Here is a 144,179-nt window from a genome sequence, read left to right on the forward strand (position 1 = left end):
TGAAAAAGAAATACAGCACTGAAGGCAGAATTAGGATTAACACTAATTGGAAAAGCTGCTTTCAAATTATCCTAAAGCCACAATAATCTGGTAACTCCTTTTTGCTTTGAATGACTTGGATTTACCTTTCCTTTCAAGGTGGGTTCCTTATGAACTCTTCACTTCATTCATTGTGATACATAATGAACATGCTGCCTGGTGTTGCTTGAAAGACTGTTACACACGTGTATTTCAGTCTCTGAATAGAGCCAAGGGAAGGGAGGCCTACATTATACCTTTTTATTCCCATCATGCAGCAACTAAAGATTGTTAATAACGTCATTCAAGTATGAAAGGTCCTTTTTATTAAAAAACAGTATAGTTGGACAGTGTGATACTTAGGCTATGGGCTTGCCACATTATTTCAGCCTTTTACTGAACAGAGTCAGGTTTCTAAGAATGTAGGTGATGCCCTATTCCAAAGGAAAATAAACTGTGAAATAATGGAATTATGCTGTTTTACAGAGAAAGCTGGTAACAGGTTTTCCTGATGAAGAATGATTAGATTCATGGATCATTTAAGTCCATGTTCTTGCCCAGAACTAAAGTATTTGAATATGCTGATCGGCCAAGCTCCCTCTGCAATGTTGGGCTGTGCAAATGTAAATCCAAGTAAAATGTCTGCCTAGTAGAAATGTAAAATCCAAAGCAAAGATAACAGGGAAAGAGGAGACATTTATTTAAAAGGAAAGAGGATAGGAATTTTAATGCACTCGGTTTAACTTTTGTGTGTTTAGAAAGTACTATGAACTGATTGTGGGTAGTATTATTTTTCCTCCAGTGTATGGCAATGTTAGGTGCACTCGTATATCAGCCTCTGGAAACTACATCACTGTTTTTGATCTGTCTTGCCGAGAAAATCTAACAACTCGAGCTACCTTCAGTTCTGTGAGCTCTTCACCTCCACCCCTCAGATGCCTGCTTCCTTCTTCAGAGTCCTTCTCCACGTCGGACGGGTAGCCCCTGGCTGATGGCTTCTCTTAACCTCCTCAGCTTTCCTTTCCCCCTTTTCCTTCTATGGAGCTCACCTGGCAGAGCTCCAGCCCTGGCTTCCACTCTCCACTGGTCCTCTGTGACCCCGGGGCTGCTGAGCGTGGCTGGAAAAAAAGCCCCCAACCACCTTTCACTCAAAGGTCCTCAGCATCAGGGGCGCCTGGGGGGCTCAGTCGGTTAAGCGTCTGCCCTCGGCTCAGGTCATGATCCCAGGGTCCTGGGATCGAGCCCCACATCGGGCTCCCTGCTCCGCGGGAATCCTGCTTCTCCCTCTCCCGCTCCCCCTGCTTGTATTCCCTCTCTCACTGTGTCTCTCTCTGTCAAATAAATAAAATCTTTAAAAAAAAAAAAAAAAAGGTCCTCAGCATCAGCCTCACCTTGGTTCTTGTGGGAACTGCAGAATGTCAGCCCTGCCCCAGGCCCACTGAGTCCAAATCTGTAGTTTAACAAGGTCCCCAGGTGATTCCTATGCATATCAAGATTGGGAAGCATCAATACAAAACACTGATCTTGTTACAAGAATCATGGTCTCCAGGGCACCTGGGGGGCTCAGTTGGTTAAGTGACTGTCTTCGGCTCACGTCATGATCCCAGGGTCCTGGGATCGAGCCCCACATCAGGCATCCCCTGCTCTGCGGGGAGCCTGCTTCTCCCTCTCCCTCTGCCTGCCATTCCCCCTGCTTGTGTTCTCCCTCTTTCTCTCTCTGATGAATAAATAAAATCTTAAAAAAAAAAAAATCGTGGTCTCTAGTCCCAGATGGCCTTGGCCACCTCCAGACACCCTCGGAAGATTTCCCTAGGCACCATGCCATCCCATGCCCTGGAGCTGGGATTTCAAACTCGATAGTCTCTTTAGAAATCCACCCATCACTTTTTCCCTTTGGTCAGCAGGTCACATTACCTCTTCTTTTACTGAGAGAGACAGAGACAGCATGCTTCTCAGGCGGGAAGTCCTCCATTGTTGCCCCACTGCCTAAATCCTACCTCAGTGTCGCTTACCTCCGTGCCTACTCCTTCCTCCTCTCCTCAACAATAGAAGAGGTGCTTTCCCACCTACTGTGGTCAGATCTCCATCTTCAGCCTCAAATCCATCTTCTCCCTCCACTTCCTGGGTTTCACTCCATCAACAGACAAATTCAATCCACCATCTTCATTCAAATAGGCTTCTGTTACTCCTCAACTAATTCTGTTCTTTCACTCCTGCTTCTACTGTCCCCATCTCATCTCCAATTCAATCCTCAGCTCGTTGCCATCTGGCTTCTCCCCTCACCATTCTGAGGACCGTGCTCCAAGGACCCAGTCTCACTCGGCAGCCTCTGACACTGCCATTCCCTCATTGGAATACCCTCTGGAGCTCACTTCCAGGATACCTCTCCTCCCCAGCTTTGATTTTCAATATCTCACTACTCTTTCTAAGTTATTCCCTTCTTAGATCCATTCTCCTTTACCTGGAGCTCAAGATTGGTGTTCTCAGGGACGCATCCTTGGCTTTTCCCTTCTCTCCTTCCTCACTGCCTGATCTCATCCATTTCACGCCATATGCTGCTGATTCCCAATCTACAGCCCAGACTTCCCTAATGAACCCATATGATCCATCTGCTTGTGGGGACCCCCGCCGACATGTAACTGATCTAATTCAGCATGTCTCACACTGATTTCATCTGTTCATGCGAGAACTGCTGATGGAGCGTCTACCATGAGCCAATTCTAGGTGCTGGAGATAGAGTACCAATGAGGAATATCCTCTCCTCTCCATCTGAAGTTTCCATGAGGGGAACATATAGACATAAAGAGACACTGGGTGGTGGTGTTGGCAAGACCACTGAGAGGACGTGGTAGCTGATTGACCCATGAGCTGGACCCAGGCACTCAGAGGCTCTTACCCCCACCCCTGTCCTTGGAATGTGGGTTCTGCTGGCATTTCCCACTCCCAGAGGCTGCTCCAAGGACACAGCCTCGAGACAGCAAAGTGGTGTTCAGAACTCCTGCATGGTATATGTGACTGAACCCAGTTGAGGCCTCTCTATGAACCGTTCAAGTTTGGCTGGTGGGTGTGGAGATCCATTCGCATTGCTGCCGTCCAAGACCGGCTTCATAGGGAAGTTCCTTTGCTGTTAGACCCACCCGCTGCCTACCTGGAGTGGCCGGCCTCTTTCTTCCGCCTCTCCCTGCCTTCCATGTACAGCGCCAGTTGCAGATGTCACTTGAGAAGCTCCCGGGACGGTTGTGAACCAAGAGGTGGTAAGGGTATGAGGAAACCCAAGGCAGCTAAAGGAGAGAAAGGATGCTGAGAGGGAGGTGTGTTCCTTCCTTCCCGGTGCTCGGGAAAGGCCCCTTAGATATGCGGGCATTTGAGTAGAACTTGAAGAGAGGGAGGCAATGAGTCACGAGGTGGGGGAGAGAATTCCAGGATTAGGGAGGGGCAGGTGCTGAAGCCCAGGGGTGGAAGTGTGTTCCAGAAACAGCCAGGCTGACGCAACAGGATGAAAGAGAAGGAGGCAGGAGGTGAGCTGGAGAAGCTGGGCCACATGGTACAGAGTTCAGAAAGCTGTGGGAAGGACTTCTCTTCTACACTTACTTGAGCAACAGAGAGGCATGTTCTGACACGATTCCTAGCCACCCAGACTCCAGCGCTCTCCCTCCCCCACCCTGCGCTTCTCCATGTTCTCCATCCCAGGGAGAGGCCCTTCCATCATCTTCACTCCTCCAGTTCTCATTCTCTTTCTTAAGGTCCATAGGCCCCCCAGTAAAATACTCCCATTTCAAATATACCATTATTCGGTATAAGGGGTCTTGTTTGCTTAGAGCTCACAATTTATAACGCCATACCATAGTTTTAAAATGAATTTTCCAAATCCAGCAAGTAATACGAGTACTTCGAATCTAAGGACTGTCTGAAAAGAAGAAACCACAGGAATCACTTTAGCATTAGAATAACAGGAGTCTGAAGTCAGGTAGTTGGCCTTTCTGTCTTATAAAAACATATTTATCACAGAGCAGTGAATTTCCTAAGTGTTCTGTTAGAGATCCCAGAAGATGTTGACATGAAGTACAGAAAAGATCATGTAACAGAAGAGGAGACCCAAGTGGGGGAAACAGGGTGACCGGTCCACACTGCACAGTTCATGGGAACACAAACTGTCTCCTGGTTCATTGCTCTTTCCACTTTAACACGGCCCTGCAGAAAAGCCCAAGCTGCAACAGGTGCACCTTTATTCTTTGACAAGGTTTGTTAAGAAGCAAAAACCAAATCATCATGTTGTTCTTTTTGAGAGAGAATGGCACCGCATGTTAACTGCAGAGATGAGGGCAAATGTTCTTAAAAGTCCTTGGGAATGCCCGGAGAAGGGTATAAGTCTAAGCAATCGGGACAGTCAAGTCACAGCATGGAACCTGCCCCACGACTCCAAACCTTCTCAAACCTCTCAGCCCTTAGGCAAGGTTTCATCATACCTATGCCTACAGTTCTTTTCTGGCTAAAGCATGCGATTTTCCCCTACTCAATACAGCATTTATGTTATATCAATCACAAAGGAAATCGATGGTTTTCCTTATGGCCCCCTTTTCAAAAAGTATTCCTTCAGGATAATGCTTTACATATTTTTTTAAAGATTTTATTTATTTATTTGACAGAGAGAGACACACAGAGAGAGCACAAGCAGGGGGAGTGGGAGAGGGAGAAGCAGGCTTCCCGCGGAGCAGGGAGCCCGATGTGGGGCTCGATCCCAGGACCCTGGGATCATGACCTGAGCAGAAGGCAGACCCTTAACGACTGAGCCACCCAGGTGCCCCAGGATAATGCTTTAAATACAAATCACTCACACAGTAGGAGGGGAGGTAGCCGTGTACAGACTTAGAAGGAGTGTGTATAGCCCAGAGAGACTAGTTATTCAAGAAATGTTTAAGATACCCCAGTGCCTATAAAGAAAACAGCACGCACAGGCATTATTTATCTAAATAACTCCTTACCCCCGGCCCGTATCTGGCATCATTAATGACGCCTAATAAATGATTGAACATGTCCCATCCTGAAACCCTGAACTTGTGCACACAGTGCCTTAGATCATGGTACTGATGAAGGCATGAAGCATTGCCAGCCTCACTTTTGATGCACTAGGCTCTAATTAGCTTTGGATGAGAGCAAGAGGCAAAGGACTTTAGTTTCATGGCTTTTGATTTGTTGTCTTTTTTCCTTCCCCTCCAAGGATCTTAGGTCCTGACAATACGAGGAGAGGCAGACTTGAGAGAGATGAATTCTGTCTGAGACATGTAAGTGAATATCCCCAGTACCTGCGAGGAGATGAGTGTGGAACTGCCCTGAGTATAAACGTTTCAGATACAGTGTTGCAACATGCCTGCACAGGTCTACTGGGTGAAACTGTGAAGGTCGATGCACCCGTCCAGAAAGAGCATATGCAAAGTGGGAAGAGGCTGGAAGGCGGGATGATCTGCCTGATGCCATGAGTTTCACCAGCGGCCCCGACAAACTGCAGGTAATGCAGGGAAGGGTGGGACCGATTGAGGGATGAGGGATAGTGGAGAGAGTGAGAGAGAAGCTGAAAGGAAAGGAATCAAAGGAAGCAAAGCCATGAGCAAGGGGGAAGGCTTGGAGAAAAGGAAGAGGACTGGTTGTAGCTACCAGCTGTGTAACCTTGAACTTGGCACTTACCATCCCTCTCCTCATTCACACATCCCATGTGCAACTGGCCAAGGTTCTAGCCTCTGCTCTTTGAGATGACAAATAAGCTCTCTGATCAACAACAGTTAAGAGGACTCCTCAAAACACAGTGCCTGAACCCAAACCAGTAACTCTCTCTATGGGTAGAAGTCAGGCCATTTGAAAAGAATGGTAGGAGGGAAAAGGAGAGAAGATATTCCAGAATATGGATAATGTTTCGATCTCCACCCTGTCCCCCCCAATCCCTGACAAAGAAAGTTACACACAAGTAAGTCCGGCCTCAGCGGGCTCACTTCCACCCATCAAGGCGCATGGTTCCTTTTAGAACATGTCTTGTACAAAGCCTAGGAGTTGCAAGATACACATTTCTGGCAGCCCCAACAAGCGGAGAGGCCCCTTGCTCCCATAAACTCCACATTCTTCCTCCAGCTGCATGCCAGACCAACAATAACCAAACTATACTACTCCCTCAGGACAAGCAGGAATGTGAAAATAGAACAGAACTGAAATCTATTAAGATTCGTATCCATAGATGTTTTTATGAGGCTAACAAAGGACATTAGAAAAAAACTAAGACCAACTGTAACACAACCCCCATCTTTAAATTGCTCAGAGGGTGAATCAAAGTGCTTGAGTTAATTAGAATTTCCTTTGTGGGGAAGAGAACACAGTTCAACAAAGCTATTAGCTGTTTGGATATTGGAAGAGAAACCCAGTAATATATTATGCTTTGGAGAAAAGTAATAAAACCCACTCATGATCTGAATCCTGAAAACCTCAAAACCCCCAATTTATCTAATCATAGATTCTGTTCTTAAAATGCCATGAACACTGCAGAAGGGGGGAAAAGGAAGCCATACTTTCTGCTCTTAAAAACGAAGACATCTACCCTAGACATTTGTCTGCATGTTGTTTCAACCTTGTGCTAGAGCTCTCCAAAACTGGAGTGCAAATTTTGTGTGTTTGTTTGTTTGTTTTTTACTTTTAAAGCCCTTAAAAAACCTTTGTAAAGAGAACAATAATCATAGAATGTTGCCGAATTGTAGAAAAGAAGACGCCTTGACTTTTGGTGTTTCAAGAAGTTGACCAGACCAACCGCTTGTTCGTGGTCAACTATTATGTAGTTAAGCATAAAAATAGGATTTTCTGGAACTCTCGGCACCACTCTGTGTAACAAGAAACCTCTCTGGTTCTGCGGCCTTCTGGGATCTGTGTGGGCTGGCAGGGAGAGGGCTATGATCTGAATGTGTGTGTCCCTCCAAAATTCCTATATTGAAATCCTAATACCTAATGTGATGGTATTGGGAGATGGGGACTTTGGGAGGTTCTGAAGTCATGCGAATGAGGGCGAGGATTAGTGCTTTTATAAAAGAGGCTACAGAGAGCTCTCTAGCCCCTTCCACCATATGAGGACACAACGGAAATATCTGCAATCCAGTGAGGGCCCTAACCTGGCCCTGCTATCATTGATCGTGAGCAATATATTTCTGTTGCTTGTAAAATACCCAGTTTGTGATCTTTTCTATAGCAGCGAACAGACTAAGGCAAGGAGGGGGCCCGATCTGGTCCATGCAGAGAGGAAAATCCTGGAGGGGAAGGTCTGTGTTGTGTGTGGTGTTGGGAGAGGGGGTAAGGGTGGGGGATATAGTATCCCCAGTATTGGTATATACTTGGCAAACGTTTCCATAAACGAAGTGAACTAATTCTTTTTTTTTTTTAAGATTTTTATTTATTTATTTAACAGAGAGAGACACAGCAAGAGAGGGAACACAAGCAGGGGGAATGGGAGAGGGAGAAGCAGGCTTCCTGCTGAGCAGGGAGCCCGATGTGGGGCTCGATCTCAGGACCCTGGGGTCATGACCTGAGCCGAAGGCAGACGCTTAACGACTGGGCCACCCAGGTGTCCCGAAGTGAACTAATTCTAATTGCCGTTTTGCTGTTAACTTACTGTGTGACTTCAGGCAAGTGAATTTGCTTGAGCTTCAGTTTTTCCGTCTGTAAAGTGGGGATGACCCCTAAGATAATGCCCGTGAACGAATCTATGAACTCTAAAGTTCTATGTGCAAGAAAGGATGAAGAATTAGAGTTGCCTCTGTTTTTCTTCTTCTCAGATACTGGCAGATGTTAAACTTTCAGTGTCAAAAACACTGCCAGTATTCTCAATGACTTTCTTCTGATCAAAAAGTTTCTTTGGCTTGTAAAATGACATATTTCCCCCCCTAGGTTAAAGCTAATTTCATTATGAAATTTAAAAAAATATGGTCTGCAATGTCTTTGTTTTTTCAGGATTGAATCTTAGAAAACATGTTCACTTGGTTTTAAGTAAGATGGGGTTTCTAGGCTATTCTACAAAAACTCATTTTAGTGCACGGTGTAGTAAGCTGTGATCCTGCTGTCAATCCTAAATTCTGACAACAGACTGGAGCTCTGTCTATTACTGCTAGTCTATTATGTTAATAATTGAATACTACGTCCCAGGCTCTATGCTTTGCATTTTATATGTATTCTCTTTAAGCTTTCTACCAACTCAGTGGGGAAGATATTCCTCTTCTATATGTGTAAAAAGAGCTCCTGAAAGGTTAAGGGCCAATACAAAATAGAATCAAGATTTGACCAGGCCTGACTTACTTAAAAGTCCTTGGTCTTTCCACTATGTGGACTTTATTTATATATTATTTATTTATTTATTTATTTATTTATTTGAGAGAGAGAGAGAAAATGGACATGAGCAGGGGGAGGGGGAGGAGGAGAAGGAGGGGGAGGAGGAGAAGGGGGGAGAAGGAGAAAGGGGAGGAGAAGGAGAAAGGGGGGGAGTAGGAGGAGCAGGGGGGAAGTGGAAGTGCAGAGGGATAAGGAGACTCCATGTGGAGCAGGGAGCCTGATGTGGGGGGCTTGATTCCAGGACCCTGAGATCATGACCTGAGCTGAAATCAGACGCTTAACTGACAGAGCCACCCAAGTGCCCCTTGACTGATTGACTTTAAAACATACTTATGGGATAAAACCCATTGGTAAACTAGAGCCTGTACTTATGAACATCAGAACAATTGATTCGTTTAAAAAAAGAGGAAAACAACCCCTTGTAATATGGAACTTTTCCAAAATATTTGTGGTGCCTCCAATCACCATACTCAATGCTCTTCATTATTTGGTGCAAACTGAATCAAATCAACAATATACACTTTGTGAGCATTTTCTAACTCAAAGAACAAAACAGCCTTGAAAATACTAAAATAAACTAGAAAGGTGCTGTGAAGAAGACAATGCTCCCCAGGTGCATTTTGAAAGATTTAAAAAATGGAACTCTCTGCATCTTTCCTGTATTACATGATCTATTCCTGCTGATTTCCACTTCAGCAGGGAATAACTTGCTTAGTGGACACTGGTGGGTCTTTTCAGAATCGGCTACAGACATTGTCTTGTACTTAAAAATGCGTAACTTCTTCTAGTGTTATCACACTGGCTGGAGGCAAAATTGTCAAGAAACATGTAGTAGAACTTGGCTCACAGCCCTCTGAACATATAATTACTTTCTACAGTTCCAATCTACACAATAGCAATTTGCAGTAGCAACATCATCCGGGCACATTGAGAGAAATGTTAAACTTAGCTTATTGGCAAGAAGAGTCTAAGTCAGCTTCAAAGAGTGATACATGTTTTAAATAACTTTGAAACATAAGCTAAATTCCCACATTTCTCCCCAGTCTGCTTGGAACATGGGCAACTTGACACTCAGCCTACAATTAGAAAGTTTGGAGTGTGCAATCAAAAGAGCTAAAAGAGCTTATAACTGTGAACCAAAGAAATATGCATATTCCAGTCAATTATTCGGGAGCGAATTATCCAGAATCACTCCATATTAGCTAGAAATGATCTGGCTAATCGATGTCCTCTCCCTCATTTTCAGTCATGGGTCAGCAAGTTGTACATCTTTCAGAAGTAGTGATCAAGACTAAGCCGAGAAAAAAGGAAACTCTCCCGTCAGCTGATATTTAGGGCTCTAAAACCTAGTTCTGATAAAGAGGAGCCATGGTTATCTACTGGGGTGGTTGAGAGCAAACAATATGCCATAATCACCCTATGAATTATTTCAACCAACTCATTGGTTTTGTTCAGTTTGTGAACTTTGATTGTAGGTATCATTTATAGCTGGGCTATGTGATTAATCTAAAGTTCGTACCAAACCTTGCTTAAAGTTAAATTATCACAACCTTTGGAAATCTGAAATGGGGGAATGGGGAGGAGGAGAAAGCACTTCCACTCCAAAGGCAAACATTTAACATTTCATGTAAAACTTCTCTTCAATGTAAAATAATTAAACTCCACATGCTCAATGTATTCAACTGATTTACAAACATTTATGCGGCAGCCCAAAACCCTAACGTTACAATCCTGTTTAGTGATGGTCTTGCTCAAGAGCAGCTCATAGACAGATGATTGGCAGGTTGGCTGGGTCTAAAAATAAAAGAATGGGAAAAAAGGGTTGAGCATACCCAGAGACATAGAAAATAATGAGGCTGATTTGCAAGTGAGGATTATGGAAATCAGTATCTTCACCTTAAAGACACACATTGTGAATGATTCAAGTTTTAATGAAGCACAAGTTAGATTGCGACTCCAAATTATTTCACAAGATTGAAGTGTACTTAAAGCTTTAATCTCCTTAGTTTATTTCACTGTCAACAATCATTTTACAATGCCACAGTGCATTTATTAGTTGTAAATGAAAATAACCTGAAAGAAGCGTAGTACCATAGTTATGAATTCAAGCTCAGTGAATCACATGTTTAAGCTAAACAAAACTGTAACCCAACATTTTGGAAACCAACCAATGAGTTAGTTCATGAGGCATTCAACATTTCTTAAAAAACTACTATGTGCCAGGAATTCAACTTGTGGGAAATCAAGGGCGAGTTTGAACTGGGGATTGATCTGATGAAATGAATGATTTAGAAAGATCACATACCATGGTAGCCGTGGTATGTGGAATATCTTGGAAGGGAGATACCGGAGGCATGGAGAACAGTTAGGTGGGGATGAGGGCCTGAATTGTGTTGTGGGATCAGAAAGGAATAGGTGGAAGATAGAAATATTTTAAAGGAATAATCAACAAAAAGGACTCGATAGTTTTATGTGGCATTATTGATAGAGGAAAGATGGGAAATGGAGTCACTTGGAGATGAGGAGTTGCATTTGGGATTGGTACAGAATACCTTCAATTTAAAATGATGGTGGCTCATCCAAATGGTTGCTGGATCAATTTCATTAACTATAAGAATCCACACTATGTGTAATTTATTCCCCGTGGTGCCTACCATAATTTATACAGTGATTCATTTTGAAAAAAAGCAATCTATTAGTTATATTTTTACACATTTATCTTCTATTGACTAATACTAGTCACATATAACCTCTATTGCAGAAAGCTGAGATTTAACTGTATTTTTGAAACCATACTCTCTTCTACAATGAACACGGTCTACATCTTACCAATATACAGTCAACAGTTTCAAACTTTGCCCATGTTGGCTGCTTGTCAGGAGATTGGGGGGCTACACCTGTCTTGGATAATACAGGGTTAATCATAGCTTGCCATTAACTTTAAAACAGCTCACAGAGGCCAGTGTATTTAATGTGATCTCCGAATTCTAAAAAATTGGAGACTTCACATCTATGGTTTCTTGTAAACAGGCTACAGCTCCAGGACCCCAGGCCTATACTTAGCCATCAGGCTCTATTTTAATCTCACTTCCTCTTCAAAATTACTGTCATTCTGCAATGCCAAACATATCTGCCACTGATTATGGAGTCCTTATCAACTCTTGTGATATTCAGCTAATTTCTATGTTACATGAGAATAAGCAGTATGACTGTGTTTTGTTTTTTGAGCACGTGATAAGAGATAAGACTAGGAAATGGTATATTTGATAGTCTATATATTTAGACTAGTTAATAAATTTGAGATTCAAATTTAAAGAACATCTCTGTCCCACTTATGTATGGACCACAAAATCTGGCTGATTTAACTTATATTAGAATAAACCAAATGTGTCTTCTTAAGACACTTGCTCAACAGAAACAGACCCATAAATACGGAGAACAAACTGTTAGTTGCCAGAGGGAAGGGTGTGCGGGGATGGGCAAAATGGGTGAAGGGGAGTGGGAAGTATAGGCTTCCAATTATGGAATAAGTAAGTCATGGGGATGAGCGGTACAGCATAGGGAATATAGTCAATGGTATTGTAATAACACTGTGTGGTGACAGATGGGAGCTACACTTGTGGTGAGCACAGGGTAACATATAGAGCTATCAAATCACTCTGTTGTACACCTGAAACTGGTACAATATTGTGTCAACAGTACTTCAATTAAAATAATAAATAAATAAATAAAATTAATTTAAAAATATATAATATGTATATATTAAAAACAAAAGAAAAGCTTGCCTAAGTATTTCCTCCCCCAAAAGTGTTAGTCCTATGCCGAGGAGTCAAGAAGCTCCTTGAAGGCTGGGCTGCTATCCTCAGTTCCCACTATAGTACTTGACATATATGTCATCTATGAGGTATATAGGAGGTCTCCAGTGGTGACAGAAGGAGGAAGGAAGGAGTTAAGTGCCTTGGTCATGGTCACAGTGAATTGGTCAAGTCTCTAAGATGTTACTAAACAAAGTGTGGGAAACTAGACTGAGTCTGTATCATCTCAAGACATGTTCCGGGTATTTGATATTTTTTTTTTTGAAATATTTGCTGAGAGCTGCCTTTTCTTTTCATTTCTCTCTTCCCTTAAAAAAAACTGGCAAAAAAAACACAGCAAAACAATAAACTAATTAAATCACTAAAAATCCAACAAGAGCCTGGTATTCTTTAAATTACATTGCATTGTATAAATGACTACTGTGCAATCATAAAAAGTGATGCAAAGCACATTATGAATCACACACATATTTATATTATAGAACATTATATATGGATCACTTCTTTTTTGAAAAAATAGATATATACACTTTAAAATATGTATACTTATTTATATAAAGACAAATACCAGAATCTAACAGTGGTTATCTTGGAGCAATGGGATTATAGGTAATTTTTAATTTTTTTATCTGTATTTTAATTTTTTCTGTAATGAATGTATTTACAATAAGAAAAAGTTAGCTCAAGTGTCCATCAGTTGATGAATGGATAAAGAATACGTGGTATTTATATATAATGCAATATTATTCAGCCATAAGAAAGAATGAAATCTTGCCATTTGCAAGGACATGGGTAGACCTATAGTATGGTATAATGCTAAGAGAAATAAGTCAAATACCATATGATTTCACTCATATGTGGAATTAAAAACAAAACAAATGAGCAAAGGAGAGAGAGAGAGAGACAAATCAAGAAACAGACTCTTAATTATAGAGAACAACCTGATGGTTGCTGGGGAGGGGGGAACTGGTGAAATAAGTGATGGGGATTCAGGAGGGCACTTACTGTGATGAGCTCCAGGTGTTATATGGAATTGTTGAATCAATATATTGTACACCTGAAACTAATATAACACTGTATGTTAACTAACTGGAATTAAAATAAAAACTACAAAAATAAGAAAAAAATCCAAAAATTTAATTGCTTTCAAGTTAATAAAATATTACTGCATGCTATTAAATGTCTTCAAATCTCTAATATTCTTGCTACATTTTTGAAAATAAGAACTACAAATTTACAAAAAGATGTGAAAAGTGAAGCAAAATTATGAATGAGGAGAAAAATATGTGAACAGTAATGGCCAAAGCCAAAATTCTGGAAGAAGGTACAGTTTGGTCAGGTCTGGCCCTCTAGGGAGAGGGAAGATCAATCATAATGACCACTAATATGCATTGAGTCCTATTATATTCAAGCATTATGCTTATGCTTTGCATTCTTGAAAGGTTGGAATCATTATCCCTATGTATTGCATAATAACACAGAAGGAAGTTACTTAAAGCTACACACTATTTAATAAGGTTACTGCACTAGAGTTGACAAGATATTGTGAGACCAAAGCAAGAGTGCAAATTTGATCCAGGTAGAGATGGAGAGATGTTGATAAGCACCAGGTTTCACTGCCATGTTCCTCCTTATCAGTATTTGTCCAACACCACTAGGCGAATCGCTGGTCCTTTTACAGGTAAGGCCACAATTAACATCACTAACACAACAGGTAGGAGAGCAAAGCATTTTGTATGGCAGAAAAGGTGCATTACCACAAAGGTAATGTGTGGGCTACCGAGCATCAAAGAAAGGGGGATGTCAGCTCAAGGAACTGTGCAAAATCCACAGCCTGTATAAGTTATTCAGTGCTTGCAGTGAGAGATACATAAGAATCACGGTAGGATGCTAGTGGGTTCTTTGTAGTCATAATCTGTCAAGTAGAGGTGAGTGTAAGCAATAAAGCCACACAGTCATTCTACTCAGAGGCTGGACAGTCGGCTAGGTTCCTGTGCAAAGCAGGTCACTCCTGCTTCATCAGCCTAATTTTGTTTTGGCAAAATAATAATCACATATCTTTTTCTCTTTGGAATTTATCACTATATAAATACCTATCTACATATTTATTGCTAGCTAAATACATGTGTGAAGGGTGCCTGGGTGGTTCAGTTGGAAGAGCATGTGACTCGATCTTGGGGTCGTGAGTTCAAGCCCTACATTGGGTGTAGAGATTACTTAAATAAATAAAACTTAAAAATATATATATGTGTGAATCTTGGTTAAAATCCATCTCCTTTTCCACAGTATATATTCCATGAGGGCAGGGAGTTTCCTGTTATTTGTTGTTGTGTTCTCTGTAGCTAAAACAATCTGTAACACAGAATAGGATGCCAATAATACTTACTGAATGACTGAGTCAGCTGTGTCATGAACATCAGGATGGCACATATGCAGCTGTTAACCAGAAGGTTGCCACTGTGGAGGCGGGGCCGTGATTGAGAATGGCGATGGAATATCTATGGAAATGGACGCCGCGTGGCTGGAGACATGGAACTTAGACATCTCTGAGAGGTTCAGCATGAGGCTCAACTGTGGGAGTCGTCTGTGTTTACATTGATCAGAGACACCGTGAGATATGTTCACTTCTATACGAGAAATCATGCATTAGAAAGAAGACTCAAACGGAGCTTTGGTTAAGGACTTCTTCGGCAAAGAAATGAAAGGAGGACAAGACTGACCATGACAAACCCAGTTGTAAGAAAGATGTGGTATGTGCCACTAGCTCTCATGGCGTCCCGGGGATTTTATTTTAACCATAGATTTTAATTTAAATATATCAATTTTAATAGATGACTTGTTGAACTGATTAGGGTAACAGGAAGTCAATTTATATCATGCTGATAGATACAATCAAGAAAAAGAACCAGGATGTGGGTTGAGAGCGAGCAGGTCCCAGTGACTAAAGAAAAATGAAAAGATACCTATGTATCTCAGACTACTACCTAACAAGAAAGGTAAAGAAGAATTGAGCAGCAGATCTTCAATGACACTTCACAAGTTTCTACAAGAATCACAGTGGGTGCAAAATTTTAAAAATATGTCCTGGGGCAAAACTGCTAAACATACCCCCAAAGAGTAGCAGTCCTCTGGGGAGGCAGGGAAGCTGTCTTGGGTTCCTTCTTTGCTGTAGTTTATCTGCTTATCCTTTGCTGCCTCTTACTGTAGTTAACCTTTGAAACACACAAGTTTGAACTGCATGGGTCCATTTCTATGTGCATTTTTTTTGGATAATTGCTGTACAGTACTATAAATGTATTTTCTCTTTCTTATGATTTTTTTTTTTAAGGTTTTATTTATTTGACAGAGAGAGACACAGCGAGAGAGGGAACACAAGCAGGGGGAGTGGGAGAGGGAGAAGCAGGCTTCCCGTGGAGCAGGGAGCCCGATGTGGGGCTCGATCCCAGGACTCTGGGATCATGACCTGAGCCGAAGGCAGACGCTTAACGACTGAGCCACCCAGGCGCCCCTCTTATGATTTTCTTAATAACATTTTCTTTCTCTAGCTGACTCTATTGCAAGAATGAATACAGGATACAATACATATAAGATACAAAATATGTGTTAATTGACTGTTTATGTTATCAGTAAGGCTCTTGGTCAACAGTAGGCGATTAATAGTGAAGTTGTATAGGAATTTTTGACCACATGAGAGGTCGGTGCCCCTGAGCCCTCATGTTGTTGAAGGGTCAACTGTAGATCCCTTTTGGATGCTGTCCTAAGTATAGTAGGGGCAACAAAAAATAGAACAGGGCACGGTTGCTGGCATTAAGGGGCTTGCCATCTTGTGTTTTCAGTGGAATACAGAACAACAAACAGCAGTGTGTTCAAAGTGAAATAAGACGTGAAGAAATGGGCTCAATTAATCTAGAACACGATTGTTCTTTCTCTTCCTTTCCTTTCTCATCCTCTGCCTATGGAAGTTACCTTGGTCTGCTCTAAGACTTGAAAGAAAAGAACCGGAAAAAATTTCTAATCCTTTTCCATTAAAAAAGAAAAAAGCAGCTAGCACATAACGATGCAAGGAAACAACAAAACAACAAACAACACAATGACTCTAACTTGTGTGGCCTTGGGCCTGTGTCTTTTTTTGGGGGGAGGGGCGGTGTCTTAACCTCTCTGACCTTCAATTTCCTTATCATGAAAATAAGAGCATTAGGTTAGAACAGTAGTTTTCAAATATTTGTTCATTTAAGAATCGGAATTGTTAATAAACCCAATTCACTAGCCTCACCCTAAGCGTTTTGATTCGGAATTTCCTGCAAGAGGCCCAGGAATCTGCATTTTAAGCAAACCCCGCAGATGGTGTGATACGGTCCATGCTCTGGGGAACACTGCCTGAAATAGCCTGAAAAATCCTGAGTGATCCTACCCGAATGATACTCTGTGTGAGGCATCACCATTACAAAAGGGAACTAGTAGAAATACTAGATACACATCTTGTAATTTCTTTTCTTCCCGTTTCTATTTATGTAGTCCCATCATAATACATTCACAAATCCTTCAGGAGTTATTTCATAAGTAGTATAATTTAATCTGCATGCAATTCGTTCTGCAGTGAGTGAAATCAAAATTATGCTTTTATCAGAAAATGTGGCTTAAACGTAACAGTGCATTCAAACTAAGAACAATAATTAACTTGCACTCACAGAGCAAAATGGAAAGGTTCCCCCAAATAGCATGATTTAGGATTTATGATACGGAGAGTAGCATCTGAGAAGTCAGATGTAGAATATTTCCATTCTTCCACTGCAAACAGGCTTTAGGAGTAGTTGAGCGTTTAATACGCATGCTTATGTGTTAGCAGGCATTCCCACAGCTCCTCTGTGATCCAGGGACTGGCGTGGGAATATTCCATGGACAAGTGGAAGGAGAGCAGGAGGCGAAGCACCCACTCTTGGCTGGCGGCTCAGGCAGAACAGGAACTTGGTGACACCTCCGTGGAGACACACATTCCCATACATCTGGATAAGGGGGAAATGGCAGCCAGGTTCTGTATCTTTTGTGCAGCTGCTCTCCCACCCGGCATTTTCAGGTTGACAGTATTTTTCCTTAACGGCAAAGATGGCTGACTTCATGGCATAGCCGTTCAGTGCTGACTCTCCTTATCCCGTGAGGTGATTTGAATCCAGCTGAAATTACAGCACTCGTTTCTTCAACCGTGGATCTTTGAAATTCAACTACTTCATGATTCACTTTACAAAGTTCTCCCACCATCTTTCTCCCTCAGCATTTAATCTGTTTCACATTTAAGTTTACTAGAAGTACAAGAGCTTTGATGAGTCCATATTTATTAAATGAAGATCAAAGGCCCTCTTTGCTTTTTTTAGTCTTTTACATCTGTGAGGGATGACATAACATTTCAGATGACAGTCTTTCTTTCCACCAAAGAATGCCTTCATTTTCAAGCATTTGCCTCTTTCTAAGCCTAAATATTCTCCAAACTATAAGCATGCTGCCATCACACACGGAATTCCATTCAGTGTTACATTTCGAGAACACCAGGAATATAACACACCATCATTCTATACTGCCACCAGGATCCTGCTTTGTCCCTTTACTTTGCACAAAGCCCTGTGCCTAATAAGACTGGCTTCAGGGCTTATAAGAAGATTTAAGTCAAAGATTGTTATCTTCCTAAGTAGATCTTGTTGAGAAGATGGCTTTTTGCTGTATTATGTTGTTTCTGTCTAATAAAAGATCATAAACAAATTTAAAAGATGGATCACATATAGAGGGAAACACATAATAGACAAATGATTACTGTCCCAAATACATAAAGACCTAAAAGTCAGTAAGAAAAGGACAAAGAACCCAATAAAAAGGGGAGCAAAATATATGAATAGGCATTGACAGAATAGGGAACCCAAACGATCAATAAATGTGAAAGAAAACTCAAACTCACCAGTAATCGGGAAAATACAAAGTGAAGCAACAAAATACTATTTCACACAGATCATAATGGTAAAAATTATAAAACTTAATAATACTATGTGCAGGCCAGGATGTAGAAAAGCAGAAATCTGGGTAAATCGCCAATAGCACTGTTGGCAGTAAACATCTTGGAAAACAATTGGCAATAAATTTGAAAATGTGCATAGCCTATGACTCAGGAATTTTATTTCTAAGAATATATCCTAGAGAAACTGCACTTACCCACAAGGAGATCTAGATAGCTTTGATTGTAATAGTAATAATAACTGCTTGTCATAAACACTGAGCATCAACTAAATACCCATCAAGCTGGTAAGGGAGAAATGAATTGCGGTACTGTTAAGTGATGGAATCTATGCACAGTTAAGATAGTTAAGGTCTAAACGTATCAACGTGGATATAGAAAGTAATGGAAAAAGCAAATTGTAGAACATTATGTGTTATTTATAATGACTTAAAACTGTACAAATCAATATAATTAATAAATAATATAGTAAAAGGAAAAAATAATAAGATAAACTCTAATCTGTTTTTTAAGTTCTGATAATAGTTGTCTCTGGGGAAGGAGAAAGGGGGATTGGGACTGAGAGAGGGGTCCATAGGGGACTTCAACTTTGTAAGTGCTGTTTTGATTTTCATTAGAAGATAAAGCAAATAAATTAAAATGTTAATGTATTTCACTTTTGAGTGGAGAGTACACTGATTTTGTCATATTGTTCTTCGCACTTCTGTGTATTTTAAAAAAATTTTTACACCAAAACATTAACAAGTAATGGGGAGGGGGGAGGCTTAACTGGAGAAAAAACACTGCAGGTACCCATGATAATCCTTTGAAACCGTGAGAGTGCTGTGGTGGGGCTGGCCACTCAGCAGAACCACTTTCCTAAAATGCAAATGGTGGAATTTATGAAGCATTCTGAGTATTAATTACAAAGATCCAAAGACAATTACAAGAAGTGAGTGTATTTGCCTCACAGAAAATTAAAAGACGTGGGGAAAGGTACAAATTATAGAAATAAAGATATAAAAATTGGTACATTTCCTACATTTGGTTTTTGATCGCAGGAATGATTTCTACAATCTTAAGTAACTTACTGATGAATCTGAAGTTCCTGAAAATTCAAAGTCAACAACCTTCCCCAAAGCTATTCAATATGCCAATTATCTTGCTTTAAGCAACTTGTAATATGAAGTAATTACTTTAAATTTGACTGAAATATGAACAAATAAAATAGTGCATCTCTTTAGGGCAATCACATACCATAACATGTTATATAGGCAGATAACTTTTATACGTGACTGTAGGTAAAAATGAATTAGTGAAGAAATAAAACCATGCAACCCGCTTAGTCTTTGATTTTACAGTCTTGGCAGACATGACAACAGAGCAGTATTTTCTGAGAACAGTAGTGCAAGTGTTACAGTAAATGGTGACTACTGCTGGGTTTTAGCATTGGAGCTGGAGGCAGGGGATATGGGTCCCTAAAACCCCCATAATGGGGAATGCAGGTCCTGTCTTTTTTTTTTTTTTTTTTAAAGATTTTATTTTATTTATTTGACAGAGAGAGAGAGGGACAGCTACAGAGGGAACACAAGCAGGGGGAGTGGGAGAGGGAGAAGCAGGCTCCTGGCCGAGCAGGGAGCCCGATGCAGGGCTTGATCCCAGGACCCTGGGATCATGACCTGAGCCGAAGGCAGACGCTTAACGACTGAGCCACCCAGGCGCCCCTGCAGGTCCTGTCTTAAAGGAAGCACAGCTATTAGTCAGCCTCAGCTAAGTGCTGCCATTATGGACACATTGTTGTTGTGTCATCCAATTTTACAATATAAGCTGGAATTCAGATTTTTTTTTTTATTAAGTCTACTCACATAATTTTAAATTGTTGGTTGTAAAAGGCTGGAGAAAGCCCAAAATGTGAACTATCATACACTCAAAGGAATATTATGCACCGGTAAAAAGGATGAGGAAGCCCTTAAGGTATCGATATAGAGTGATCTCCATGATACATCAAGTAAAAAAAGACAAGGTGCAAAACAGTGTCTGGAGAATAGTTGAGTGTCTATTGTGGTGGAAAGGGGGAGGTTTTTTGTTTTTTTTTTTTGCTTATATTTTCAAAAAGAAAAAAAATAGACTTAGGACACCTGGGTGGCTCAGTCAGTTAGTTAAGTGTCTGCTTTTGGCTCAGGTCATGATCTCAGGGTCCTGGGATCGAGTCCCGCATTGGGCTCCTTGCTCAGCGGGGAGCCTACTTCTCCCTCTGCCTGCAGCTCTCCCTGCTTATGCCCTCTCTGTCAAATACATAAAATCTAAAAAAAAAAAAAAAGAAGAAAAAGAATAAACCCAAATAAGTAAATATGGCTACCTGTGAGGGTGGGTTGGGTGGGAGAAGAGAACAGGGATATAAGCAAGACTTCCGTGACTCCAACTTGTTGTATAGTTTTGACTTTGGAATTATGTAAATGTTCAATCTAAGAAAAACATATCAGATCCTAAAGAAAAAAAAGAAAATCCCTGAAACAAATGAGCCTATGGATATTGAGCAGGGAGGGACTAAGTGTGAGAGTCCAGCAAGTCTGCTTGCTTGACGCCTAGACACCCAGTAGGGAAGCTCACTGTTGGCCTGCCACACCCAACACTTAGACGCTCTGCAATCAGCCCTCCCAACCAGGGGAGGGACCTGGTGAAGAAATACCCTCCACATTGAGAAAAACCAAACCAGCTACCTCTTATCAGCTTAGTCCTTAATCATAAATACAGCAGAACAAACATTTAAAGAAAACAAATAGCATGAAAGAGAAACCAAAATGAACAATATATGATCCAGAAGAAAATAGAGATAATTATTTAACAAAAGAGACCTCTAGAAAATTTCTAATTAGTAATCTTATAGAAATAGAATATTACAATCATTAAGCAAGCACAAGATGATATGAAGGAAAGCAATCATAAAGAGTTGGATATAACAATGATTATCAAAGAATCTACTCAGGAATACCTCAGAGATATTGCGGGTTTGGTTGAGATATAAAGTGAGTATCGCAATAAAGCTAGTCAAATGAATTTTTGGTTTCCCAGTGCATATAAAAGTTGTCTTTACACTATATCATAGTCTATTAAGTGTGTAATAGCATTATGTCTAAAAATACAAGGTACATACCTTAATTTAAAAATACTTTATTGCTAAAAATTGTTAGCCATCATTTAAGCTTTCAGCGAGTCATAAACTCTTTCTGGTGGAGGGTTTCTCTTGAAGATTGATGGCTGCTGACTGATCAGGGTAGTGATTGCTGAAGGCTGGGGCGGCTATGGCAATTTCTGAAAATAAGACAACAATGAAGTTTTCCACATCAATTGATTCTTCCTTTCATGAACAATTGATTTCTCTGTAGCATGCGATGATGTTTGATAGCATTTTACCCATAATAGAACTTCTTTTCCCAAAATTGGAGTCAATTCCCTCAAACCCTGCTGCTGCTTTATCAACTCAATTTATGAAATATTCTAAATCCTTGCTGTCATTTCAACAATCTTCCCAGCATCTTCACCAGGAGTGGATTCCATCTCAAGAAACCATTTCCTTTGCTCATTCATGAGAAGCAACTCCTCATCCGTTCAAATTTTATGAGATTGCAGCAATTCAATCCCATCTTCAGGCTCCACTTTTAATTCTAGTTCTCTTGCTATTTCCACCACATCTGCAGTGACTTCCTCCACCAAAGTCTTAAACTCTTGAAGTCATCCACGACAGTTGGAATCAACCTCTTCCAACCGCTTGTTAAATGTTGATATTTTGACCTTTTCCCATGAATCACAAATGTTAATGGCATCTAGAATTGTGAATCCTTTCCAGGAGGTTTCAATTTCCTTTGCCCAGATCCATCAGAGAAATCGTCATCTATGGCAGCTATAGCCTAAAATATGTGTTTCTTAAATAATAAGACTTGAAAGTCCAAATGACTCCTTGATCCCTGGACTGCAGAATGAATGTTAGCAGGTGCGAGAACCTTAATCTTGTGCATCTCCATCAGAGCTCTTGGGGAACCGGGTGCATTGTCAATGAGCAGTAATATTTTGAAAGGAATCTTTTTTTTTTTTCCTGAGCAGGTCTCAACAGTGGGCTTATAATATTTAGCAAACCATGATGTAAACAGATGTGCTGTCATCCAGGCTTTGTTCCATTTATAGAGTATAGGCAGAGTAGATCTAGCATAGTTCTTAAGGGCCCTAGGATTTTCAGAATGGTCAAGGAACATTGGTTTCAACCTGAAGTCACCAGCTGCATTTGTCCCTAAGAGTCAGCATGTCCTTTAAAGCTTAAAAGCCAGGCTTTCTCCTCTCTAGCTATGAGCGTCCTAGATGGTATCTTCTTCCAATAGAAGGCTGTGTGGTCTACACTGAAAATCTGTTGTTCAGTGTAGCCACCCTCGTTAATGGTCTTAGCTAGGTCTTCTGGATAACTTGTGGCAGCTTCAACCACTTGCTGCTTCCCCTTGCACTTTTATGTTATGGAGCCGGCTTCTTTCCTTACCCCTCATGAACCAATCTCTGCTGGCTTCAAACTTTTCTTCTGCAGCTTCCTCACCTCTCTCAGCCTTCACAGAATTGAAGAGAGCTAGGACTTGCTCTGGATTAGACTTTGGCTTAAAGGAATGTGTGGCTGCTTTGATTTTCTATCCAGACCACTCAGACTTTCTGCATATCAGCAATAAGGTTGTTTTGCTTTCTTATTATTTGTGTGTTCATTAGAATTTTTAATTTCCTTCAAGAAATTTTCTTTGCATTCACAACTTGGCTGTTTGGTATAAGAGGCCAAGCTTTTGGCCCATCCTTGCTTTTGACACACCTTCCTCACTAAGCTGAATCATTTTTAGCTTTTGATTTAAGGTGAGAGACATGCGCCTTTTCCTTTCACACGAACACCTCAGAGGCCATTGCAGGGTTATTCATTGGCCTAATTTCAATATTGTGTTTCAGGGAATAGGAAGGCCCAAGAAGAGGGAGAGGCAAGGGAACAGCTGGTTGGTAGAGCAGTCAGAACACACACATTTGTTAGGTTGCTGTCTTCTATACGGGTGCCGTTCATAGCACCCCAAAATAATTACAACAGTAACATCAAAGATCACTGATCACAGATCACCGTAACAAATATAATAATAATGAAAAAGCTTGAAACATTGCCAGGATTACTTAAAGGTGACACAGAGACACAGAGTGAGCAAACGCTGTTGAAAAAATGGTGCTGATGGACTTGCTGGAAGCAAGGTTGCCACAAACCTTCAATTGGTAAAAAATGCAATGTCTGCAAAGCATAATAAAGCGGAGTGCAATGAAACAAGGTATGCCTGTGTACAGAAAACTTAAGAAACAAAAATGGCTAAGAAACACGTGAAAAATTGTTTAACCTCACAACTCATCAAGGAAATGTAACTTAAAACTAGATATTTTTCATCCATGAGATGGGCAAATACAACATTGCTGTTTTATTCATTGTCTTAGTTTGGGCTGCAGTAACAAATGACCATAGACCAAGAGGGTTAACCAACAAAACTTTCTCTCTCACAGGTGTGGAAGCTGGGAGTCTGAAATCAGGTCTCTGGGTGAGGGGTTCTGGGTGAGGGCCCTCCCCTCTTCTGGGTTTGTAGATAGACCTCTTGTGTCCTCACAGGGTGGGAAGCAGAGAAGCAGCAAGCGCTTTCAGGGGCACTCATCCCATTCATGAGGGCTCCACTTTCATAACCTATTTCCCGAAGGCCTCCCCAGCTAATACTACCACATTGGGGGTTAGGATTTCAACATAGGCCTTGGTAGGGGGAGTGGAGAGTGGGGACACAAATACTTAGTCCATAACAGTAATCCAATGCTGTATAAACAAAGCACTACCAAAGTGTCTTTTTAAAAATCAATTAGCTATAATGGTTTTCTGGGCATTAGGAATTCAGTAGTGGTTGGGTTGGCATTTCCATCTCGAGGCATCTCATTCTCATGAAGCTAGTCACTGAAGGCTGGAGAATCCACTTCTGTGGCTGGAAGGTTGGTGCTAGAGGTTGGAGGGAGCCTCTGGTCCTCCCCACAGAGTGGCCTTAGGGCATGCCAACGGATTTCCTCCAGAGTAAGCAATATTAGCAAGCAAGGTTGTTTATGATAAAGCCTCAGAAATCCCACATGGTCACTTTTACCATATTCTATTGGGCACACAGGCCAGCTCTAATTTAGCGTGCAAGGGACAACACAAACACATGGAGGCAAGGCTCATTGAGGGTTGGCTACCACAACTACAATATGTGGTTTTGGCAAGAATGCGAGGAAATGGGTGCTCTCGAGCACTATCACTGAAGTGTGTAAACTGATGTACCTCCTTTCGAAAATGATGGGATGGTAGACAGGTTAAGATTAAAAATGCACATATCTTTGCATATATTCTGTGTGAAAGAAATATGATGTTCACTGCAGTAGTGTTTGAAATAACAAAAAAGGGAAAAACTTAAATATCTGTAAAGAAGGGAATAAAGGAGTTAAAAAGAATGTGGCAGATCTATGGCCAACCATGTAAAGATTTCTTTAGACACGTTGTTAAGAACACAAGCAAAGAAAATTCACTTCTACTTACATAAAAAGACAAAAACCCAATACATGAAAACTGATTTTGTGTGTATGTGTACATGTATGGATACAGAAATCTCCAGGAAAGCTCTGGAAAAACACATGGAAACATTTCTGGCAGTGACTCCTGCAAATGGTGTAGTGTGGGGAGCACTTTTGCTTTATTGTCTTGTTTGAATTTTTTAACAAAAATGGCTTTAACAATTTAAACATTTAAAATCAGTAAATAACAGACTTCGAGAGACAACCCAAAATGCTCTCTCCCAATAAAGAATATGGGCTTCCGTGGTTAGACTTTATGATACTTATTTTAGCCCCTCAGAAGCCCTTTCTGGCTTACTTATGGATTTCTAGTTGCTGCTGCAACTGTTGGAGCAAGTCTTTAGAAAATTAAGAGAGCAAGGTCTCACCTTCTGAGTCTGTATTCATTGTGGTGTTTTAATGATAGGGAATGACATTAAAACACTGCTGGCTCCTCTTAGCCTCTCAGTTTCAAAATACATACAATGTCACTAGGCCTAGCACACGATGCCACTATGATCAAATGAGACACTGAAGTCATGGGCACTCATTAGACACTACAAAGGTGACCATTATTAGTTTAGGTCCATTCCAAATCTCTTATCAGAAATAAAGCACTGTTTTGGTCCATATAAAGATGTGACGGTAATACACGCTAAGTGGAATAAAACCAATCATGACTTGTGTTGGTTTATTCTTATTCTTTCCCCCCCCCCAAGAGTGTTTAAGGAAGGAATGCCACCTGAGTCAGAGTTACTAGCTTAGAAGAGTGTATTCACTTGGACTATAAAATCAACATACAATTTATTGTTACAGAGGAAAAAAATTATTAAAAAAATTTTCACACAAACGCCAAAGCATCCATATCTAGAACAATCTGTCATCAAATTACAATAAATTTGTTCTCCAGGAAAGCTTACCTATAGGTAGAAAAATCGCTGATTCTAGTATCAGTTTTAACATCTCAACTCGAACATTCCTATTGAAGTATCTATATTCGTGAAACACCCACTAGAACAGCAACTCATTGTTTAGACAGGTCATTTAACTTCTCTGGGTTTGAGTTTCCTCAGGGAAAAGTGAGGAGTCCGGGTGAGATGATCACCAACAACCTTTCTTATTCCAAAAGTCCACGATAAACTGTTCTCTAACCCTCCTTTAACGTGAGGCACTTCTCCTTGTAAACTGATAAAACTCACGATTTTCGGGGCGCCTGGGTGGCTCAGTTGGTTAAGCGACTGCCTTCGGCTCAGGTCATGATCCTGGAGTCCCAGGATCGAGTCCCGCATCGGGCTCCCTGCTGAGTGGGGAGTCTGCTTCTCCCTCTGACCGTCCCCCCTCTCATGCTCTATCTCATTCTCTCTCTCAAATAAATAAATAAAAAAATCTTTAAAAAAAAAAAAAAAACTCACGATTTTCTCAGTTGTAGCTTCTTGTTCATCTTGAGAATGTGAATTCCAGCACAAATACTTTTTTAAACGGCCCTCCACCCAAACTCACTGTAACCAAAAGCAGACTGTAAAACTATCATGATGGGACTTGACCTGAAGCCAGAGTAGAAAGCTGTTCAACCAGACAGAGCCCGTTTCCAGAAGGTGGTGCAGTTACGCCCCCAGTGCTCTGGCATTCACTCTAGGCATAAGGCACCATGTACTCCTAAGTGAGAAGATCCTAAAGGACTGCTACATAGACTGAGCTCTGATATTAGTGCCACTGTGAGGGGGGTCTGCCCGATCAGCCCTTCTTTGCCTGTTCCTTCGGCCTTACCAGTTTATCGTCACTTAGCATTATACATTACCGAGAATCATTTTGCTCCGTAATTTCTGCACTATTGCCAATATTTTCTGTATAATAAAGTATCTATTATCATGTACTGGGTACCCTTGGGGTTGAGACTCTCATGGAATAGGTTTAAGAAAAGTGTGCAGCTACTTTTCCTCTTCAACATTTCATCTCTATAAAAATAAGACATTTGAACTTGAATCATTTTTCTTACAGCCACAGTAAAAATTAGAATGTACTCTTTTCACAGCTGAGGGACATTCCGTCGAGACTGACATTTTTCTTACATCTTTATGCTTGCCAATCTCTAGGTTTTCTCATGAGGGTTAGGGAGGCTGGGCCACCTGCTCATCACAGTACTCATGTGCCAGTACGACACCTCAAGACAGGTAAAAAGTCAAGGCTCTCCAATCTTATGTATTTGGCCACATATGAAGCTATGATCAACTCAGGAGAATTCCAGAAAACTTTTTAATATTCAAGACTCCTACCTTTAGAGGCATGAACATTTTTTTGAAATGTAACTTTTTAGCAAGAAACTGATCCTCAACAGTTTGACTACAATGAAAAAGCAAATGTAAGACCTTTGTTCAGGATCTTAGTGCATTTTTAATAATGCACACGAATGTCCTACTGAGTTGCACAGGGTGAGAATCTGAGAATGTACTTTTCTTGTATGAAGAGTTGAGAACTCACTTTGCAGAACATCACAAAGAGTGAGAATACAGGAGCTGTGTCCTCCTCTCCTCTGCCTCCTTTGGTGCTATCACAATGCTTGCACAAACGCTTAATAAACGGTCACTAAATTCAACTGGCGAGGTTATATGGACGTACCAAAAACTCTTGATTAACATATACTGTACAATCTAGTTACATAGTTTCAAAGACAGGAACAGATCTTTATTCAATGAGGTAGATAGAAATACTCAAAAGTAAACTCGAAACGTCCACACATGGATTTATAATGTATTTCTGAATATACGCAATAAATGTTTTCATAACTCTCGTCTATTCCAACAGTTTTCAATGTTTAGCATACTTATTAAAGATTATTTAGCCAAAGTAAACACTAAAATGATATAAGGCAAAATAATTCATTTTATTTCTTAAATGCCTATGTATTTACAATCATAAAAATGTTCATGCATTATAACTTATGAGATACTATACTTTCACATTTATTAAAAATTAAAAATCTTAGGAAATCTAATTACTTATGAAGAAATTAATGGCTGATCAAAAAATGTCATATAACTATTATTAGCTTAAGATTATATCATAATCATGAATAGCATTTCATCATGAATACCTTCATTTTACTTTTACAACTATACTTAAGAGTTTTTAGATTAAAATCTCATATTGAGGCAATAAGACTTTACTTCAAATTACAGTCACATATGGAAGGGAGCTTTTAATTCAAGGTTTCATTATGGTCCATAGTATAAAGATATATTTTCATGAGGGGTACATGATGGATAGCCAGCAAAAGAAATATGCTAGCAGAGGGTAGTAAATTGCCAACTAAGCATGCACTGAACCAACAGACTACTTTAGAACATGGTAAGTCCTTGATTATTGCCAGCTTTTCTATAATGTTCAGGTTCTCAAAGGTCACGGAATTTTATAATTATCTCCAAACAATTTTCTTCATGGTCATTTAAGCTTTGTCTAAACAGCTGGGTATGTTGCCAAGCAACACCACCATCTCCTCTGCTTAATTTTGCTTCCAAAATAACTTCAGTGGCACCAGAAAAATCATGATAGGAGTGAAGAGTTTTATCTGTTGGAGGAAAAAAAAATAATTAACACTTTGCTTTTAGTAACTTAAAGAATATAAAGAAATAGTTTTGGAATACATAGTTTATACCTAACCTGTAGGTACAATCAACCCTTAAAAAAATAAATATAAATTATTCCTTATAGAGGAAGTATGTCCTTTGAAACAAAGAAATGGCTTTTCTTCATCCATTTGTGTTTCACAATAAAAAACACAAACAGTTCTATTAGAATGAGGTTATACAAGTTTTAATTTTATTTATTTATTTTGCTGCAGTAGTATGAATGACTCTTGGGTATGAAAAGCTCAAATAAGTGCAATTATTTTTCAGAGTGTTAAATATACTCATCATGATTAATTCTTCAGTCAAATGCTTACCGCCTGACAGTTCTACTTGGGCTGTTTCAGATCGCAATTTCCACTGTATTGTTCCAGTCTGAAAGGTTTGACTACTTGTTCTAATGGAAATGCTATCTACTTTTAGGCCAACTGACCCACACTCAAACTTCCAGGAAATATAAGCATAAGATGATCCTTCCCTTCGGGCTAAATATACCTACAAAGGAGGAAGGGAACAAAGAATTTTCACAAATAATAAAACAGTGCAGAAAACACATATAGTCAAAGTCTTACTGTCATAGGGTACTATATACAAACGGTTATTAAAAACCTAATTTCTTCCCCACTGAGAAGATTTTCACTGTTAACATTTTGCATTTTATCAGCAATTTTTCCTATAGTGTATTTTGCTCTGGAAGAAAGATACTTGGATACAGGTGCCCCGATAAATATAACGCTAAGGGGTAGATGCTAACCAAATTCTAGTAAATCATATTTTCTTTTAAATTAGTTAAGTCCAGCTATTTAACATGAACTTTATGATGAGTCCTGCTGAAAATGAAGAATCCTTTTAAATGCAATTATTCTTTATCTTCTTTTCTAAGTCTGGATTTTCAGATAAGCTTTCCTAGAGCGAGATGGGCCATCTACCTAAGTTAAGAAAATAACTCAGTCATTGTTAAGTAATGGTTTAAAATATAGTATTCATGCTGTCTCTCTACATAGTATGCTCCCATTCTTTCACTATCAGTGACCCTTACCACTTTAAATATATACTATTTAAGGCATCCAAGTTTACTGGCTGCTTCCAGCTCATCTCCTCTCATAGTTTCAAGTACATTCTTGAAGATGTGGATGTGAACACTGACATCCACAGCCTTGGTCTTTCACAGGTAACTCCATTCACCCAGGCCCAAACCCCTAAAAATATGACTCTTTAATCACTTATCCCTGATGCTCAAACTCACACAATAACTCATGCATTTCTTTGAAATAAATCTCAAAAAAACCCTTTCCTTATTTATACCACACTTACCACTATAGTCATGACTTTATGCTCATCTCTCTCCAACTGCCTAATTAATCTTTTTAAAAGCCCACTTCCTTCCTATCATTTGCATGGTCTAGAATGTATAGCAAGTAACTGGCTTGAGCTTAAAATCCGAACTCTCAGCTTTCACAGTCCTCCAGAATTTCACACCATTGTGAACTGCCAATAATTCTTTGCCCAAATGTAACTTGTATCAGGTGTATACTTAGTATGATCTTAACCAAATCATAAGTTTTCTGGGGGCACAGGCTCTGGATTCATATGGGTTTAATAAATAGTATTTAAGTATTAAAAGTTTGCATACACACATATTCTTTTAGAAACCTCTTACTTCTTGGGACAAATAGAAGTACCATATGATACATCTGCCATGGAAATGTCCTACTACCTGTTTTTAGTCATCAAGTAAAAAATCAATCGCTGCTAGCATTCTATTGATAGTCTATTCTATTTCACAACCTATAGTTTTTCTTCCAGGTTAAATATGTCAGCTAATTTAATTGGAAAGTTTTTAGAATCAGTGAGCTGGAAGTTATCAACAACTAAAAACAATCACTCCTCAAGGAAAATGACTTAAACTCTTTAGACTAGATTGCACTGGATGGCACACCTAGATGTATGGAAGTGTTGACTGCTCCACTCAAGTTTAGGGCAATCTCACTATAAACTCCTCTAATGCCCACATATTCCCACTGCAGTGTTTCTCCTACACCTGGGGCTGAGGACTGACCAGTGCTCCCTGGGAGTCACTGGTTCCATCTATCCTAAACTACTGGCCGTCTACGGATTACCTGTAATTTAATTACTACTTCAAAGCCATGCCTAGTAAAGGGGATTAACTGGAAAAGATGAGCCAAATAGTAGGGTTATTGGAAGAAAGGTGGCTGGAAGAAACTAAAAGAACTGGGGAAAAGTAATCTTAAGACAAATACATTCAGATTTATGTCTCAGTATATACTTTTTTACGTCTTATATCTTTTTTAGAGTTCAGTAGTTTCAAATGATCCCCTCCCCCTAAAAGTGTGGGTATAAAATATGACAGATTGAAGTCAGGTTAATTTCAAATTCCTAGCTTACCCCCAGAATTATCTTAGTTATACCACATGGGTCTGGGCCACAGCTGTGGTTTTAACTGTCATAAGAAGGTTTATAATAGCTGTTGAACATGTCTGAGACAATTGCTTGTTCTAAAATTTACATTTTTCAGTTGTAAAGGCATCAGTTTTTAAGACTCTAAAAAGTTAAAGGATAGGATAGAATTCATCATGGAATTCTTAAATGCTTAAATAAACATTCAAACACATTGTGAGCAAATAAAAGGTCTCTTAGGCTAAAGAAACAGTATATGGAAATAAAAGACTCTATTGATATTGAAAATTCATGTCATCTTTTTCTCACAATATATTCTGTCTGTACCATTTTAACCAACTAATTTTAACTCAGCATTTTTGGAGGTAGAAGCTATCAAGAATATGTATACTCAGTTTGATAACTGAAATGTGCCCAAACATAAGATTTATATAAATACCCAGCTGTAGTCCTTTCTATGTGTAATAGCAACAGAACCAGTAATTATAATTTATTTAGGAGAAAAAAAGTACTTTATAAACTTTCAAATATTCAATTGTTTGGTCTAGAGAAAGAAATTTTTTTTTTTTTAAACTATTGGATGTTCCTTACTTCTTGGGTTATCTTAGACAAATTTTTGGCTGTCGGCTTTTTAATTCATCGGTGCCATTTACTGTGTGCAGTTCTACAGGCTTGGTCTTGCAGTTTCGGGGACTACCAAGAGCTACCTTACTTTAGTAGCAGGAAGAGTAAAATCAGAAGTCATGAAGTTTACCCCTACAGACTTGAAATCTATACAGCACCCCACCCCCTCCCTCTAGTGACCCATCCCTTCCCTTTTTTCGGCAACTGTAAGGCATACAGTGCAGGCAGATCACAACCTATGGGTGACAATGAGACCAGTCTGTGTATGGCTTAAGGTCTCAGCTATGCCATTAACAATGCACACAACGCAAACTTATCCTTTGGATTATGGCTGTGACCACTATTTTCAAGACTGAGAACAATATGCATGTGAGCTTCTTTATGCTTTATGTTTTTCACATTCTACAGAAGATCCTTACTTAAAGATTTTCTGATTACTGTATGCCAGGCTGTTCTGTCCACTGCTATGGTTTTCTGGAGGTTTGGTTTGTACTGCACTGTTGAAGCTGTTCTTTGCTCTGCTCTTAAAATGATTTTTCTGCTTAGCCTGTTAAGATTAACTCTAGTTAAAAAAAAAAAAAAGATTAAGTTTACTGTACAACAGACACTCTGCACATATTCCTACACATATCTAGCAGAACAACTCCATTTCAATAGATTTTAGTTTAATGCTAGTAAATTGGTATTGCTCATGATTATTTTTGGTTATTCCATTTTATCACTGAAATCAAACATAAATCACTGTCAGTCCCCACTGTATTTACATCTTTCTGTATTACGCTTATTTTTTCTATTTGTAGCCTCCGTAATTACCTCTGGATCATGAGTGTGATCATGTCCTTCCCTTGCCTGAAATCTTTCATGGTTTCCTATTACGTAACTGCAAGGTAATCAAAGTCCCTGGGACCTGACCACTGTTTGCCCCTCTAGTCTCATTTCCCACTCTTCTCCCCCGTATTTCCTACTACATACTCTTCCCTAAATATACCAGACGTTTCTCACCCCAGTGCTTTTGCACATGCTGTATCTCCTGCTCCCTTCTTCTACATCCTATCTCCACACTGAGAAACTCTCCCTCTGCCTCCTTCTCCAAAAGCCTATTCAGGTATTACTTCTTCTGCAAGGTCATCATCTCTGACTCAAGAAGGGATAGTGGCTCTTCATTCTGTCTTCTTTCCCTTAGAGTCATATACAGACCCATATTCTTCTAGCACTTATCTCACTAATCTGAACAACTGGTCCACATGTCTTTCTCCTCCAGTAGTCAATGCTCACCTTGAGGCTCGACTCCTAATTTATCATGACATCCTAAGGGCCAAGCACAATGTCTGACAATGCATGTTTACTGAATGACTAAATGAATCAATTCTTGACATAATGCCACGCCCCAAAAAGTGCTAAAGTGACTCTAGTGACAAAGATGACACTTTGCAAGAAGTACCTAAGGACATGCCAAGGGATAGTCTGAATGAAGACAGAGTATCTTTGACACTCTACACAGTCTGAGGGTGGTGTAGAATTTATGCCATATGCATTCAAACATTCTTTCTTACATTCAGCAATCTTTTTTTTTTTTTTTTTAAAGATTTTATTTATTTATTTGACAGAGAGAGACACAGCGAGAGAGGGAACACAAGCAGGGGGAGTGGGAGAGGGAGAAGCGGACCTCCCACCGAGCAGGGAGCCTGACGCGGGGCTCGATCCCAGGACCCTGGGATCATGACCCGAGCCAAAGGCAGACGCCCAACGACTGAGCCACCCAGGCGCCCCACATTCAGCAATCTTTACTAAACATTTATCAGGCACTATGCTAGACATATGCATACTGAGAGTACAAGTGAGTAAAAAAAGACAAAGCCTTTTCTTTGAGAATGCTTACAATTCTAGTAGGACAGAGACAAATAATCTATTCCTACACAAATTTGTTAAATAAATGTCATGAAGGAGAGGTACATGTACAGTGAATAAATAAAGGGGGAAATGGATCCAGTTAGCTGGGACTAGAGGGAGTGAGGCTTATGCCAAGTTCCAAGCAAAGGAATAAGCGAATCTAACACAAAGGAAAGTAAAAGGGGTTCTGTACAGAAGGAAGAAGGGCAGTGCCGCTGCTATGTAGAGCAAGGGGGTAGCATGGTGCAAGGCAAGGCCAGAGAAGAAGGCAGAGGCCAAACTCAGAAGAGACTTGATCTATTTCTTACCCTACGAGCACTCAGTAATGACTGGGGTTTGGAAAATGCTTTTCTGGCTTAACAGCATGGAAAACAACTGTGAGATGCAGGAAGACTAATTAGGAAGCTATTAACACTTTTATCAAGGTGTTATCATTTGCCTCCTAAAAGATATATTGGTCTTCTTGATTCAGCTTTTTATATTCCTTCCAAATAAGACATCACTGAACAGTGTATTTGCCAAATAGTAACATTTAGTAAGTCTCCCTGTTCCTGGGAGGCTAACTCTTTGAGAGGGTAAGAATCTGTTCTAAGTATCTGAGGGCAGGCTGCATGTGATCTGTCAGGATTCCAGGCTGGAGGTTACTGAGGAAAGGTGTGGTGGGAAATAGGCTTCTTCTATTTAGTGGAGCTAGAGAATCCCTAATTGGGAACATGCTAATACAAAACTAAAAATATTGACTTAGGTGGAAAATTCAATGTTTCAATGGCAATATATTACTTCTGAGTTATTAGACTCTGTAAGTGTAATTAAGATTCTAATATTTTCTTCATATTATAACACTAAACAGAGTCATTCAACTTCTAAGTGATGTCCTTTGTACACGTATATCAAGGCATAAACTTAAAATTGAGTGGGAGCCTGTTTTTTACTTAATGGCCTCTGCATCTCATTTACATTATTTAAATCTTACTCATAAATATACCGTCTGGCCACAATGGTCTATTTAGAGAACTCCAAAACATGCCATGTACTGCATGCTTTTCCCCTACTGTTCCCTTGCTTTATGAACACCTACTCATCCTTCAGCGTCCAGCTCAAATGTCGCCTGCTCTGCGGAGCTTTCCCCAACTCCCACAGCCAGAGCTAATTACTCCCTCCTTGGTGTTTCCATAGCAATGTGTTGATATCCTTATTATAGCACTCTGCATCGTGGGTAAGATGGCTGTTTATGCTTCAGCTTCCCCTGTTAGATTTTGAGGGCAGAAACCGTATCTTTATCTTTTTATCCATGTAGCTGAGAACAACGCCTGACATAACAGGCATTCAGTAAATGTTTGCTGATGAACAAATGAGTAAGACAGAGAAGAAATATCCCATAGAATCGATCTGTTTCTCATCACACCACATCTTCTGCAGAAAGTCATTATTTTCTCCATTAACTTTCTCCATTAACACTGCTGGTGAGGAAGAAAGGCATACTCTTTCTTTAGTTCCACAAGGATAGCTTAGTCCTTGGATAAATAACGTCTATCCTATCCTGCTTTCTGTTCCGAAGAATCTTTAGGCTAAGAATAGTCTTCCAGAGAAGTTCATCCTCTCTCATTAACTACATAATCAATTACAGATATACACATCTTAAAATTTTCAATTTGATCTTGCTCTATTTTTTATGTTCTTCAACTCAAGAAGAAAATTCCTAAACCTACAATTTTAATAATGTTGTAAGTTATTCTTAGTTTAATACAAAAAGATCACCAATATAAGCACCAAGGTAAATTTTAGAACCAAAACATACGACTGGAAAAGAAAAGGCAAGGATCTCATCTCTGTATGTCTTCTGTATTCTGATTAATGCCTAGAACAGTGATAAGCATAAACACTAGCAGCTGTTAACCCGTGACTTACTTTTAAAATCTAGCCAATGTGTCTTACAAATGAGAAACTTCCCTTCCTACTCAAACTTTAAAAGCTCCCTATAAGCTGATTAACTCCTATGAAAATCTATCAATAACATGGTTCGATCTACTGAGGTCATGTGAATAGTTCTGTGTTCATTTCTGGTGCGTATCTAAGGGGAGGTCAGTTTAAAGGCAAAGCTTCTTACTTGTAACAGATAACCTGTGCCGACAGTGCAGGTTGGTATAAGTAAACTACTATAGTCCTAGCATCCATTCCTTTATTCTTTAGGGCACGGAGAAGAAATAACCAATATTGCTGCTTAATCATCCACATTCTTATGAAATTAAAGTGTGTTAAATGGTTAGCTCTTGGGACTTTAGATTAAATGTTAGAGTCCCCAATAGCCTGCATTTAGTAGGTAATCAATAAGTACCTGTGAAGGAATTAAATAACACTATATTTTATATATTCAGGCAAAAACTAGTCATGAGTTGGTCACACACTTATTTTCCCCATGAGTGAATTAAGTTCAGCCTCTTTGATGAAAATGGATGCTTTCCTTGATACAAATGCACAAATTTCTTAGGGACTTTTGATTAAATAAATCTTGGAAGCAGGATTTTCTTTTACAGGTTTGAAGATCACTAAAATTTTGATATATTAGTTTTCACATTATACACAACTGAAATAATCTACATTTGTTCAAACAATGACAAAGTTTTTAAACAGTTTCATGCATGAAATTACCATGTTCCAGTCTGTTTCAACTTTTCTGAATATGGATTCCATTTTCCACACACCATTCTCCCATCCAGAAATGGTCTGATTATTATTTGAAACTCGGACGTAACTATCTTTCACAACATTATAACAAAGGTGGAGCTGTTTCAAAATCTTCTCATTTTCAGAGGGGATGAACAGGGTTTCTTTTCTCTTAAAAAGAAAGCAGAATTAGTTTTCGAAATAATGGAAGACTATATATGAGGAACTGCTATGTACAGTGGTAAGAGCTTCCTTCAACTTGAAAATGAAGAGTTGGTGCCATTAAAAAATTTGGAAAATATTTTATAGGTTAAGTAGGATTAGTATGATGTGGATATAGCACCAACAATTACTAAACAGAAAATGTGAAGTACTAAACAGAAAACGAGAAGTATAAACTATATATAGCTCTGATTTATATTTTTGTGATTTGTGTTCAACCTAAATTCACTTCTTTTTCTTCATTTCTACCACCAACATCTCCAAATTGGACTCCAATTGTCTCCTAAAGTTGACTCCCAGCTATCAACTCTTACCTCTCCTATCCATGCTCCACATGGTAATGAAAGTGATTTTCTAGATATTGGGATAAATTGGGATATGTCACTTTTTTTTGCTTAACTCACTCTAATGACTTCCACTATACCTAAACTCCAAACCTTTACCATGGCTACTAGGACTCTAAATGATCTATTCCCTACTTACTTTTCCAACCAATCTCATGTTACTCTTCCATTAGCTCCTCAAAAAGGTCCAGCTAGTTCCTGCCTCAGGACCTTGACACATGCTGTTCCCACTGTCTGGAATGCTATTCTTTCTACTCTCCATATACTTGATTCTTTCTCATCCTTCTGGCCTCAACTTAAAGCCATTTCATTAGTATCATTTCCTGATACCCTAAGCTAGGAGAGTGCCTGGGACACATAGCTTGAAAGAATTCTCCACATGTGTAAATTACTACAAAAGGTCATGCTTTACCTTAAAATTCCAGGAAAAATTTACATTCTAGCCCAAAATAAATTCATGTTTGTTGTAATGTAAATCCCCAGAAATCCTAAAATCACTGAGTGAATCTAAAGTCTAGGAAAGATAATATATTTATCCTGTGTCTTTATGTGCCACTAACACAATGGCCCTTGTTCTTTAGACATGGGCATAGTAGCATTTTGTTATAGGGGCTGCCCTGTGCATTGCAGGTTGTCTTACCAGACATTGCCAAATATCCCCTGGAAGGCAAAAATCACCCACCATTGAGAACCACTGTTCTAGTCTGTGTCAATGTCTTGCCACAGTATTTGCTAATCAATCAAAAGAGTAGGCAATGCTTTTTTGTTAAACATTGGGTACTAGGTATTTAACAATATGAAAACTTCAAATGTACAAGAATCAATAAGCAGAATATAAAACATCTTAGAAACAGTGTTTGTGTATATACATCACTGTCAGCATTATTAAAATAGTAACGCTAAATATATGAAAAAGATAATTCCCTAGTAGAACCTGTGAGTATTACTGTCAAAAAGGTAAAGAAAAAAAGCAGCTTATTTTTATAAAATGATTTATAATTATGAATGATAACTTCAAAACAAGCATGTAACAAAGCTTCCCAGTTCTTTTCTTCTTTATCAAAGATATTATAGGGTGCTGACAGAAGCCAAATGGAAATAAAATTTAAAAGTAGCATTATCTACTAATTTACAAAGGATAACTAATTACCAAAGGGAAAAGATACTTATGCTACTGAACATAATCATATGTGCAACTGAATAATGGAGCAAGAATAACATTCATATTTCACAGAATCTTTTATTTTTTTAAGATTTTATTTATTTATTTAATAGAGAGGGCAAGCGAGTGGGGGGAGGAGCAAAGGGAGGGACAAGCAGACTCTGTGCTGAGTGTGGAGCCTGATGTGGGGCTCAGTCTCATGACCCTGAGGTCATGACCTGAGCCGAAACCAAGAGTTGGATGCTCAACTGACTGAGCCAGCCAGGTGCCCCTCGTAAAATCTTTTAAATCTAAGATTAAGATAAAACTTTTCTTTCTGAAAATAATATCACCAATGTTTCCTTCTTTTCCAAACGATTTCAAGGTGCAGTTCCATAACTTTTTAGGACTGACATTTTTCATTATTCAATTTACTTTTAAAACAAACATCTACTTCTAAAAAGGAAAATGTTTTGGGGCGCCTGGGTGGCTCAGTCGTTAAGCGTCTGCCTTTGGCTCAGGTCATGATCCCAGTGTCCTGGGATCGAGCCCCGCATCGGGCTCCCTGCTCCGCGGGCAGCCTGCTTCTCCCTCTCCCACTCCCCCTGTTTGTGTTCCCTCTTTCGCTGTGTCTCTATGTCAAATAAATAAATAAAATCTTAAAAAAAAAAATAAAAAAAAAAAATAAAAAGGAAAATGTTTTTTTTTTTAAAGATTTTATTTATTTATTTGAAAGAGAGAGCACGAGAGGGAAGAGGGTCAGAGGGAGAAGCAGACTCCCTGCTGAGCAGGGAGCCCGATGTGGGACTTGATCCTGGGACTCCAGGATCATGACCTGAGCCGAAGGCAGTCGCTTAACCAACTGAGCCACCCAGGTGCCCAGGAAAATGATGTTTTAAATCCATGTCTGTAATGGTCTCCAGTAACTGAGAAATTAAAAAAAAATTTCAAAAGAGAAGACAATCTGGGCATATGACCCAATTCATATTTTTAAAGTTTAATCAACTTACATGCCATACAAGAGGAAGCACATCCATCCATAAAAAGAAAAAAGAATGAAGACCTAATATCGATGTTTTATTTAAATTGAACACAGCTGTGAATTAAATTAGCTCTTTTAAACTGGCTTCATTTAGATTTAAACTTGTAACTTGCACTGCATCAGCAGTGATTTGAATTATCTGTTGAATTTAGATCTTGTAATTCTGTGGCTGAACCAACACTTTCAACTGCCTCCTAAAGTAAATTAAAAAGCAAACATAAAGTTTACTGGGGATAATTCGCCCATTTGGGACATATTCCTTTATTGGAGAAACGAGTTGCAACAATGGCAAATTTAGAAAAAGTAGATATAAAACCCTAATTTCTTTGGAATTTTGATATGATACCGTGGTGGGTTATTTTCCTTCTAAGCATTTTTCATTACATATCCTCTTAGACATTTACATAAAACACTTTCTAGTGAGTCAACTTTAAGTTCCCTAAGTGCAAGGGACAGGTCTACTGTATTTTTTAATGTCCATTACAGAGCACATTGCTTTTCACCTAGCCCCTAATATAGGCATATTTCCATTGTTCATTATTTAATTTTGGGACATTAATCAAGACAAAACGTCTTAATATAAATTTGACAATATAATAGTAATCACACCAGCAATGATAATTTCTAGCCAATACCAGATGTATATAGCAAATACATATGAAATAAACACTTTCATCCACTGGATTATCCAGATTCTATTATTTTTCCCACTGTACTTTATAAATTTATATATATATAAGTATACATACTTATATATATTTTCGTATATATATTTAAACATATATATGAGAATATATATATTTTCATATATATTCATATATATATATAAGAAAAGGTAAACACGGCTCTCTAAAACGTATTAAATCTTATTTTGAAAAACTTGAACAAGCATTTCCCAAAAGAGGATATCCAAAAATTTAAAGAACAGGCATTCAACTTCATTAGTCATCACCAAAATACAAAGTAAAATCACAATGTAATACTACTACATACCACCAGAGCCGCTAAAATGAAAAAGACAAAACCAACTACAGGTGAAGATGTGGAAAATTCGCATTCACTGCTGGGGAGAGTGTAAACTGGCCCAACCGCTTTGGAAAGCTGCTTGGCAGTATCCACCAAGGCTGAACATACTCCTAACTCCTACTCTATCACCTAGCAATTCCACTCCTAGGTATATACCCAACTCAAATGCATAAAGACATTCACCTAAAGCATGTATATAAATGTCCACAGCAGTACGATTTTTAACAGTCAAAACCTAGCAACAGCCCAAATACCTATCAGTGGTGGCATGGATAAATTGCATTTATAAAATGGAATATTATACAGTAATGAGAATAAATGTGCCATAAACATGCAGCAACAAGTCTGAATTTCACAAAATAATATTGAGAAAAAAAGTATTCACAAGAGTACGTATGTTACAATTCCATTTACATAAAGCACAGTAACAGGCAAAACTAATCTATGATGTTAGAAACCAGGATAATGGTTATTCTTAGTGGTGGCAGAAGTGACTGGAAGGGAACTCATGGTTGTTCCTCAGATTCTGGTGGTCTATTTCTCACTCTGGTTGGTGGTTACATGGGTGCTCAATTTGCGAAAATTTGTTAAGATGTACACTTATAATTTGTATATTTTTCTGTATGTACTTCAGTAATAGTTACACTACACTGAAAATTTACATAGGAAAACCTATTTTAAAATGCCTTGCTAACTCCTGCATGTGAATACACTATGTCAATCAATTATTGGTTCTTTCAAATGTTTATGTTTTTTAATAATTACTCTAAAAAGTTCATTGAAAGGTCATGGCCTGGGGCGCCTGGGTGGCTCAGTCAGTTAAGCATCTGCCTTTGGCTCAGGTCATGATCTCAGGGTCCTGGGACTGAGCCCCACATCGGGCTCCTTGCTCAGCAGGGAGTCTGCCTCTCCCTCTCCCTCTACCTGCAGCTCCCCTTGCTTATGCTCTCTGTCAAATGAATAAATAAGATCTTAAAAAAAAAAAGAAAAGAAAAAGAAAGGTCATGGCCATTGCATTTTTCTGTAAGCAAAGAGCACAGTATTGGAAACAGTCAAGTGAGAAGATTATCATGCTATAATGAATTAAATACCTCTAGACCCATTTCACCTCGGGCTACTCTCCAAGCCACTGACCCAGATATTCTTCCACCAAGTTCTCCAGGTTTAGGGGTTTTGGGAGATATAAATTCAACAAGCTCCACAATTATCCTCTGGAGAAGTTCTTTTCTTCTGTTTTCTGACAAAGATATTTGCCTCTGAAATTCATGTTTTAAAAAAAGTCATTAAGATGAGGGAAATGTAGAGGTCCACCTCTAAGGAGGAATATACATAAAACATTTGTATTTTAATGGGATCTTGAAAGATATAACCAACTTTTTGTTCACACATAGTTATTTGGAAAATAAGACACTGTGGAAAACTTAAAATAATTTTACAAATTTTATGTAATTTTATGTAAAGAAATAATTTGACATCCATATCCAACTCTTCTTTACTGTCCTAGATTTTAAAATGGAGGTAGCAACTTCTGCTTCCAGCTATGACAGACTAGCTTGTGCCAGACCAACTGTCCTACCAAGAAAAGGTACAAAAGCTGGGCAAAACATCACATGCAGACACACACGTACAAACGCCTATTTAAATACAACAGAGAGCTACCAAGGTAACCAGAGCTAAAGAAGCTAAGATCCCAAGGAAAGAAATGAATTGTGGTGAACTGAAAATACACCTCTTTCCCTTCCAGGCATCTGCCAATTATTAACTGGTATGAGCAAAAGAGAGTGAGAAAGCAACCACGAAATGATGGCTCACGTGCAGAAGAACACAGCAGAATTTTTACAGAATCACAGTACTGTGGAGTAAATAAGCTGGAGTTCAAAGCCTTTCAAGGTGAGAGGCTCTAGTAAATACTCCAGATTTTCAGGTTAGGCTCTCTGAAGGGCTGCACATTAGAAGGTGAAATTCCAAACAGATGGAAAGAAACTTCACCTTGAAACTCAATCACTGGGTTAAGTGGATCTGCCCTATTCTAACTGCTTGCCAGAAGCAAAATTAGTGGTTTGGCTTTTAAATTATAAAAAAAAACCCACACATGTATAATAGTAAAAAATTTCAATACTACCAAAGGGATATAAAATAAAAACTGAATCTTCCTTTTTCAACCTCTAGTTCCTCTCTTCAGAAGTAGTCACTGTTAACAATTTCCTGTGCCTTGTTTTCAAAAATTTCCATCCTTGGAGAAATGTGTGTAATTATATTCAAGACACAATTTCTTTGAAAAATAAAAACATACTTTTTATGTCTAGTATTACATACACTGAAATTCTGTTTCACTAAACTTTGGAAAGAGATGTTATGACAATTGAATATGCAAAAAAGCCACATATTTAAAATAAGTCCTCAAAATTTTCAATGAACAAAAAAACATTTAACATATTAGAATATTTTTGCTTGCAAAATAATGCTACTACTTTCAGAATTTCAATGGGTTAAAAACTGGCCTTTCCTGATTATATAAAAAACTTCAAATGTCCTTTCAAAAATGCCAAATGCTCATACCTGTTTATTATGTCCATTAATAGTTTCTCGAAGTAATTCTTCTTTAACCTCAGTTCTTCTGGAGATTACCTCATCATGTTTACAAGAATATCGCCAAGTGACATCAACCACCTCAAATTACAGAATACAGTATTTAACAAGAATACAACCATCAACCTTTTGCTAACCACCTAGAACGTATGTAATTCTTAAATAGATTTTTAAAATGCTATCTTTTGTTTAATTTGTTAAATTTTAAAACCTATGAAAAAAAGTAAAAAAGAATATACTTTTTATTCATTTTCTAACAGGTACACTTTCAGGAAAGCCTGTGACAAAATGAGATTTCCAGAACATTTGGCTTTTAAAAACTTATTTACAAAGTTGATTACATAAAATTAAACAAATAAAACCTTGCTCCATTTTTATTGTATTAAATTTATATTAAAGAACTAATTTTTGACAAAGGTACAAAGACAATTCAATGGAAAAAAGACAACCTTTTCAACAAATGATGCTAGAACAATTTGTTATCCAAATGGAAAATAATGAATTTCAACCCACACAGTGGACTATATACAAAAATTAACTCAAAATGGATGATAGAACCCAATGTAAAACTGAAAGTATAAAACTTTTAAAACACAGGATAAAATCATTGTGGCTTGGGCGAGGCAAAAATTTCTTAGATACATCAAAAAGTACAACCCATCATTTCACATCTATACAAATACTGAATCATTCATTATGTTGTACATGTGCAACTCTGTCTGCTATACCTCATTTAAAAGAGAAAAAAAGCACAATCCCTAAAGAACAAATTGATTAACTGGACATTATCAATTTTGTCTCTAAAAGTCACTGACAGAATGAAAAGACACACCACCGAGAAGGAGAAAATCTTTGCAAAGCATTTATCTGAAAAATGACTTGTATGCAGAATATATGAAGAATTCTCAAAACTCAACAATAAGAAAATGAACAACCCAATTTAAAAAAAATGGGCAAAGAGGACTATGCATGGCAAATAAGCAATAAGAAGATACTCAGTATCATTTGTCATCAGGGAAATGCAAATGAAAACCACAATGAGATACCACCTCACATCTATTAAAAGGGCTAAAATTAAAACAAAAACAAAAACAAAAACAGATAACCATACTAAGTGTTAGCAAGGATACAGAGAAACTGGAAACTCTCACATACTGCTGGTGAGAATGTAAAATGGCACATGACTTTGGAAAAGAGTTTAGCAGTTTCTTAAAAAGTTAAACATACACCTACCATATGATCCAGTCATTCCACTTCTAGGCATTTACCAAAGAGAAAAGACAGCATATGGCGATATAAAGACTTGTGTGTAAGTGTTTACAGCAGCTTTATTTGAAATAGTAAAAAACTGGAAATTACCCAAATGCCCATCAACAGGTGAATGGATAAACAAACTATGGTACATGCATACAATGGAATACTCAGCAATAAAAACAATAAATTATTTTTTTAAGGATTTTTAAAAATTTATTTGAGAGTGAGTGGAGTGAGCAAGAGAGAACACGAGTGGGGGAGGGGAAGGGAAGATGGAGAGGGAGAGGGAGAAGCAGGCTCCCCGCTAAGCAGGAAGGCTGACATGGGGCTCGATCCCAGGACCCTGAGATCATGACCTGACCTGAAAGCAGATGCTTAACCAACTGAGCCACCCAGGTGCCCAAAAATAATAGATTATTGATATGTAAGAACAACATGGATGAATCTCAATAATTATGCTGAGTAAAAAAAAACCAGACCACGCTCACCAAAAAGAACATACACTGTATGATTCCATTTTATATAAAACTCTGGAAGTGCAGATTAATCTATAGTGAGAGAAAGCAGATGCATGGTTGCCTAGAGAGGGGCAAGAAGAAGGGGTAAGAAAGGACATAAGGAAACTTCCAGGGACAGTGAGTATGTTCACTCTCTTGACTACAAAGATAATTTCATGGGTGCATACAAATGACAAAATTTATTAAATTATATATTTTAAATATAAGCTGTTTATTGTATGTCAACTATATCTTCAAAAGCTGTCCAAAAGGAATTATATTTCATTCATAGAAAAAATTTTTTTTGCTTATGCCGTACCTCATCCTTAGAAAATGCAATGACATAGGAGAGCTTCTTGCCCCACCCTATTTCATAAAGGAGCGGCTTATCACACACGTCTTCACATGCGTCACAGTGCAGCCACCGCTGCTGAGAAGGAGAATACACTTCTGTCCAGACATGGTCTACTCAAGAGACAAGAGAGCAACACAAAGAAAGGAAATAAAAGTGAAGTTTCTAAAACCAGAATGATTTCCAACAACTATACGCAAACTCTTAAGGATCATGTCAGAATTTGTAAAGGTCTTAAATTTTAGTTAATAGGTCTGAGCATTTTGGGGCACACAAGACTCTAGAACACTTGTTTTAATTTTTCTGTCTCTTTGAAATCCTTGAAAATGTTTTTGGAATATGTCCTTTAATGCAGTCAGTTTTAAGCTTAATTAAAAATAATGTGAGCTGTAACTCTAAAAAGGCGAACATACTGAACAACAGCATCAAAAACATCAGTCTCAGTCTTTGCTGATATGAAGGAGCTAATGCCACTTTTGAAACTGCAATCTCTTTTGCCCTTTAATACCCAGAATCAGTAGGAGGTCTAACAAAGGATCTCTGGTTATTGATGTTCTATATTTGATTGTAAGAGAACAGGAATTGTTAAGTGAAGATTTCATTTTATCCTAAAAAACAACAGAAACACAAGTAAAATTCTGAGAACAAGGGAAACAACTTTTTAAAATGAAGATGAGAAAAGTCATTTCTAAATAAGGACAATATAAATTTCACATGGTTTTTATTACATTTTTTTTTTTGTATACTGAGGTTTAAGATTACTACATCTTTTATATTAATCCCTACAAAAATGAAGATTTCTAGAGCATATTACACGTTATTATTCATATGGAAAAAGCATTATTACAAGTGTCATGGTAAATTGTTTATAAAAGAGTGTTTGTAGTGTCATGTTTAAAGTACCTGGCAAAATGGTAAGTGTACTACAAAAATCTTGAGATCCCCACAAAAATCTTATGAGGCTGATATTATTGTTATTTTAAAAGAAGGTAAATGGAAGCTCAGAATGACAAGGCCAGAAAGTAACAGAAAATGATGAGCCCAGACAATAAACCCAATCCTGAAGTCTGCACAGCCCTACTACTCTGCTTACACTATGTTTTGTACCTGTGTAATCCCAAACATAGCGAGCTTCAAACCCTAAGGCTCGGCAGCACAGTGTAAAACAATTGGCCCACTCGCCACACCGTCCACATCTTGTTTCCAAAAGTTTCTCAGGGTTATTATATCTGTTTTAAAATAACCATAAAAAAGCTTTGATTCATTAACAAAATCAAGAATTTTAAACAATTTATATTACCTCTGTGCTAAACAGTAAATATTTCATTTCACATTTTTGAAAATTATTTTTAATAAAAATATAGTTGACATATAATATTATATTAGCTTCATTTCACATTCTTAGATAGTGATTAAAGAACCTAGACTACATGAGGCATTACGTTAATAGAAGCTTTAGTGAAAAATGATTGAACAGTGGTACAGCCTTCAAGGAGTTTACAGGCCTTAGAGGAAGAAGAAATTAACACAAATAACTATTACATGGCAGAATGTGACAAAACCACACAATAGGTCAGATTGAGTGTTATGGGAGAGTGGTTGGGAGGAGAGCTTGTATTTAAACTGGCTTTGAAGGGCAGATTAGATCTGGACAGGCAGAGATTCTCTAGGAAATCTGCTTAAAGCATTAGTATTATTCTAACAAGTGGTATAATTAGCTCATGCATTTAAAAGGTAAACAACTTTAACAAACTACTCAATAAAGATTTTAAAACTTAGTGAACTCAATTCTACTTAAAATACTACTTTTCTGTCTAATGATTTTTTAAGATTTTATTTGTCAGAAAGAGTGAAAACGAGACAGCGAGAGAGCGAGCGAGCAAGCGCACAAGCAGGAGGAGTGGCAGGCAGAGGGAGAAGCAGGCTCCCTGCTAAGAAAGGAGCCCAACTCAGAACTCGATCCCAGGACCCTGGGATCATGACCTGAGCCAATACTTAAGCGACTGAGCCACCCAGGCATCCCTCTAATGATCTTTTTGATTGAACTGTTTTCCTTCTTAGTGACTTAAAGGTGCTTGCTAATTTGGAAGTTGTTTTTTGAAAGATGTTTGCAACAATGTTTTAAAAAGGTACTCCAATTATAAAATTATCATAAAATTGGAGAATACCAAATTTTGCATACTGTGTTGAGAAGGATCTCGGCTGATAAAGCTAAGCAAGAAATGTGCCCTAGCTGAGCAGAGATGTTGGCCATGAGCTTGTTAAAGGAAACCATTACACGAATAAACTGGCTCGACAATGACAAGTTTGTCTTAAGCAGATGCTGTTGCTTAAACTAGCTAAATTAAATGAATTTAAAATTAAGTAGTTAAGTAACTGAAAAAAGATGTAAATTTACATGAAGAAGTAATAATGGCAGAATTAGAGCATCCTATGCCTCTTCTATATACTACTTGTGCCAAGTTGAATGATCAGGTTAGCCTAGAATTGACAGTGTTCATCATCCCAACTCTATATAGACCAGCTAACAGTTAAACAAGCAAACAAGTAGAAAGGAAAACAGTAAATATCTTTGTTAGCCTGTGCCCCTCCACACTGCATTATCAGTTTGTATCTAACTGCCTAGGAAAGTTTATGAGGAAAGAGATTTAATTATATATATTTTTTACCTTCCAATATTTGCAAAGTACCTGTGCAAATGTATGCTCACTGAAGAAATAACTTGAACTAATTTTATATAATTCCTAGATATTGAATTCTGTATATTCTATCTTGTGTATATCAGAGGGCTGGTTCCTAGTTAGGACAAAACTGAGTCCCTAAGCTCCAAAAATTAGGTATTTCAAATACTTGGTATCTTTTCTTGACCAATGATACAGCCAACGTTTATAAGTATTATCAATTAAAAAAAATTGATAAGAGGCTTGTGAATTGACAGTAACTGAAAAAAGTTAACTGAGAAGTACAAACTTCTTTAGTTTAAAATTTAGATAATGAGAATATGTTAGGTTGGGCAGGGGAGGCACCTGATTAAAGCAAAATTCTGTTGTTAAAAAGAAAATAATATGATGGTACTATACTTCTACCTTCCATATTACCATCTGATGATTATTTTAAGTACAGCATTGTCTTTACTGTCACAATTTATCAGTATTATTATTAATGTTGCTAGTGCTGTTTTTATGTGCTATCAATCATTATTAAAGTTATCAGAAAGTTAAAAGTTATATAATTAAATGAACAATACCAGATTTACATCATTAAATGTGCTGAGACTATACTCAATTTATATTCCAGAGCAAGAATAAACAAACTTTTCCTATAAAAAGGCAGTAATTATTTTAGACTTTGCAGGCCATATAGCCTTTGCTGCTAGTATTCAACCCTTCCACTGGAATGTAAAAAGAGTTACAGATCATAAGCACACAAATCAGCATAAATGTGTTCCAGTAAAACTTGATTTATAAAAATAGGATGTGGGCTGGATTTAGCCTGCCAGCCACAGCTTGCCGACCTCTGTCCTAGAGGAATATATTTCTAATAATTGAAGAGTTCATTTAATAAAAATTCTTTTCTAACCATTCCATTAAGAGATCACTCTAACTTTACTGTGCAGTGGACACCCACCTTGGGAATCGATTGCTGAACTGGCATGCATCACAGTAATGATCTTCTACTCTGTTTGCACCCCACTTCATCTCATCATCATTGGGGAACAGTGATTCACCTCTAGACTTAGTCTGGCCACCACATTTGCTGCACAAAATGTCATTCACCCATTGAAAAAATTCTTCCTTAAACCAGTGTAAAAGCTCCAGCAGAAGAAAATCCTCATCACTTACATTAGTACCTGAGAAGTTAAAACAGAGTCAAGTAAGATCTAAAGCTGACAAAAACTAAAAATACGCACATGTATTTTATTCTCGAATATGGAGCCGAAATATGTGAAAATATAAGAAGATCTAAAAGGTTTTCACAAATATGATGCAAGGAAAGAACTGTCGGCATATTGTGAACCAGGCTGAAATACGATGACATAATACATTGTACATTTATAGCAGTAGGACATTTACCACTCTGTAACCTCTAACCAACATTATGTACTAACAAGTGAGCTGAACACAACAACCTCTCAGGGAACTATGGTCAATGTGTATTTGCTCTTGAAACACAGGGAGGTTAAGAAATCAGCTTAATTTTTAAAAACATTTAAAAAGGACTACATTCAACTTGTTATCAGGTATATATACAAGTAAACAAGAAACAATCACAAAATCACAAGCAGAAATCACAGAATTCCAGACACCTTAAAAAATCAACCTACCAGCTTTTCTATCAGTGTTTCAACTATACAGTATAATCCATCTGTGAATACTCACCATAAATCACCTAAAAACACAACAATGTCTACACAATATATAACAACCCTGGAAAGTAAGTATGGCCTATAATATTATATAAAATTGTATCTATTTATCAAATAAAAAGATGTCTCTTGACAATATTCAAGACTGTGGTACCTCTGGGAAGAAGAGAAGGAGAGGAGAAAAGAATCTGGGAGACACATACAGGGAGTTCTCATCTCTTTCTTGTTTTATTATTAAGAAGTGATCATAATATGAAGGAAATATATGGCATAATGTGAAGATCTAGTAAAGTTTAACGCTGGTCATAGGTGTTTGATACATTATACTCTATTTCTATACTCATACTCTATTTCTGTTTGATATAGTGCAAAATGAAAAAAAAACTATATTAGGAAAAAACTAGAGAATATAAAGGCCAGAAATATATTATGTTCCTGGCTGGGAGAACAATATTCCAAAGTTGTTAATTCTCTACAAATTAATCTGTAATTTAATGTAAACCCAATTACAATTATAAAATAATTTTAAAAGTATTTAATTTAAAAAATTTATTTAATTAAAAATTTATAAAATATTTTTTCATAAGATTTGACTAAGAACAATATGATAAATTCATTTAGTACATGTCAAAACACATCACAAAATTCTAATAATCAAAATATTGTGATACTGGTGAAGAACATACAAAGCAGATCACTGAAACAAAAGAATGACTCCTGAAAAACAGATTTCTAAGTGATACATAGTATCTAGTAAAGTTAGCCTTTCAAAGTAGTTCTAAGAGGATGGACTGTTCAATAAATGATTTGGGGACAATATAAAAATTCTATATTGAGAGAAGGAATACTATAAAGGTAATAGAAGTTACAAAACAATACGTTTATGACTTTGTGATAGGAAAGGGCCTTCTTAAACAAGATGCAGACTGTGAAATCAATAATGGGAAAAAATAAACTTTCTTATATTTAAAGTTACAGCTTATGAATTTCAAAAGATACACTAAATTAAACAAAGAACACTGGGAGAAAAAAAAATGTAACATGTCTAATAAAGAAAAGTATCCAGAATATATAAAGAACTTCTATAAATCGGTAAGAATATTAGCAAACCCATTAGAAAAATTCAAAGTCTATAAAAGAAGTCCAATAATTTCATTAAGTGGAAATAAATACTCTCGGACACTTCTGATGTGAACTGAAAGGCAATTTGCTTGACAGGATCCTTTACAGTGTTAAAGTCACACACCCTTGACATTTTTATATTTATCTCAGAGAAACACTTGTGCATATACACCATAAGGCATGCTTTACAAGAATTCTCACTGCAGGAGCATTTAGAATAGAGAAAAATGGTAAATAATCTCAATGTCTATCAATAGGAAACTGTATAAATATTAGTATATGCATACTATAGAACACTATGGAGGATTAAAAAGATTTCTAAGACAAGTTAGTAAATGAAAAACACCAAGAAACTGAAGATACATGGGATGACAAATTTTATGTAAACCCATACAACTTAAACTATTTTTTCAGGTAACTATTTATGGGTATAAATACACAGGAGAAGATATGAAAAGGAACGTCTCACATGATAACAGCTGTTACCTATGGAAGAGGTGTAGGACCGACTGACAGGGAGAATTTAGCTTTTCTCATATAATATCAAAGTTTGTATTTGATTAAAAATGAACTTTAGTAATACAGCACTGCCACCGTTCTTCTCTATCAAGTGCCTAAAGCAGAGTAATCTTTTTAAAAATGCAAGGTAGATTATATCACTCAAAACCCTCCAATGAGGTTTCCATCTCACTCAGGATACAATTCGAAGTCTCTACTCTTATTCTTTGTTATCACAGCTGGTCTCCTCTGGTAGACTGAACAACGGTCCACCAAAAGATATCTACATTCTAACCGCTGGAGTCTAGAACTGTTACCAAATACAGCAAAAAAAGAAAAAAAGGTCTTTGAAGATATGATGAAGTTAAGGACCTGGAGATGGGTGGATTATACTGGATTATCTGAGTGGACCCTAAATGCATACTATCCTTCTAATAGGGAAGCAGAGAGAAATTTTACACACACACAGAGAAGGTGATGTGATAGCGGAACAGAGAGAGAGATCGTGGCCCCAGTGACACTGATTATGGCCTTCTGGGTTTCCAGAACTGGGAGTGAATAAATTTCTGTTATTTTAGGTCACCAAGTTTGTGATAATTTGTTACAGCAGACAGAGGAAACTAAGGTACCCCCTTTACTTTTCTGACCTCTGTCTTGTTCCTTCTGCTACAGGCATCAGGTCCTCCCTGTCATTCTTTCAATGCGCCAAGCTCACTCTCACCTCAGGGAGGAATGGAAGTCACTGCTTTCCAGAGAAGACTTTTCTGACAACCCTGTATCAAAAAGCATCCTTCCTAGGCACTCTCTGTACTGTTATCCTGACCTGTTTGTCTTCCCGGCACTTATCTACCCGTTCTACTTGAGTATTTGGGGTTTTGTAGTCTGTCTCACCCCATGACAGTAGGGACCTTGAGCTGTGTTTGTCACACAATAGGTGCTCAGTATATATCTGAATGAATGATAGAACGACTAAACAAAGAAGCCTCATAATATTAATTAGAATTAATACTGTTGACCAAATAGTCATTATCAAATTGGGAAAAGAAGGGAAAGGAAGACAGCATCCTTGTGCTTCTGTGTTATATGTACTCCAGGTATAGAGCGGCAGACTCCCAGTTAGAAGTAGGACTATTGCACGGAGAGTGAGGCCCACCTGAGGGTCAGTGCTCCTTGATCAAGCAATGTCCTGAATTATGGCTCAGAGAAATGCAAGTGGAATCCTGTCCATAGAGGATAAGAGCTCAGAAAGCTCAGAGATATGGGGCTTAAAGAGAGGCTGGACTTAGATGCTGAATTCTTTTTTATTTGTTTTTTGGTTTTTTTAGATACTAAATTTCTGTGAGAATATGGAGAATATATTAGTGTGTGGAGAGTACATTTTAAAATTATAATCAAGACTTCAGATTAATACATTTAGCATCTTCAAAAATACCATACAATAGATTTCTCATAACTTTCCAGTAACAAAGATAAAATTAACAAGTGTAGGTCTTAACTCCATTCTATGAAAATCACAGACATTAGTGTGCAAAAGAGGGAATGAGAAGAAAATCAGTAAAAACATCAGTACAGGTAGCCTCATCCTTCGACACACCTTAGTACTCAACATTCTTCCTCCCATGTCTTCATATTCAATTTAGTGGGCCAACATATATTTTGTTTCACTTTCCCAAAATGACAGGGTTCTTTCCTCTTCACGAAAGGTGTTTCGCCTATATCTGGAACACTCAATCATGACAAATCTTCAGTCTTCCAAGCCAGAGCTATGGAATCATGCTTCTCTGAGCCTCAACTACCTCTAAAGGTATCTCAGTGGGTAGGGTTCCCAGGTCCTCACTTCTGCTTCAAACCAGAACACTTTTCCTAGTTTAGAAACCCAGAGTAAGATTTAACTTGGGGAGAAAATGAAAAAAACAAAACAAAACAAAAAACCCACAATCATGAATGAGAGAAAATCACCAACCTGGACAAATGAGGCTTTGTCATCATCTCAGAGCCAGAGAGTCACTGGGGCAGAGGGTGCTAGCTGCCACACAATATCCAAAAGCCAGTACTTTATTTACAGAATTCTAATTTATTTGGGATGGCAATGCATTAGCTAAAAGACTACAGATTAACTAAGTTTGGGTGAGAGTCCAAAGAAGGCTGCTTCAAGAGAACAGGCTCAGTGGTTCCATTTTGCTTTTTCTCCCTTTCGTTTTCCTGATGCCTGGTCTGCAGTTTTAGTGGCTGGAGCTTTAGCAGTCATCTTAGACTATGAGATATAACCTGCAGAATGGAAACCATGTATGCCAGAGCCAAAAGACAGAAGGGACCTAGGCCTCTGATAATGTTTCAGAGCTTACCACTAGCATCAGACTCCCTAACTCAATAATTTCTTACATGAGAAAATAAATCCTAAGCCATTGGGGTCACAAATCCCATTACTCACAGCCCAGTCTAACCCTCAATGATCCATTCATTATGTCTATAATACACTTATTTCACTATATATTTGAATCTCCTCTACTTATGACTGTAACTCTTTCAGTATCCTACTGTTTTTGTGGAACAGTACCATCCAATAGAACTTTCAGCAATAATGGAGATAATTCATATCCACAATGTCCAACAGGGTTGCCACTAGTCACTTGTGGTTAATAAGTACTTAAAATGTGTTGACTGTAACTAAAGAACTGGATTTTTAATTTTTTAAAACTTAATTTAAATATAAATACCTACATGTATTTAGTACTAGTACTGTCCTATTTTCTAGAACCTCTGCAATCCTCCCTTTCCCCCTTGCCTTTTCATTCTGGGAAATCTCATTTACTTGCACAGTTTTACCTATCACCCTAAATGTACTTCTTAACAGAATTCCAGACCTACATTTTACCTGGTCCAGATAATGGCCAGCAGTTACTTTAAACCATTTCCCTTCAAAGCCTGTTCTATTGACTCCTCTAAACTTCTAGTTGCCTGAATTCAAAACTGGAAAGTCCTCCTTGACATTTTCCTTAAGCATACACAATGCCTTGTCACATCAAATGTACTTACCAACTGCAAACAACATGTATTCTATCACCCCAATAACTCACATCCATTTTCTCCCCTGCTGTCACAATACCCTGTTCACCCTAATTCCTCTCTATTATTACTGTGTTTCAACTGTTCTCTCCTTGCACTCTCTTATTCTTGTTCATCTTACAAGGTATTGCTAGATCAATCTTCCTTAAGCACACCTCTGATGTCACTCACTTGCTTAAAGCTTCAAAGGTTAATGCTGCTGAATTAAGTAACCAAGAATACTTGACTTTCCTGAGCAATCGCTTTATTTCCTCCTTGCTAATGAATAGATTATACAACATTTTTGCTCTATGTTCAATCATACTAACATTGTAATGTTAGCCTTACACTAAGACATGTACATCCTTCTAATTTCTTTGGTCCTTATTTTCTATTTCAAAACTTTGTTAAAAGTATTCTTTGTTCCATTTTATCTCTAGTTCTTTTTGGAAAGATTAAAAATATAAGATAAATTCAGTACACATTTCTCTGCCTGAAATTCAGTGTCAACCAACATATGATCTCAGCCTACTTGATCTCTCACTACTGTTTACCCACTCCTTACACTACACACAGCCAGATTTTATAATTCATTGTTCCCCACATAGAATCTAACTTTTCTGCCTCCACACATCCTGTTAACTACATTTGGAACAATATCCCTGATCCCTGCCTTAATAAGTCCTTTGGCATCTTAGGTTACTATTCCAACTCATCCTTTATAACCTTTAAAAAAAAAAAAAAAGGCTCAGTCTTTTACTGATTTTCACAATACCATTCTACCAACCTGATATGTTATTTCTTTCCTACTTAAATTAAAACTCTATTCTAGTGCTTTTAAATTTTAAGTGTGAAAGAATATATAGACAAATCTCGTAAGTCATACTATGATATGAAGTTACAGATGGCGTACCTTACCCCTATTTTCCAAATTTTCTACCAAAAAAAAAAAAAAAAGCCATGTATTACCTTTATAATTACAGGGGAAAAAAAATGCCAGGCAAACGTCAACAGGGACACTGCTAATTGTGTCTCCTCTGTGGGGTTCAGCTGAATGACTAACACATAAAACATGCTTTGGTAAGTACCTGTTAAACAGGCATTTATGTCAGGGATCATCTGAAGGAACACAGTACTTTAATGTGGACAGGGCCTTTGTGATCACATGTTAATAAGCATTCTTATTTCATAAATAGTAAAAAAACTGTTAATCCAAGAAGATGAAGAACTGTCTCAAGGTCTCACAGCAATGTTGTTTAATTAAGTCTAAGCCCCAGAATGGTCTTCAAATACAAGAATATGACATAGTATAATATTATAATAAAAACAAAACTACCAACATACAATGGGCAGCAAAATACCTAAACAACATATGTAAGAAGTGATTAAATGATTAAAAAAAGGAAAAGAGATACATAATTAATCCCTCAGAGAGACTTCCAGTTTTAGCTCTGACATGTAAAGAGCTTAGAGTTCTCATTCCCATCGTTACGAAAACAAAAAACTGAACAAACCAAAATCATTGACTTTTCTTGAGCTCCTTAGAAATCACAGGGCAAACTGTCACCCTGAAATCTGGAGAGACAAGACAAATACAGAGAATCTTAGCCAAATACACAGAATCACAACCAGCCATCTGCTATATGGAACAGAAGCCACTGGAGTCATAAATTGGTAAAAACACTTAAAACGATAATTTCAACAAATTGCTGGAGGCTGAACATGGACTAGCTTGAGTAAGAAAAACAATCTTAGGAGCGGTTCCTAACACTTTTGCGGGTTTTCCCTCCAAGAATCCCACTAGGTTTTCTTGGTGAAGAACCAAAAAAGATCTCCTTAAAGCTCTGAGAAGGAGGAGAAGATTAAGAATTGCAAAGTATGCCCAGAACGTTCTTTACGATAAAGGCCTACTCTTCAGGGAAAAAGATTTTACCAGAGCCTTTTCTGAAGTGGGGAAAAGGAACTTCCCTGACTCTAGCCACTTCTAGTCTTCCTATCTCGTCTATGGAGGGAAAAAGTTAAGAAAGACTTGGGAAGGTCAGACGCCTGAGGATACAGGCCCACTAAAGCACTGAGACTTAATCATCAGATTACAGGGGGCTTCTACTCCCCCGTGGCTTATCACTACACCAACAAGGCTCTGGTGTAACAACAATGGAGTCTGCTAAAAGATGCAGATTGTATCCAAGGAGTTTTTAGAAAAGCCCAAAGACAACAGGGGAGACAAGAAGAATACCAGAGGAAGTCTGAAGCTTCTGACACCTACAGCTAACATTAAACATAGCCCAACTCCTGGTTAAATGGACATAAGACCTTACATAAAGGGCCTATTGACCTCAGCTCCTACTACCCAATGATGCATCATGTCTAACTTCCAACAAACAAATACAAGATGTGTTAAAAGGCAAGAAAAATCAGTCTGAAGTGATAAAGTATCAGAACCACCCAGATTTTGGAATTAACAAAGAATTTAAAGTAACTCTGATTAATATATTAGGTGCTCTCATGAAAAAAGTAAACAACATGTAAGACAAATGGATAATGTAAATAGATTTTTTTTGTTTGTTTAGAAGCTTTAAAAAAATCTAGAGGAAATGCTAGAAATCAAAAACACTGTAACAAAATGCCTTTCATGGACTCATCAGTAGATGGGACACAGCCAAGGCCAGAGTCCGTGAGCTTGAAGATAGGTTAACAGAAACTTCCCAAACTGAAAATCAAAGAGGAAAAAAAAAAAAAAAAAAAGGCACAGAACTGCAGGAGAATCTCAAAATGGACCAGAACATCTAAGAACTGTGGGAAATTGAGGCAGAGAGAGATAAAAGTAAAATAGGATACATTCATTTTGGAATACAGAAGGAAAAGAGAGGAAGAAACAAAAGAAATATCTGAAGCAATAATGGCCAAGAATTTTCCAAAATTAATGAGATTCCAAACCACAGATCTAGGAAGCTCAGAAAACACCAACCAGGAAACTATACCTAGGCATGTCATATTCAAACTGTAGAAAACCAAAGACAGAGATAATCTTGAATAAAGCTGGGGATGGGGAGTAAGTTGAGGGGATATGGGGAAAACCTTACCTAAACAGGAATAAGGATGGGAATTATAGCAGACTTCTTGTCATAAACAATGTAGGCAAGAAGACAAGAGGGTAAAATATTTAAAGTGTTGTTGAAAGAAAAACCTCACCAACCTAGAATTCTATATCCCAGTGAAATTATCCTTCAAAAGTGAAGAAAAAATTAAGGGTTTCTCAGGCAATGAAAAACTGAGGGAATTCATCTCTAGCAGATCCGCCCTGAAAGAAATATTAAAAGAAGTTCTTTAGGAAGAGGGAAAATGATATAGATCAGAAACTTGGATCTACAGAAAGGAAACATCAGAAAAGGAATATATGAAAGTAAAAGAGAATCTTTTGTTTTCTTATTCTTGGCGTAAAAAGTAACTTCTTTAAATAATAACAATAGCAATGTACTGGGTGATTACAGCATATGACAGCAATGTTATGAGGATGGGAGGGAAGAATTGGGATGATTCTGTTAAAAGGTATCTGCACCATACATGAAGCAGAATAGTGTTTTTGAAGGTGGACTCAGTTAAAACATTTATTGCAAACTAAGGTAACCACCAGAAAAATTACATAGTCCCCTAGAAAATATAGTATTAAGAAATGACTTAGATAAAAGCTAATTACATAAAAACTCAAAGTAAAAATGCTACCATTGGAAAAATTTAACAATTAAAATCCTAAGACCATTAATGATAACACACAAATAATTATTGGTTGATGAATGTGGTAGGTATTGTTCTGAGCCATTTACATGTACTATTTCACCTATTTTTAAAAATCATCCTATTTTCAAATGAAGAAACTGAGGCATAGAGATCAAATTACTTGCTCAGTAATGCACAGTAAAGTGGCAGAGCTGAATTTATTCCCAGGCAGTGGACAGCAGTGGATGAGGAAGAACCATATACCAGTAAATACTATCTTTATTAGACAAAATGAATCAATGGTCTAATCATATGGATTAATCTTGAATGTGGTTTCTAATTCACATTAAAATTCACTAATAATACTATCATATGTTCCATAGACTTAAGTTCTATTATACCTAAAAAAACTCATATACCAATGATTAAACTGCAAACACATACTGAGGTTTAAAAAAAAAAAAAGATGTGTTAATAGATATGTCTATGAGGTACATGCAGTAAAATTTTACTACTGCTGTACTTCTTAAAAATCAAAACAGAAACAGATTAGAATTTTATGATGTATACAGCAAAAGGCAGCATTTCAGTGTTTCTCTTTAGCAATGATGTATATTAGCAATGAATCGTTATATAAAGCCACTACCTTTATCCAATTTTCTAGCTCTAGATAACTTTTCTTGAGATCTCCTTTTTAGTTCTTGGACTGGAATACAAGCCAGTGCTTTCTCCTGGAGAGCAAGGTTCTCATAGACCAGCACATGCTGAATGTTGGACCGGAGAACTTTTAGAATGACTGAGTCAGTAGTAACCTAATAGAAAAAAAATATTGGTTAGCTTTTCTCCATATGCTACAAAAATAACACATAACTGAAAACGGTGGTTCTATGATTTCATAGATAAAGAAGAATGTATGGATTCACTGAAATATAATAATACTCAAAGGCTATACAATATGTTTTAGGAGATACCCATATCTGTGTCACAGTCGAAGATATATCTATTCTTTTCTCTGAATATATTATTGAGGATATATTTAAACAGAGATATGCTAGATTCTTGATTATAAGTTTGGATCAAGATACTGCTCTGAGGGGCGCCTGGGTGGCCCAGATGGTTAAGTGGCTGACTCTTCATTTTGGCTCAGGTCATTTTTTGGCTCCAGTAATGACTGTGAAGTCCTGGGATCAAGCCCTGAGTTGGGTTACATGCTCAGCAGGGAGTCTGCATGATCTCTCCCTCACCCTCGGCCCCTCCCCCGGCTCATGTGCACCTGAGTGCTCTCTCTCTAAAATAAATAAATCTTAAAAAAAAAAAAAATAGTGCTCTGAGCAATGCATCTGACAGACTTTCCAGTTCAAATCCCTGCAAGTAACATAATTAAAACAAAAAACAAAACAAAACAAAACTCCATATGGCATTAGCAAAGGAGGAGTACTCTTAAGGGATCAGGAATTTTGAGAAATTCCTGAAAGAGGAAAAACAGATACAAATGGATTAAAGAAAAAAACTATGGCAATATGCCCCCCAAAAAGAGTGGCTATACAAACTAAAGTTTTCAAAATAATCCCAAGAGCAGAGGAGCCACAGGATCCAGATAGAAAAGGGCCTTGGAACAAACATTAGTGACACTGGCTGGGCTCTGCAGGAGGACTAGCTAGACATCTTCCCCCTGCCCCCACCCCATCATTCCTTCTCAACAAAGAACTATGCTTCTGAGAAGTGAGGGAGCTGCTTTGATTCCCCAAAGGAAAGAGAAACATCCAAGCTCAGAACAGTTGCTTCTGGTACAGACCATCTTGTAGCATGTTCTACCCCTCCCCACAGTTGCTAGAAGCAGATGCTGCATTCACAGATAGGCTAGCAGGAGCTCTCAGACTCACTGAATCTGCAACAACCCATACTGTTGCAAAGATACACTAGAATCAACATCAGAAGAACTAACCCTGTAGCCATAGCAGCAAGTCTATCTTCAGAGATTCGACAGTATACTGTATTCAGAGAAAGACAACCATGGATCTTGGAAATTAAAAATTTAAACACTGAAATAAGAAAGTACACATGGTGTCAAACCGTAGAATAAACATAGCTAAAGAGTGATCAATTAGAAGACTGAGCCAAGACATTTTCTGAGAACGTGGCACACAAAAAACTAAATAGACACTCAAGATAAGTCCAAACGTTTCCAAATCCAGCTGACAGGAAGTCCAGAAAGTAGAGTAGAAACAGTAGAAAAGATAAACTTCTCAAAGAAATAATGGAAACCAATTTCTGAGAGTTGAAGAAAGAGCCAGTATGAATGGGGGGATAAAACAGGGCATAGAATAGTGACATTTCATAACAGGTAAGTAGAAAAACAAAATTCCAAAAGCCTTTTATGAATCAGACATCTCATTAGAAACAATGAAGCAAAATCTTTGAAATTCTGAGGGAAAATGACTGGGAACACAGGATTCCTACCCAGCCAAATTAATCACACAGGAGGGCAGAATAAGTCCATTTTCTGATATGTAGCAGTATAAAAGTCTATCACTCCTAAATCTTATCTAAAAGAATTCTTAGAGAAGTTATTGTCCCCTCAAAATATAATATAATCAAAGTAAATAAACAGATCACCCAGGAGTAGAAACTGAGATAAAAGCAGCAGGAGTGAGTTAAAAAAATAAACTAGTAAAACCTAAGTTCTGATTATTAAAAATAATAATTGAAAAGCAAAACCTCAAATTTTCTCATAAAGAAGGTAGCAGGGAAGGGAAAAGAAAAAAGAGTAAAAACTTTCTGAGGTTCCTGTCTTGTTACGTTAGTAAAAAAATATAAAAGTAAATATTTGCATTAAAAATTTAAGGGCAGTAATAGAAGACTAAAAAAGAAGATATTTAACTTTCTAACTTTTAAAGGGAAAATAATGGAAGAAAACTGTTCTCAAAACAAAGATGGAAAAAAGGGAAAAAAACAAAAGGACACAGGCAACACAAAATAAGATGTCAGAAATAAATTCAAACATATTAGCAATTATGGTAAATATGAATGGATTAAATGTGTATATTAAAAGGTAGACATAGATTAATTTAAAAAATAAAAACCATTATCAAATCCTCCCTGACATTATCCAGGATTTTTTAAAGCACTGGGGATAGGTGCATAAGAAAGACATGATCACTTCATTGTCTAAGGGAGGGAAAGGCATTAAATAATGACAAAACCACCATTATTAAGTCAACAAGTATTTGTGTATAAATGTGTGTGTGTGTGTGCGTATGTGTGTGTTACATACTGGAAAAATAATGGGAGACCAAAATCCTCACAAAGTAGTCTATGGATACAGAAACTAATACTGGTACAACAATGTTCATTTACTCAAATATTTAATGAGCCTTTATTATTTGCTAGTTACTGGGGATATAATGGTTAGATAATTTATTCATAGGTGTAAGAAGAGTAAGCAAATATAGAGGATAGTGACACTGTACAACAGGGATTCTGAACCTAGAATTCCCTGAAGAAATATTTTTTATATTTGTGGCAAAGTACTAAGGATAAGAAGCTAATAGGAAAGGGAAAAGCCTAATCCTATAGGAAGGAACAGCATACAGGTAGCTGGGGAGTGTGTTTATGGGAACATGCTTAGGAAATTATGTAGGATCAGAGAGAAAATCAGGGTGTTGAGAGCATGGAGAACGAAGGGGAAATGGCGGAGAGAGAAAGCTGAGGATGAAGCTGAATTGGTAAGTGGCTAGATCTTTCTGGTCTCTCCATTGTAATGGGAAGCTATTAAAGACACTTAAGCAAGGGAGTAAGACCATCAGATTTACATTTTCAGAATATCACTCTAGCTGTAGCTAGAGAAAGGAGGTTACAGATGATCCAATGGAGGCCGACTGCAGAACTCTGAAAGAGCTGGTGGCTTTAGTAGAAGTAAAGTGTAAAAAGAACTTAGGAAATAGGATCAACAAGTCTTGGTGACTGAACTGTGAAGTCGGGCCAGTTAGAAAAGTAGAAAAATACATTAGTAATGATCTGTGGATTTTGAGTGAGCAACTAACTGGGTCAATGGTTGAACCACTTATGGTAGAAGAAAAACCAGGAAATGATTGACTGAGCTAAAGATGATGAACGGTCAAGTAAAAATGAACTGAAAATAAGTATATTAAATTTAGCAGCATGGAGATTTTTGATGATCTTAGGAAGATTTCTAATAGTGTTAATAAGGAAAACAAGTTGTAAAAAACTTGTGTCCCCAAGTGGCCTAAGAGTACCAAAGCAGCTGCACAAAATGGTCTACTGGAAAGTGTACAGAAAATATTAGAACTCCTATTTATGTTTTTTTTTTTTTTGCCAAAAAAATAAAGCAATTAAGTTATAATAACATTTAGTATTTGGGTGATCTGTGGCTAGCAAGCTAGCCTGAGGAGAGAAAGGACCAAAGTACAGAGGGAGTTAACAACAGGCATGTTCACTCCTACTTCTACTCTTACCATATTACAAGGTTTTGCGATTCATATGTGCCTGGCTAAATGAATTTATAGATTATGTTATATAGTTTTCACTAATGAACCCTCAACCTAGCTGTAAAAGATTATAAAGACTGGGGGCACTTGGCTGGCTCAGTTGGCGGAGCGTGCAGCTCTTGATCCTGGGGTTGTGAGTTCAAGCCCTGAGTTGGGTGTGATTACTTAAAAATAAAATCTTAAAAAAAAAAAAGACATCTCATCATCCTAAATTATGTTCTGAAGGTCTTTTGACTATAATACTGAGATTATCTTTATTTTAAAAATTTATTTATTTATTTATTTAAGAGAACACCAGCGGGGAGGAGAGGCAGAGGGAGAAGCAGACTCCCTGCTGAGCAGGGAGCCCGATGTGGGGCTTGATCCCAGGACTCTGGGATCATGACCTGAGCCAAAGGCAGACATTTAACCAACTGAGGCACCCAGGCGCCCCTTACATCAATGATATATTAATACATTTTTAAAAATTAAAAATATTTACTCAATAGCTTCTGTTGACATTGTTTCCTGATACAGTATAATGGCATAATAGTACATGTATATAATTTATAAACAAAAATATATATTGAAAGGCTATGCTCAAACATTTTACTGATAGGGTACATGATTAAAGAATGGAAGCTTGCTAGACAAGTATGTGAGAAGTAAAGATACAGTGATGAGTACCGGGAGCTCTTCCGGAAACTTGCTGTAAAGAAATGAGAACTAGAGGACATGTAGGATCCAGGGATATTTGTATGCTGGCTTGTTTCTCAGATAGGAGAGTTTACAGGAAAGGTTCCTAAACACTGATCTGCTTGTGAAAAATACAGATTCCCCAATTCCTCCCCATCCCTTTCTGATTTAGCCAGTCTGGGGTTACATCTAGGAACCTGAATGTCCAGCTCATCCTGATGCCAACAGCCTAACCTTAGTTGAAAACTGGCCTTTATAAACCAAGGCTTAAATGCCAATGAGAAGAATCCCCAAGAAAAGAGGAGGTTCAAGACTGCACACAGTCCATGTGAGATTCCACAGTGAGCAGAGAAGAAGGGATGCAGGGACAAAGGAGGAGCTGGCTTTTGTTTGGAGCAGACATGGTTGCCCCACTTCCAGAAGGGATGAGTGCAACAGATGACTGAAGAAACTTAACTGAAGATCTAGTGATGAGAAATCCAGGGTATTCCCAACAGGGAGGAATATGCTCCTTTACCAGAACTGATACAGAAACACACAAAACAGGTCTCCATTTTTAAAGAATTCTTACAAAAAGGCACAGCTATATTTTTGTTATTGTTCTTTAATTAAACGCAGGTTTTCATTTACTGAGAGAGGGTAAGAACTCATCTAGAGAACTTTTATTTTCAATCTGATACTTCCAATCTGGAAATTACCTCATTCGTTGTGGTTTTTATGGGCACTCAAACAATCCTGAACAATAGAGTTTATTTTCTTGCCTTATTTCTTTACATATTCTTTGGCACAACTCCATACACACGAAGAGATAAAAGCAAAGTCTGCTGATTGCATGGCAACTACAGCAGCTGGGCAGCCAGGTACACAAGGCAGCAGTTACCTGCCTGAGGGAGGTGAAGTTACTTGGAGTACAAAGAGAAGTTCAAAATGTGCAATCTGTCTGGTTTTAGGTCAAAAAGATGGTTTGCTCCACTGATCATACTTAGATTTCAATTATTTTGGTTTCTAATGTGAAATATATTCAAGACTCTTCATAAGAAAAAAATATATAATATGTATATTTTGTCAAATCATGTGATATAACCCATGGAAGCTGGATTAGCAAATTTACTTCTTTAGTAAAGGACCAGGGGTCCTCAAGCCCACCAGTCTTCCTTCTACCTTTATGTAGCCTTTTGCTTTCGTGACTTTTAAATTTAGAACCTGTTTTTAAGCATAAAAGTTCTGTTTAATAATTTTTTAACCTTAGTTTTAATCAGCGTGTGACTTCAATCATCTTATTTCTTACAACCCCTCCCCTTTTTTCTATTTATAAAAGTAAATGTTGTTGTAAGAAATTCTCAGGAAATACTGAGTGGTATAAATAATAAGGAATCACCTGTAATTTCACCCTAAGATAAAATTATAGCTAAGATGTCTGTGTATAGCTTTCCAGACCTTTTAAAAATGAATATGTTTATGTATGTGCATTTTTAATAAGAAAATTGAAATATAATATACATATACACAACATATGTTGTTTAATTTTGGAATTCCCAGTTTACCATTTTTCCCCCATATAATAACTCTCTTAATGCCAAAATAGACCACAGCATCATTTTTAATGGATGCTAACAATTCCGGTATACAGACGTGTTGTAATTTAAGTGATCCGGTATGCAGTATATTTTACCTTTAAGAATGGCAGTTTCACAACAAGAAATTGGACATTTAAATCTTATGTCCAAATAGAAGACTTCTTCTCTAAAGAGATCATATAAAGATCCAGACTAAAAGGTTTCTTACGAGATTAAGTTTAAAAATAAACCAACTCATAAAAAAATAAACCAACTCATTTTATCATTGTCTAACAATACAATATTATATTTATAATTTCAACAGAATAATTTCAAATGATAATTCTTTCAAATAAATAAATGCATACCCATATACACTACGGGCAAGAATTTCTAGAGTGATTAGAGTTGATGAAAAGTCCTTAACAATTCTATACACATTTTAAAAGTAGGCATGTGCCAAATAAAAGTATGCAGCTAAACTAGTTGTGTAATGACTGAAGGCTTATTTTAAGCAAATCATACTTCAGAATCACATATTTTCAACCTAGATAAAGTTGCAAAATTGGAAAAATAATGGTTTTAACATTCTAATGTTCTATGTCTTTGAAAAACTCTCTCTGCTGTTTCGAAACTCCTTTTCGAAGGCAAAGGGTATAAAAATATATAAAGGGTTATTGGGAAATTATGTCCTTTAGGAACACTAAACACTCAGCATGTATAACCAACAAATTTAAAAGTTAAGTGAGTCATTAGGGAAATGCAAATTAAAGCCACAATGAGATACTACCTAACATCCACTAAAATTGCCACAATAAAAAAAACATAGTAAGTGTCAGTGAGGATATTGAGAAATTGTAACATTCACACACTGCTGATGAGAATGTAAAATGGTGCCACAACTTTGGAAAACAGCTTGGCAATTTCTTAAAACATTAAACATAAACTTACCATACAGCCTAGTGGTTCCACTCCTAGGAATCTACCCAAATGAAAACACGCCCACACAAAACCTTGTATGTGAATGTTCACAGCAGCATTATTCATAATTGGCAAAGATGGGAAACAACCCAAATGTCCATCATGGAATACTATCCAGCAATAAAAAGGAATAAATTACTGATACATCCTACAATATGAATAAACTTCAAAAACATACAAAGTACAAGAAGCCAAAAGCAAAAAGCTACATATTGTGTAATTCCACTTACATAAAATATCCAGAAAAAGCAGCAAAATAAGTTTCTAACATCATCACCTTTTATTGAGTACCAATATATTCCAGTACTTTATATCTTAAAGGAAAAGCTTATTGGCAAACTTCAACATCATTGACTATCACTTTAATTTATATTTCAAAATTTTACTTTGCAGTTTTAACCAAATAAATATTATAAGAGTGATGAGCACATGAGTGCTCAGGATTTATCTAGTTTATACACATTCAATGCTTTTTAATTCTTTCTCTTGCTGCTTGACTTTGGTCTATTTTAATTATCAATTAAGTACCCCCACTCAAAACAGGCAAGGCAGGGGAACATAACTGTCAAATTCTGTAGTATAACAAATAGTGGTGATGAATGCTTAAATAACAAAATACTTTTTTAAACTATGCATTCCAGTGATCCATGGATAACTAAGACTTGGTGATAAAAAACAAGATTCATTCTAATTTCTCCCAATTCCCTTAAGGAACTCAGAAAAAGATACTGTGTCCCAAGGCCTAGAAAAATAAGAATTGGTAATAGACTGCCTACTAAAAGCATATGTGTATAGGAAAGTTTATTTTCTTCTAAACTGTACATTTGTTTTGTCAATAAAATGACATTTTGTTTTTAGTTTAGTATCCAGAGGCTTTCTGGTGATTACAGAGTTTTAAAGGCCTCAAATTATATCTGAATTGCAAAGTTAAGAATCAAAAAAAAAAAAAAAAAGGTTACAGAAGAGTCAGAAAATGTGAATTTATCTTCTGAGTCAGAACACTAACGAAATACTACTTAGTCCAGGAAATAGCTATTTTGTAAAATAAAATGTTTTCATGTATTACACTCTTTTCTGTAAAGCTGGTTAGTACTGTGCATTTTAAACTGTAACACTGAGATTCAACAAAAGATAAAGTAGGGAATCTTAAAAGATATATTCCAACACTATAATTAGAAAACGTAAGAAATGGTGCTCAAAATGAAGAAGTTAAATGTGCTTCTGTATCAACCTTAACTGCAAAACTGAAGACAAGATGGAACACACATGCTCACGAGAGGGGCACAAAAGAATCCACTGGCGCACATCTTAGATTTACTTTTTATTTCGCCTTTTTTACAAAATTGTTGTATAAGGTACATAACATACTAGAAGTATATAATTTATAAGGAAATAGATGCTGGGTTATGTACTCAACATTTTATGACTGTTAAGACGTGTAACCAAAAACCACTCTTCTAAGGAACGGACTGACTAGTAGGGTTACTATTATGTCACATTAGAATTAAGTAGTCACATTTTTCCATTATTCTGTGATAACTTTGTACTGAATGGAGCAGCTCAGATACTTTACAGAAAGAATTATTATCACCAAGGGCAAACTTTTATAGTTTATAAAGACCTTTATAGTTTACAATGTTTTCATGTATGCTATCTCATGGAATACCCATAGCCACTTAGTATCATTACTAATTGATCTGACATATTCAGTAACAGTTTCTCGAAAGCATTTGTAAACACTAGTTGTATTTATTATTATTATAAGTAAAAATTAGCTGTGAAGCTAATGAGAGGAGAAAATATTTTAAAGACTGTAAGTACACTGAAGCACAAAGAAATATGTTTTAGAAGAGTTAATCCTCCACAAAAAAAAGTTTGGAAACCATTCAACAAGAATTATATAAAAGGACAGTTAACTCTCTGTCTCTTCCCCTGATAGCCTTTACCACCTTTATTCTTTAGTTTTTAAAGACAAGCTTAGGATCTTCTCAGCATAAACAAAGAAATGACCAGCAGGGAAGTGAGGTTAAAGACTCTGCAATTACTCAACTGGAGAAAATTAAGGGTAGATTTAGTAACTGACTCTCTATATAAGTTCCGCTTTATGGAGGACAGTGACAAGATGTTTTACTAAAATTAAAATAAGAGGATACAAGTTGAAGCTGGCTACTGACAAAATTACTATAGAAAAAAAAATCACAAAATTTTTGAGTGAAAATTCAGAGGAAAACTTAAGGACCTCTATCAAAAGGAATTTTTGTAAATAGGATAGTTTCCTATTAAATGAGATCAGTTAAGTGTACCAAGGATGCCTGTAAGAGATCAAAAGTTTGATTGCAGTTCTTCAGAAGTATGCATCTGTGTATGCCACTAACTAAACTTCACTAATCTGGTAGCACCCCTCTCAATAAATTAATGCATTGTTATTTACCTTAAAGAAGCGGATTTCTTTTACCAAACTGAGGGGTTGATAATGGTTAGGTTATTGGAATTAATAATCTTCATAATGAATGGCAGCAGGTAAAATTTAGATCAGAAGTTATCAGTTTCCAGTAAAGGAAATCTAATATGACTGCCATTGTCCAGCAAGTCTGTTACTTTGTTTTAGGTTAAAGACATATGCTAACTTGTTACTGATTTATGTACCAAGGCAATGGGTACATTTATGAATGACAAAATGATGAAATGCCTAAGAAGCAATAAACCAAAAGTTAAGATTTAAAAGTATAAAAAAAGACAACCATTTTCCCTTTGTTACAAATTTGACAATTTTTTAAAGACCTAAGGAAATCTGGATGTATTACAATTCTAAGAACCAAGAATACCGAGGGCATAAATTCAGGAATAAATCACAACATATCTCAAAGCTTTTGCTGTTTCAATACTTTGAATAGTTAAGAAAGGTTTAATTCTAACATTACCATTGGAGCAGATGGTCGATTTGATGACTGTCCTTCACTGTTCCCTGCATGCTGGATTAACCCACTAGGATTTGAAGACTGTGTTATAGGAAGCTGGGTACTGGATGCAGGTTGCTGAGATAATTCTACTTTGTAGCTCTTATTTGATCCATCCAATCTGCTACTTCTCTCTATGGCAATCAGGTCTCGAATTTTTTGCAGCTGCTCCACTGAAGCTTTTTTAGGAAAGATAAGATGTGTTTCTCCCTGGAATTTATAAAATTGGGAAAAATTTTAACCTTTGCTTTATACTGACAGTCATTCATATATATCTATAAAATGAAATCAATACCATAGAATACATCATATTTTAACAATCATTCTGTTTTCCTACCATTATGGTACTTTTTTTTAAGTAGTCAAAGGTAAAAAGTGCCTATATATGAACCAGGAAGTTAAGAAAATTGGGTCTCCTCCTTTGCATATAATGCTTAGCTTATTTGATTGGTTCAAAGGCCGTTAGAAAAATCTTTTCTTTTAGAAATAATAAGTCACAAAGTCTCATAAGAATTATAAAAATGCACATTCCTATCTTCTCTGCAATAGTATATGATACTACTATTCTCTGTGAAATTCCTTATGAAATAATAGTAATTACTAGAGATGCAGCCATACAAAATGATCCAGGGTCAAGAAGTTATATATATAACAACCTTTGAATCTCCTAAACCCAAGACTTTAAAGAATAGCTACATGATTAGAAGTTTGGATATAGGGTCCACTAATTTTTCCAAGAAAACAAGAAGTACAGCCTGATGGTCAATTCAAAACTATGGATTGTCAACAGTAATACAAAGGTGGTCCAAACAAAACAATCAAACAAAAATCCCGTTCTTCAAGTGGTGATTCATTTAATAAATACCCATCATATAATCAGAGTGCTTTAAGATACAACAAACATTACAACAAAGCTCACATTGTAAAATAGCAAATTACAAAACAAAAGTTAAATGAAAATATCTTCAATCAAGTTTCAAGGCATTGAGAAGCAACAGTGTTAAAATAATTAATTCCACCAACTGCATATGAGATAAAATGATTGTTAACGTGTAGTAGACAGACTTGCAGATTTTAAGCTTAATTTAAGCTTCACAACTGAGAATGACCTATTTCCCTGGTGATGGCAGACCTATCAGAATCAACTGACCAACACATTTCTCACTAATGACATGAAAATTAATTCCATATGAATCCCTTTTAAAAAGCTAGAAGAGGCCATTAAGCTCTATATATTCATTACCCATAATAGCTGTAAAAACAAAACTATCATTTATTGTGTTCATGTGTTCTAGGTGCTATGCTAAACATTTTATGTATGTTATCTCAAGTAATCCTCACAATCACCCTGAAATGTAGGTATTAGGTTTATCACTATTCTTTATATGAAAATATGAAAGCTCAGAAAAGTAAAATAATCTGCCTGATGCTACAGAATAATTGTTGGAGTAAACCTTAATTGTTAAGCTATAATTGACTACATCTTAGACTGAACAGAGACCAAAAACCATAAGCTTGTACTAATAGTTGGAAGTGTTGAGCAAAAAGAGAATATTTCTACAGCTGTGATGATGACATATATGATTAGCATTGGATCACAACGATTTTCCAACATTAGAAAGGAACCACCTCACATCTCTGATGAGGTTTCTCTTTAGAAACCAGGTATCTAGGTTAAAACCAAATACGGATGCTTCCCATCTCATACCGTTAGTTGAGCAGCACTGAGAGAGGTAGAAGACACCATGGGCCAAGGTGGAAATCCAGCATAACAGCTATCTGGATCTATGTTCAGTCCATACCACAGAGAAGGCCCTGATAAGACAGAGATGCTGCTTGTGCCTTGCTCCCCTCCCTTCTAACTTTTCAGGACCAGTCCTAAAAGAATGTAGGATTATGGCCAAAGTGTCTATACCAAAAAGTTTCATCAACAGCACTGTATTTTCACAAAAGGACAAAATGACAGGCTTAATGCACTAGATCCAATAACATTTTAAGAAATTAATGAGAATCCCAGTATTTAACAAAATCCGTATTTCTCAACACATTTTTGCTAAGACAATTCTCACTGTCAGATGTTAAGCAAACCTGGCTCCTGCCCACTAAATGCTGGTAATATCTTTTAGTCACCAAAACAACCAAAACTGCCCTCCTCCTTATGGTACCTGATGAGAACCACTCCACTCAGGAAGCCGGAGGAGTCGCATATCCATGCGGATCCCAGTCTTTCTCAACCTCCTTCTCAAAATTTTCACAAAGAATGTAGCCTCAGAAGCAAGTAGGCCCAAAAGTACCCAGGATTTTAATATATACCTGAACATTTTGGGGATGGGTCTGAGATTCCTACTTCATCTTAAAGCCTACTGAGTTTCTTTCTAATGGTAGAGTTCAATTGCAGTTCCATTGGTTCCTTCTGCAACTTAGCCACACTGATAAAACATTTATTGCAGGGGCGCCTGGGTGGCTCAGTTGGTTAAGCGACTGCCTTTGGCTTAGGTCATGATCCCAGGGTCCTGGGATCCAGCCCCCACATCGGGCTCCCTGCTCCTCGGGGAGCCTGCTTCTCCCTCTCCCTCTGCCTGCCGCTCCCCGTTTGTGCTTTCTCTCGCTCTGTCAAATAAATAAATAAAATCTTAAAAAAAAAATTTATTGCAGATGGGTCCTGAGGTATGACATCTGAAGACAATCAGAAATTTGAAGTACAAATTAGTCTGATCAAAGCATGTTAATCTTTTCTGAAACTGTCGCTCCATTTGTGTCAAATACTACTGCAAGTCTCAATCTAGCTTGTTACCTGGCACTGGTGTGCCCAACCTTTGGGTCTGCCTGAGACGGGTTTTCTAGAATGTGGGATTTTGAGTACTAAACCCAGGACAGCCCCAGGCAAACTGGGATGGTTGTCATCATACCCAGCACTCAAATATTTGTTGAATGAAAAGACAAATATGACTCCACAGAATATGTGACACTTCAAAACTGAGAAATCAGTAGTTTCCAGTTGTCATTTACTAAATTTTTCTGTCATTTAACTCAAAAGTCTGTATTTCCTTGAACAAAATCAGCCATGTTCTCAATTTTTCCTCCTATCCCTTTAAGTTCTTTATGTTCAGATGTCGGTAACCAACAAGCAGATGACAACATAATTTATATCTCCAGGCTGACCTCTCCTTTTGAGTTACAGACTCATATATCCACCTGCCTACTTGTTATCTCTACTTGAATGGTTAACAGTGTATCGGTTATAATCACCCAAAAGAGGAAGTAGTGATTTCTCCTGGCATCTGCTACACTCCAAGATTTCTCAATCTGAATTAATGGTACTTGCATCCACTTAGATGCTCAAACCAAAGCCTAGTAGTATCCGATTCCTTCCTTTCCCTTGTACCCCACAATCAATTCATCAAGTCCTGCAGGCTCTGCTTAAAAAAAAAAAAATTCTAGATGCCTCTACTTTTCCCCCATCTCCACTGCCAACAGTCTTTAATTCAACAAATGTTTACTGCGTGCCTCAATGTATTCTAGGAGCTAGCAAGAGGGGACAAAAAGATAAAAGGCTCTGCCCTCACGGAACCATTTTCAAACCATTTTTGTTTCTCCTTTAGGCTGATAAAAGCTTTCTAACTGGTCTCCCTGCTTCATCTCTTGCCCCCACCCCAGAACATCCAGAACATTCACTTTACAACAGCTAAAATATTATTCCATACCTAGAACCTTCCTATGGTTTCCCATCTCACTTAGAATGAAGTCCAAGTCTTTATCACAGTCCTCAAAACCGCACACCCTGGATTCTGCTGGCCTGTGTAGCTACTTTCTGTGCCAAAGCTAATCCTGCTAGAAGTCTATTGCATATGTGAATCCTTCTGTTTGAAGTACTCTTACCTGAGGGCTTCAGGTACCTGAAATGCTTCTTTTCATTTAGGTCCCAGCTCAAATATTATCTCCTGAAAGGCCTTCCCTAACCACTCATTCTTACGTAGCTGCCCACCTCTACAGTTGCTTTTTAGTATATCACCATGCCGTATTTTCCTCTTTGCACTCATCTTTGCTTTCATGTCTACTGTTTGTCTAACCTATTAGAACCAGGCTCCATGTGAGATGGGATCTATTTCTCTAGTTCACTACTGTACCCTTCAGGGCCTAGGAACAGAATCTGGGGAGAAAAGCAGAGAGGCAGGAAGGAAAGTACTTCTTATGGCAACTCAGCAGATCTCTTTAACAATTTCTATAGCCTTGACATTTCTGACTGCTATGGACTACCGTGTATCCACAACCTGGTTCAAGTTCTTTCAGTATTCCATAAACTAAAAATGGTTAAGCATATATACATAAAGAAAATTGACAATACTGATAACTACTTTCATTGTGTCATAAAATTAAGCTATGTACTGGGGCGCCTGGGTGGCTGAGTTGGTTAAGCGGCTGCCTTCGGCTCAGGTCATGATCCCAGAATCCTGGGATCGAGCCCCACATCAGGCTCCCTGCTCAGTGGAGAGCCTGCTTCTCCCTCTCCCTCTGCCTGCCTCTTTGCCTACTTGTGCTCTCTCTCTCTCTGTCAAATAAATAAATAAAATCTTTAAAAAAAAAATTAAGCTATGTACAAGATTCCAGAAGATGAAAACACCAAACTTTTATTTTGATTAAAAAACAAAAAAACATACTGAGATTCTTCTCTTCTGTCACAGATGAAATCCCTTACATGTAGCAATTGAACTCACCTTTTCTGTATTTACTCTTTTCATTTCTTACTGGAGACAGACGACTAGATCCTACTAGAATTCGTGTGTACTTACAAATCAGATTTTTGCTAAAAGTCTAAAATGACCCACAATTTGGTCTTTGGGTTGTATGTCTGACCTCCCTGTTCTAAAAGATTAAAACTTGTAAGAATTTTCCCTGTGGGAGAGTTGTTATATTTTACTGTGATTTTAAAATATATTTACTGGGACTTTTAAATGTCTAATAGGTGAAGAAGTAACTAGTTCTGCAGATTTCCAAAATGATCCATTAATTTAAAAATATTACCTTATTTAGATAATTATCCATCAACATTATAATAAATTCTTTATACATGAACGGGGGAGAAGAAACCCTTCAACTTACCTCTTCAAAGCCCATTTCAAATAAACATTCAACAGCTCCTCTGACAGGTAAGAGTCTAGTAGAAAAAGCTGTGTTTCCAATCCGGATAGATCTATATTTTTCATCATTAGGGTTTCTGATTTAAATAAAAAAAGTTTGATTATATATAACAATTTATACTTTCCACAGTGTTTTTGCACTCCTTTTTACATTTTATATTGGCTACACTGCTACAAGGTATTATAGTTCCCAACTTTAAAGAAAGAGGAAGCACAGTCCGGAAAAATAGCCTGATTCTGTGATTCTTACCTCAATATACATTTACTACCACCTTACTGTTTAATTTCATAGCTGATAATATTAATGCTTCCATAAGGGAAACCCATGCAACATTTTCATTCTATGCTGTTAAAGCCACATACCTTTATGAGTTTTTAGGTTGCTAAGAAAAAAATCTAGGTAAGCTCCAGACATGGGTGTAGGTTTTGCCTATTTTGTTCTGATGGATCTCAATCAAGAATGGTGCCTGATGCACAGATGATAGTTAATAAATACTTGTGAAATGAATGAATAAAAAAAAACTAAGAAGCTATATAAAAATGGATCACAGTTCCTCAAACACTTTACCTCTGACAAATACAAACCCAGGTATACCTTAGAGTCACTTGATTTTCTTTCTTCCCTAGACCAATGATTGCTTTTACTCTTAAGTTCTGTTTCAGCTTAAGATATATTTTTGTCACAGCCAATTTTTTTTTTACCATGATTAAGATTTTGAATAGCATACATGGGATGAGACCAGCATATGAAAAGCTTTGAGATTTTTAATAACCTTGATAAATCAGAAAGGCTGTTTAAAAAATCAGAAAAAAATACAAGGTTAAGATAATCACAGTATTGGGGCACTTGGGTGGGGCTGTCAGTTAAGCGTCTGCCTTTGGCTCAGGTCATGATCCCGGGGTCCTGGGATCGACGTCGGGCTCCCTGCTCCCTGTTCAGCTCAGCGAGGAGTCTGCTTCTCCCTCTCCCTGTGATCCTCCCCCCTGCTCATGTTCTCTCTCAAATAAATTAATTTAAAAAAAAAAGAACCACAGTATTACACTCAAAAAGCCTTCAGAACATAATTAGGATGATGAGTAATTTTTTTATAAGATTTTATTTATTTGTCAGAGAGAGCACGCACAAGCAGGAGGAGTGGCAGGCAGAGGGAGAAGTAGGCCACCGCTGAGCAAGGAGCCTGATGGGGGACTCAATCCCAGGACCCAGGGATCATGACCTCAGCCAAAGGCAGACGTTTAACCAACTGAGCCACCCAGGTGTCCCGATGAGTAGATTTCATATCTGACACAAACCCCCTCACAATAGTAGTGGCTTCTATTAGCACTATTTTAAGAAGGATTCTGAGGCTGTGTCAGGGTCCATAGGAAGGAGTGCTGAGGCCATCTGCCTGGGGTATGGAATGGGGATGGTGGACAAAGGCTAGCAACTCATTAACCATTCTTGTTCTAATTTAATTGTGGAAATTGCAACATATTTCACATTTGTTTTCCATCAAGCAACTCTCTATTGCCAAACTGTCATAAATACATGAATCTGCTTTAAACTTTTCCTTAATTTCAAAAATTATGCAAGTTTATTACAGAATATTCAGAGATAAAGCTCTAAAATATTGTTATTCAGAATGTCTACAGACTGGTGCCCATCTATAAACTCCTTGCTAGTCATTCATGAGAAGTGCAGAAATTGAGACTACTCAGCAATTTTTCTAACAATTTGATTTGCCATGAAATTTTTATAGTACTTTACAAAGTTATAGATCCACAAAAAATTGGAAATTAAAAACAAAAACACTGTTCTTCAACACAGGTCTTTTGAGCATCACAGGTGGTTGAAAAACACAAAGAAAAATATATGCTCTATTCTTTTATTCTGTGTTTTAAATGAGTTTCTCAACCTTGGCATTGTTGACATTTGAGGTCTTTGTTGTAGGGGACTGCCCTGAGCACAGCAAGATATTTAGCAACCTGGCTTTTATACCACATTATATCATAAGTGTGCCTCCTTTTCTTACCACTTAAACAAAAAACATTAAACTATACAATACTCCTACATTTATCAATGCCAGTTATAGATAAATGAAGCATCTTTTCATGATATTCAACACATTTCACAGGGTCATAAACATCAGTACCACCAGGATGATATAATCTACTGGTGCAAAACTGCCTGATTTTTTTTTTTTTTACCTATTTTTTCCCCAATAGCTTCCAGATTTTTACATGATCAAAGTCTTTCTCTGGCTTTAATTTTCTAGTTTTTCCTCCCTCTTTCACCAGTGTTTAAAAATTCTTATAAAACCTAGACTAGTTGATCTGATACAGCTTATTATTTTGATACATGTTTCAAAGTAAATCATGCTCTAGTCTAGTCAGCAATTTTCTACCTTTTAACATCTATGGGCTTACATACCATTTATCTGTTTTTCTCACTAAAAACATAATGCAAACAAACAAACAAAAAACCCAAAAAAACCAACAGTAATGTCCAGTTACTCAAATCCTATCTTCCTCTTTTTAAATATGTTGAGCACACCAGCCATAGTACTGAACACACAATAGTGCCAAAAGTTCGTCCTGAAGCCCTCACAGGCTTAGAGAACTGGGCCATAAAGCCATTAGAGCTCAAATCCAACAGATCCTATTTCCTACCCTTGGAAAAGTACCACTTTCTAAATCTCTAGCTTCACAGCATCATCTCAGCGCATCCACCATCCTTGAACTCATTACTATTCTCCTTATCTTGCAGTGTCTAAAGTACCCCTAAGGATCACCTTTATTTTTGCTTCATTTTCTTCTTCCATTAACTTAATTTCCTGTGCAGACTTTTCTCAAATATTTTTTGCTGTAATTCTTCAATGTGCAATGTTTCTACCTCTGCTGACCCTTAACTATTTCTGCAACTTGTAATATTTATCTTGCTTGTTAGCAATAATTTTGCACCCCCCCCCCTTTTTTTTTTTTTGGTTGTTTGTTGGATGATGTTGAAAGAATGGGACCTTGAACGGGCAGCAAAATGTCCTGACCCACTCACCACCACTTTGAACATATTTTGGTGTCTTCCTAGTTGTCTTACCCCCTAGTTGTCTTTGTTTTTACAACTGAATGGTAGAAAAAAGTCATGCTTTTCACCTTGAAAGTTATAATAGACCATATAATTAAGATCTTAAGACACACTGGGGCACCTGGGTGGCTCAGTCAGTTGAGGGTCCGGCTCTTGGTTTCAGCTCAGGTCATGATCTTGGAATCATGGGATTAAGCCCCATGTCGGGCTCTGTGCTCAGCATGGGGTCTGCGTGGGATTCTTTCCCTGTTCCTTTCCCTTCTGAGTCCCAGCCCCCCCCACCCCTGCTCTCTAAAATAAATTAAAAAACAAAATCTTTAAAAAAAAAGATTTTTTTTTTTAAAGATTTTATTTATTTGAGAGAGAGCGCGCACATAAGCAGGGGGAATAGCAGAGGAGGAGGGAGAAGCAGGCTCCCTGCTGAGTAGGGAGCCCTATGCAGGGCTTGATGAAGGGCTTGATCCTAAGACCCTGGGATCATGACCTGAGCCAAAGGCAGACACTTAACTGACTGAGCCACCCAGGCGCCCAAAAAAGATTTTAAGACATGTAGCTTCCTACTGAGGTCACAGACTCAGAAAAAAGAAAAACTTAAATGTTTCTATTTCAGAATTTCAGAAATGCTGATAATTAAATATATCTAACCATTTACTAGCCCTCTACCTCTTTAGAATGCATAATCTCAGAAAGGGTTTACATAAATGGAAATTTAGTACACGAGAGATCCTATAATCTTGTATTATTACTAATCAAAAAGGTGGTTTGTAGGCCATTTATTTATTTATTTTTTTTAAAGATTTTATTTATTTATTTGACAGAGAGAGACAGCCAGAGAGAGAACACAAGCAGGACAAGTGGGAGAGAGAGAAGCGGGCTTCCCGCTGAGCAGGGAGCCCAATGCGGGGCTCGATCCCAGGACCCTGGGATCATGACCTGAGCCGAAGGCAGACACTTAACGACTGAGCCACCCAGGCGCCCCAGGTTTGTAGGCCATTTAAAAAAATGTTTCTAGTCCTTCTGAAAATCTATCATTCTGAGATACATGTAAATTTTTCAAAAACATCTTTAGAACCATCTGGGAACCATCTCTGGCTCTAACTCTACCATTCTATATAGCTGACAAAAAGGGAAACATACACATAATCTAGCTTGTTCAACATGAAAAACTGAATAATGGTAACAACAGATAACGTGTGTGCCTTCATTTCTCTTTTGCAACAATCTTATAATGCAGGCATTTTTCTTTCCTCTTAAAAATGAGGAAACTGAAAAAAAATGAGGAAACTGAAACCCAGAGACTTTACATAAATTGCCTATAACCACACTCCTAGGAAATGGTTGACTGGGATTTAAACCCACTGGTCTTACTACAAAGCTTACATACTCTCCACCATACAATATGCCAACAAACTGACCAATCCTCTCTAAATTTCTCCAGTTGTCAACAGTCACCTAGATTAGAAACCTGAAGTTATTTGGGTTATTTTGTCTCCTCTCTTTACCGGCTCTACTCCTTGCATTCAGTCATCAAGAACTGCCAATCCCTGCCTCTGATAGTTCTTTCTCTATTCTATCCCCATTTATGCTTATGATTACTGTAATAGCTTCACAAATGAAACCCATGCCTTGTGTCTTCTTACATCATTATTCCACATGAAACTCCTTCATGTTTCTCTTTGACTCTAGAAACATCTTTAGAACCATCTGCTGATGGTTCTAGAGTCTTTGACTCTAGAAAGTACAATCATTTTCTTTTGCCTCTTATGTCAAATATATGTTCTCTGCTATTCCATGAACCCATCCCATCTTACCAAACCTCCATTCTCAAAACTCTTCCACACTAGGTCCCTGGACTATCTCGACATAAACATGTAACTGCTTGAACACTGTCTTCCAATTGTTCTCTAGATTTTATGCTGTGGCTATTTTCCATACTTGCATCTTTCTCCTAAACATATTTATCTTCTTGGAAGAAACCACTTTCCGTTTTTGGCCCTTCCCAATCATACGCAGTGCAGTTTGTAACCAATAACTGTGTGCAGTTTGCAAAGGAAATTAGTGGAACATCAAACATATTTTTTAAAGAATTAAAGGAGCTAATTATCTAAGGAACACATGTGGAATGCTAGTCAAACTATTATAAACTTTGCAAAGTAGATATTATTGAGGACAGCTCATCTTTATCTAAAAGTCAGTGAACTAAAAAAAAGAAAAGTAAAAAGTTCAAACCCATAGCATATTGTGCATGCAAATTAGCTTATGTTTTATTCTATAATTTCATTGGCTTTATAACTGTTAGTTGGGGAATAGGTAAACATCACCTGAAGCAGAAATTTGAAATGTAATCAAAGGTATTATCTTCACTTGAGTGCAGTGACAAGTATTGCTGTTAAAAACAAAACAAAACCTACTAATGAAATTCTCATTTCAGCATTCATTTCATAAAATACTATGTCAAACCCTGAGGCAGGAACAAGATATATCAAGACAACATCCCTTACACAGTCCCTTATCTCTAACACTGATTGATTTCCCAAAACAGCAAAAGGAACAGAAACCTTGGTTTTTTTCTACTCTTAAATAAGTTAGTTTAACGGATCTGTAAGATAGTGTAGCTAGAGATCAAGAAGAGATTAGGGGCTTTTCTGTTAAGAGGTTAACAACTCACTGGACTTAGAAGTGGAATAAAGCGTGTTTTCTAACTTCCTGAAGCCTAAAGGAGTTTTAATTCTAATATAAGAGCAGGGACTACTACTATTATATGCACACCTCTGAGATATTATAGGTTAGGGTTTAGACCACTGTAATAAAGTGAAAATTACACTAAAGCAAGTCAAATGAATTTTTAAAATTTCCCACTGCATATAAAAGTTATGTTTATACTATACTGTAGTCTATTAAGTCTTTAATAGCATTATGTCTTAAAAAATTGTACACATACCTTAATTAAACATACTTTAATGCTAAAAAATGCTAACTACCATATGAATTTTCAGTGAGTTGTATTTTTTTTTTTAAAGATTTTATTTATTTGTTTGACAGAGAGAGACACAGCGAGAGAGGGAACACAAGCAGGGGGAGTGGGAGAGGGAGAAGCAGGCTTCCCACGGAGCAGGGAGCCCAATGCAGGGCTCGATCCCAGGACCCTGGGATCATGACCTGAGCCGAAGGCAGACCCTTAACAACTGAGCCACCCAGGCGCCTCGAGTTGTAATCTTTTTGCTGGTGGAGGGTTTGCCTCAATATTGATGGTTGCTAAAGGTTGGGGTGGGTGTGGCAATTTCTTAAAACAAGACAGTAAAATCTGCCACATCAATTGACCCTTCCTTTCATGAACAATTTCTCTGTAGCATGCAATGCTGTTTGATAGAACATCTTTCAAAATTGGACGCAATCCCCTCAAACCCTGCTGCTGCTTTAGCAAGAAAGTTTGTTATATTCTAAATTCTTTGTTGTGATTTCAACAATCTTCACAGCATCATCACCAGGAGTAGATTCCATCTCAAGAAACCACTTCCTTTGCTAATCCATAAAAAGCAAGTCCTCATCCATGAAAGTTTTATCATGAGATTGCCGCAATTTAGCTATATCTGTAGGCTCCACTTCTAATTTGAGTTCTCTTGCTATCTCCACCACATCTGCAGTTCCCTCCTCCACTGAAGTTTTGAATCCCCCAAAGTCATCCATGAGGATTGGAATCAATTTCTTCCAAACGCCTATTAATGTTGATGTTTTGACCTCCTTCCATGAATCACAAATGTTAATGGCATCTAGAATGGTGAATCCTTTCCAAAAGGTTTCAACTTACTTTGCCCAGATCCATCAGAGGAATTACTATCTATGGCAGCTATAGCTCTACAAAATGTAAATGTTAAAATAAAAGACTTCAAAGTCCAAATGACTCCTTGATCCATGGGCTGCAGAACGGATGCTGTGTTAGCAGGCATAAAAACAACATTATGTCATTGTACGTTTCCATCAGAGCTCTTAGGTGACCAGGTGCATTGTCAATGATGGATGATGTGCTATCACCCAGGCTTTGTTTCTTCCATTTATAGAGTATAGGCCAAGTAGATTTGGCATAATTCTTAAGGGCCCTAGGATTTTCAGCATGGTTAATAAGCACTGACCTCAACTTAAAGTCACCTGTTGTATTAATCCCTAACATAAAAGTCAGCCTGTCCTTTGAAGCCAGACATTGACTTCTCCTCTCTAGCTATGAAATCTTTGATGGCATCTTCTTCCAATCAAAGGCTATTTGGTCTACACTGAAAACCTGTTGTAGTGTAGCCACCTTCATGAATCATCTTAGCTAGGTCTTCTGGATAACTTGCAGCTTCTCATCAGCACTTGCTACTTCACCCTGCTCTTTTGTGTTATGGAGACAGCTTCTTTCCTTAAACCTCATGAACCAACCTCTGCTAGCTTGCAACTTTTCTTCTTCAACTTTGTCACCTCTCTCAACCTTCAGAGAACTGAAGAGGTTAAGGCCTTGCTCGGGATTAGGCTTTGGTTTTTAGGAGAATGTTGTGGCTGGCTTCATCCTCTATCTAGACCACTAAAACTTCTTCCATTAGTAGCAATAAGGCTCATCATTTGTGTGTTCACTGGAGTAGCACTTTTAATCTCCTTCAAGAACTTCTCTTTTGCATTTGCAACTTGGCTGTTTGGTACAACAGGCCTAGCTTTTGGGCTATCATGGATTTTGATGTGCCCTCCTCACTAAGCTGAATCACTTCTAGTTTTGGATTTACAGTAAGAGATGTGCACCCTTTCCTTTCACTTTAACACTTAGGCCATTGCAGGGTTATTGATTGGCCTAATTTAAATTATTATTGTGTGTCAGGACACCAGGAGGCCTAAGGAAAAGAGAGGGACAGGAGAAGGGCCAATGGGTGGAGCAGTCAGAACACACACAGCATTTATAGATTAAGTTTGCCATCTTATGTGGGTGCAGTTGGTGCATCCCAAAACAATATTAACATCAAAAATAACTGATTGCAGGATAAAGAAGATGGAGTATATATATACAACTGAATATTACTCAGCCATAAAAAAAGAATGAGATCTTGTCATCTGTAACAACATGGATGGATCTAGGTGGCATTATGACAAGAGAAGTCAAACAGAGAAAGGTAATATATCATATGATTTCACTTATATGTGGATAAAAAAACAAAAAACAGAATCAAACACATAAATACAGAGTACAAATGATGGTTGCGGGGGCAGAGGGGGGAGTGCGGGATGGGCAAAATAGGTGAAGGGGAGTGGGAGATACAGGCTTCCAGTTATGGAATAAGTCACTGGGGCAGGGGGGGTGCCTGGCTGGCTCAGTCAGTAGAGCATGTGACTCTTCATCTTGGGGTCATAAGTTCAAGCCCCACATTGGGCACAGAGCTTACTAAAAAAAAAAAAAATGTCATGGAGATAAAAGATACATATAGGGAATATAGTTAATGGTATTATAATAGAACTGTATATGACTGATGGTAACTACACTTGTGAGCACAGTATAATGTACAGACTTGTGGAATCACTATGTTGTACTACTGAAACTAATGTAACATTGTGTGTCAACTCTATTTCTTTTTTTTTTTTTTTTTTTTAAAGATTTTATTTATTCATTTGAGACACAGAGATAGAGAGAGAGAGTGAGCATGAGCAGGGGGAGAGGCAGAGGCAGAAGGAGAAGCAGGCTCCCTACTGAGCCAGGAGCCTGATGCGGGGCTCGATCCCAGGACCCTGGGATCATGACCTGAGCTGAAGGCAGACGCTTAACCATCTGAGCCACCCAGGTGCCCCAACTCTATTTCAATTAAATGAAAGAGCTCACTGATCAGGGATCACCATAACAAATACAAGAATGAAAAAGTTTGAATATTACAAGAATTACCAAAATGTGACAGAGATACAAAGCGAGCTGTTGGGAAAAATGGCACCGATAGACTCGCTCAACACCACAAACCTTCAATTTGTAAAAAAAAAACCCCAAAAAACCAAAAACCAGTATTTGCAAAGCACAATAAAGTGAAGAGGAATAAAACAAGGTATACTTGTACTTAACTAAACAAGGGTAGCTTTTCATATCATCTTCAATTATGAGTTCCAGACTCCTAATTCCCTTTTTAGATAAAAACTTTTCAAGATCAGAAACATAAGCCATAGGAAAGACTGTAACATGAACTGAAAGCAAGGTTTCTTCTATGAGTTTGATAAATATTCATAATGGTGATTCTGATGCTAAGTCATTATTTGCATGCAAAGGTTTTCCTTCCTCAAAACACCTTGATCATAGCATTTTGGGTTTCACTAAATTAAAAGCAGAAGTGAATCCTATTACAAGGCCACTTCCCTTTTCTGAATAATGGGGTTTAAATAGTTCGGTGGCTTTCCAGGTTGGAGGTCTCAGGTCATAAGATCTGGAGGACTCAGCTTATGAGTTCATTCATGCAGAGTCCATTGGCATCCCTGTGCTTTGAAGAGCTGTTAGACCTCACAGGATAGAGGTGAGTTGAGAAGATGTCACAGAGGAGAAAGGCAGTCTCCACATAGGTCACAATTGTGTAGCTGTGTACACGGCACATGCTGCACATCCCTTATAGCATTTGGCGAATAATAAAGGTTCATTTTTCCTTCAATTTACTTTTAGAATCCTTAATGTTACCTCTATGAACAATATATTGCCATAAACAATGAAATGCCATGGGTTAAAACACCACACTTGTAACTAGTGTCTCTAAAATTGGGTCACATCAAATCTATAACCTTGAAACTAAGAATTTCCTTTTAGACTTCATGCCAATATACCCGCCACTTAGAAGAACAAGTGCACCAGGGGGTGAGGTGGGAGAAAGAACCTAGACAGTAATCATGGTGACCTGATAAATGAGGTAACCCCACTCAAGTACCTGGCACCTGGAGCTCCTTTAACCTAGGTTCCATTTCCCTCCCCCACACAAGCCACTACATGATTTGATCTAAGAACTGAAGTGGATAATAATTCAAAATGAATAATCAAAATTGCCTCCCAATTCCCCAAACCTGTAAGGTCCCTTAAGGATCTACAAGTGTATTTTGCTCACAAGAGAATGAAACAAATTACTCTCAGCCAAGGTAATCTTCACTAATTCTTATTGAAAAGGTCATGTTGAAAAGCAGAATACAGGTATTAAGAGAAAAATTGTAACTTTAATATGGTTAATAATATTTCAATCAACAAAAGTGGGCAGGAAAAGACCATAAAAATGTAAAAACCCCACCACTTCGGTAGTATTATGCTTTAATATTAAGGTATTCACAAAACGTTGGGGGGGGGTGGATATTAAAGCATAATACTACCGAAGTGGTGGGGTTTTTACAGACTAACTTCTCATAAGCCTGCGGCTAAGGCACTATGTTCGGGAAAATCCACGCAAAGGGAATGAAACGCTGTTACCATTTCTGTGCTGACATTAAGACAGTTAACCCGATCGGAATCAAGTGTTTAGGGCACGCCTTCTCACCTCCCTCCGCGTGCGCCATGCCTGCGACCTCCAGTTCACCCTAGAGGACCCCGACATTAGGTGCCAAGTCACAAGTGCAAAGAAACTTACTCTTCTCGGGAGGGAGTGGCCCGGCGGGGTCTCGAGGCCCCTGGCCGGTGGGCTGCGATTCTGACCCGGGGCAAGGCTCAGGCCCCGGTCCCTCCTGGCCTCGCCACCCTTCGGGGCCCGAGCCGGGCGCCCCTAAACCCAGGCCAACCAGGCGCCCCCTCACCGCCCGCGTGGCACCCCGTGCGACTCCTCAGCCCCGCACCTGAGGATGTTGTCCGCATAGGTGAGCAACAGCTTGGAGGCCTCCAGAAAGGTCTCCGGGGTGTTCTGGCACAGCTCGGCCACGGCCGGGGACGCGGAGCCCGACGCGCTGCCCAGCGCCGCTGCCGCCATGCTTGAGCGCCCGCGGCCGTCGCCGCCCCTCGCGCGCCGAGTCCCGCACTGAGCAGGCGCTACAGCGCGCGGCCTCCGGTGCGGCGAGCCGGGAGGGGCGTGGCGCTCTACCCGAAGGTGGGGGGGCTTGGCGGGGAGGGGCGGGGGACTGGTCTGGAGGGGCGGGGGCGGCCTCAGCCAGGCGGGCTCGGGGGGGGGGGGGCGCGCCGGGGGGTTCGGGGGTTTGGACCTGGAGGGACTGGGGCATCGTTGCCAGGGCCTCGGGGCTTCGATCAGAAAGAAGGGGCGGGGTGCTTGGTTGTCAGGGCCCGGGGGCTTCAGCTAGGAGGGGCAGAGAGCTGCTGGCCCGTTTGTCCCAGAAATCCGCTCCTTCCACGCCCTAGGGTGGGCTTAGATTGATCCAGCCACGAAGGTGGGGAAACCCCGTAGTACAACCACCCCTTTTCCCCCAAACAAAACAATCTTACAGCTTCCTCTTCGCAAACTGCCAGGTGTTCCTAGATACGTGTGGATGAAAAGACCCCAGAAGGAAGAAGCAACAAATGTTTAAAACCAAACGGGTGTCTGTATACTCTGCTGGGTTTCTGGTATATAGATTCTTTTTAGAATTAGATGAATGATTGAAAAATCTTTTTCATAAGTACCAGTTCAAATAGTATGATGTCTCTGTAAAGAAGTAGTTTTCAAACCGCAGGTTGCAAAGTAGTGGGTTGTGGACTCAATTTACCGTGTAGTGACCAGCATAAAACCTACATACCGTAAGGACAGAATAGAATAAAATGGGGGGGGGGGGTTGGCAGTAAAAATATGCATCTCACATAGTAAGGGTAGGTATTATTTTGTGGCTTTGTATCACAGGTAGCCATCATGTCATTAATGTCCTTTATTCCTTTTAGAACATGAATCCTAACTTCTTTAATCCATTCTCTGCCTCACCATGTCCTTGAAAATGTACTTTACCAATGGCTTCCTTCTTTGCAGACATACCTTTCCAACCTCAACAAATATTTTTCTTGACCTTATGTTTTTAAGGTAAGTTATTTGCATAAGTAGCTTATTTAAATGTTCTTGATGACTTAATCTTCTGTTTGCTTCTTAAATTTGAAGTTTTCTTTCAGTATCTCAGAGCAAGACCTTGAACTATGCCATCTGCTTCAATTACCATTCATCTGCTAGATATGTGGGAAAAGTTTTTAATATGTAGGTTTTTGGACCAGCTTCCAAGACTAGTGTGTTTAACTGATAGTATGTTACTAGCAGCTGTAATTAAAATTTTCAGTGACTTAACACAAGAGAAATTTCTTTTTTGCTCACATAACAGTTTAAAAAGCAGGTGTCAGGGACACCTGGGTGGCTCAGTCAGTTAAGTGTCTGCCTTCCGCTCAGGTCATGATCCTGGGGTCCTGGGATCGAGTCCTGTATCAGGCTCTTTGCTCAGCGGGGAGCCTGCTTCTCCCTCTGCCTGCAGCTGCCTCCGCTTGTGCCCTCTCTCTCTGATGAATAAATAAAATCTTAGAAATAAATAAATAAATAAAAAGCAGGTGTCATTAGTCAATGGGCAACTTTCCTCCATGTAATGACTCAGGCTCCCAGGCTCCTTCCATCCTGTAGAATAGAGGTCAACAAACATTTTTTTGTTGGGCCAGATTGTAATGTTTAAGGCTTTGTGGCCATAGGGTCTCTGTTTCAACTCTTTAATTCTGCCTCTGCACTTGTAGTTCTGTAGACAGTACTCTGATATTAATGGGCATGGCTGCATTCCCATGAAACTGTTTACAAAAACAGGCAGCCTGCTGGATTTGGCCTGTAGTTGGCTAACTCCTGCCATAGAGCCTCAGAGACTTCTGCATTTAGTTAGTGGTTGGGCAAAAAGAAGGCATACCTGCTTCTTAACCACATGGGCCCAAAATGACATACAGCATTTTCTCTACCATATAATTGAAGAAAATGAAGCCCCATCTAGATAAAAGAGGGAAGGCTGGGAAATGTAGTCCCTAGCTGGACATGTACTACCCACAACTCTAAAGGATGGAAAGGTGCGGGGAAGGGGGCCTAGAATTATAGCTAGCTGTCTCTAACCACAAACTATATTCACCTTAATTTGAGTTTCTTTTTTCACATTTATTTATCCCTATAATAGCTTAAAGTTATTATATACTATATAGTATTTTGACTTTTTTTTTTTAAAGTAACAACACTTTTTTTTTTCCAAATAAATTCTTAGGAGGAAACCCAGTATATAGAAAACACCAACGTGGAGATGCTCTAGAATTGAAGCTGGTGGGGGGGGGGGGCGGCGGACAGGAAGGACAGAATGCCATCAGCTTAGCCTGTCTCTTGACAGAGATAATGGCCACCAGGCATCTTTGTGGGGAACATGCAAGCACAGTGTGAAAACCAATGCCATAGAGTTAATACTGTGATAATAATGCACAAGTCTAAAAAATCATAGAAATCATCATTTTGAGGGTAATTTAGTAAGTTACTTTAAAGCACCTGAAATTTAAATCATTCCAAATTACTGTTTACCAATATTCCTGTTGAAGTTCTTGAGTAAATACCATCTCTCTTGGATATCACCATTTATGCAGCTGTTAAGAGGGTTTATTATAAGGGACTTTGACTTGTTCTTTTCCCTGTCTGCTTCTTCCACTAAGTTGAAAATATTTTTTCAGTTCCTTTAGAAAAGTTGAAGATAGTAGGCTACTCTTAATCTCTTTATACTTTAACATCGCTTCAACTAAAGGTTGTTCTAGTTTTACATCAGCATTGAACTTTCCGTTGTTTTATTTTTTCTCCTCCAAAATAATAAATTTTTTGGGGGGATTCCAGCTTTATTAAGCACACCATCATTAGAGTTGACACATGGTGGCACTATTCTTAAATGGAATAGAAAAAAGAAATAACCCATTAAATTTCCCCAGGATCAGTTTTGACATAAAAAAGAAAACACTGACCTCAGTGAAGACTGTAACAGGAGAAGGGGTGAAGCCTTTTAGGAACTGGTACGGTGATTCACTATTGTGTGATTGCATTAAGTGATTAACCAACAATTATTTATTGAGCACCTGTTGTGTACAAAGCAGTCTGATGAAGGACATAAGAGATTTTGAATCTAGTAGGAAAGACTGAACTGATGATCATAACTTACACACAGGCAGCCCTTGAATTGATGAAATAAAAAAGTTACTGTGAAAAGAAAAAAAAGTCATTGGTAAAAAAACACACAAAGTAGTGTATATATACTAACCAATAGAAGTGTATGTGTTTATTCATTCATTTCATAATTCAGTCATTCACCAAATATTTATGAAGTGGCTACTACAAGCCTGGCACTGTGCTAGGTACTGTGAAGCAGTGAAGTAGATAAGCATTGGCCCTGCTTTCATGGAAATCATGAGTTTACAGCCGTGGTTAAATCAGCATCAGCATCACCAGCAAGGAATACGGTACTAAATCATTTTATGGCTATTGGAGTATCATAGATATTCTTACCCCTTTCCAAATCAAAGGAAAGGAGATCAGAGGTAGAAATAAAAATGAAATGACTTTTTGGTGGTTTTACTTTTCTACAAGATTTTAATTGATTTGTCACTTCTTATCCAAGATAATCTTGTGATATTACAAAAGAAAAAACACCACATTAAAACTGTTTCATAGGAGTTTGGGTTCAAAAGAATATATTGTAGGTCTTTTCACACTGTAATTTCAACATATTGCAAACAATGAAAAGGGACAGCAAGGTTGGATATTTCTCACAAGTTTTAGTTATTTAATAACCACATGTGTTTGTTTAATTCCTCTTAAATTAACTCTCTAGTTAATGAATGAAGGTCATGCTAAGAAGTGACTGAATAGGCCTTGGATCAAGGAAGACTCAAGGTCATACTGTGCTTTCCTAAACTATTTTATGGAAAGTACATTTCCAAACTCGTTTAAATTCAGTACTAACCAGGAAAAGCTAAGCTTGACCAAAATTCTTCTCTAGAGCTGGGAAAGAAGGCAGAGCACTCTTAAACAATCATTTCAAGGGGCGCCTGGGTGGCTCAGTCGTTAAGCGTCTGCCTTTGGCTCAGGTCATGATCCCAGGGTCCTGGGATGGAGCCCCGCATCGGGCTCCCTGCTCGGTAGGAAGCCTGCTTCTCCCTCTCCCACTCCCCCTGCTTGTGTTCCCTCTCTCACTGTCTCTGTCAAATAAATAAATAAAATCTTAAAAACAACAACAAAACAATCATTTCAAGACACACTGTCCAGAAAGAAACAAATATGGCTGGGAGGATCAGATGCAGATTACATCGCCAATCCTTTATCTAAAAAAGAAAAAGGACACAAACCTCATACCTGGGATAGCATGTGAGCAACGGATGGTCATCTAAATAAATACCTTGCTGCTCTTTTTTTTTTTAATATTTCATGTTATATTTTTCCCTTTATAGATTCAGATAACTCTGAACAAATGAAATTATATTTTTTAGACACTTAGAAATAAATGTCTACAATCTCTGTTTTTGTTTCCATTCTTGTTAGACATTGTGCATGGCATTTTTGAGCCCTGCCCCAGATCCAACAATATTTATTGTAGAAAAGACACTAAATAAGACTAGGCAAAAATGGGGGAACTTCACAATCATTGTACATCTTTGCAGATCTTAAAATAAATAAATAAATATATACACACACGTATTTTACAAGGTATATATATTTTGTAACCTGTATCTCCTAACATGGTTTCGACCTCTTTCCACATAATATTCACTTACAAAATTATTTTAAATGGCTGCACAGCCTTTAGTTTACTACAAAATAACCCATTTCCTGATGTTGGGCACTTCGGTTAGTTCTACTTTACTATTATAAACAACTTTGGGAGGTACAGTAATAACTTTAAGGCTACAGTAATTTCCTTAATTCTTCCCAAGGATTTCAGTAGAATATGACAGCGTCCCTTCTCCCAGCAGATGGAAATATTTGGACATCATTACCCCCCTCCCCTCCCCCCCAAAATCCTTTTCTGATGGGCAAAAAAGCTATCTCCTCCGTCCCGTGCACGTTCTTGATTATCATCGTCACTGAAGTCGCACGAAGGCCGTTCCCTCCCGTGCAACCTGAGCCTCACAGTCTCCCGCGGTCTGACCTCTACCAAGGTGACGCGAAGGAAGGGCCACCGGCCGCACCCGACTCAGACGTAACGCGTGCGTGTGCGCGCGCATGAGCGGACGTGCGTGTGCAGACGGCGGCTGCGCGGGCGGCCCGAGGCCTGGTGAAGGTATCAGCTGCTTGCTACGCTTCTCCTTCCGCTCCTCCACCGCCAGATCGGGTGGGGGTTGGATCGGAGAAGGGGAGTCTGATGACCTGGGCCTGGTTTCTTTTCCTCTCGGCGTGCTTTCTTCGGGGGGGGGGGGGGGGTGGCGTGCTTGAGAGTCGGTGTGGGGAGTTGGCCACGCCCCCTCACTCCCAAACCCCGCCCCTGGGTTAAAACCCTAATTATCTCCACGTTTTGAAGATCAATGACGTTCACTTACCCCTACCTCAAAGAATAGGCTCTGAAATGTTTTTTGTGTCATTGGCACCAGAAATACTACTTAGCCTAAGGCCTCAGTAATCCTGATAAAGGATGCTTTCTGCAGTCCATAAAAAGCTGGGAGTGCCTTTATATTTTTCATGGTGTAATTCTGTTGTGGTGAATTGAATGAATCATCATTTCACCTCTTTGTCTTGGAATGTCTGAGGGTACTTACAGTCTAAAAAGGGAACTCCAAACAGTTGGTTTGACGATAAGTATAAATTAAAGTGATGTTAATGTTATTTTCCCTGTGTTCGTTAACAGCTCACACCGAGCCCCTGAAAGAAGTTTTCGGCTATTGTTTCTTAGGCCTATAAGCTATTTAAACGGCAGTGATTACCTCCTGAACGTGTTGTGATCTGTTACGGGAATGTGTTTCTGATCATCTGAATCTCAACCATGTTGTCAAACTGCTTGCAAAATTTATTAAAAATTACAAGCACTCACCTATATTCAAGATTATGCCAGCGATTATTAGGAAGTAGAAGGTTTTTCGGAACTGTGCCAACGTTCAGATTTCGTAGGCGGGTCGTCATTACAGGCATTGGCTTAGTGACTCCTCTGGGTGTTGGAACTCAGCTGGTCTGGGATCGTCTTATCCGAGGAGAGAGTGGAATTATTTCACTGGTCGGTGAGGAGTATAAGAATATCCCTTGCAGTGTTGCTGCTTATGTGCCAAGAGGTTGTGATGAAGGTCAGTTCAATGAACAAAACTTTGTGTCCAAATCCGGTATCAAGTCCATGTCTTCTCCCACCATTATGGCCATTGGGGCTGCAGAGTTAGCCATGAAAGATTCTGGCTGGCACCCTCAATCAGAAGCTGATCAAATGGCTACCGGAGTTGCAATTGGCATGGGAATGGTTCCTCTTGAAGTTGTTTCTGAAACTGCCTTGATGTTTCAGACAAAAGGTTATAGTAAAGTCAGCCCATTCTTTGTCCCTAAGATTCTGGTCAATATGGCAGCAGGCCAGGTCAGCATTCGATATAAACTCAAGGGCCCCAATCATGCAGTGTCTACAGCCTGTACCACAGGAGCTCATGCTGTGGGAGACTCTTTTAGATTTATAGCCCATGGTGATGCTGATGTGATGGTGGCTGGAGGTACAGATTCTTGCATTAGTCCTTTATCTCTTGCTGGGTTTTCCAGAGCCCGTGCTCTGAGCACAAACCCTGATCCTAAGTTGGCATGTCGACCATTTCATCCAAAGAGAGATGGTTTTGTGATGGGAGAAGGTGCAGCTGTGCTGGTGCTGGAAGAATATGATCATGCTGTTCAACGAGGGGCCCGGATCTATGCAGAAGTTTTGGGCTATGGACTCTCAGGTGATGCTGGTCACATAACTGCGCCTGACCCTGAAGGAGAAGGTGCCTTAAGGTAAAGACTTGTTTTGTTTTGTTTTATTTAAAAGATTTATTTACCTATTAGAGAGAGAGAGAGCATGTGTGGGGGAGGAGCAGAGGGAGAGGAGAGAGAATCCCAAGCAGAGTCCACGCCGATCCCATGATCCCAGGACCCCAAGATCACAACCTGAGCCGAAACCAGGATCCACTCAACCAAGGGCCGTTCAACCAGCTGCGCCACCCAGGTGCCCCAAGACTTGTTCTATTTAAAATATTTCTTCAAATAAGACATTTTATTAGACTTTCAAATTGGGGAGTCCAATATAGTAGTATCTGCCCTTGGTGTACAGTATCTTTGATGTTTTTCCATTTTAGACTAGACAAAATGGTTTTGAATTCTTTGCTTTAACATGTTTGAAAGATTTGAAACCATTTGAACATCCTTAACAAACATTGGATTTTAGTTAAGGCCTGTAAAGTTGTGAAGAGGGCCATGTGTGTCTTTGCCAATTTTTCATACTTCCAGTTGTGCTTAACAACTGTCAGAGTGCTCGTTCCCACAGTCCTCCTCTTTGGCCCTTCATCAGACTCAGACAGTAAAGTCAACCCTTCTAGTTGTGTCTGGTCTCTGTGCCATTTCAACAGGGTTCTGCTGTTGTTAAATCAGTACTTTCTAACTTTTCACTACCCAGGGATTCTGACTCTAGGCCTGGGGTGGTGCTAGAGATTCTGCCTTTGTAACAAGCTCCCATGATGCTGATACTGCTGGTCTGAGGACCACAATTTGAAAAGCAAGTTGATATTGCAGAAGAGATAGTTAAAAAAAAAAAAAATCCCTGTTAATGTGTTAGCTAATAGGTTAGCCTGCTTAGATCATATTATGTTTTTTGTGTTTTGTTTTTTTTTAAAGATTTTATTTATTTGCGAGAGAGAGAATGAGAGACAGAGAGCATGAGAGGGAGGAGGGTCAGAGGGAGAAGCAGACTCCCTGCTGAGCAGGGAGCCTGATGTGGGACTCGATCCCGGGACTCCAGGATCATGACCTGAGCCGAAGGCAGTCGCTTAACCAACTGAGCCACCCAGGCGCCCCTATTTTTTTGGTTTTTTTAAATAATTCTTTTTTTTTTTTTTTTAAAGATTTATTTACTTGACAGAGAGAGAGACAGCGAGAGAGGGAATACAAGCAGGGGGTGTGGGAGAGGGAGAAGCAGGCTTCTCACTGAGCAGGAAGCCCGATACAGGGCTTGATCCCAGGACCCTGGGATCATAACCTCAGCCGAAGGCAGATGCTTAACGACTGAGCTACCCAGGCGACCCTAAATAATTCTTATTTATTTATTTGACAGAGAGAGAGAGAACAAGCAGGTGGAATAGCAGGGAGAGGGAGAGGGAGAAGCAGGCTCCCTGCCGAGCAGGGAGCCCGATGCAGGACTCGATCCCAGGACCCTGAGATCATGACCTGAGCCAAGGCAGTCACTTAACCAACCGAGCCACCCAGGCACCCGATCATACTATGTTTTAACCAGTTAACTTGACCAAGGGTTGGCAAACCTTTTCTGTAAAGGGACAAATAGTATTTTCAGCTTTGTGGGCCATAGGGTCTCTGTCACAATTATTCAAATCTGTCTTCTAGTGTGAAAGCAGCCATAGACAATACAAAATGAATGGATGTGCTCCGGTGAAAGTACAGTTGACCTTTGAACAATGCAGGGGTCAGGGGCACTGGCCCACTGTGCAGTCAAAAATCCATGTATAACTTTTGACTCCTCCAAAACTTAACTACTAATAGGCTATTGTTGACAAAAAGCCTTCCTGATAACATAGTCAACGTACACGTATTTTGTGTATGTATTATATACTGTTTTCTTACAAAAGGTAAGCTAGAGAAAAGAAAGTGTTATTTAGAAAATCATAAGGAGGAGAAAATACATTTACAGTACAGTAGTGTAAAAAATCCACATGTAAGTGGACCCACACAGTTCAAACCCATATTATTCAGGGGTCAACTGTGTTTGTAAAAACAGGCATCTGGCCAGGGCCATAATTTACTGGCCCCTGAATTATGCTTTTGAGTTTTAGTAAATAATTGCTGGTGCTAGAAGTGTCAAACATAGTAGCCAGCTACATGAAGAACTAGTTATATTTAGGTGAAACCCTTCATCACACTTCAAATTATACCCCGAGCTGCCTCTTAAGGAAATATATGCAACCCAGAGATCAGGAACTAAAACAGAAGGTGTTGACATTCATGATGTTTTCGAAGATGCTTCCAGAGCAATGTTTTATTTTTGGATTTGTTTGTGTTTTTGGCTTGGCGTTGTACTTCATTTATTTAGAATTCTTAAAGCCTAAATAGAATTTTGAAAGGTTATTTGAAGCACCAAAGTAATGGTGCAGACATCTTTAGATTATTGGGCAGTATGCCAAGTTTTATATTTAAATGTGAGAAAAAATTAAAACACGGTTATAAAATTTTTCTCCACATTTAGAATCACTACATACACACACACACACACACACACACACACACAATACACACCCCACTGATAAAAAATTCCTAGAAGAAAAACTATTCTAGGCTTGAGTCAACATGGTTTTTCCCCAGGGAAAAATATCAGTTCAAATAAATGGAAATACATTTTGTTAGAGATTATAAAACCCATAGGCCTGTGTATTTATCTCATGGTGTTGAATCAGTCCAGGGTACTGGGGGTGACTCATTATTCCTGTGCAGGTGGCATTCTAACTCCTATGGTAATCCAAGTTGGGGTTCTGTTATTAGAGGAAAGGAGTCTCTTCATCTAGCATATATGTTTATTTCTTTCTCATAAGCCATATAAGGACTCCTGTGTTCGAATTAAACTTAGTTCTGATAAATTTCTTTCCTTATTTTATTAGATGTATGGCTGCAGCTGTAAAAGATGCAGGTGTGCAACCTGAAGAGATATCCTATGTCAACGCACATGCTACTTCCACCCCATTGGGAGATGCTGCTGAAAACAAAGCTATCAAACATCTTTTCAAAGACCATGCGCCTGCCCTTGCAGTTTCTTCAACTAAGGGAGCCACGGGACATCTGTTGGGAGCTGCAGGGGCGGTTGAGGCAGCTTTTACTGCTCTGGCTTGTTATTATCAAAAACTACCACCTACTTTAAACCTGGATTGTACAGAACCAGAATTTGATCTCAATTATGTTCCACTAAAGGCACAGGAATGGAAAATTGAGAAAAGACGTATTGGACTCACCAATTCCTTTGGTTTTGGTGGTACTAATGCAACACTTTGTATTGCTGGCATGTAGGACAAATCATTTGTAATTAAACATTGATATTTAAAAAATATTATGAACTATAAGTGGAGAAGTAAAATGTTTATATAAATATATCAATATGTATCAATCTATATATCATTCTGTATCAATACCCATATACCCTTTTTTTTTTTTTTTAAAGATTTTATTTATTTATTTGAGAGAGAGAATGAGAGAGAGAGAGCATGAGAGGGGGAGGGCCAGAGGGAGAAGTAGACTCCCCGCTGAGCAGGGAACCCGATGTGGGACTCGATCCTGGGACTCCAGGATCATGACCTGAGCCGAAGGCAGTCGCTTAACCAACTGAGCCACCCAGGCGCCCCTACCCATATACCCTTTATCTGTGTCAGGGTTTCTCAGCCCTGCCACTATTGATATTTTGGACAGGATAATTCTTTGTTGGGGTAAGGGGAGCTGTCCTATATATTATAGGATGCTTGGCAGCATCCTCATCTTTACCCACTAGATTCCAGAAGCATGGTCTTCTCTAGTTGTGACAACCAAAATGTCTCTAGACATTGCCAGGTATTTTCTGGCTGGCAAAACAGTCCCCATATGAGAACCACTGATCTCTGTTTTCCTAATACTCTAGGTCACACAGCTCTTTGATGTTTCACCTGCTCTTGTCTCTTCCACAAACATTTGGTGAGTAGCTGCTCTGTGCTAGGCAAGGTTGTTGCATTGTAGAACTCCAGGCATGCCATTCCCATACCACATAAGGAGAAGGAATACAAATATAACGGAGTTTGCCTCAGTGATCAGCATTCTTTGAATAAAGCAATCAGCCAGCAATGAGCTCTTTACTCCTTCTATCTAGCTAGCTCTCTTTTCTTCATATTATCTATACAGAGATGCAGTAGATTAGTGGAATTTCCCTAAACGTCCAAGTTGTGAGTTCTCTGAAAGAAGGATTTAAGATTGGTTTGGTGTTTCTTACTCTTTTTGTATTTATGGTGGCAGCTAGTGATTAATGGAGATAAAGGTCCTTGGGAACTTGTTGGTGACTTAAGCCACATCACCTCAGCCCACCTTTATTGCAGCTGTGGTAGATAATTTCTGTGTCTGCTTCTAATGTCCCCTGCCAGTGCTGATGGTGCCGCTAATTTTCCACCCTGGGGCTTTGTCTAAAGATGTTCTGAGATCTCATTCATCCCCATCTGGCTGGGAGTATTGGGAAGGGGACGGGGACAAGTTCCCTAGAGCAGCAGTCAAAACCAGTGAGGGATGGGGTTAGTGGTTAAGTGTGTCAGCCTCCTCTCAGAGGGATAGCTCATGTTCTCTGAAGTTCCTCAGGGGGTTTCTGGTCAGATAAAACTTCAGTGCTCAAGGCATTAACCAGCTCAATAACCTTCTTTACTGGCTTTTACCCCCCACCCTTTCCTCCTTTCCTGACTTTTATCCTGCTCCCGGGAATCACCTCCCAAACAAACTTCCTTGCATTAGGCTCTGCTTTGTGGGGGACTCAGACTAAGGCAAGAAGTATGTGTTGAAATGGGGTTTATATAGCAAAGGGATAGAGTGAGTAAGTGGATAAATGGAGCATGTATATTTCTGCAGAACTGAATAGTGTTCCACCCGTTTTAATAGGCTGGATATATTGTCTGCCTACTGACCTTGACTATGGCACTTCATCCCCTGTATGACTAAGACTGCAGCCATGTTCATTCAGTTATAATCTGTTTTAACTGTCACTGGCACATATTAATTTACTCAGCCAAAATTTGTTGGGTGCTAACTATGGCCCTGGTTTTGTACTGGCCACTGATGATAAAGTGATATGTCAGGGGGAAGGTTTCCTAAAAGAAGCTGAGCCCATAAGGGTGCATAGGTCTCAGCCAGGTTAAGGGGAAGAGAGGAAAGGAAGGAGGAGTATTGCAGTCTTGAGGAATAGTGTAGAAAGGTTAGAAAAGCTAGAACATTTGTACTAAACATAAATACATACAGCCTGAGATTGGGGGTGGTGGTGGCGAGGAATAGGAGATAAAGCAAAAAATCTGCTGGAAGTCAGGTCACAAGGAACCTTACAAGTTCTGTTAAGGACATAAAAGTAATGGGAGGTCATTTAAGGTAAGGCTAGGATGGTTTTGTAAGGTGTCGACTTGGCTAGGCTGACCTACATTTCCTAGAATTCTGTTTATGTTGTTGGTTAGTGCTGGCCATAAGAGATTCTTGTGGGAGATTTGGGGGGTTGGGGGTGAAGCAGCAGCCATTTTGTAGCAGATACATGTTGGGGCTTTGCTGGCTCACCTTGATGACGAGGCAGTGGCTGAACCCGCAACTGCTTTCCCTTCCGCTGGATCTTCCTTCCGTTTCCCTGACTCCTGGACCAGGTATGTGTCTAGCTCCATGAAGGGCCCCAGCTTTGCCCCATACCACCGCCGTCAGACGCAGCAAGGCCTGAGTGGTTTCAGTTCATTCCCGCGGTGGTGGGTTCCAGCTTGTTACTGAAACTTCACATCCATCTTCCCTTCCCAGCTGCCTGCCCTGTGGACTTCAGATTCCAGCATCAGAGGATAACAGGTGAACATAACAGCCTCATAGAGACTGTTTAATCACTTCTCCCAGAAGAGGAAGCTTAGTGGGACAAATAGCTCCTAATGCTGCAGTAGGTTTCAGGTTCACGCTGGTCCTCATCCTCCCCATAATCCACTATTCATCCTAAATTCCTCCTTGCACTCAGCTGTTACCTTGGCAGGCCTTGCTGGCTTTCCTGGTGGTGTGACTCAAACCTTCATTCCCGACAGCCTGGGCCCTAGGCAATCATACCACGCCTTTTCCAGACAGCAGTTGCTGTTTGTGTCTAGACCACTGGCATCAGGAGGCAAGGAAATACCAGAAGGCGCCCAGGTACACCACTTAGATTCCACACATACTCTCCCTGTCCTCCTTGTAAAGCAGTGCCACCTTCTTCAGCTGATTAGGGTCAAGTACCACAGCCAGTATGCTGACTTTCTGGGCTCTGGGCACAAGGAGTCCAAAGTGTCCTAGTGGTAACTATAGTTTGTTGTTCAGTGAGACACTTTCTGTGTTTCCTGGCAAGAGTATGTATACCCTTTGGAGACCAGAATTCTAACACTGCAGAGCCCAGAGTTGCAAGGATGGGAAGTATAAAATTCACCATTGTGATTGAATCATTGGGAGTGATGGTAAGTGGGGCCACTCCTGTTCCCCACACCCTTTGTGTTCTACTTACTGGGGACTTGGCCCCATACAGAAGTCTTTGATTTTAGCATATACTGCATCTTGAAGATGGCACCACATTCAGGATATTGCTTCTGAGCTACTCATTAAGGTTTGCCTTTAGAAGACTGTTCCAGCATTCTCTGAGGCTGGCTGCTTCTGGATGGTATGACATGGGATACAACTCATGGATCCCATGTCATTGGCCTGCTCCCATGGTCCATCCCCTTTGCTGTGCCAGAAGCCCCCCTGCTCAGTATTGGAGGAGTCATCAAGAGGATGTGTGTCACAGAAATAACCAAATTCCCATGTTAATCACATTGTAATGAACTCTTACCAGATCTTAACCATAGCTATTTTTAAGTCTTTTGTCATTTACAGACAGTTATTGTTGTACTCCGATGCCCTTGCAGAAGTGTTCCTGCAAAAGTGCTTCATCTTCTAGGAGATCACGGAAAAGACTGACAAATACAGGTGTCTGATAACTAAGATCATACTACTGAACTAATAAGAATTTATAGAACTCCAATGGAAAAACTGATGATGTCTATAATTTTTATGACTTTTTATTGGAAACGTTGATTTTTTTGTTTTGTTTTTCCAGATTTAAGAAAACCTTTTTTCTCTTTTTTCTTAAGCTATCAGCAGTTTGCCAACATATACCTTTATGAACAAAGTTGAAACATTTATCTTTTCTTCCCTACCTGATCCCTCCAGAATTTGGAAACTCTTAATGTGTATTATTATTTTCACGTCCATATAGTTATTTGCATAAGTTCAGTAAGAATCTGTTGTCCTTGTAACAGGAAAGAACTACAGCAGCCAGTGAGTTGAACTCAGAGCAATTTGGCTGGTGATCACTCATGAGCCCTGGCCATTAACCTTTGTATTGACAGTTGGGCTATTCTAAAGGGATTAACCCCATGGCTTGGACCAGTGGGAAGGTGAGAGATGGATGATCATGAATAAGCCCTTGTGAGGTCAGGATATGTGGAAAGACATTTGGGTTCACCTGCAAGGGCCTTAGACATTTCTCACTGCCTTCTACATCCCAGCTCGTAAGGCACTGATACTTCCTGGCAATCAGGAAGTTAATGCCATTGCTCTGTATGAGCCCTCGCACTGACCCTTCAGTAGATGCCACCTTAGTGCCCAGGTGGAATGGCATATTGCCAAGAATGTGAAATCGCCCTTGAAATACAGACACTTGGTTAATGCAGTAACAACATGTCTTGTGTGTTCTAAACAATGCCCAAGGCAATTGCCAAAAGACTCTAGGGCCGTTCACCGGAGTTCCCAACCGATGAGGGATTGGCAAATTGATGATGTTGGCCCTCTCCCTCCAAGTGAGAGTTCTAAATATGCCTTGGTTTGTGTTGACACTGTGTCTGGCCTAACCCAAGCATTCCTCTGTCACTGCACAAACCATTGCCACCACTAGGGTATTAGAGAAGCTAAGTACCATGTAGATACCCTCATCAAATAGATAGTGATCAGGGGTCACATTGCAGATGTCATGATGTACAAAACTGGGCAAAATAGTATGATATCAAATGGAGGTTCCATCTTCCCTGTAATCTGCAAGCAATAGATTAAATTACTAGAGGGTAAAACCACCTTGCCCAGGTAGACTAAGGTACTATCCCATGTTTTATTTTATTTTTATTTATTTATTTATTTTTTTAAAGATTTTATTTATTTATTTGACAGAGAGAGAGTTAGCAAGAGCAGGAACACAAGCAGGGGGAGCGGGAGAGGGAGAAGCAGGCTTCCTGCCGAGCAGGGAGCCCGATGTGGGACTCGATTCCAGGACCCTGGGTCATGACCTGAGCTGAAGGCAGACGCTTAACGACTGAGCCGCCCAGGTACCCACTATCCCATGTTTTAATACATTTGAATGATCAACCAGTAGCGCCTGCTGCTCTGTATGCCAGACTGAGGACCCTGCTGAGATACCCAGTACCACAAAGGTATGGGAATTGTGGGAAACAGCCCCCCCCCCAACTGTCACCATGGATCAAAGTGCTATGCTGCTGAGAATACCAAGTCCCATGATGTCTGGGAAAGGTGTTACTGGAATTTGCAATGGGATGTCCCACCAGAATGGATGAATAATTACTTTGCACCCCTGGGTGTGGAGGAACTACTTAATCTCCACTGGGATCCAGTTGTCCTCTGCAAGCTGGACCTTTGAAATGTACTATACCTGGAATGAAGCATGAACCATTGTAAACAGGGAGAAGGTAGAGGTCCTGGTCTGGCATATCCGGCCCCCAGTCCATCTCCTCATGCCTGACCGTGCTGCTTCCCCCAGGAAACAGGCAGGGTATTATAACCAGGTCAAATTCCTAAAGCTGCCAAACTCACTCTCCTCTAGGCCAGATGGACACATTCTGTTTTCCACTGGTACGATCATTTGGCCATTGTCTTTGTTCCCACCATTGGCCTGGAGGGCATGATAGCTCACATAGAAGGCCTTACTAAATTTACCTAGGGAGCCTTAAATGATAGCCAACACAGCCTGTCCTTACTGAACACTGAAATGTCTCTAATGAGAAAAACTATCCTCCAGAAAAGGATGTCCTTGAATGTTATTACTGCCTTGCAAAGAGGCGCCTATGCTGTTACCCAAGAGAATGCTGTGTGTTCATACCTGTTAATGCTAATACATCAGCAGAGTCACATGAGGATACAAGTGAATATTCTGAATGATCTGACACCCTTCTTCGGTGACTTAATAAATTGGTGGTTTGGATCATGGGGTCTTTGGTGGAAAAAGTGGTTCTTTATTTTGGAAATTGTTATCTTAATCTGTGTTCTCTTGCATGTGTCTGTATTGTTGTGGCATCTGCCTCCCGGGCAGCCAGGTAGCTGCCACGTGAGTCACTTCCGTCCCAGTGAAACTCCTTGCTGCCTGCTCAGGGTAATTTGCAGAAGAGGCCAGGGGAGGGGGAGGGGGCATGTAAGATTTTCCAAGGCAGGTCAGGAGGGGTAAAGTGTTGGAGGAGGTCATCCAGAGGACAGAAACACCAGTTGACCCTCGGGCTAGACCTGGGCAATTAGAAGCTCCTGACTCCCCTCCCGTGTCCTGGAAATGTACATTCAACCCTAGGTTTCTACAGAGGGAGGCAGTTTCAAGGACACAGCCTTGAGCGAGCAATGTGTTGTTGAGATTATCTGGGCAGTTACACGACTGAACCTCATTAAGGCCTCTACATAAACTTTAAAGATTCTCGCAGCTGATGCAGAGATCCACTGGAAACAAGCCTCATAAAGTTCACTTACTTGTTAAGACAGCTACCTACCAATCAGGAGTGGCCAGCCTCTTTCTTCAGTCTTTCCTTGCCTTCAGGTGGGTGCAAGAGGCCAGTTTCAGATCTTGTTAGGGAAGCGCCCGAGTTTGCGAAGCACCGCTCAGAGGCTGTGTTGTGTGGGGTTCCACGCCTGTGGATCTGGTATTCCGTGAGCCTGCGGATAGTGGTGCTGGCTGAGGCTGTGGGCAGGACAGGCACACCCTCCCCTGAAATAGGTATCTGTACCTATGACCATGAGACACAGATGCTTCTTTCTGAGCTACGCTGGACATTCAGAGGCCATGGTACAGTAGTTCCCCATTACCCGCAGTTTGGTTTTCCGAGGTTTCAATTCTCTGCCTGCAGCCAAGTCCAGAAGCCAGTCATCCTCCTGATGGATGGTCAGAAAGTCAGTAAGAGCCCAATGCTCAACACCCGCGACGTTCACCTCATGTCATCTCCTCACGTAGGCATTTTCTATCTGCCGTCAGCACAAGGAGAAGGGTGAGTACAGCAGAGTATTTTGAGAGCGCACATTCACATAACTTTTATACAGTATATTGTTATAATTGTTCTATTTTATTACTGACAGTCTCTCACTGTGCCTAATTTATAAATTAAGCTCTATCATAGGTATGTATGTATAGGAAAAAACATAGTATTTATGGGGTTAGGTACTGTCTGTGGTTTCAGGCATCCACTGGGGGTCTTGGAAGGTATCCCCTGCAGACAAATGGGTGCTGTTCTAGCGAAATTGTACTTAGTAAATGGAGGCAGCAGTAGCTAGACCCATCTGGTAAGTGGGAGTCCATATTGGTGGGCCCATATGTAGCCCCCATTTCTGCCGCTGTGACTACTTCATTCATGTGTCTTTCGTGCGAGTTCTGAGGTGGCCAATGACAAGGCTGACCAATGTCAGTTGGCAGAGTCCTTTTGTCTATCTGGTTGTTCAGTTCCTCTACAGTGGTGGGTCTTTTCTGGGGGGTATAAATGTGTAATACAAAAGTCTTTATTCTTCAACTAAGTGTCTGTGTGTCCGTCTGCATGACTCTGCACCAGATATTCTTATCTCTGATCTTTCCGTCTCTTTCTTTCCAGACCCCTGACTAAAGGCCAGACTTTTGGCTACTCTCTAGGAATCTTTATATAGTCTTACTTCTTGGGCTTCTTTTGTACAAAGTAGATGGCCGGTTGTGTTGTTTGCAGCTTTGCCCATTAGGAAGATTTCCCCTCACCAATGTCTTTCAAGTCTACTCGTTAAAAGATAAAATGAAGCATACTAAACATTTTCAGAGTTTATCTGAAAATTTATTGATTCAGATGGCCAGTACCAAACGAGAAATGGTTAGGAGCGTTCCACCAGCAAGAGCTCAGGGAGAGATTTTATAGAGAAAAGGCAGAAGCAAAGCAAGGCAATTATTGATTGGCTATAGCTGATATCCTCGTTGACTGTTTGTGATTGGTTGTCCTTAGGTTTCTATTTAATAAACTTGCATATACAGGCTTAGATTTTGGTTTGTTTACATCAGCTGCCATGATCTTGGAGCCACCTCAGTCTAATAGCCTCCTCATTTAATTGATTTAACAAGGTGAATGTGGCTTTAAAGCGGCTGCCATCTTTTTCAACTTGAAGATTTTATTTATTTATTTGACAGAGAGACACAGCGAGAGAGGGAACACAAGCAAGGGGAGTGGGAGAGGGAGAAGCAGGCTTCCCGCAGAGCAGGGAGCCCGATGCGGGGCTCGATCCCAGGACCCTGGGATCATGATCCGAGCCGAAGGCAGTCGCCCAATGACTGAGCCACCCAGGCACCCCTCAACTTGAACTACTACAAGAAATATTTAGGAGACAGAATCAGCAGGATCTGGTAAATGATTCCCCCTCAACTTCCTCCCCAAATTCTTTGCTTCTCCCTAATCTTCTGTATTCTCTATTCCCTCCTAGAATATAAATTTTACCAGAGTACGAATTTTTGCTGTTTATTTTACTGCTAGAGTTCCTGGTACCTAGAATAGTACCTGGCACAAAGTAGGTCCTCAATAAACATTTGCTGAGTGAACAAATGAATTAATCTCGAAAATTGCTCTACCAATTACCTGGTTGCTTAGACCACAAGTTGCTTAGACCACAAGACTAGTAAGAGTCATCCTCGATTCCCCTGCTTTTGTTTTCCCATTTCCAATCCTTCAGCAATTCCAGCTGATCCCCTGAACAAGTACAAGGGCCAACTTTTTGGTCTCCCTGCTTCCGCTAATCCAATGCTTCCTAAACAGCATTCACTTTTGTCATATTTACCAAATTGATCTTTGTATGATATAAATCAGATCATGTCATTTCTCTGTTGAAAATCTTCCCATGGCTTCCCATTTGATGTAGGATGCAATTCAAACACCTGGCCAAGGCCTGAGACTCTACGTGATTTGGCCCTGACCTCCCTCTCCAATCTCACCTCATCCTACTCACATTCAAGCCACACTGGTGTTCTTTCTCTTCCTCAAATACACAATGCTCATTTCTGCTTTTCTGCTTGCTCTTTCCTTGTCCTGGAACATGATTTTTTTTTTTTTTTAATTTATGTGCAAATTGGCTTCCTCTTGTTATTCAGGTTTCAGCACAAATGTCTCTTCTTGGCAGAGGTCTTCTTTGGTCACCCAATCTAAAGTAGCCCCCTGGGACGCCTGGGTGGCTCAGTCAGTTAAGTGCCTGCCTTTGGTTCAGGTCATGATCCCAGGGTCCTGGGTTCGAGTCCCACCTTGGGCTCCTTGCTCAGCGGGAGCCTGCTTTTCCCTCTGCCTGCAGCTCCCCCTGCTTGTGCTCGCTCTCTCTCTGACAAATAAAATCTTAAAAAAACAAAATAAAGTAGCCCCCTCTCTTCCTTACTAATCCCTCTCCATCCCTGAGCCCTATGGTATTTCTTTTTATCTCTTGTTACTATCAGAAATTATCCCCTTTTAAGGGTGCCTGGGTAGCTCAGTCAATTACATGTTTGCCTTCGGCTCGGGTCATGATCTTGGGGTCCTGGGATCGAACCCTGTGTCCAGCTCCCTGGTTGGCAGGGAGTCTGCTTCTACCTCTCCCTCTGCCTCTCCCCCCTGGCTCGTGCTCTCTCTCTGTCAAATAAATAAATAAATAATTAAAAAAAAAGAAATTGTCCCCTTTTAACAATATATTTTCTGGGCTTTTAAAACAATCTCTCTGTTAAAACATAAGCTTCATGGAAAAAGAAATCTTATCAATCCTTGGAACAAAGATTGTATTCCCAGAATCTAGCAAAGTGTGTGGCACACACCAGTGTATACACACAAACATATATACCAACACAAACAAATATTTTAGTCCCAACAGTGACTAAAAATATCTTTGTTCCAGGAAGGTAGTGAGGAAGAGCTGTTCATCCATGGTCTTAAAAAACCAAAAGAGTTGTTATTAAGGTAAGAGTGGCCCATTCAGGTTCTTAAGTACAGGGGAATGGGCCTCATGACCATAATTAGTGGAAGCTGTCATGCTTTTTTTTTTTTTTTTGACGTAGTGTTCCATGATTCATTGTTTGCGTAGCTGTCATGCTTTTTCTCTGTTTCGTTACTTGAGACTCAGCTTTGATGGTTGGGATCAAATAGGAAAGCTCATGGTTATCTTGATAGTTTCTTTAGAATTGCTTATAAGCAATGTTATCTTGAATTGTAAGAAACTAAATATGCTGTCTTGAGCAAAAATGCCTTTAAGTCAGAGTTCAGCCCATTTTTTTCTGTAAAGGGCCAGATAGCAAATGTTTTTGGCTTTGTGTGTTATGTGGTCTCAGTTACAACTTCTCAACCTTCCCCTTATAGTTCAAAAGCAGTGATAGACAATGCATAAATGAGTGGGTGGGTGTAGCAGTATTTGGCAGGGATGGGGCAGATTTGGTCAGTGGGCTGTATTTTTACAGTTCCTGCCCTAACTCTTCAAGGAAGCACATTCTCTTACATTCTCTGAAATGTTTAGCCATCTAATCTTTCTGCACCAGTGAAGTGTCCAGAAACTTTGCAGTATAACCTTAGAAAGGTGGATTTCAGTACTGCAGTAATAATAGTAATTATAAGAACAATAACTAATGCTTATATGCCACGCATTGTTTCAAGTGCCTTTCTTAATATCTTCTCATTTAATCCTCATAACAACTATGTAATTTTGGTAATATTGTTGTCCTCATTTTATGGATAAGGAACCTGAAATTAAAAATCTGGTCCAAAGTTACACAGTCAAAAAGTGGCAGAGCAGCGGCTCAAGGGTATCTTCTGATCTCAAAGAACATCTTAACCTCAAGAATATAACACCTGCTCAAAGAGCAAAGGTTGAAGCTCCCTATTAAGAGAAATCATACAGAGGGGCGCCTGGGTGGCTCAGTCGTTAAGCGTCTGCCTTCGGCTCAGGTCATGGTTCCAGAGTCCTGGGATCAAGCCCCGCATTGGGCTCCCTGCTCCGTGGGAGCCTGCTTCTCCCTCTCCCACTCCCCCTGCTTGTGTTCCCTCTCTCGCTGTGTCTCTCTCTGTCAAATAAATAAATAAAATCTTTAAAAAAAAAAGATAAATCATACAGAAAAGGGGTAGATAACTCTTATGGACCCTGTTTTGAGTTGGGCGAAGGAACGGTGGAAAGTTTATTGGATGCCTCCTTTTGTCTATTGGGAAAAGAACAAAGATGTGACCTATTTGGGTTTTGCAGCTATTGGTAGATTAAATTAGAATGTTTAAAGTCTGATAATCAAACCCCAATTTGAAAATCAAAATAATCCTCTCTAGGTGTAAATATTCTGCTCTTTCCAGGTACAATATTTGTATATCTTTATTTAGAATTTTAAAATACTTAGAATTTTAAAATTCACCATTGTATCTTAAGGGAAGGACCTACTAATTTATAGGTAAAAACACTGATGGTATATTTTTCATATAGCACAGATGATATGTGATATATGCTCATTTTTTAAAAGATATTATTTGACAGAGAGAGAGCACAAGCAGGGGGAACGGCAGGTAGAGGGAGAGGGTGAAACAGATCCCCCACTGAGCAGGGAGCCCGATGCGGGGCTCGATCCCAGGACCCTGGGATCATGACCTGAGCCGAAGGCAGATGCTTAACTGACTGAGCCACCCAGGCACCCCATATATATTTTTTTTTGAGAGAGAGAGAGAGAGAGAGAGAGAGAGAGAGCAGTGAGCAAGTGCAGGGCAGGGGAGGGGCAGAGAGAGAGAGAATCTTAAGCAGGCTCCACAGCCAGCACAGAGCTTGGTGCAGGGCTCCATCTCACAACCCTGAGATCATGATCTGAGCCCAAATCAAGTCAGACACTTAACTGATTGAGCTACCTGGGTGCCCCGCTATATGCACGTTTTTAAAAATCGAAGCAGCGTGGAAGAATATAAGTCAACTCATTCTCCACACGCCTCATCACTGGCTAAAAATATGTTATAACCTCAAAGTAACTGATATACATGTTGCCATTTTGGTCTGGCCCGACTTCCGAAAACAGCACGCGAGAATCTCATTTTTCCTCTCACTGCTTGATTCCACCCTAGCCAAGCTCTGTTAACTATGGTCTGATGGCGAACAACCCACCTGAAGATCTCCTTGATTTCCCAGGGTTGTGCGGTGGGCAGACTGGGAGATTTGGACTCAGTAGACCTAGATTGAAATCACTGTTGCTGGGCCTTGGTTTTCTCATCTGTGAATGGAGTCAGTAATACTACTTGTGCAACAATGATTTTGAGCCTCAGATAGGTTGATCAGTAATACACTGAGTGTGATCATCTGTATGAAAAGCGGCTATTATGTTGAGAGACGAGTATGGTCTTTTCCATATTAATGAATTCTCCAGGACCTTTGTTGCTACGTCCAGAAAATTCAATTGCTTTTGGATTTTATCATCATTTTTATATTTTATACCTATATTTGTTTATTATTACTATTATAGTATCATCCTTGAGACCTATTATTAAATGGAGGAAAGCTTTGTCAAGGTAAAAAGCACCATATCCAGACTTCAGGAATTTCCCCTAAAATAAGCGTTTTGAAGTGTAGAAATGTTAACAAAGAAGCTTATGAAATTCCTGGTGAAGGGATGAAAGGTTGCCTCTCTTGGCTGGCTCAGGCCCACCCCTTCCTAGCAGCAAGGGGGATTAGATGACCTCTCAAGGTTCCTTGTAGCCTGGGTTTTGTTTTTTGATGTCTATTTAAAGATTATGCTAATACTGCTGATGTGAAATCCTTTGGACACAGTGCTGGTTGAAAATACTGACTTCTGACCTGAATCTATGCCTGCCTGGTTCAAATTGTATACTTGAGATTAGCAGGACTCAAATGCTCATGTTTTATACAAGCCATTGGGTCTTTTTTCTCCTCAAGAAGATTTTTTCGTTGTTGTATTTTGGACGAATGCAAGAGGGAGAAGGTTGATTAAAAAATGCATTCAGATACAGAGGGATTTAGATTATTGTAATAACTAAGCTTAGTTATCATATTGCGGTTCAGAAAGATGAATAATAATGTAGAATGCAAAGATCCAGGAGGTAATCCTCCCAGACTAGACATTACTGGAGCAGCATATTAACTAGAAAAGAGTCATTGTTAGTAGAGAACAGAGAGAGAATTCTACAAATCCCTAGGCATCTTATACCTAGTAAGTAACTTGTATTGTATTTTAGGAGACTGGGCTCTGGAGCCAACTGGCCTGGGTCAGATACTGGTTCTGACCTTTTACGAGCTGTGTGACTTTGGCTATTTATTTAACCTTTTTGTATCTCGTGCTCCTCATCTGTAAAATGGGGATAATAATAGTACCTACTTCTTAAGGTTGTTTTGAAGATTAAATGAGTTAGTACATATAAAGCGGTTAGCACTGTTTCTGGAATATAATGTGTTCAATAATAGTGATTAATTCAGGATCTTAAGTATTATTGTGTTTTGTTTGTTTTTTGTCTTGCTTTTTTTCACCATTTTCTTTACCTTTATGATGGGAAATAGCAAACATTTAAAAATATAGAGCAAAGTATAATAAACTTTCATGTACTCATTAGCAGTTATCCATTTATGGGCAATCTTGTTTTACCTAAATGCCCATTCATTTCCCCTACTTGATTATTTCGAAACAGATTTCATACATCATATTACTTCACATATAAATATTCCAATATGTATCTCTAACACAGAGGTAGCGAATTACAGCCTAATGTCTGTTTTACAATAAAGCTTAATTAGAACATAGTGAAGGGGTGCAGAATATTCCATGGGGCATAAAAATTATTTTGAGCTGAAGTCATTTGAGAATAGGCTTTTCTTCTGTCAACTCCGTTATCTGCCTAAGAGCAGAGTCTCTCAAAAGAACTCAACTCTCATAAATTCCCTCCCCAGGGATTTCAGCACAATGAAAGATTGATTCTTATTACAAAGAAGTTGGAACCACATCTAAACAGACATTGTCACAAAACTATCATATCTGTCATCTATTTTCCTAAGGGCCCATTTATCTTTCCTAAAAGTCATTTGGTTTCCCATAAGTGTCCTTTGCCCCCCCTTCCCTTATTAAGGTGATACATAAGTCCCAAATTCTGACCACCTCTTATGTGTGTGAACTCTAATGTACGTGAATAAAAATCTGTCTTTCCTAATCTGTTTTTCATTCAGTTTAATTCACAAGCCCCCATTAAAAGAATCTAAGAGTATAGAGGAAAAGATTTTCTTTCTCAACAACAGTGATGCCTATTCATTTACTTATGGTGGATGGTTGCTTTTGTTCTATAATGGTGGAGTTGTGTAGTTGTGACAGAATGTTTGGTCCACAAGCTTAAAATATTTTCTATCTGACCCTTTTTAGAAAGTGTTTGTCAACTCCTACTCTAAATGACAGGGATACTCTCTTTTTCTTTTAAAAACATAACCACGATCCATTTTCACACCTAAAAGCATTAATAATAATGTGTTAATATTATCAAATATCAATTGGTGTGAAAATTTGCCCAAATAGCTCATAAATTTTTAAAAATATGGACTTATTGAAAAACAGGATCCAAATAAGGTTAATACATTTGGAAGAGGTAGCTCTTAAGTCATTTTCAATCTAAAGGAGTCAGTCTCTTTCCTCCCTTTTCCCCTTGCAATTTATCTGTTAAAGAAGCAGATCATTTGTTTTATAGAATTTTACGCATTTGTATGTTGCTGGTTGCAAGTCTGTTGTATTATTTAACATGTTCCTGTATCCTCTAGATTGCTTAGAAATTAGTGGTTAGAACTAGAGACTTGACTTGATCCAAGTTCACAAGAACACACACCTTTCAAGGATAGTATGTACCTTCATGAGTTAGCACATAACGGCTCTCTTTTTGTGATGTTAGCAAACAGGCCAAGTTTTATAAATTGCTAATTCTGAATAAAAGTCAGCAGTGGAGGCAATGTTTCTTTGAACAGGGCAAGGCCCACCCACTATAATTTTATGAAATGATTTGTATTTATCTTTACTGATTGGGCATCATGGCATCTGGAAATAGGTGGAGATGAGCAGACCTTCACTGGGGCAAACCTCTGACTTCTACCCATTCTAATCACCTTAAAATATATCTGGAATCTATCCGTTTCTTGCCATTTCCCAGGCCCCTGCTACCCTGGTCCATGTCACCATTATCTCCTGTCCATATTCACTGCAATAGCTTCTTCACAGGTGTCCCTGTTTGTGTACTTGCTTCCCTATGACACGGTCTCAACTCATCAGCCAGAATAACCCTTTTAAAACCCAGGCTACGTCAAATGATTCCTCTGTTCAAACGCCTCCTATTGTACCTGTACTACTCAAAATAAGTATTGAAGTCCTTACAATGGCTTACCAGCTTCTAAATAATCTACACCCACCTCCATTCATTCTACTCCAGCCCTGATTATCTCTTTTCAGACCCATAAAGGCACCTGTCATATCCCTCCACAGGGCCTTTGCATTGGCTGTTCCCTTTTGCCTTTAGTGCTCATCTTCCAGATTCCTACATTACCAAGTCTCTCACCTCCTTCAAGTATTTGCTCAAATGTCACCTTCTCAAGAATCACCCTATTTAAATACTACATTCTGCTTCCCACTTCCCATTGCTTATCACACTCACCCTGCTCTACTTTTAATTTTCCAAAGCATTAGTTACCTTCTAACATACCTTATAATTTACTCATTTATTTCATCTGTTGCTTATATATTTGTTTCTGCCAAAAGTTCTTTGTTTTGTTCACTGAAGCATCCCCTGTGCCTAAATCAATGTCTGGCACATAGAAAGTCCCTAAAATGTATTTGCTGAGTGAATGAATGAATTGCTGTCACTTATGCCTATAAAGAGAACACAAATACAATCCATAAACCAAAGGACCTCTGACTCACATGACCCCTCCTGCAATACTCATAGCTTTTCTTCCTCCCAGCAACTGGTCTGCGTGCCAGGCACTGCGTTAAATGTTTTCCATGTATTATCTCATTTAATCCTTCAAACAGCCCTAAGGCACTGCATTAAATGTTTTCCATGTATTATCTCATTTAATCCTTCAAACAGCCCTTAATCCTTAAGCCCTAAGAAAGTAGATGCTATTATTATTTTCATTTCCAGATAATGAAACTCAGGCCTAGGAGTTTAGCTCCTGCCCAAGCTCACATAGTTTGTAAGATGCAGAACCAGAAATGGAACTCAAATCTGTCAGACCCCTAAATCACTGCTTTAAACCACTAGGCCAATTACTTCCCCAGTGGGTATAATTGCTCTAAGTTTGGCCATTTATGGCAATTTCCCTATTCATTCATTCAACAAATATTTACTGAACACCAACTATGTGTCAAGTTCTTAGGATATATTAGTAAGCCAAACAAAAATCCTGCCCTCACTGAGTTTTTATTACCTTTACCTCTTTTAAGAGCTATGATTCAGGGCCAGGGTAAAGGGGGAATCAGGTAGGCTCCTAGGCAGCATGATCTTAGGGTCATAGACAAAGCTCCCTCATCTAAAATCACTCTCCTTCATCCCATTTTGTCATAATATTCTATCTGAAGTATGTGGATTGACAATACTTTTGGTGAGATTTGAAAGGCCTACCTTATTATTTTTTTTAAAGATTTTATTTATTTGTTTGTCAGAGAGAGAGCACAAGCAGGGGGAACGGCAGGCAGAGAGAGAAGTAGCCTCCCCGCTGAGCAGGGAGCTCGATATGGGGCTCGATCCCAAGACGCTGGGATCATGACCTGAGCAGAAGGCAGATGCTTAACTGACTGAGGCACCCAGCCATCCCAGGCCTGCCTTAAAGTACATTTTTTTCTGCTTAGATTCATTTCCACTTTATAGATGAGAAAGCCAAGGCTTAAGATGATTATGAGGCATTCCTTTTTTTTTTTTTTTAACAGAGAGCGCACATGTGAGCAGGGGGCAAGGGACAAAAGGGGGAGAGAGAGAATCTTAAGCACACTCCATGCTCAACTCGGAGTCCAATGTGGGGCTCGATCTCACTACCTCAAGATCATGACCTGAACTGAAATCTAGAGTCAGATGCTCAACTGACTGAGCCACTCAGGTGCCCCGATTATGAGACATTCTTTAAGTCAGTTAGTAAATGACAGAGCTGGGATTTCTGGCTCCAAATTTTATGCTCATGATATTATAGCAAACACTGGAGAGGAACATGGTGAGCTAAGTGGGCTGTGGGGAGTGTTCTGGGTAGCCAGATAGATAAGAGGAAAATTAGAAGATTAAGGGTCCCTGGAAGCCCCAGTCAGCCCATATGTTTTCCTGGAGCTGGGTAACAGGGTCATCTTTGTAGAACAAAAATTACGAGGGCAGGTCAGTGTGTTCTCAGGGTGGTTGACCAGTGAGAGAACTAGGGAAGGGCAGGAGCTGAGGCCCTATGGTGGATGCTGTGCTTGGAAATACCAGGATACCTTACTTCAGATTGATTTCCAGAAGGCACATTGGGAGAATCAGAGAAGGGCATAGAGAAAATCACCCTGATCTGATCCATGGCACTCCACCTTACTTTACATGGGACAGCTGGACCCCACTGAACTCAGGCTGCACCAGGTAACTTTGCCTTGATTTAGAGCAGAAATGTCGAAAGAGCAAGGATTCTGTTAGTTTACATTATGTTCTTTGTGTCTACACTGGAGAGGGAGTGAGTAAGATGTATTAGAATGTACAATGTGTCCTAGACTAAGCTTTGGATTCAGAAAGTTTCTTTGAATTCTGGCTCTGTCATGTGCCACACTAGTCATTTAAATTCTTTAAGTCCCATTTTTCTTATTTGTAAGAAGGAATATTCATTCATTCATTAAGTATTCATTAACTTCTATTGTATATAAAGAACTGTATGTAATAGGTGTTGGGGATAAGATAATATATATAAAGTGCCTGGCACATAGTAATTATTCAATAAGTGGTAGCTATTGTTATTGTTGTTGTTATTAGTGTACATAAGTAAATCAGCAATGAGTCTTTTGGAATGGTAATAGGACAGATATTATATCAGTTAGTCTTCCAACTAACTAACTAGAGGCCCCAGCCTCGTATCCTTGTGAAGCTTTATCTGCTGGGGGAATGATTTTTTTCCTCTCCAACTGGAAGTACTACATCTTTCTGTAATGGCGGTATGACTTCTGACAACCCTGGTCAACTGTATCCCAAAAGGAAATTAGGCTGGTTGCACTGAATATCATTCTTTTTCATGATGGATGGTTGATATGGATTTGCTAATAATTTTGATCTGGTAAAGAGTCAGTCAGTAGAAAATTAGAAATTTTAATGAAGATTCCCATTAGCTGTTCCTCACAAATAATGGAGCTATAATCTAACTTAATATTCTTGGCAAAGCAATTCTCATTTCAGTTCTCACAAGTAATTATTATTTAGTGTTTATATCACTTTGTATTTCTTAAGTGTTTTCAATTATTTTTTCCATTATTCTTTGGAAAAAAAAAAAAAAAACAACCCAGAAAACAGAATCCTTTGAAGCATCTTAGCATGTTAATCTCCATTTCACAGATGGGGGAAGGTGGTTTAGTTCTTGAACAAACACCAATCTGTCCTGTTATACTTACAAAAATAATGCAAAGTTCTCACCTAATGAGTGTTCATGGCCAGCACCTTCTATTAAACAAGAAATATGTTTATACACACATGCACACGCGCACACGTGCACACACACACACAAATAGAAAAGATGTTCTTGGATCAATGATTGTAATACTCAGTAAAGAAAAAAGACTCTTTCTGCATGATTTCTCTCCAGAAAATTCATGTGTTGTACAAACCCAGATTAAAGATAGTGATTCCATCATCTCTTTGCTGGTTTCCTGCCTTCAGAATTTCTAGTCTCCTCCTTGTCTTTTTCTTTATTCTTTTAATTCAGTTTATCAATAATTCATTCAACGCTTGCTGTTTTGCAGCCACACAATTTCAGTTACATACAACTGTAAGCATTTGTTTGTGGGTCACGCACCTGTGGATTGTCTGGGCTGGTTCGCTCCATGCTGAAGGGGCAGTGTCTATTCAGGTTATGTTTTTCTTGTGGCCCAGGCCTAAATACAACAATATAAGCAATGTGTAAACACATTTCATTTTTATTTATTTATTTTTTAAAAAGATTTATTTATTAGAGAGTGAGAGAGTGCACATGAAGGGGGAGGGGCAGAGGGAGAGAGAGAAAATCATGAAGCAGGTTCCCCAATGAGCATGGAGCCTGACTCGGGGTTTCCATCCCAAGACTCTGAGATCATGACCTGAGTCGAAATCAAGAGGCAGCTGCTCAACCGACTGAGCCACCCAGGCGCCCCAAACACATTTTAAATCTTTGCTGGTGGCACATGTCATTGGCCAAAGCAAGGCACCTATGAATGTTAGACTTAGGGCTGAAACATTTTAATAATGCTCTACCCCCTATGTTAGCCCTTTGCAATGTGATTTTAAAATCTTCTCATCAAGAGGTAGAATCCACTTTCCTGTGCCTTGAATCTGGGCTGACTGGTGACTTGCTCTGGCTAATAGCCTGCTGTGGACCAGACGGGATGCCTATTCCAAGCTGAGTCACTAAAGGGTTTTGCATGCTTCTCTTCTCTCCTTGCTGCTGTCCTGAGAATAAGCCCAGGCCAGCTCGCTGAAAGGTGAGACCACAGAGAGGAGAGTTGAGACCTCCAACGTGTCCTGCTGGAGCCATTGCTGAAGCACGAGCAACCTGCTAGCTGACTGCAGACACAGAAGTGGGCTCAAATGAACTAACTGCCTGGTGGCCCCGTAGATCTATGAGGAATAATACATGGCTGCTGATTGAGCCACTAAGTTTTAGGTGGCTTGTTAGGCAGAAGTAGTAACTTCAACACCCTGACCCTCCCCATCTCGGGCTCCTAGTACCATAGTGTCACTTTCCCAGATCCTTCATATTCTTGGGGCAGGCTACAGGTGATAAAATATTTGCTGAAGCCTTCTCCTATTCCCCAAAAAGTGTCTCCACGGTCATGAGATTCTTGTGCCCGAGGGATACACAAACCCAGGGGCTCTTCCACAGTAAGCAGGTATAGTGGGTAGCTATTTCTTCAGGAAGATTATAGGATACTAACTGATTTTGGAGAATGTATCACTGATATGATAAAAAGGAAAGCAAAGCACACAGTGTTTTCTGTTCAAGCTGACAGATGCATTCTGATTTCTATAACAACAGTAATTAATTTTAGCTGGGTAGAAAATCCATTCTTCTGTGAGGAATCAGTGAGCTATAGGGAAATTTGTCTGTAGCCATTGTTTGGAATTTTAGTCTGCATGTAAGAGGCACAGTAATTTTACAATGACAGCTAATATACAGGGAAACTACCCCAAGATAGAGAAAGCTATTTGGCACTATTGTGTATTTCTGGAAATATGTGATAATGGGATTGAAATCAAATTGGAAGGTAAGAGGCTTGGTATCAGAGCTCTACTTTTTTCTCCTCTGTTTTATTTTATCAGCATTAAAATGCAATATAAAAAGAGAAATGTAAAGAGATAAGTGTGGTGACTTACAGTTGAAATTTTTACAATTATTGACCTTATTGAAGGGCATGATCTTTAGGGTTTGAGGAAAACATCCTTTTATGAAAGTGTCAGGGAGATGCTCTATTTCTGCAGTTATTCTATAATCCCACTGTAAATTTTCTGTGGTTTAGTGTTTTTTTTTTTTTTTTTAACATTTTATTTATTTATTTGACAGAGAGAGAGCACAAGTAGGCAGGCAGGCAGGCAGAGGCAGAAACAGAGGGAGAAGCAGGCTCCCCACTGAGCAGGGAGCCCGATGTGGGGCTCGATCCCAGGACTCTGGGATCATGACCTGAGCCAAAGGCAGATGCTTAACCGACTGAGCCACCCAGGTGCCCCTGTGGTTTATAGTGTTTTGTTATCAGTATTTTTCTGCTCCTAACTGAACTCTATTATAATAGACTTACTTTCACATTTGTGGACAAGCATCCCATACTCATTTTTATGGGGCACTACTGTGGTTGAACTATGGTGGTGGTTCTAATCAGTCTATTAAAGCGGTGGGGAATATGTCACAAGTGAAATCTGTATAAACTAAGAGCTACAACAGAATGTTCCATATTGTTTTTATATGCACCGATAAACCTATTCATCTACTTGGAAAAAGTTTCTCAGATGTGGTGGTGGATTTGCACTCGTCATGGATATTCACCTCATGTCCCTGCCGGACGGCAGGGACATTCTTTTTTGTTGTGATATCAGAATTCAGCCTGTATAAACATTGAATAAGTGCCTCAGTCATTCTGGGGTTACCAGAGGATCAGCTTCCAGCAAGCCTCTTTGTAGAAGCAATGGGAACATGAAGGATCCAGGTCGTCTTTGCCTACAGACCCTTACTTGTAAGTTTTCCCAGTATAAAGTCTTTGCTTTCAAGTATTTCGAGTGATATTTTGGAATTCTTCCTGAACCTTTGAGCTTGATAGGGAGTTAATCACAAAGGGACTCAAGTTGCATGATTACTTCTTTCTTCTAAATGACTCATTAAGGGGAGAACATAAATATTTCTACTAAGAATGTGAGTGTAGAAACTTCTGTGTTTTGTTCTTTGCTCTATCACCAGCACTGGGAATAGTACCTGACACTATTGAGTAGAAGCTCAACAAATAACTGTGATTGAAAAGAAATTTGAAGAGGATTGAGACCAAGAAGTCTAGGTGAATTGTCATACTAGCTGAAGAAACTCTGAACAGTTACCTCTTCCTTATATTCCCTGGCAGAAGACTACTGCCTTGGGGAAAGAGGGTTACATTATCAGTTTTGAAGATAAATGGGCTTTGTGCTTCCTGTCACTTTTTATTTACATGAATCCTGGTCCTCCCCATCCTTTTAGGCTCATGTCAAATTCAACTCCAACTCCAATGTATTCTTTTATGATTACTCCTCTCACGATCTTCCCTTTATCTAAACACATGGGATCAGATATGCCTGTGGGACCAGAGTAAGTTTGATATGCCTCTTGTGCCTGAGAATCTTGTTAAAATGCAGATTCTGATTCAGAAGGTATGGGGTGTGGCCCAAGATTCTGAATTTCCATCAAGCTCCCAGATGATGGTGCTGCTACTGGTCCACGGACCACACTTGGAAAATGAAGAAGGAAGATGGTTGACATTTAAGGAACAACAATTAAATAATAGGCAAAGGAGAAAAAAAAAACTGTTAAAAGCCAGAAAAAGAAGAAATCAGAAAGTTACTGGTGTCGTGGAGTCAAGTGTGGAAAGATTTTCATGACAGAGGACATGCTTAACTTGGTCAAATGTTGCTGAGAAACAATAACAAAGATAGAACAGGCTGTGTTGGATTTTCCAGGAGGAGGTATCTTCGGGCAGTTTTAATAGAGTAAGGAGGGTAGATTGCTACAAAGGGATGCAGAGAAAGCAAGCAGTAGCAATAATTGGATGTGTATAATTTCAATACAATAAAAGTTTGAACTTTAGATGCTGAAGAAACAGAGGAAGCAGAGAAGAAAGGTTGGATATGCAAGGGGTGATGTGATTGATGGAGAAAAGCCTGACAGAGGCAAGAGGTGACTGCAATTAGATTTAGACAAGAGGCCAAAAAGGATGGATAAAGGTTGAAGCCTGGAGTTTGAAGGAGGAAACAGGGGTAGGGAAATGGGGTTCTTATGTGAGGCCTCCATTTCTCTATGCAGAAAGGTTGGGGTTGCCCAGGGAGGAATGACAGAAAAAGGTGGTATGCAAAGGTAGTAGACCTAAAGAAAATGGTGAAGATATGAAATTGCTTTTGAGGACAATGGCAAAGGGAATTGATCAGGGGCAGGCTATTTTGGGTAATATTGCGTTTCAAGTTGAGATTTGAAGCCTTGAATTTGTAAATGATACCAATGCTCAGAGTTACAGGATTTTTCTCCAAGAGAGAGCTCAACAATCTGGGTACAGGTGCAGAGAAGATGACTCATTGTTGTGTGTTCGCTGGGGAGGTGTAATAGTCCACAAGAGGTGTTTCAGGTTCTTGGCACACATGCCTGGGTGCACCCACACCCACACATAATCTTGGAATTGCCTTTTAATATCAAAGATGGGATTTTTATTTATCATATTGGTAAATGAGTCTTTGGATTAGGGAAAATCACCCTGATTCCCAGCTCAAAGAGTAACAGGGAGCTGCCACCAAAACTTAAAAATCAGGATATTTTATTCTCTAGACCTTTACTATTTAATATGGTAGCCTCTAGCTACATGTGGCTATTGAGCACTTAAAATATGGCTAGGGGCACCTGGGTGGCACAGTTGTTTGAGCGTCTGACTCTTAGTATCTGCTCAGGTCATGATCTCAGGGTCGTGGGATCAAACCCCACATCGGGCTCTGTGTTCAGGGCTCAGCATGGAGTCTGCTTGGGACTCTCTCTCCTCCCTTTACCCTCCCCCCCCCCAAAAAAAATAAATCTTAAAAAAAAAGAAATATGGCTAGTCTGAATTGAGATGAGCTGTAAGTATAAAACACACATGGGATTTCAAGACTTACTACTAAAAAAAGAACATCTTACTAATAATTTTAAAATATTAATTATATGTTAAAGTGATAAGATTTTGGCTATATTAGGTTAAATAAAATTTGTTGTTAAAATTATTTTCACCTTTTATTTTACTTTTTTTTTTTTTTTTTTTAAAGATTTTATTTATTTATTTGACAGAGAGAGACACAGCGAAAGAGGGAACACAAGCAGGGGGAGTGGGAGAGGGAGAAGCAGGCTCCCGCTGAGCAGGCCACCCAGGCGCCCCTTATTTTACTTTCTAAAGTATAGCTACTACTGGAGAATTTAAAATTAAATTTGGCTCACAGGATATTTCTATTGGATGGTGCTGCTCTAGGTTGTTCTTTGGATCAATTAATCTTTATTCTCAATTACTCTTTATTTCTGCTTGTTATGTTAATCAGTGTTCTAACGGTATAGATAATCCAAATCTTTCCTGAATTCTCCCTGCGTTCAGATGACAGCTGATTTTACTGCCCACTTTTTGCTTGCTACCATCTGGAGGAACAATTGAGTCACATTCCCTTGGGTTAACCAGCGAATATTTGCCAGAAGTCATTTGGATGGGCATTAAGGAGGGCACGTGATGTGATGAGCACTGGATATTATACGCAACTGATAAATTACTGAACACTACATCTGAAACTAATGATGTACTCTATGTTGGCTAATTGAATTAAAAAAAAAAAAAGAAGTCATTGATTGGTAACCTGCCAGTTATGCAGAAGCTAAAAGCCTGACCCAAACAATGAAACTAGTTATTTCTGTGTGCTGAGCTGATTCTCTCTTATGGAGATGGACTTTTCTTAACATTCATACAGTAAGTCCAGAGCAGGATTCTGATTGGCCCTCCATGGGTCACATGCACATTCCTGAACCAGTCACTGGGGTCAGGAGGGCGTGGCACTTAACTGATTTTGTTTGGGTCACATGCCCAAGCCTATGACTAGTGGGGAAAATTTGTTACCAGAAGAAAGGAGAGAGGAAAGTGTGTATGCTGAGTGGATAAAATAGTAGGTACTACAGTCTGCTGTGATCAGCAAGAAGTCAAGTCTAAGCCTCTCACTTAGGGCAGGCTGTGCCTCTGCTTGTTTGACTTTAAGCTGGCTGGAGTTCACTCCCACAAATGTGTGCCACAAAGAATACCAAATCATCCTGAATTGTAGACGACGCAGCCTGAAAACAAAACACTTATGCTCTCTCTGATCCGTGTACTCGTCTAAAGTCTATTTTTTAGTATTTGCATGGTTGCATTTGGCCCTCCAGCATAGAAAGGACTTAGCTGTGAATGCTGAGTAATTATATGCTGCTGTGACTGAACCATTATAGGTTACAGTGTGCAATCTGTCGTAGAAAAACAGCCTTTGGCTTGATCCTGTAATTAGTCCATATTTGCTGTAATTATGTTCCAGAAAAATGTCTCTTGGCCCACTTTGAACATATTTTAAGAAGACTAAAATCCATATTGTTTTAAAATCATGTTCTACTATTTTAGGAAAAAAGTAATGCTTGGAGTTGGTCAAATGAGGCTTGTGAGTTCTCTTTGGTAGGACGATAATCTGGAGATGTAAGGAATTTAATTGCTTCTCTTTGTCAGCAGATTTTGATTTTGTTTTTATGGTATACGTATCTTTACCTGTTGATTTCGAGATTTGAGGACTTGATCTGTCGACAGTCATTGAAACAATGTGAGAATATCTTTAGTTTCAACTTGCATTTAAGTTGATTTTTATAGCTGTTTACTATTCTCCATTGTTCCTCCCTTCGTTATGCCATCCCTGTCAGGAAAGTCATGATAGATAGAGAAAGGAAGAATCAGAGACATTAAGAAGTTTTTCTAAGGTCATACAGATAGTAAGTTGCAGAGCTGGGACTTAAACCTATGCCTTCTACATCAAATATGATACTTTTGGCTCATTATGACAGGCTACCTAGCTAACAGTGGTGTAAACAAAAAAGACATTTAATAATCTCACATTAAAAGAAGATTGGAAACCAATGGTTCTAGGTTAGTTCAGGGAGCTAGACTGATGTCTCTGATTCTCTTGATCTTTCCCTCAAAGCAACAAGATGATTGCAGTAGCTCCAAACATCACATCTTCACATTACGGAATCAATCTAAAGCAGAAAGAGAAAGATAGGAGACCTCTTTTTCTCTCTCAATCTCTCCCTCTGCCTCTTCTTTTTTCTCTCCCTTCCTTCTTCCCTATTTCTCTCATTCTCTGTTTCTCTCTCTCCCCTCCCCCCCTTTTCCTTGATTTTGTCTACCTCTCTCTCTGTCTTTTCATCTCTCACATTCTTTCCTTCTTCCTCTCTTAGGAGATACAGCTTTCCAATAAATAATTCTGCAAATATTTATCTATATATCTCATTGGCTAGAACTTGGTTATATTTTTATCCCTAGTAACAAGGAAGGCAGGAAAATAAATATCTGGCATTTTTAGTCTCTCTCAGTGGAGGCAGATTTTGTTGTAAAAGATGATAGTATTGCAAAGTGAATGTGTGGTTTGGTAGCCATGTCTACATCTCTGTACTCCAAAGTCCAGTGCTCTTTTAATTTTATCTCATCAGATTTATTTTTATTGCTTAGAAATAGAAATAGAATTTATTCATTTATTTAGAAACCACTTCTCGAGAGTCTACTCTTTACCAGACAGTGTGGTAGGGGTTCTGGGGCTTCAGTGATTAATAGATACTGTTCTTGTCTTTAAGGAATATACAATCAGTGAAGGAAGGCAGGACCTGAATGGTCTTTAAGGAATATACAATCAATGAAGGAAGGCAGGACCTGAATGAAAATGCTTTAAATGTAGGTCAACATCTAAATGCAATTGTACCGAAAAACTGAACTATAGAATTTTAGAGTAAAGAAGCAAATATTGCCTTCAATTGGTATTTGGTATTCAAAAACTAAAATGAGTGTATCACCAATTCAGTATTCTAGGAAGCCTGGCCGCAATATAGTGTTTGGTAATGATGCAAAGTTCTTGCAGTGTATATTAACATACAGGCAGCTGGAATCCCTATTTCTGGTGGAAAGTGGAGGACAATGAGTTGAAAATGTGGCAGTTGAATTTGTGTGCATGGTCATATTAAGCTCAGACTGAGTTACATACATTAGATTCTTTTGAAAACAAACTATATGCAGGAAGTTTAAGTAGTCTTGATGAGTAGTCACCTTGGGATATTGACCAATTTTGGATCACCATACTAGGCTTACTACTTAACATCACTCTTTTTGTTGTTTTTCTTTAGTATACATTTTTTTTGGTGCCCCGTAGCCAGAATGCTTGTAATTAGGGGCATAAAGTTGTTTATTGACTGCGCACAGTTTTTGGAGCAGTTTCAAGCCAGTAGAAGCATGGACCCAGAACACCTATGTGGTCATTTCAAGCCATTGATGCTAACATGATATTAGGTAACATTAGAGGTAGAAATTCTTCATATCATTTTCTACTTAGAGAATATTCCTCAAAATATGAAACTTTTGGCTCTTTGAGAGTAGACTCTTAATCATGTACATCTAAAAAAGCCTCCATGGCCCTTGATATAGTACATTGTATACAGTAGGAGTTCAATAAATGATTGTTTTATGAAATGAATGATTATATTTTAGAGGATTATAGCAAATTATTAAAAATGTCTCAAATTTGAACATCTTTTTGGACATCATGACAGAGGCTAATAAAAAATTGCATTTATAATACAAATACATGGAGTAGTGAAACAGGTTTGGCTTAAGAATTTTTCAAAAATATTTAATATGAAATAAGACACAAAAGAGTATAAAGTATAATATAACAAATACCCTTGTACTTTCCCCCCAGTTAATTAAAAAGTAAACTTTTTTCCTAAAGATTTTATTTATTTATTTTAGAGAGAGAGGGAGGGGCAGCATGAGCTAAGGGGAGGGACAGAGGGCAAGGGAGAGAAGCTCAAACAGACTCTACACTGAGTGCGGAGCCCAGCAAGGGACTTGATCTCAGGACTCTAAGATCATGACCTGAGCTGAAACCAAGAGTCAGATGCTTAACTGACTGAACCACCCAGGCGCCCCAAAAGTTTGTTTTTAAATGTATATTTACTCTCTTTTTTTGTGGATAAAAACTAGGACTTCCAATCTAAATCTTGACAATGAATCAGGAATAAAAAGAAGAAGAAAGGTCTATTCCCCCTATATTTAATCTTAAAGAGGAGTTGCTTATTTTTTGAGCACTGTATTGCTTCTGTAAAATATTTAGGCATTATAAAAAAATCAAATAATACAGAGAAAGAAATAAGCATCTGAAATTAGAGTTCAGAGGAAAGTATAGATGACATTGTTTGAGATATTTCTTATGCATATAACATGTGGAAATATGTATGTATTTTACATAAATGGGTTCATACCACTCATTCTACTCTGTAAGTTGCTTCTCCCCTGCATCCCTTTCCAGTCTACTACATGTAGTAGACATCTTTCCATTTAATCTTTTTTTTTTAAGAGAGAGAGAGAGAGAGAGAGAGAGAGAGAGAGAGGGGGAGGGGCAGAGCAGAGGCAGAGAGGGAGAGAATTCTGAGCAGACTCCATGCTCAGCACAGAGCTTGATATGGGGCTCAATCTCACGACTCTGAGATCTTAACCTGAGCCTAGATCAAGAGTTAGATGCTCAACCGACTGAGCCACCCAGGTGCCCAGGACATCTTTCCATTTAAAAAAGGAGAGGATTGGGGTGCTTGGATGGCTCATTCAGTTAAGCATCTAACTCTTGATTTCGGCTCAGGTCATGATCTCATGGGTCATGAGATCAAGCTTCGTGATGGACTCCACACTCAGCGGGGAGTCTGCTTGAAGATTCTCTTCCTTGGCCCCTCCCCGGCTTGTGGGTGCACTTTCCCTCTCTCTCTCAAATAAATAAATAAGTATTTTAAAAAGATAAAGAAAAAAAGTATCTACATCAATTTTAATAGCGGTATAAATGATCATTTTCTTATATCATGATGTGCTTAACAAGGCCTCTATTCATGGATATTTACATTTCTAATTTTTCCATATTGTAATCAGTATGTTAATGAATGAGTCCTATGCATAGTTTTGTTTTTTATCCTTTTAAAATATTTCCCTGGGTAAATTCTGAACAATGGGTATGGTAGATTGCACCAGTGGCTGGATTTTTTCCCTCTTCATTGTATCTGTGCCCTTTGCCAGGTTACTTTCCAGCACTCTTCCACTGTGAGCAGGATGTAATGTCCCAACTTCGGGCTCAGATGACTTGCTTTGGTCAATGGGATGTTAGGAATGTGGTGCAAGCCGAGTCTTGAAAAGTGTTTTTGCAATTGAGCTTCTGCCATTGCCATGAGAAGGACATTCCTAGCTAGCCTGCTGTTTCCAGGAGAGTGAAAGCAGAACTGGCCCAGTTAAGTGGATTCAGTAAAGCTCTGACTAAATCAGAGCCACCTACCCAACCCACAGACACTTGAGTGAGCCTGGTAAGATCAGCAGAACCACACAGCCAATCCACAGTGATGAGAACACTGAATGATTGTCTGTGTATGCCAATGAGGATTTGTGGGTGTTGGTTACAAAGCATTAATGTGGCAATAGATAATTGATACAGTGGGATTTAGCTATTTACTTTTTTATTGGTACATATATTGATTTGTAGTTTTTTAAGCCTTGATATATTTTTTCTGGACTTTTTTCAAGGTGGTGAATGCAGTTCAGTGGAAGCGATTTTGTACATCCATTATAATTAGATAAAAGTAAAAGAACCAAACAAACAAGCAAAAACCTCGTTGGTGGTTTACAGACCTCATTCCTATCTTGGCTTTTGCATTTATCTTGGCTATTTTTCATGTCTATGAAAATCATTTTAATTGTAAAAAGGAAGGTGAGTGATTATTCAATTATAGAAAGAAAATGGAAAAGTTAAATTACTAGGAAAAAGGAAAAATCACCAAATTGATAAACCAAATTTATTTTTAAAGTTGGCTTAAAAGATTGTTAATTTACTTATATTTGTATCAGTGTAGTTAACTCCTACAAATGCTATAGCATTTCATTCTGACCATTATTCTAAATACATTTAAGGCTGTACTCTGGCCTCATTTTTCTAGTCCTGTACCCATGGCCCCATATTAATATTTTTGCTGAACTAATAGAAAGTTTTTGTCCATTCTCACTTTAGACTTTGAAATGAGATCATTAGTTCCCATCAGTTAAGCAGAATTGAATTTCATTGCATATTCAGTCCAATTATCCTTGAAATCCGCCAATAATCCCCAAACCTCATCTGAGCGATTAGTATCCATGTTTTCTATACCAAGCCTTCCACTCAGAATTGTAATTAAGAAGTAAGATGGACATTTTAAAGTTTCACCTTTTTGTCCCTTCTCACTTCTCACCACTTTCTGACTGTCTTGATTCTTTTAGACCATCCATTGTGCCTGGCTTCTGTACCTTTCCCATTCAATATGAGGGATCTCAGTATGATCTCAATACAATCTATCCCTTCAACCACATCCTCATATCACCATGTTGCCTCATTTGTTTATCTTTCTCCTGCAGCTATCCTGCCAGCCCCTCAACCTACGGCAATCCAACCTGGCTCCAGACTTTCTTCTTCCCATCTACCATCTACACTGCCATTGGTTATTTTTCCAAAATGTGATCACATTCCTCCCCTGATTAAAAACATCCAATGACTCTCTTCTGCCTACAAATTCTGGGCATGGCATCCCAGTCCTTTCGCAATCTGTTGGCCACCTGTTTTCTGGGTTCATTTTTCTGTTTCTGGCTGTGGGGAACAGAGGGAGCTAAAGGGACAGCCGGGGTAGAACTGGCTGTCAATCAAGGCTGGGTGAGTGTGACAGCTTGTGACATTCAGGTACCGCATTCTAGGGGGCTGCACTCTGGAGGAGTAAGGGCACAGTTTGAAAGTGTAGGGAGGTGTCTTAAACTGGATTTCCCCTAATTTCCCTTCAAGTTCCTGCAGAACTTGAGATATGTTTGCGTGAAGTCAGTTTATTTGGAAATATGGTCTCAGGGAGCAGGGGTACAGGACGGAGGAATGAATCCGGAAGGGAGGAAAAACCACACCCACAAGGATGTGTTATTGAGTTGAACGAGTGCTAGAGGCATCTTGTGTTGGATCCAGTGAGACTTCCTGAGGAGCCTTATGAAATGCATCTAAGGACTGTTTTCTTGGTGGCGATGCAAGAGAGAACCATTTACTCTTTGACTTCTGTTCCCCACGGTCATGAATGGCTTCACTGATGTTAACTTCCTTGTACATCTGGATTAAGAATTCCATGTGATTTGGAAGACATCTTGGCTTAGCCTCAAAAGAATCCCTGGGCAGAAAGCAAGTGGTATGCAGTGCAGCTTAAGACAGGGCATGTTCTAGTTGCTCTGGGACAAAGGAGATCAAAGAACTAGTAACTATAGAGAACTAGTAACTGCAGCAGCAGCTAAAGGAAGAGATAGGGTTAAGAAGATTCTGAAATGTGCACAAGAAGCCTATGATTCTGGGGGGATATGCTGAGCTGGAGTCATTGAGAGAAACCCAGCTGGAACAAGCTGGATATGAGCAAGGCCTCTGCTCAGAACCTTGCCATTTGCTCATGACCAAAGTCCTTATAATTGCCCACAAGGACCTGATATGATCTGTTTCCCTCTTTACCCCTCTGATCTAATTTCTGTCTTCTCTCCCATCGCTCACTCCTTTCTGACCACACTGGTCTCCTTGCTGAGGCTCTAACATGTTCCTGCCTTAGGACACTTGCCTAGGCTCTACATGAGGCACTCTTCATGATGAGTGTCAGATTCCTGGAGGTCCATCTCTTTCTTCCTTAACATCTTTGTTCACATGCCACTCTTCCAAGGAGCCTTCGCCTGATCACTTATTAGAAATGGTACCCTTTCTTACCCTCCTGATGCTCCTTACCTTTCCCATTTCCCATAGCACTTCATCACCTTTTAACATACTATAAAATTTACTTCCTTATTAAGTTTATTATTATTTTTTCTCTCTCCCTCTATAGAAGGCAAGCTCCACAAGGACTGGCAATTTTCGACTGGTTTGTTGGTAAATGTATCCCAGGTACCCGACACATAATTGGTGCTCAACAATGTTTAATTTTTGAATAAGAAAATAAAACAGCAACACCGAAGTGAACTGTGCCCTTAGGGAAGGGGCTCACAGGTTTTGCCTTTTGTGCTTTTTTGGAGTCCACACAGTTTGTAATCCAGTCAGTAGGAACACCAGCTGCCTGCTCCTAATTGGAGCAGGGACAGAGATGGGCTAGAATTTTAACCATGACCTTCCTTTTATTGAAATTCAAGCAGAGCAGGGGTGGAAACTAAGCAATTTGTTGTCCTAACAGATTTACGAATGACAAACCACAGCTGAGAAGCTTTGAAAAGAAGGCAAAATCTGTCCTAGAAGGGAAAACAATCATGATTGTGATATATTTGATCATGCTCTATTTGTACAATGCTCTAACTTGCTGTTTATTACCTAAGCATTATAATAATCATTTGCAGTAGGTAGAGATTAAGATCCCCACCTAAGAAAGAAGTGTTTATTATATATTTGTATTTAAAGAAAACTGAGGTACAATTCACATAATGTACACTTAGCCATTTAAAGTGTACAATTCAGGGGCGCCTTGGTGGCTCAGTGGTTAAGCGTCTGCCTTTGGCTCAGGTCATGGCCCAGGGTCCTGGGATCAAGCCCCGCATAGGGCTCCCTGCTCCGTGGGAAGCCTCCTTCTCCCTCTCCCGCTCCCCCTGCTTGTGTTCCCTCTCTCGCTGTGTCTCTCTCTGTCAAATAAATAAAAAATAAAATAAAAATAAAGTGTACAATTCAGTGGCATGTAGTATATTCACAAATGTTGTGCAACCGTTCTATGTACTTCCAAAGCATTTTCATCATCCCATAAAGAAACCCCATACTCATTATGCAATCAATCTCCATTACTCTCTCTCCACAGTCCCTGGCAACCACTCACTTGCTTTCTGTCTCTGGGGATTCACTTAGTCTCGATTATTTCCTATAGATGGAATCATACAATACGTGAACTTTGTATCTGGTTCCTTTTACTTAGTATAAAGTTTTCAAGGTTCATTAGGTTTGTGGTATGTATCAGTATTTTATTCCTAGTAATGACTGACTACTATTCCAATGTATGATATACCACATTTTGTTTATTCATTCATCATGTGATGGATATTTGGGTTATTTCCACATTTTGGCTTTTGTGAATAGTGCTGCTATAAACATCTGTGTACAAGTTTTTGTTTGAACACCTGGTTTCAATTCTTTGGGGTATGTACCTAGGAGTGGAATGTACATTTATTTTTACCAACTTTGTGCTGGGAGTTTATTTCCTGTGAGACAGACACATTAATTAAGGTGGTATTAGATACATTAGCCAAATCAAATACTAAGTAATGTTAAGAAAATTAGAATGCTGAGATGAGAAAGCAAAAATTTCAAATGAAAATATGTAAACCACAGATTCCACATGGTTGCTACAATTAAACTGAGAATTTGACTCCGAGGCACCTGCCAGGTGTCACAGGCTTTTTAAAGTTAGAAATGAAACCAGAAGTAAAATGTTTATACAAGTCATGAAATCTAAGAGATGGGTTTGCCTACATAAAAACGAAGAACTTCTGTACAACAAAAGAAAAAAAAAAAGTTAAAAGGTAACTAGGAAGGGGCGCCTGGGTGACTCAGTCGTTAAGCGTCTGCCTTCGGCTCAGGTCATGATCCCGGGGTCCTGGGATCGAGCCCCGCATCGGGCTCCCTGCTCAGCGGGAAGCCTGCTTCTCCCTCTCCCACTCCCCCTGCTTGTGTTCCCTCTCTCATTATGTCTCTCTCTGTCAAATAAATAAAATCTTTAAAAAAAAAAAAAAGGTAACTAGGAAACTGGAGGGAACTATTTACAAATTGGTAATAAAAGGTCAATATATAATATGTTAACAGTACCAACAAATCATTAAAAAATAGCACCCAATATATTAAAGGGTAAGCAGGCATTTTGAAAAAAAGGAAGATTTTTTTTGAATGGGGGGGTGTCTAGTAGATTGGAAAAATAATTAAAAAGACAGATAACATTTAGTGTTGATGAGGATGAGGATGAAAGGTCAATGTAAAACAGTGTTGGTGGAAGTATGTATTTGTAAACCTTTCTTGAGGGCAAACTGATAGCATGTTGTTGGTGAAGAACAGACACACAGTTGACGTAAATCAATGGAACAGAATAGGAAACTTAGAAATAGAACCCTCAGATCTTTGACAAAGGAGCAGAGGTACTGCAACAGAGAAAGAATAATCTTTTCAGCAAGTGGTGCTGAACAATGGGAAATCCATATGCTAAAAAATGAACCTACATACAGACCTTACACCTCTCACAAAAAGGAACTCTTTGTAGTGCAAGTTTAAAATACTAGGGATACAAAGAAAATCCTAAAGGCTACCAGTGATAAAAAAAAAAAAAAATTACCTACAAAGAAAAGAAAATTAGAATGATATCAGACTTTTCATCAGCAATACCTGATGCATAAAACAAATGTGCAGTATATTCAGGGTCAAGGGGAGAGTTCTGTGGGCAGGAAGAAATGGACACAACTTATACATGCATCGTTTGGCTATGAGAGGAGGTATTGCATTCTGTAGCTTCTAAGCCCAGACTTAAACCTAGACAGAAAGCTAGAGTGTAGCCAAAGCCTAGGGATGGGGGTACAATTAACTTGTAAGAAAGAAGAGTGAAAGCAGGACATGCTAAGGGGAAAATGATTAGTGCATTCAGTTGTGGCTAAGCTAATTAAGTAATGTGCATCTGGACAGCTGCAATTTTCCTCAATTGTGTATTTATTCTCTTTATACCAATCGTGGCAAAGCAGTTACCAAAGTTATTCATTTAATCCCTGGGCCATACTGTACTTTCTATAGAGCCTGAGCAGCTGACAGGGTTTGCTTTAGAGAAAGCCTTCTGGTCAGTGTGATTGCTCAGAGCATGACAGCTTCTTCTGCTGTAAAACATGATTTGGGGAGAAAGGCTTTTGCTCAAAAACAATGTAGTGTAGCCTAGTCAGTGATTCAAAAAGTATAATGCTGGGAGATGCAATTTCATCATGTGGAAAACTTTTGATGTATTAATCTCATCCACTCAGCAAATGCAGTCTCGCAATTAAAAGCCCTCCATATACCACCAGATGGAATTTTATGCAAGCACACAGAGATGTGTGCCAGGAGAGTGAGGGAAGTCCCAAAGCACAGCTGCCAGTCGTACCTGACCTAGGACTCAAAGAACCAAATTTATACGTGAGTGCTTGCCAGACAGCAGACTTCTCTTTAGCCAATTATGTAAACGGAACGTGGAGAATGATTTGCACCAGGCACAGTTTCGGGTGAAAGCCCCGCTGTTGTAAAGCTCCATCCTAAAACAGGCTACATTGTTTTAAAAGTTGTTTTTTTTTTTCCTTCCTTTCCACTTTTGATTTGATTTCCCTCACTTCTGGGGAAGCTGTCTCTCCTTCAGCAGTGGTGGGCATACAGAGTAAGACCTTTGTTAAATTGATAACCTTCATAAAGACATAAAATCAGCAGGAACATTGGTATTTTAATCACTCAGTATGATATGGTTTTAAGGTCAGCAGGTAGGAATTTTCAAGAATTGGCTAAATAAGGTTTAAAGCAAAGAGTGACCATGTGCAGTATTTTGTTTTTTTGGTTCCTTAAAGCCAAATAAAATCCCAGAAGATGACGATCATGGAACATTCCGTTAGGACTGTAGCAAATGCCCTGCTTATTTATGTCCAGAAATTATCTCGGGACCCCCATGCATTGAAAAAGAGTAATTTTTAGGGCAACATCAACCAGACAAGCTTGGTTTTACATATTGTGCTCCTGCCCAAGTTTTCATTTGGAGAAAACTTAAAAAGTATGTGAATAACACCACTGCCTAGATGGAGAATGACTTTAGGAACCTCAATTCAGAGACCACATAGTGACTTACCTGATTTTGCAAAACAATTTTGTTTCCAAATATGTGTAATTTTATGGTTCCCTACTCTCTTTTCCCAGGTGTTTAGCAGTAAAATTCCCCTGGACTGCAATTGTATTTAACAGCTTCTCTTGGGGGGTAGGAAAGGAAATATAAAAAATAGAAGTGGTAGGTAATGAAACTACTAGAAACAATATGACGGTTCATTAAGGAGTTCAGTTATAAATTAAACATACAAAATCAGCAGATTTTTTACATAAAAACAACATATTTTATATAACTGTAGAAATTTATTTGGGAAATATAATAGAAAAACATATTCCATTCATAATGGCAACATAGAACATAAACCATACAGAAATAAACAACCTGTAAAGGTCCTTTTGGAAGAAACTGTAAAACTTCAATGTGGAGCCAAAAAAGAAGTCGTGAATAAATACATTAAGTGCTTTTTTTTTGAGATAAGACTGAATATTTATCATGCTTTTGTTATTTAAATACAAATCATGGACATTTTCTTAAGACAGTAGATGAGTTACAACAGGCCTTGATCACATGCACAGAACCTTACTGAATGGGTATACCTACCTTAACCAGTTCCTAATGGTGAATGTTAAATTGTTTCCAATTTTCTGTATTGGAAACAATGTAACAAGAACTTGCTCATAAATGTATTTCTATATATCCACTTAATAATTTCTAGAAGTGAACTTGCTCAAAAAGTCTGCACATTTAATATTTTGGCAAATGCTGTCAAATTGAGCACTGAGAAAGGTTTACCAATATACACATCTACCAATGCTGTTTTACAGTGCCTTTTTTTCCCCCATGTCCCTCTGACACTGAATGTTATCTGTCTCTTAACATTTTTTCTCAATCTAGTAGATTCTCCCCAAATGCAACTATTTTTTTCCCAAATGCCTGCTTCAAATACAATTATTTTTTTTCCAAATGCCAGCTTATGCTTCAATGTGTTGGGTTTTCTTTTAAAAAAATTGATTTGTAGGTGTTATTTATATATTATGGACATTAAGTTTTTGTTACCTATGCTGCAAATAATTCCCTCCAGTTTCCTAGTTATCCTTTAACTTTTTTTTCCTTTTGTTGTATAGAAGTTCTTCATTTTTAGGTAGTCAAACCTGTCTTTTAGATTTCATGGCTTCTGTAAATATTTTACTTCTGGGTTTCATTTCTAACTTGGAAAAGCCTTTGACATCTGTCAGTTGCCTAGGAGTCAAATTCTCTGTGATTGTAGCAACCATGTGGAATCTGAGGCTACCAGTTTATGACTCCAGCGGCTTCTCCTCCAGGTAAGCAGATCTTGGCTGTAACTCTATGCATGCACCTGTCTCTCCAGATTTCAGGGTGTTATCTGCCTTGTTACCACAGGTCTGTGATGGGTCCAAGAAAAACCACTGATTTTCAGTTTGTTCAGCTGTTTCTTGTTGGAATTTGAGAGTGATAATTTTGAAATCTCTCTCTTTTAAGATTTAATTTATTTGACAGAGAGAGAAAGAGAGCACGTGCATAAGCAGGGAGAGCAGGAGAGGGAGAAGCAGGCTCCCCACCAAGCAGGGAGCCCGATGTGGGGCCTGATCCTAGGACCTTGGGATCATGACCCAAAGACGCTCAACCAACTGAGCCACTCAGGCGCCCCGACAAGCTTGGTTTTACATATTGTGCTCCTGCCCAAGTTTTCATTTGGAGAAAACTTAAAAAGTATGTGAATAACACCACTGCCTAGATGGAGAATCTTTTTACATATTGGAGCTGAAACTGGAAGCTTTTTATTGTAAATTATTTTTATGTAAGTGGTAAATAGGTTTATGTAGATCCAATTTTAGCAAGACAAGGAATTCTGGGTGAGAAGCAGGTCTTGGCAGGGCATGGAGGACTGGCATATCAGCAGTCAGTGGTGTCTATGTAACATCTGAAAGAGTTTTTAGACAACCAAGGGCAGATGCTGAGCAGTTGGATATATAGGTTTGAGTTAGGTAAAGAGCTAGGGCTGGAGATAAGATTTCTTTTTTTCTTTCTTTTTTAGAGAGAGCACGCAAGCTAGTGGAGGGGGAGGGGCAGAGGGAGAGAGACTCTTAAGTAGACTCCGCACTCAGTGCAGAACCCCCCGCAGGGCTTGATCTCATGACCCTAGGATCACGACCTGAGCCAAACCAAGAGTTGGTTGCTTAACTGACTGCACCGCCCAGGCACCCCCGGAGATAAAATTTCTGCATTAGCATAAATGTGATACTGAAAATCTCTGGTAGCTTCCTGTCTCCCTCAGCTGAAGTCCATAGAACTGGCTCTGGTATTACCCTGACTTCCCCTTCTCGTCTTGTTAGCTGAGCTTAAGCCACACTGACTTCTTTCCTAGTTCTTAAATAAACAAGGTCTACCCCTGCCTTTGCACTTGCTGTTTCCTCTGCCCATAATGAATTTTCCTCCTGGTATCTTCCCACACTTTTCCTCCGACTCAAAATCACCTAGTTAATGATGCCTTGCCTAAAATTCCTTACGTAAAGTTCAGCCACCGGTCCGGGTCCTCATGTCTCCCTTCTTGTTAAGGTGTGTCATTATCTCACATCCTCTCTGATACATGTTGTTTATGCTCTATTTCTCCCAAGAGATGTAAGCGCCATTGGGAAAGGAACTTTTCCTGTTTGCTTCACTATAGCCTCAGGTTTTAGATCCACATTTGTAGGAGTAAAAAGAAACAGGTGAAAATAAGTTTAAAATGTATTGTATTTAAACCATTCTATCTAAAGCATTATCATTTCATGTAATGTAATCATGTAATCACTATAAAAATTAGTAATGAGATAATTTACATGCTTTTTTATGTTTTTTACATTTAATTTTATTTTAACTAAATTCAATAAATTAACATATAGTGTATTATTTGTTTCAGAGGTAGAGTTCAGTGATTCATCAGTCTTATATAACACCCGGTGCTCATTACATCACATGCCCTCCTTAGTGCCCATCACCCAGTTACCCCATCCCTCCAACCCCTCCCCTCCAGCAACCCTCAGGTTTTTTTTTTTTTTTTAAGATTTTATTTATTTATTTGACAGAGAGAGACACAGCGAGAGAGGGAACACAAGCAGGGGGAGTGGGAGAGGGAGAAGCAGGTTTCCCGCCGAGCAGGGAGCCTGATGCGGGGTTGGATCCCAGAACCCTGGGATCATGACCTGAGCTGAAGGCAGACGCTTAACGACTGAGCCACCCAGACACCCCAGCAACCCTCAGTTTGTTTCTTATGCTTAAGAGTCTCTTATGGTTTGTCTCCCTCTCTGATTTCGTCTTGTTTTATTTTTCTCTCCCTTCCTCTATGATCCTCTGTTTTGTTTCTTAAATTCCACATATGAGTGAAATCATATGATAATTGTCTTTCTCTGATTGACTTATTTTGCTCAGCATAATACCCGCTAGCTCCATCTACGTCGTTGCAAATGGCAAGATTCTTTTTTATGTTTTAAGTATTCAAAGTCTAGGGTGCATTTTACATTGATAGCACACTTAAATTGCACTAGCCACATTTCAAGGGCTCAATAACCACATGTGGCTAGAGGGTGCTGCACTGGACAGCTCGATGAGGCTTGCGGGCTGTGTTAGGATTGGGACATTTTCTTAAGAAGTGGGATGTTATTGAAGGGTTTTAGGTAGAGTTTAGGAGTGACACCATCAGTTTTTATATTAACACAAATCACCGTGGCAACAGAGTAGAGAATGAATTGGAGGGAATCAAGAGGGTTTGCAGGGAGATTGGGCTAGAAGGCTATGAGACAGATCGGCTGAGAAACAGATGTGGTCTTTGGATTGGGTGCTGGCCATGGGAGAGACAGAAGAGAGAAAATTCAGGAGACATTTAGTCAGTACATTCCCCAAGGCTTGACAATAATTGGGTCAAGCTAACTTTGTAAGTTAGGTAACAGTTTGATTATAATAATCTTTTGTCCCCTGTAAGAGATCAGGTTTGACTGAAACTCCCTTTGAAGAGTTTCCTCTTTATTTCCAGATATCGGTTATGATTTGTGCAGAGTTGTGGGAATACACTGGTTCCGGTGGCACTTACTTTAGTTTTTAATGGATAAATCTAAATGGCCACATGATGGTGCCAAAACCTTGGTAGTTAGTATGGCTTTTCAGACCAGCTTGCAAACTCCTTCTACATAAATATTGCCATCTTCACTTAGTTATTTTATTTTAAAAAACAAATTCATTGAAGATAAGTGGAATTTTTTCAAAGTAATGTTTTATTTCTCATCATGTTCTTAGGTCAATAGGTAAAACTGACTTCGTTCTCATTATTTTATCCTTGTAAAATTGGAGTTTTCTAAAACAGGGTAGCACATTCTCAGAGTGGTGCAGAAGAAAGTTAAAATTCCATATTTATTTATTTAAGAATGAGGCCAGTAGGATCTGTGGATTCCTTTCGGAATGCAGAAATTTCTCCAGAGTACTTTGGAAGATATACCCTGCTTCAATAAGAGATACTTATAAAGCTGTGAACCCAAGATACCACAATACAACATTTGAAATGACTGGTTAGAGGAAGTACTATGCCCTGTACATAGTAGATTCTCAACGGATATTTTCTAACATGGTGACTGCGAGTATCAATTAATGAAAACCCAAGCCACCTGTTGGCCAAAGTCTGTCTCTTTTTCCAAATTAAGTAGCCAGTTTTTGTTGAATACAAAGCATGGAATAGAGAGATTGTAAATATTAGAGATACAATTTTTAGCACACCTTGAAGACCCCCAAAGAGGTCATTTATTCACTCAACAAATATTCTCTGAGTGTTTAGTATGGGCTCAGGGCTATGACTTTAGGATTGGCAAATGACCCTTAATGCTATTAGATAACCCTTCTAGAAATGTAAATGCCACTAGCACTCACAACCGCAAGAATCATCAAGCATAAACCCTCAAGTCCTATCAAGGTTTAGAATAATAAGTGCCAGCAAGTCCCAAGAAGGCTTCACCATGTGCTGGTTTCACAAAGTGCCAGAAAACACCCAAACTGAGATCGTATGTGCCATTGGAGTATCATCAAGTGTTAGAAAGTGCCAAGATATTGACATCTAGAAGTGCAACTTCTATCAGCTTCTAGACCAGCGGTCAGCAAACTATGGCCTGCAGGCCTACCATCTGCTTTGGTAAATGAAATTTCACTGGGACATAGCCACACCTATTCATTTACACAGAGTCCGTGGCTGTTTCTGTGTTGTAGTAGCAGAGTGAGGAGTTGCAACAGAGACCTTTTGCCTGCAAAGGCTAAAACCTTTACTATCTAGCTATTTAAGAAAAAAGTCTCCTGACACTTGCTCTAGACCCACATATGCCCCCAATCCATAACCACAGGTATCCTTAATTCCTAGAACCAGATTTGCCTCAAATACTTTAAATCACAGTTGCCACCCAACACGACCAACACCTAGAAGCACAGCTACATCGATGAGTAAACTTAGAGAAAACCGCCTTGGGAGGACGGATTAAGAACTGGCAAGAAAGTCTGTAGACTCTGTTTTTGTATTTCATTCAGAATAAGATTATAGAAAATAGAGATTATAGGTTTTGTCAAAATTCTCACATTAATTGTTCTTGCCTCTAATTGTGACCTTTCTTGGGGATATTGTTTTTGTAAAGGAAGAAATAAAGAGGAGGAAGTATTGCATTTTTCTTTCATATGAATTCTTCTTAGATATTAATTCTTAGTTTCAGGAGTACTGATTTCATTAACCTTGAAATATCAGAATGTGGATAAAAGATTATGAATATAAATGAGCTCAGAGTTAGAACTTGTCAACATCTCCTTTAATAGCAATCTAAATGCTGTCAGAAGGGAAGCTGCTGTGGCAAGTTTAGTGACCAGGCTGATATGAGGGCCCAAAGGCACAAATATTATGTCACATAATGCTCATCTGTTACTTGTTTAATTACTTAATTAATTTTTTAAAGATTTTATTTATTTGACAGAGAAAGAGATAGCGAGAGCAGGAACACAAGCAAGGGGAGTGGGAGAAGGAGAAGCAGGGTGAGTGGGAGAGGGAGAAGCAGGCTTCCCGTCGAGCAGGGAGCCTGATGCGGGGCTCGATCCCAGGACCCTGGGATTATGACCTGAGCCGAAGGCAGCTGCTTAACCGACTGAGCCACCCAGGCACCCCTAATTTAAAAAATAAAAAGGAAAAAAGCATTGCCTCTGGATTTGTGTAGCAGGTTAGAGATGGACCAATGGGGTCCATGAATCTGGAAGGAACAGACTGGCTGATATCTGGGACTTAAAAGTCAGTCTGCAAATGAAATGCCACTGAGAGTGAGCAAGAAATCAAAACTATATACCCAAAGTCCCAGGTGATCCTTGGGTGCCATCAAAGGGAAACAGCAAAAGGCGTAAATTAGAGTCTGAAGTGCTCTTCACCAAGTATGTGGCACTGGGCAAGACACTGAAATCTGAACCTTGGCTCTTCACAGATAAACTGGAGATCAGCATCACTGTCGGATCACCTTCATCACCACTATTATCAATCTCATCATCAACATTTCATAGCATCTTCACTGGTGTTTGGAAGTTGCTTGTTATGGGTCACCTCTACATAGGTACTCTCTTTTAATTCTCACAGAAGGCATAGATTATGTTCCTCTTTTGACAGGTGGCATAATTCAAGCTTAACGTAGAAGTGACTTCCCAAGGTCACGCCGGACTCAATGACAGAGCTGAGCTGCTCCGTGGCCCATTGTTTTGCCCTGTGCTAATGAAAACTGCTTTGGTGTAACTTTTTTGAAAGGAATGTCCAAAGCATATTAATAATCAGAGTAATCTGGTAACCTCACTTCGGGAATATCAAGGAAATACGCCTATAAAAGTAAAGTGAATAAAGACATTCATTACAGCATTATTTATCATGGTAAATAATTGGAAAGTTCCTAAATGTTCAACAAAGGAGAAAGGATTAAATAAATAATGGCATATTACACAGAATCTTAAATATTCAGCATGAGGCCTATTTAGTAATATGGTGTAATGCATAAATCCACTATGGGAAGAACTGGAATATACCATTTTATCCGCATTATGTTGCCAATTCAGTAAAAGTTTGCATACATATGAAAAAAAAAAGAGTAGAGAAGTATAAAGAAAAATGTCAAATATTTTTTCCTGAGGTGGTGATATTTTGGGCAAATTTTTCTTCTGTTATTGTCATTATAACCTGTACAAAAAGTGAACAAATTTGAAATGCAATATACGCATAGACCTGCTCCACGTATCTAACAGAATCATTGTGAAGAGCAAACAAGAGAATATGAGTAACTGGGTAAACTTGATAAACTATAAGACAATTCAAATACTGTCGTTAGAAAGTCAGACCTGTGAGTTAGGAGATCTCTTATATTCAAACTGGAAGAAGCCCTGGGATAGCAAGACAAGCAAGATTGGCTGCTCTTCTTATCTGCTCTCATTGTCTAGGCCAGAGATCAGCAAACTATGGCCCCTGGGTCAAATCCTGCCCACCACCTCTTTTTGTTCGGCCCTCGAGCTAAGAGTGCTTTTTACATTTTTAAGTGGTTCCAAAAAAAATATCAAAGAGTATGGTTTCATGACACAGAATTATATGAAATCCAACTTTCAGTATCCATAAGTAAAATTTTATTGGAACAGAGTCACACCTATTTATTTACATATTGTCTATGGCTGCCTCAATAGCAGAGTTGAGTTGTTGCCATAGAGACTGTATGGCCCACAAAATTTAAAATATTTACTATCTGGCCTTTTACCAAAAGAATTTACTTATCTCTGACAGAGGCCAACTCAGTTCTCCAAATCTTATCCTGGCCTCATGAGATTTTTACTCCGTAGATTTTTCTCAATTGCCCTTACATGGTTATAAATGCTGTCTTTTCTTAATATTTAGATTTTTTAAAATGTTTTCCAAACATTAGGGGTGAAGGTCAGTGGGTGGCTGTGACACTGAGTGGGGTTACATGGCGATGTTTGCTAACCTGCAAATATGTGTTCCGATAACCACCCATTGGGAGGTCAGGAGATCCAATCTTTGATCTGTCCAAGTTTGACCACCTGGGCTTCTGTTCCCCCACCTGTAATAATGGAGTTGCCCGGATGATTTCTGAGGCCCCGTCCAGCTCTACGTTCCTACAAGGACTTGTGTCATTTTAATACTTGGTGGTTCTTCACGGCATTGAGTGTTTTGCTCTTTTTATGATCTTCCTGACTCTGGGACAAGTAACCAATCAAGTTTAAGGCCAGGAATCAAGACTTACATGCCTACCTGGCCCAGACGGGTCAAATAAATGAGAGAACCCACCTGAGGTGATAAGAGGTTGCGTCAAGCGTGGTGGCAAGCTACGGAGCGAAGGCAGCAGCTATAACCAGGCTCCAGCTGACTCTTATATTTTGCTAGAGTTCTCCTATTTTTAAGAGATAATAGAACATATGGATTTTAATATGAAATCTTCTAATGTTTGAATACATAAAAATACAATGTAAGCGCCCCCCCCCCCCCCCCCCCCGTCCCCCCCCCCATCCCCACATAAAGAAAGGGGCCCCCAGTCCCCATTTTAAGAACTCTTATCTCTGTGTGTGGGAAATTCTTACATGGCTTCCCACCGAGATTGCAAAGAAACATTTCTTCAGGAACCCCGTCCATCACAATACCCTATCTTTAGAGTGTGACATCAAGCTGAGGTGGCTGACATGTTCCCAAATGGACTTGGGTTGTAGTCACTCAGAACTTGGAAGGATTTAAAAAGGCTTCTAGTATCATGGCTCTGATTTGCTGATAATATTGTTTCCAAAACTTTTCAGACGAGTAATCCTGCCCAAACCCTCCAACCACCCCTAACTTTGTACCCACTTTGAAGCTGATCTTTTCTTTGTTTGGTTTCATGCAGTTAGCTAGACAGACTGTTTAGCTCAATTAGAATGGGAGCAGAGAGCCTGGGCCTGCCGTGTAAACAACTTCTAAACACACTCTCCTTTTATTTCTTCTTTTCTGGGTTGTAGGCATATGCAATGGGTTTATTTATTCAACAGATGTCTATTGATTGTCTTTTGTGAATAATAGGAATTGCTGCAGGTACTGGGGACATAACATTGAACTAAATAAAATCTTAGTCTCATTGGACTTACATTCCGGAGGGAGAGATAAGCAATGGATAATTACATATGATGTTAGATATTGACAAGTGCTAGGAAGAAAAATGAAGTCAAATAAGGGGATGGTGCATAGTCTTTGCAATGGTATGGTCCTGGAGGGCCTCTCTCAGGAAGTGACATTTGAGCAGAGACCCACATGAAGTGAGTAAGCCGCTAGAATATTTCTAAGCAGAGGGAACAGCAAGTACAAAGGCCCTGAAATAGATTTCTTGTTGTGTTTGAGGAATGACAAGGGTGCAAGTGTAGATGGAGAGCAGTGAGCCAGGGGAAGAGTTATAGGAAATGAAACTGAATAGGTAGCCAGATACCAGATCATATCGGTTCCTAGAGACATGGCAAAGACTTTTACTTTAAGGATGTAGGAAAGCCATTAAGAGGGGTGATATCATCTGATTTACCTTTTAAGAGGCTCCCACTGGCTGCTGTAGGGGCCTGAGTTCACAGCAGGGAGACCTGTTAGGAGACTCTTGCAATGGCCCAGGTAGGTGGATGATGGACTTGGCTAGGAGAGGTGGATATGTGCAGAAGGAGTTGGATTTGAATACATTTACAGTAGGTAGAGGTAACTTCTGTTCATTGTTTAGGATAACTCAAAGGCCATTTTCTCCAAGGAAAACTTCTTGTACTGTTCTTCTATGCTAGGCTAGGTTTCCCTCTTCTGTGATTTCTCCAAACAGCCCATGCACACCTCTATTAGACACATGATACTGTATTGAAATGCTCTGTTGTGTTTTTAAATCTGTCCGTAAATTCTGTAGTTTGAGATCCAGGACCATGCCTTATTTCTTTCCAGTGCCTGGATTGCCTAACTCTGACCTTCTCATTGTGTGAGAAAAGTAACCTCTACTTGCTTTTCTATTATTATTTCTATTATTTCTATTATGCCTGCACGTAATTGGTGTTTAATGAAAGTCTGTTGAATAGATATATAAATTGATAAATTAAGAGGAAACATTGTTGGGAAGGAGGAAATTTATAGGGATATAGCTGAATAGAGTATCATACCCCCCAGTAGTGGATGGTAATTTTGGTGGAAAGCTTTCGTGAACCTCAGCGAGCCTGGATTTGCTTCATGGGTCAGGCTTTTCTTGGTGGTCTTCTTACATCCCAATCGAACAATTAATTGAAAACTTCCCTTCAGGTAGGTAGAATCTCAAGACACCTTCTGTGTCTGGGACTTTATGATATAACAAATTATCAAATATGCAACTTCTGAAGTTTCATAAAAAATACTTTAAGATTTTCTCCTCTTTTGAGAGTAGATAGTAATTTAAAATTTATTGATGGTGTAGGGATAATTATAGACATGCCATTTATCTCTCAGTTCCCCTGAAACCGAAGCATTTTAAGTAATGTGCTATATGTTTGTATAGCCCCACAGCCCATGTGTCAAATTTTCCTCTTCTTTGTATATGAGACATAGAAGAAAAAAGTGTCAAAAATGACCTTACTGGAGAAATGCTTTGCTTGTTGTTCATTTTCATGTGGCAATACTATAAAAGGAATAACATGAATATAGTTTTGAAATGAAAAAGGGAAGAATAAAGTGAGCAGATTTGAGCCAAGGAGTGGGCTGTCAGGGACGAGACTACTTTTCAGGGCTTTATTCCTTATTACCGGCTGCCTTTCTGGATTTGACCAGGGAATGTGGGGTCACATCATAGTAAGAACTAACTATCTTTCATTTGTTCATTTACTCCATCAATAAGTTAACAAACGATGGCCAAGGCATGGTATTTGCATCAGGCCTAGTGAGTACCAACTGGGGGGATTCTCTCAGCGAGGGCTGATGTTCCGTTGTACATAATAGAAAACCAAGTAGAGGTTACTTTTCTCACACAATAAGAAGGTCAGAGTTAGGCAATCCAGGGCAGTCATGACTGCTCCACGAAGGCTCTTTCTGGCTCTCTTCTGCCATCCCTTGGATCCTTGCTTTCATTTTCATGCTTCCAAGATGGCTGCTTCTCCTCCAGGCCTGATATTTTTCAGGTATCCTTTACCAAGCACCGTGAGTAGCTCATGGCAGGCACTGAAATATTTATTGCATAAATGACTAAATGGGGATTCAGTGAAAACATCTGCAGCACAAAAGTGTATAAAAGCAAAAGCTAAGTACTCCAAATTATTTAATAGCCTATCATATCATTGTCAGATGATCTAAGCAATTTACTTTTGCACTGTTGCAGGCTATGTTCTCAGGAAGTAGACACAGACATGTAGTTTGTGGTGCAAGATATTTATCAGGGATTAGTACCTTGAAACGAAGAGGGCCGGAAGCAGCGTTAACCAGGGGACAAAGGTGACATGCAGTGGCCGCCCAGCGAAGCTCTAGGGCAAGCATGGCCTGTTACAGTTGTTTTGCATTGGGTTGAGGTGGCTGGGTCTCCATATCCCTCCCCACCGTCCCAGACCCCTGAGGTCGGCTGCTCCGGGAAGGGCATGGGCTTGAAGGAGGTGGCTCTTTGTAGCGGAGACTGTGAGGGAGCTGAGAGCTGTACTCTGATGACTGCAGTCCTCACAGCTGGGCAGCCAGTCTTCTCCTGAAGAATAACCTGGGTGGCCGTATCTCCCTATCTGCTATTGCATGACATTTCACTTTACTCGTCATAACACGAAAATAAAATAACGAGATCCAAGAAATAAAAAGAAAGAAGAAAAGGTGGGGGGGGGGGGGGGGGGGGGGGGACGAGGCAGAGAGCTCAGTTCCCTAGCAGAAAACTCAGCTTGAGGAAAGAAAGAGATGGGTGTGGCTGCAGCAGTGTGGAGGTGCCTTGGCCCGTATAGATGCAGCATCAGTAACGAGGGGTCCTCCGTGGACAGAACTCTCTGCTGGCCTAGCGGGTTTCCTTGGCAGCAAGTCCTATTTAAACTGAATTGACCGGAGGAGCATGGTTTATATGCAAACTTCCCACTGTTTCAGCTCTAACACCGAGTTTGCAGAGCCTGAGGAGAGCCCCACCTTGTGGTTAGAAGAGGAAGTAGCTCATTTCAGGGAGTGAGTGGTTTGCTTTCTGGGCCTTAAGAGAATGCGATCCAGCGGATGCTTCCTTGATTTTATAAAACGCATCAGTTATTTTTCTCTGGAATTTGATGATTAGATCCATTATCTGTATATGGATACTCAGCAGTGCTTGCTTTCATGATCCTTTCACTTTGCCTTTTGCTCGCCGGATGCCTTCCCATATGTACGTCCTTCCTACACAGTCCCCTCACCTGGTATGTTGTCTTGGTCGCTTTCTTACTTGCAACTAACCAAGGACTGAGCTGAGTTTGGCTCAGAGAGTATTTGTTCTCAAGTAATGAATGATTCTTTTTAAAGGAAATGCCTACAGGACCCCAGGGAATGACTCAGTAATGGTGTATTTTGGCCCCTTTGGCCTAAGGTGGCAGAAATATTTGGGAAGCGAAGCAGAACAGGAAGCGAGGGGCCAGACTTCCTTAAACCTAACTCAGTTTAATAGAGAACGAACTCATGGTCACCAAGGGGAGACGAGTGGGGGGATGAGTCAGATAGGTGATGGGGATTAAAGAGTATACTTATAGTGAAAAAATAGAATAAAATAATAAAAAAAGAAAAAAACCCTCAGTTTATACTGTTTCTATGAAATAAAAAATATAGTACATTTTAAAATTAATTATCTGCATATAGTATGTTTTGTTTTGTTTTTGAATATTGCAAATAATATGTTCCCTCTTCCACCAATCACCCTCCTCAACCATGTGAGCACTCAGAGCTATCTACACCCGGTCATGAAAGCATTATGAGAGGAAAATGAAGTCACTTTGGCATTGACATTCTCAAATCAAAGCTATTATTAAAAAAAATAAAGTCCTTCCGATGAGACCCTGGACATTTCAACAGTAATCCCTTGTTTTTAATGAGATGACCTTGTTTTGGTTTTGTATTTTATCCTTTTTATTGTGTGTTTATTCTGTTGCTATTATTTGTATTATTGCTTTTGAAGATTCTGAATAATGCCTTAATTATTTTGGTAGGAATTTGTCATCAAAAAGCAAATTGCTCTTATTAGAAATGTATGGTTGTGTTTTGCTCTGGGAAGGAATATTTAAAAAGGCTCCACAAATTTATAAATAGGACAGTTTACTTTCCGCCACGCAAGATGAGCTGTCACCTTTGTGACCTCCTCCAGTGGGATCAAAGCCTGTTTGAATCCATTCTGCACATAGACTAGATGAGCAGAAATTATGCCTTCTCTTTGAAAAATTTGCATTTTTAAAGTCATTGTTTTCTGGTTATAAAAATAATGCAACTTAATTTATTATGGAAGCTGTGAAAAATAGAGAACAACTATATGTACAAAGTGAAAATCTCCCATAACCCTATGCAGAAAGAGCTATTGTTAATAGTTTGGTGTGTATATGATGAGTACTTTAAATTATTTCTATTACGTGTTATGTATAATATATAATGCTTGTGTATCTGAAATTGTATAGATAAGTAAACATAATCTCATAATTTACCCTTTTCATTTAATTATTCAGAGTATTACTATTTGTTAGAGCATACTTCCTGGTGGTTGCAAACAATTATGACATGTGGATGGATCAACTTTCTTTAAGCAATTGTTATTTTTGGATATTAGGTGTTTTCAGTTTTCACTGATACTTGGATATAAACACGTTACTATTTATAGTCTTTGAGATCTAATTTTTGTCTTAGAATACATTCCTAGAAGTGCAGGTGTTGGGTAAAAAGGTAGACAGATGTTTGAATTTTTTGATACTATTGACTAATTGTGTTCCAGAAAATGCATACCATTTATATATTCACTTGCAATATTAAGAAAGCACATTTCCCCATATCCTCCACAAACCCTGGTTATTGTTATTAAAAAAAGAAAGAGAAGACTTGCAGTTGGATAGACAAATACTAGGGTTTACTAATAAGGATGGACAATTTTTCATAAGTTCTCTGCCCTTTTGCTGTAGAGGCATTTAATGTTTTCTTATTGTATGACCTCTTTAGCCATTTTTTTTTTTTTTTAAGATTTTATTTATTTGACAGAGAGAGCACAGCAAGAGAAGAAATACAAGCAGAGGGAGTGGGAGAGGGAGAAGCAGGCTTTCCACCGAGCAGGGAGCCCGAGATTCGGGACTTGATCCCAGGACCTTGGGATCATGACCTGAGCCGAAGGCAGACGCTTAACAACTGAGCCACACAGGCACCTCTGACCTCTTTAGCTATTAAGAATAGTAACTGTCATAAATGTTACACATGATTTCCAATTTAACCTTATTTTTGGTATTAC

General features: G+C 39.0%; 2 protein-coding genes across 3 annotated transcripts; one reads left to right on the forward strand and one right to left on the reverse strand.

Annotated features, from left to right (window-relative positions):
• Nucleotides 1-26,120: 26,120 nt before the first annotated feature.
• On the reverse strand, nt 26,121-84,073 carry NGLY1 (N-glycanase 1). 2 transcript variants are annotated; one of them, XM_032408810.1, is made up of 12 exons: nt 83,888-84,073; nt 72,992-73,106; nt 67,856-68,101; nt 57,861-58,026; nt 48,094-48,316; nt 45,574-45,695; nt 44,434-44,579; nt 42,334-42,444; nt 40,866-41,030; nt 35,985-36,170; nt 28,721-28,898; nt 26,121-28,345 (listed from the first exon to the last, which is right to left on the reverse strand). In XM_032408810.1, exons 1-12 carry the CDS (start codon nt 84,016-84,018, stop codon nt 28,170-28,172), a joined length of 1,965 nt encoding a protein of 654 aa, XP_032264701.1. In that variant the 5' UTR covers nt 84,019-84,073; the 3' UTR covers nt 26,121-28,169. The 2 variants fall into 2 exon arrangements, with proteins under 2 accessions (XP_032264701.1, XP_032264702.1); XM_032408811.1 differs by lacking the exon at nt 28,721-28,898 and having other exon boundaries at nt 28,190-28,345.
• Nucleotides 84,074-89,057: 4,984 nt separating this feature from the next.
• Nucleotides 89,058-94,311, forward strand: OXSM (3-oxoacyl-ACP synthase, mitochondrial). The gene is made up of 3 exons (XM_032409214.1): nt 89,058-89,284; nt 89,846-90,957; nt 93,822-94,311. Exons 2-3 carry the CDS (start codon nt 89,981-89,983, stop codon nt 94,222-94,224), a joined length of 1,380 nt encoding a protein of 459 aa, XP_032265105.1. The 5' UTR covers nt 89,058-89,284; nt 89,846-89,980; the 3' UTR covers nt 94,225-94,311.
• Nucleotides 94,312-144,179: the final 49,868 nt, after the last annotated feature.

This window comes from Phoca vitulina, unplaced genomic scaffold, assembly GCF_004348235.1.
Source record: "Phoca vitulina isolate PV1807 unplaced genomic scaffold, GSC_HSeal_1.0 scaffold10, whole genome shotgun sequence".
Taxonomy (NCBI): domain Eukaryota; kingdom Metazoa; phylum Chordata; class Mammalia; order Carnivora; family Phocidae; genus Phoca; species Phoca vitulina.

Coding starts and splice junctions, on each gene's coding strand:
- NGLY1 (XM_032408810.1), bottom strand. CDS start 84,018: ATGGCGGCAGCGGCGCTGGGCAGCGCGTCGGGCTCCGCGTCCCCGGCC. Junction 73,107..83,887: donor TATGCGGACAACATCCTCAG/GTGCGGGGCTGA, acceptor TATTTAAATCAG/AAACCCTAATGATGAAAAAT. Junction 28,346..28,720: donor CCAAGTAGAACTGTCAGGCG/GTAAGCATTTGA, acceptor TTCCTCCAACAG/ATAAAACTCTTCACTCCTAT.
- OXSM (XM_032409214.1), top strand. CDS start 89,981: ATGTTGTCAAACTGCTTGCAAAATTTATTAAAAATTACAAGCACTCAC. Junction 90,958..93,821: donor GAAGGAGAAGGTGCCTTAAG/GTAAAGACTTGT, acceptor TTATTTTATTAG/ATGTATGGCTGCAGCTGTAA.